General features: G+C 46.3%; 1 long non-coding RNA gene across 1 annotated transcript; it reads left to right on the top strand.

Moving 5' to 3' along the window:
• Positions 1-51,149: 51,149 nt before the first annotated feature.
• LOC137528280 (uncharacterized) lies at positions 51,150-142,828 on the top strand. Its single transcript, XR_011023336.1, has 3 exons — positions 51,150-51,231; positions 77,910-77,976; positions 142,749-142,828. It is a non-coding gene; the product is annotated as an uncharacterized lncRNA (long non-coding RNA).
• The last annotated feature ends 1,351 nt before the right edge of the window (positions 142,829-144,179 follow it).

The following is a 144,179-nucleotide window of genomic DNA, read 5'->3' as shown; positions in this document are numbered from 1 at the left end:
ACAAATGTGCCCCTGTCTCACACACACACAGGTACCGCCGTGAACAGGTGCAATGACTGGTGGTATTAACAATGCGTGCGCTCACGTAGGTAGGTAGGTGCACTGAACAGTGAACAGGTGCAGTGATTGGGATGGGATTACAAATCTGCAGCTGCCTGTCACACACACACACGTAGTCAATGAATGTGCTGGGCCTGGCAGTGGCACAGTAAGAATTACACCAAAGGTCAGCTGCAACTGACTGACAGGGCTGTATATAATGCAAGTGGGCCACACACATACAAAAAAAAAAAAAAAAAAATAGATCACAAGATTAGCTCTCAAAAGAGCTGTCGAGGGGTGCTTTTTTAGCATTAAGAATTAGCAAGGAGCAAGGTAACAAGCCTACAAGAGCCTAACTAAGCTTTCCCTATAGGTCTCTGCACAGCAGCTCTCCCTTCTCTAATTACTGCAGGCACACGAGTGAGTCCAATGCCTGACGCTGCCTGCCTTTTATAAGGGGGGGGGAGTGGCTCCAGGAGGGAGTGTAGCCTGATTGGCTACAATGTGCCTGCTGACTGTGATGTAGAGGGTCAAAGTTGACCCTAATGATGCACTATGGGGGCAAATCGAACTTCAGGAAAAGTTTGCGGTTCTCCGCGAATGCGAACCACGGAAGTTTGCCGGGAACCGTTTGGGCCATCTCTAAAAATAAGGACATGTCGATCAAGGTTTGATTATTTTATAGATAAAACATTTGTCCACTACTTATCCCCTTGTAAGTGCCAAGGGTGCAAGGGGCCACAGGCAGAAGAAGTTGGCCATCATCGAGGTTCTCATAGTTCTGTACTGCATCGTAAAGAACAAAGCTAGTGGTGGTGATGGCATAATCAATCTCATACATTAGACACAATAACTGCTGAAATCTTTTCTACATGTGCATGGTGGCATAATAGGTAAACAACTGATATCAGGTAGACCATTTATCTGATTTACCACACATTGTATAGTGTATTGCCAGCAAAAGTCTGAAGAAAGCCTAGTATCAGGTAATCTCATGTAGTATGTGAAAAGTCAGACCCTCAGGACTTATATTCAGACTACAGGTGGTGCCACCAGTAATAATATCAGTAATTAATATTTTACTTTATACTGACCGGCCTTCATTCTAACACAAACCCTCAGCACCTAATGCCCAACACTAACTCTCGTCCAATGCCTATTACTACTACCCCCCTCCCGCTCCTAGTGCCTAACACTAATCTTCATCTCGTAATACCTAACAGCAATCCTGGTGCCAAGATGACTGCTATTTGCAGCCGATCATCTACATATAGACTGATCAGCTGCAACCATTACACCTTAAATATTAGCCGATTGGCTACTATCTGCATCTCACCACTGCCTGGGCGCCCAATTACCGATAATTTGCATTGGCATCTACTAGATGCCTGCTGACACTAGCGCCTAAATGACCTGAGCCAACAGAACATATCCTATCCCTCTAGGGTTTCTATTTACAATCATATATCAATATTGACAGAATGGTGCTTGGTTATTAGCTTAGCATACACATAAATACATTTAGCTAATCCAGTAATTGAATATTGGACACTATAACAAATGTCCACAGAGATCAATTTCCCAGTACCCAAATCTGATTGGTGGCTCACATTTCCCAGGCAGGAACAGCTATGCCTCAACCTGATTGGTGGTTCCCACTTCTCAGGCAGAAACAGCTATGCTTCAACCTAATTGATGGTTTACACAATTAAATTACTGTGAGGGTGCTCAGCATGGCCGTTGCACCCCTCGTGCTTGAAAGGCGGCTCGCTGGCTGCCTATAGTACCCCTGCTTCTATCCCTCCCTCTGAGGAGTGCAGAAGCGTTAACAGCAGCAGAATAAGGCTATCTAAGGGGGGCACATCTGGCTATCTAAAGAGGGTGAAGGGAGGTCACATCTGGCTATCTAATGGGGCGCACATTTGGCTATTTAAAGGGGGGGGGGGGCACATCTAGCTATCTGAATAGGGTAAGGGGGCACATATGGCCATATATCTAAATAACATTTGAATCCACCCATGACTACGACCACATTCTGATGTGGGGCCACACCCATTTTGTCCAGAGGGGGGCACAAAAACTGTCTTTGTCCCCGGGCACTGAAAACCCTAGCTATGCCTCTGACACTTCCCAGGAAAAACAGCTATGCTTCAACCTGATTGGTGGTTCCCAATTCCCAGGCAGAAACAGCTTTACTTCAACTGATTGGCGGTTCCCAATTCCCAGGCAGAAACAGCTTTGCTTCAACCTGATTGGTGGCTCATACTTCCCAGGCAGAAACAGCTTTGCTTCAACCTGATTGGTGGCTCACACTTCCCAGGCAGAAACAGCTATGCTTCAACCTGATTGGTCGTTCCCAATTCCCAGGCAGAAACAGCTATGCTTCATGCTTCCATAGCCGGCCTTTGACCTGAGCGACCGGAGCGGTCGTCAGGGCGCTGGTTTCCAAGGGGGTGCCTATAGCTGGTTGACTATACTGAGGGCACCTACACCTGATTTCTAATACTGGGGAACCTATAGCTGACTACCTTTACAGAGGGCACCAACACCTGGCTACCTATAATGGAGGCACCTACGCCTGGCAACCTATGGGGGATGGAGACCTATGCTTGGCAACCTATATTGAGGGCACCTACACATTAGATCCTATACTGGGGGCACCTATACCTGGCTACCTACCCATACTGAGTCTGAGGACTTTTTCGGGGGCGGCGCACTGCGGCTATAACGCGTGGTACAAATTGTCGGTGCTGTGCTATCATTTTAATTAAGTGTATTCAGGATAATGCACTCTTTCCATCCATTCATGGTTATTAATAGTATTTTTTTCTATTACACATGTGACGAGTCACGAGATCGGAGCATTTGGCGTTATGTCACAACGTCAAAAAGGTTAAGAACCACTGTCCTAGGAAGTAACTCAGGAGAATAGGTGGATTGCATATGGGCCTGTGTGTTTGTGTGCGCGCACGCGGGAAGAGGATGACGGGGGGCACAAAATCAGGTTTCGCTCAGGGCGCTGTGAAACCTAAGGCCAGCCCTGCTGGCTTCAACCTGACTGGTAGCTCACACTTCCCAGGCAGAAACAACTATGCTTCATAGACCAGAACCAGTCACTATATGAAGGCTACACTTGTATTAAAAAACCAGAGCAATATGTAACACAACCTCCACCACGCGGCTTAGGTGAATGTACTCACTGCATAGACCAAAGCAAGTTTATTCTGTATACATCAGATGGGTTAATGGCAGGCCACTTCAGGAAACTTGTTCTATTAGGCGGGGGTTATCCACTCACTAAGCTGGAAAAAAGAAAATCTGTTAACCAGACCCCTCACAGGAGTTCTTGAACAGGTAAGTGAGTGGGTCATACCTACATATGAGAGCACGCTCCTGGAATGCTTCCACTGAGCCGACCATTTATCAGGCACATATAGACCAAAGGTGGTAAAATTAGCCAGTCATTTTGCTAATCAAAACTGGATGTATGTGAGAGGCTTTAGTATGGTAACTGTTTCTGCTAACACTATTTAACGGGTACGGTCATTTTACTTCGTTCACTAAGCCTATTTTCTTTATTAAAAAAGTCCAGCACTACAGTAATGCTTTGAAGTACCATCTCAAAGACTAGGCTCACAGTGGGATGTTATGGTTGCGCATTGTAAAAGTCTTAATAATGCTGCTTACCGCACTGAAATGATGTCTATGCGATGCTCACAGTGCGGCGTGAAGGTTACTGTGTAATGTGTTGCGGTATGATAACACACTGCATGCAGTTGGTTACCTCTAAATGCACACATTAGCAGATACAGGGAAGCATACTTTCATTATCTGTATGCTTCACTGTACCTACTGTATAAGACATAACACAGCTATAACTTGCGGTTTGACTTCGTTGCGTTGTGTACCTGTTAAACAGGGAACACAACGCACCATCCCACTGTCAACCTCACCCAACACTGTAGAAAACAGTCCTATCCCTTCTTATGGCCCATACTCACGGGCTACAATTGTCGCTGCAACACGCGGCGAGCGCGTGTTGCGGTGACAGGTCGCCCGTGAGTATGCGCCGTCGCACGGGCGCGCACCCCGAACTGTCGCCTGTCGCTAATGTCGCCAGGCGATTGGCGCGGTCAATCGCCTGGCAACTCTGCTGCAACTGTCGCTAGTCCGCGTGAGTACGCGGACTAGCGACAGCAACCTCCATTGAGGTATGCGGAGCTTCCGGCGGGGGGAGGAGGAACGTCGGCGACAGCTTCCGTCGCGCCGCTGGTCCCTCTTCCGCGTGTGTACGCGGAGGGACCTGGCGAGGAGCTGTCGCCGGCCTGTCGCCCACACGCTCACGTGTGCTGGCGACAGGCCACTTTTGCAGCCCGTGAGTACGGGCCATAAGTCAGGACACCTTTTTTCTTCTTTATTGCTGTACCCATTGTGCTTCAGACACATATGTTATAAACTAGGTTTAGGTGACTGAATTTTGTATGGAAATTAAACATGAACTGAAAATAATGCCATAAAATCATTAATTGTATGTCTAATGGCAAATAGAACTTTCCTGGAGTCTCTCATTCTCATTTAAATTTAAGGGCTGCAATTCCAATGTAAATTTAAACACCAGCCGTGTCACTGTGATATAAAATCTAGTTCACTCAGCCACGACACAGAAAGAAATAAGTACATTTTGAACTTTTTAGTGTTCTCTTGTTATCTGAGGGTGTTTATTTAGCCAGATAAAAGTGTTTAGTCTTCAATTTACTCTACAGCAGGGGTCCCCAAACGTTTTGAGTCGAGGGCCGGGTCAACATACTTCAGACTGCTGGGGGGCCGGAGTATACACAAAATGATGTCTTTGCGGGCCAGGATAGGTACTTTATATTTCCACCATCATGCTTTAAGCTTTGCTACAGGGTGTAATGGCTGCCCGGTACTGCAGCAGCTAATAAGTATAACCTGTCTATACACTGTACTCAGCGGGGGGTACACGGCAGCTTCTTTACAACTCCACTCCCCATGTTTCTATTAGATGTTCAGTGTGGATATTTTCACTGTAGAAAGGACTGCAGGTACAGAGATAGCATTGGCGGGGGAATGTAGATTCCTATGTGTTTGCAGATATGACTTGAGTCCCTTTTAAGTAACTTACTACAAACAGGCAATTTTTGCAGGCTTGGTGGATCTATAATATCTCCTTATGGACGGCATGGTGGGGTAGTGGATAGCACTGGGTCCCTGGACAAGGGCATTATCTGTATGGAGTTTATATGTTCTCCCTGTGTTTAAGTGGGTTTCCTCTGGCTAATTTGGTTCCTTCCATCATCCCAACAACAAACCGGTAAGCTCATTGGTACCCCGAACCAAAATGGTCTTTAGACTATGGTATGCACATTATACTAGGACTATAACAGAGATACAGGAACCAAGTCTGAAGAAGGCTTAGCTGCCCAAAGCTTTCTTACTCTTATGCTTTTAAGTAAGCCAATAAATGGTATCATCCCGATTCAAAAATACTTGCTTATACAACAACAACAAACAACATTTGTAAAGCACTTTTCTCCCGTAGGACTCAAAGTGCATAAGCATGGCTCAGACCAGTAATTGGTTGATTGGTACATTTTGGTACAGTGGAAGAATTCTACAAATCTGCAAATGCCAGGCTAAACAAGTGGCTTTTCAGTTTGGATTTGAATAACTCCAGAGATGGGGCTGTCTTTACTAGGTGTGGTAGGGGATTTCAAAGGGTAGGGACAGCATGACATAAAGCTCTGGCTCCAAAGGTTTTGAGGTGCACTCTGGGAGTGACCAATGGATCCTGCTGATCTCCGGTTGTGAGAAGTGTGGTGCAGTTTTAGCAAGTCCTTCATGTATAATAGAGGTTTGACTGTAAGCAACTCTGTAGGACAATGACATGACTATGTTCTCTGTTAAGTACTCTGTAAAGATGGCAATGGCTAAATAAATACATATTAAAAATAGTATTATTGCTCCTGTTTTACTATTACAGTATATCAACTTGGAGGAATGAAATGGCTGGACTTTAACTTTAAAGCGGACCAGAACTTCCTCTCTGCTCTAATGCTGGGCATACACGGCTCGATTTTGCCACTCGATTCTCCTGCTCAGTCGATTCCCCGCTCGATTCCGCAGGCAACTCTTTTATCTTCCACTCGTTTTTCTTATCTTTTTACATTGTCTTCAATGCGGAATTGAGCGACGAAACGATCGGGCAGAGATCGGACATGTCGGAAATGATCTATCGAGCCATCTAAATGGCTCAGATTCGAGCCGTGTATTCCCAGCATTGAGACAAACAACAGCATGATATTTCTCTATGTTTTCCTTCTGTCCTGTGCAAGAGAGGTCCACTTTAAATGGCAGCCACCAAAAACTGAAATGTGAGTTCTGAGTGGACTAACCTCTCAATTCTGCAGGTTTTCTCCTTTTATTCTAGTTTAATTTTTCATGATTGGACTTCTCCTTTAAAGTTCTACAGATCTTCACAAGGACACTGAAAGAAGAATGAGCGGGTTGTCAGAGTTACACGTATTACAGGGACACGCATAGCGATGTTGTGCTTGCCATACAAGAATCTACTTGCATTTCTGTTTCCAAATATAGACAGGGTACAATAAGTACTTGTGTGGTTTTGAAGTAGAACAGAACAAGAATTGGTTGAGAGTTGTAGCATTACAATGTTTGCGTAACAGCTTGCTAGCAGCAGAAGCCTCATTACTTTGCCACCCATTCCCAGCTGCTGAGCACGGTTATGTAATATGCTGGCACCTTTATAGAAAGCCGGAGGAATATTTTAAGCCTAGAATTCTAAATAAAAAAGGGGAATTACTTCTGCAGAAGAAAGGAAATCACGGTGGCATGCCAAAAATGCTTTGGGAGAAAACCTTAAAATGAAAACTGTGTCTTATATATTAGAGCTTTTTAGTTGTAGGATGAAAGTGATCCCAGTTATTGGCAGCCTAATAGTCATTGGAGTGTGTTTGCAAAAAAGAGGAGGATGCTAACCTTAAAGAACAACTGACCTGAGAGGGATATGGAGGCTGCCATATATATGACATTTTCTAGAGCAACAGTTGTGTTCAAAATTATTCAACCCCCACTGAAATTGAGTATTTTGGCCAGTTTGACATTGATTTTGATCATTTCAGTCATCTTGTTTACAATTAAATCAAAGAGGCACTTGTAACTCAGACAAATATAACAAAACATTTATAATGAAATAACCACAAATGTCTTTTCTGTGCTCACATCATTATCAGTTTTATTCAACCCCCAAGTGACATTCATTCTTAGTACTTAGTACAACATCCTTTTCCAGTTATAACAGCTTTTAAACGTGAAGCATAGCTAAGTTGACGCAAGTGTCTTGCAGCGATCTATGGGTATCTTAGCCCATTCTTCATGGGCAAAAGCCTCCAGTTCAGTCACATTCATAGGCTTGCGCGCTGCAACTGCTTTCTTTAACCACTTGAGGACCGCCCCCAGCCGATGGGCGGCGGCAAAGTCCGGGCCCAAACGACCGCAATACGCCCATCGGCGGGGGCGGCTGCGGGAGTGGCTATGCGGCGATCGCGTCATTCGTGACGCGATCAGCCGCCGGGGACTGGCTCCGCCCACCGCTCGTAGTAACCCGCCGGCCGTTCGGAAGCGCCGGCGGGTTACTAGCACCCGGATCGCCGCTGCACATATGTATAATAGGCTTTGTAATGTATACAAAGCCTATTATACTGGCTGCCTCCTGCCCTGGTGGTCCCAGTGTCCGAGGGACCACCAGGGCAGGCTGCAGCCACCCTAGTCTGCACCCAAGCACACTGATTTCCCCCCCCCCCTGCCCCCTGATCGCCCACAGCACCCCTCAGACCCCCCCTTGCCCACCCCCCAGACCACTGTTTGCACCCAGTCACCCCCCTAATCACCCATCAATCACTCCCTGTCACTATCTGTCAACGCTATTTTTTTTTTATCCCCCCCCCCCTGCCCACTGCCCCCTCCTGATCACCCCCCACCCCTCAGATTCTCCCCAGACCCCCCCCCGTGTACTATATGCATCTATCCCCCCTGATCACCTGTCAATCACCTGTCAATCACCTGTCAATCACCCGTCAATCACCCGTCAATCACCCCCTGTCACTGCCACCCATCAATCAGCCCCTAACCTGCCCCTTGCGGGCAATCTGATCACCCCCCCACACCAATAGATCACCCGCAGATCCGACATCAGATCACCTCCCAAATCCATTGTTTACATCTATTCTCTCCTCTAAACACCCACTAATTACCCATCAATCACCCATCAATCACCCCCTATCACCACCTGTCACTGTTACCCATCAGATTAGACCCTAATCTACCCCTTGCGGGCACCCAATCACCCGCCCACACGCTCAGATTGCCCTCAGACCCCCCCTTATCAATTCGCCAGTGCAATATTTACATCTGTTATTCCCTGTAATAACCCACTGATCACCTGTCAATCACCTATCAATCACCCCCTGTCACTGCCACCCATCAATCACCCCCTGTCACTGCCACCCATCAATCACCCCCTGTCACTGCCACCCATCAATCAGCCCCTAACCTGCCCCTTGCGGGCAATCTGATCACCCACCCACACCAATAGATCGCCTGCAGATCCGACATCAGATCACCTCCCAAGTGCAGTGTTTACATCTCTTCTCTCCTCTAAACACCCACTAATTACCCATCAATCACCCCCTATCACCACCTGTCACGGTTACCCATCAGATTAGACCCTAATCTGCCCCTTGCGGGCACCCAATCACCCGCCCACACCTCAGAACGTCCTCAGACCCCAGCCCTGATCACCTCGCTAGTGCATTGCTTGCATCTATTTCCCCCCTCTAATCACACCTTGAGACACCCATCAATCACCTCCTGTCACCCCCTAGCACACCTACCCATCAGATCAGGCCCTAATTTGCCCTGTGTGGGCTCCTGATTACTCGGCCAAACCCTCAGATCCCCCTCAGACCCCCTTCCGATCACCTCCCCAGTGCATTGATTGCATCTATTTTCTCCTCTAACCGCCCCCTGAGACACCCATCAATCACCTCCTGTCACCCCCCTAGCACTCCTATCCATCAGATCAGGCCCAAAACATCCTGTCATCTAAGAGGCCACCCTGCTTATGACCGGTTTCACAAAATTTGCCCCCTCATAGACCACCTGTCATCAAAATTTGCAGATGCTTATACCCCTGAACAGTCATTTTGAGAAATTTGGTTTCCAGACTACTCACAGTTTTGGGCCCGTAAAATGCCAGGGCAGTATAGGAACCCCACAAGTGACCCCATTTTAGAAAGAAGACACCCCAAGGTATTCTGTTAGGTGTATGATGAGTTCATAGAAGATTTTATTTTTTGTCAAAAGTTAGCGGAAATTGGATTTTTATTGTTTTTTTCACAAAGTGTCATTTTTCACTAACTTGTGACAAAAAGCCCCATCAGTGGCGGCACCACGCTGGGGCTTACCCAGGCTTCAGCCCCAGCTGGCGGACTCATTAGCCCCCCTTAAAGCCCCCCCGCCGCAGCCACCGAAAACTTCCGTTCCGAGGCCGACCCGACCCTACTTTCCTGGCTGCACAAGGACGAGCCTGGGAGTCTGGGACTAGGAGGAGGGCTTGGGCTGGCACTGACTGTGACCGCCACCAACCAGCGATCACCCCGCCCCAGGTGCCGCGTATGTCACGTAACGATATCCGGCGGCATCAGGTGACGTGCAGCGCGCTCTCCTCCTGGCCCGCCCGCGCAGCTAGTGAGTGACTGCTTCACTGACAGTCTCCTCTCCAGAGGACTCTCCGCGCCGCGGCATACGCACAGCCAGGCCAGCACTCAGCTGGTCACACCCAGTGGCAGTGAGTGTGACCCCCAGCCCAGGCACCCACGGGTCAGCGCACACAGGACTAGAGAGGCTGGACTCTGGAGCCGAGCCAGTCAGCTAGACAGCCAGCCCAGGCCAGAGCTCCGCAGCCAGGCTGAGCCAGCAGGACTCGGAACTTCAACAACAAGGCAGCTCAAGGTGGGTGTCCTGTCCTGTTCACTACTCCAGCCAGCCAACTGCCAAATTGTTTTTTTGCACCAGGCACTGCAGGCAGCCACCCAGGCCTGAGCTGCCCTCCTGAGCCCAGCACGGCCAGGCAGCACCACCACCACCCACCAGGCCTGACTCTGAGTGCCCCCTGGGGCCCCCAGCCTACCACCACCAGCCAGGCCTTAGCTGCCCTGGGGCCCCCAGTATACCACCACCAGCCAGGCCTTAGCTGCCCTGGGGCCCCCAGTCTACCACCACCACCAGCCAGGCCTTAGCTGCCCTGGGGCCCCCAGCGTACCACCACCAGCCAGGCCTTAGCTGCCCTTGGGCCCCCAGTCTACCATCACGAGCCAGGCTTTAGCTTCCCTGGGGCCCCCAGTCTACCACCACCAGCCAGGCCTTAGCTGCCCTGGGGCCCCCAGCCTACCACCACCAGCCAGGCCTTAGCTGCCCTGGGGCCCCCAGCCTACCACCACCAGCCAGGCCTTAGCTGCCCTGGGGCCCCCAGCCTACCACCACCAGCCAGGCTTTAGCTGCCCTGGGGCCCCCCAGCCTACCACCACCAGCCAGGCCTTAGCTGCCCTGGGGCCCCCAGCCCACCACCACCAGCCAGGCCTGAGCTGCCCTGGGGCCCCCAGCCCACCACCACTAGCCAGGCCTGAAATGCCCTGGGGCCCCCAGCCCACCACCACCAGCCAGGCTTGAGCTGCCCTGGGGCCCCCAGCCCACCAGCCAGGCCTGAGCTGCCCTGGGTCCTCCAGCCCACCACCACTAGCCAGGCCTAAGCTTCCCTGGGTCCCTCAGCCCACCACCACTGCTGGGGCCCCCTTCCCACCACTGCTGGCCCCCCCCCCAGCCTGGCCTGAGCCTCAGTCCTTCCACCCAGCCCACCACCACCAGCCAGGCCTGAGCTGCCCTGAGCCCAGCCCGGCACCACCACCAGCCAGGCCTGAGCTGCCCTTGGGCTCCAGCCCACCACCACCAGCCAGACCTGAGCTGCCCTGGGGCCCCTAGACCACCACCAGCCACGCAGGCCTGAGGCCTCCAGCCCACCACCAGTCAGGATTGAGGCGCCCTGGGGCCCCCAGCCCACCACCACCAGCCTGACTACATATACTGGGGAAAGCTATACGCCTGGCTACATATACTGGGGACAGCTATACACCTGGTTACCTATGCTGGGGACACTGGCTGTCTGTCATTATGTGCATTTACTGGTGAAAAGTTGTCTCTTATGTCCATTTACTGGGGAAATGCTGTCTGTCATTATGTGCATTAACTGGTGAAAAGTTGTCTTATATGTGCATTTACTGGGGAAATGCTGTCTGTCTCTTATGTGCATTTACTGCGGAAATGCAGTCTGTCATTACGTGCATTTACTGGTGAAAAGTTGTCTCTTATGTCCATTTACTGGGGAAATGCTGTCTGTCATTATGTGCATTAACTGGTGAAAAGTTGTCTCTTATGTCCATTTACTGGGGAAATGCTGTCTGTCATTATGTGCATTTACTGGTGAAAAGCTGACTCTTATGTGCATTTACTGGTGAAAGGCTATCTGTCATTATGTACGTTTACTTCATTTTTTTTTTTTTATGTAACTACGTTAGCTGGTACAACTACATTACAGTTAGCCCCGCCCACATGACGTCATGACCACGCCCAACAATTTAACACCCCCCCCCCCCCCCCGCCATGCCCGGCCTGCCAGCCCTTGTGCCCCCTTTGAGCCCCCCCAAAAATCTGAAGCTGGAGCCGCCACTGCCCGCCATGCTTCACAGTAGGCAAGGTGTTCTTTTCTTCATAGGCCTTGTTCTTCCTACTCTAAACATAGCGTTGATCCATGGGCCCAAACAGTTTTAATTTTGTTTCATCAGTCCACAGAACACTACCACAAAAGTTTTGGGAATAATTTTGAACACAACTGTACCAACAAATGTATCTAGGCCCTTTTAGAATAGCTTTGCAGAATCCACAATACGTTGTCTCTTATTACATTCCATTGGTTTATTTGATGACTTGAGATAAAGGGATGTTCATTCAGATTTAGCTGAATTGACATTTCAAATTTCCGCATTTCTGATCAGAAATTGACATTTCCGATTGTAACTCAGAAATCGGAACTCGGAAATCAGGTACCGCATTACCGCAACTCAGTAATTTTAGCCCAATCACAGAACTCAGAAGCAATATGCAGTAACTTGAAAACTTGAAAAAAATCACTGTAAGCAGAAACCTGTAAATAGCCAGCAGCAGCATCAAAGGACGAAAAAAGTAGGCAGTTAAAATTTAACAGAACTGACAGGTTTTGGGTATGTCCATCTCTTCATGGGGGATTCTCAGGGTTTTCTTTGTTTTCAACAGCATTTCCTGAACAGCCGTTGCAAAATCTCTAACTGACAAAATAGTGTGCAAGTCAGTAGGGAGGCTGGCTGGTATCTATTTTTAAACTGCTGTTTAGGAAATGCTGAATGGATGGACTGGCCCAAAACCTGTCGTTCTGTCAGATTTTAACTGCCTACTTAGTGGTTCTTTAAGCTGTAACTCATGGATTTATGCATGTTAAAGAGGAACTCCAGTGAAAATAATGTAATAAAAAAGTGCTTCATTTTTACAATAATAATGTATAAATGATTTAGTCAGTGTTTACCCATTGTAAAATCTTTTAAATCCCTGATTTACATTCTGACATTTATCTCATGGTGACATTTTTACTGCTTGCAGGTGATGTAGCTGCTGCTTGCTTTTTTGGCAGTTGGAAACAGCTGTAAACAGCTATTTCCCACAATGCAACAAGGTTCACAGATAGGAAACTGCCAGGACCATGGTCTACTGATTGGGATGAAGTTCAATTCTTGGTCATGGTTTCTCTTTAAAGAGGAACTTCAGCCTGTCATTAAGTTACATTAGGTATGTTAATTAAAATACATAGGTAATATAATTTCTTATGCTGGGAATACACTGTTTTTTTTGTTTAGGTCATTAGATGGTTCGATAGATAATTTCCAACATATCCGATCTCCCTTTCGATCTTTTCGCCACTCGATTTCTGATAGAAGTGAATGGAAAAGATAAGAAAAACAAGTGGAAGATAAGCGAATTGACTGCAGAATCGAGCGGCAAAAACGATAGAGAGGAGAAACGCATGGCAGAAATGAACCGTGTATTCCCAGCATTACCCACCCTGTTTTAGGAAATGTTTGCGATTTCATGAGGGCAGCCATCTTTTTGGTTGAAAGGAGGTGGCAGGAAACATGAGACACAGTTCCAACTGTCCTGTGTCCTGATCACCCCTCTCAGTTGCTAGGCAACAAGAACATCATCAGAAATCCCATCATGTTTTGCACAGTATCAGGAGAAAAATGCCCTGCAGTTTTCTTTGATGGGGCGGAGCTTAGCTTCTGTGCAGCCAAAAATTATGCTTGGATAAGAAAAACAAAGTTCTGATCCTGTGAAACTGTTAAAGAAACACCAAGCATTTTCAGTGCTGCTGAGTAGATTTTTAGTCTGGAGGTTCACTTTAAGCCCCATACACACGCTCAACAGCGGACTTTTATGCAGCACATATCTCAAACAACTTTTATTGTGAAACAAGTTGAACAACAAAACAAAGTTGCTTGCAATTGTTCACACAACTGAGAAGACTGATAAGACGTCAATTTAACAGTTGGATTGACATAGCTGCTACATCCAAAAGGCTGCTGCCGCACCGATGCGCGCTCCCGTGCTGCCTCCTTTTAGCCTGGAGATCAATGAATGGGAATGCAGTTCCCATGCATTGATCTAAGTCCCCGTTAGAAAGACCGACGACTTCTATGAGAAGCCGCGATCTTTCTAAAGTAAAGAAAAAAAGATTCATGTCCTCCCTTCACTTCCTGTAAGTGAGAGCGCTCGCTTACAGGATGAAAAAATAAAAATGACTAGTAAAACTACATCTACACAGATTTTTTTTTTTAAATATACACATTCATTTAAAATTAACGGTTTACATTCCACACCTTAAAAAACCCCAAATAAAATGTTTAACTTAAAAATAAAAATAATTACAATTAAAAAACAAAAACAAATAGTTACCTGAGGGTCTGAAATTTGTTAATATGCATGTCAAGGGTGTATATTACTATTATTTTTTAAATTATAAGCTTGTAAATAGTGATGGACACAAAACTCAACCAATGCACCTTTATTTCCAAAAAATATATTGGCACCATACATTTTGATAGGGACATAATTTAAATGGTGTAATAACCGGGACAAATGGGCAAATAAAATCAAAGGGTTTTAATTATGGTAGTAAATATGTATTATTTTAAAGCTTTAATGGCCGAAAACTGAGAAATATATATATATATATATATATATATATATATATATATATACACATATACATATACATATACATATATATATATATATATATATATATATATATTTTTTTTTTTTTAGGCTAGGTTTCCATTGCTGCGAATCCCATCCGATTCTTCGCCCACAAATTCGGATGGATTTTAGCAGTCTATAGAAGTCTATGTAAGCCATCTGAATTCGTGGCCGAAGAAAAATCTGATGCCCTGCAGCATAATTCTGTGCGGGACTGTCCGAATCCCATAGCTACACATGGCGTGGCTAGAGGGATTTGGCTGCGAGAGGCAGCAGCTGTGCTGGCATTGCGTCTCGCAAGACGCATGCTGGCGCACAAGTGGAAACGTAGCCTTAGAAAAAAAATAATTCTTAGCAAAATGTACCGCCCAAAGTAATCATACTTGGTGGTGGAAAAAACAAGATATAGATCAATTCATTGTGATAAGTAGTGATGAAGTTATTGGCGAATGAATGGGAGGTGAAAATTGTTCGGATGCATAAGGTGAAAAACGACTGAAGGCTGAACTGGTTAAGCAGTATAGTGACTGTATATAAAACTAAAGTGTATGCACACCTGCTATCAATATTATACTGGTTTTCTATTGAATAAAGCTGACAATACTGCTATATACCCAGCACTGCTTCAGAGATACAGAACGGAATTCTGAATCCATCAGCAGGTAAGAAATATCGCACACACTATATTTCAGTCACATTGCCTTGTGCCCGTGGCCCGCCTTTCTCTCCAGCCATCCTCTGCTTTCAATTATAGCTAAAGACAGAATCCCGGCCGAATTTTCTGGGATGAAAGTTCTGCTGCAGTTTGATTCTAGAGGAGATAAAACATTTTTTCATTCCTCCCATCTTCATGCCTCATCAAAGGGTATAATATGATGAACCCAACAGGCCGGCTTACGCTGTCACAACTAATTACTGAGCTCCAGGCAAATACTATGAACCTGAGCCACTGTTCCTTGCATCTGGGCCCCTCTTGCAAGAACCCCGAGGCCTTCTGTGACCCCCTAAGGAGCTTCTCTGCATAGCGTATTCCTTGTGGGGATACTTTGTAAAGGGACTTGTCTGGATGATCCTCCACGGCTACAATCTGCCGGTGACAACCTCCAGCGCCTTCTTTCATGAACTCCTTCAAGGCAGATGGGGCCTCTGTGGTCTCCTCAGAGATCACCTTCTGCAGCCAGAGATGAACCTTTGGTGCTCACAGTCCACGTGCCCTGCAAGCAGGAGGGAATGATCTCTGTATGACCACATGCAGTCCTGTTCTAGGAAGTTCAGGAACTCTCATATTTAGAGACAAACAAGGGCTCCGTAAACAAGATAATTTAATTACAAACAAGCATTTTTGAACTTTGTGAGACGGGTCAAAAATAATTATCCTTATTCTTATATAGACAAGATTTTGCAACCGCAGACTGCACTTTCCTGGCAAAGCCCAGCATCTAATCTCACCGCTTGAGGCAAGGAGAGATAAAGAGCAATGAATAAAGTTCTATGCAGACAGCACAGCAATTGAAGCAGATTATTGTGCTGCTGTGTCCTGACTGCAGGAACAAAGGCCAATCTGAAACCAATTCTGCCGCTAGGAGTTTTAATGCAGGACGAAAGCTGTGTACGCATCTAAAATAACTGTAGCCCTAATCGGGAGTGAGTGTTTTGGGGTATTGTTATTCTAGGTGTGGATAAAGCTTTAGTTCTTCTGATAGTTCTGATTTGGAACTAATGTTGTACAGGCAGGGAAAGGTACTGGGTTATCTGCTGAACAGCCTATTCTGTTTTATGGAAAGGTGGCAGGAATGGTCATACAGGAGGTACAACAATAGACAAAGACTTTCCAGCTTGCCTGATCTCCAGATGTGAGGCCAACAACATCACCGGACACCTGCACAGTCATCTAGACTTTTACTCAAACCGGTCACAAGCAATATATGTAGATTTACATGTTCTAACAACATATATTTCAAACTGGCATACCTCCATTTAGTGTCAAGATGTTCATAAAATGTTTTTACCTCACTTTAAAGCACTTTTTTTTCTTTAACTTTTTTTGAGCACTCAGAGAGGCGGACGCCTTGTTCAGTATTTTCAACCAATCTGTGGTATTAGGGGCAAACCTGGCTACTATACCTTGGGGGATGGGGCACATATGACTAAGGGCAGGTGCACACCAAGAGTTCTGTCGTTAGCGTTTCGAAAAGCGTGTGGCTAATGTGTTTGTATGGGATTGATCACACCAGAGAGATGTGATTTTTTTTTCCAAACGCAAATGCAGTTACTGCAGCAGTTTGGAGGCAATGACACCTCAATGTTAAGTATGGGAAAACTAAGATTGCTCTAAAAAGCACTGAACAGAGTGATTTTTCTAATCTTTTTTTTGCCCAAAGCTGTTCACTTCCAGGACAAAGTTTACAAGAACTACAAAATCACTACAATTCAACTCTCAAAATCACTACAATTCAACTCTCAAAATCACTAGGAATAGATCGGAAAAGCCTAGGCAAATGCCGAGAATCTCTGCTGCAAAAATCGCTAAGCATTTGCAATTACACTGAACTAGCGCTGAGGAGGGTTGTTGGGGACATACTATACTGGAGAGGAACAAAGGGATTGGGGGCATATATGGCTATTATACTGGGGAGGAGGGTACATCTGATTATTATACTGGGAAGGGGGGGCTGTCTAATACTGTATGTGCCCACATGTGGCTTTTATAATGGGGAGGAGGCAGCCTAACACTGTATGGGGACACACCTGGCTTCTATACTGGTGAGGGGAGTGACTGCCTAATACTGTATGGGGACACACCTGGCTTCTATACTGGGGAGGAGAGTGACTGCCTAATACTGTATGGGGTCACATTTATTACTTATGCTTGGGTGGGCGGGAGTTTACAGTTTTGAATCTCCACCTCTAGTGCTGGAGAAACTTGTCCTGGCCCTGAAAGGATCCTTAACATGTCCTTTAAACCACTGCTTTCCGATCCGATAGATGGTCCGTTTTTAGTGCCAATGTAAACCTAGCCTAAGGCCTCTTTCACAGGAGAAGCTAAAAGGGGTACATTTCAGTTGAATGTCAGTTGCTACTGTGCACCGGTTGCGGCACAGACATGGAAGAGGTGTCCGTCGCAACGAGTCACATCTGAGCTCTGCCATACTCCGAGACACAGCATTATGCATTTATTTGCTGCTGGGTATGAGTTTTTTGAGGGAGATAGATAGATAGATAGATAGATAGATAGACACATCTACAGGTCCTTCTCAAAAAATTAGCATATTGTGATAAAGTTCATTATTTTTTGTAATGTACTGATAAACATTAGACTTTCATATATTTTAGATTCATTACACATAACTGAAGTAGTTCAATCCTTTTATTGTTTTAATATTAATTATTTTGGCATATAGCTCATGAAAACACCAAATTCCTATCTAAAAAAAACTAGCATATCATGAAAAGGTTCTCTAAACGAGCTATTAACCTAATCATCTGAATCAAATAATTAACTCTAAACACCTGCAAAAGATTCCTGAGGCTTTTAAAAACTCCCAGCCTCGTTCATTACTCAAAACCGCAATCATGGGTAAGACTGCCGACCTGACTGCTGTCCAAAAGGCCATCATTGACACCCTCAAGCAAGAGGGTAAGACACAGAAAGACATTTCTGAACGAATAGGCTGTTCCCAGAGTGCTGCATCAAGGCACCTCAGTGGGAAGTCTGTGGGAAGGAAAAAGTGTGGCAGAAAACGCTGCACAACGAGAAGAGGTGACCAGACCCTGAGGAAGATTGTGGAGAAGGATCGATTCCAGACCTTGGGGGACCTGCGGAAGCAGTGGACTGAGTCTGGAGTAGAAACATCCAGAGCCACAGTGTACAGGTGAGTGTAGGAAATGGGCTACAGGTGCTGCATTCCCCAGGTCAAGCCACTTTTGAACCAGAAACAGCGGCAGAAGCGCCTAACCTGGGCTACAGAGAGCAGCACTGGACTGTTGCTCAGTCGTCCAAAGTACGTTTTTTATGGATGAAAGCAACTTTTGCATGTCATTCGGAAATCAAGGTGCCAGAGTCTGGAGGAAGACTGGGGAGAAGGAAATGCCAAAATGCCTGAAGTCCAGTGTCAAGTACCCATAGTCAGTGATGGTCTGGGGTGCCATGTCAGCGGCTGGTGTTGGTCCACTGTGTTTTATCAAGGGCAGGGTCAATGCAGCTAGCTATCAGGAGATTTTGGAGCACTTCATGCTTCCATCTGCTGAAAAGCTTTATGGAGATGAAGATTTCATTTTTCAGCACGACCTGGCACCTGCTCACAGTGCCAAAACCACTGGTAAATGGTTTACTGGCCATGGTATTACTGTGCTTAATTGGCCTGCCAACTCTCCTGACCTAAAATATACAGAGAGCTGCGCTAATGGAAAACAAAAACTTAATACGTGGAGCGCACTAAAATAAACAATACTGTAAATTGTTCAAGAAAACACACATTAAAAAGATCAGATGCGCTCTATAGCTTATAGCAATGAGAGTTCAGTTCACATAAATTACCATCCAGCAGCTTAAGTCCGTCCAACTGAATGTCCCAGGGATTCAATCACTTAGTCTCCTCATTGGTCAGCCGACAAGTCATAACATAGCGTAATCCAGTTACTGCAGAACTTGCCCTTCACCATTCCAGAGTGAAAACACACCACCTCGTGCTGGGACACACTCCCACCAATGTGCCTGCACTCACCCAATTAGCCTCCAAACAATCCGGAGGTATGGATATATGGCATAAGTAGGGGAAGGCAGGGATCACTCCAGTACGTATGAGTTCTAAAACTCAGAGAGCGCCATATAGTGTAAAATCATTTAATAATAAAAATGTAAAAAAAAGGTTACACTCACAAGCGTAGATAGTCATAAGCGCTAGTAACATGTGTAGATAGCAGTCCCGGGTAGTCGCTCACACACACGCTCAGCTTCAGACCCTCACGTCCTGTGACTTCCTGGATCTGCCGGTCATGTGACGTAGCTCCTGACCTGAACCCCAGTAGAGAATCTGTGGGATATTGTGAAGAGAAAGTTGAGAGACGCAAGACCCAACACTCTGGATAATCTTAAGGCCGCTATCGAAGCATCCTGGGCCTCCATAACACCTGAGCAGCCACAGGCTGATTGCCTCCATGCCACGCCGCATTGAAGCAGTCATTTCTGCAAAAGGATTCCCGACCAAGTATTGAGTGCATAACATAATTATTTGAAGAATGTATATATGAGAGGCGCCCCAAGTTATCAGCTCTGTCAAATATCCGCCGGTCATACAGCAGCCACTGCAAGGTGTATCCAAGTCACCACAGGCAATATATCAAAAGTATTTAGCAGCGCTATATGCTCCTCAGCCACTTGTCACCATAAAACTCTTCCACCTCCAGAGATCCCACCAGGATGTGCAGTATTCCTATGTGCAACTCAGTGCAAGGAAAAAATCAGAATGTGAGTGTTGATCACTTTTTATGTACATCTAAATTTGAATTAAAAGCACCGTGTGAATATTCCACTGAGAGACCCCTTTTCTGATTTTTTGCACATAGGAATGTTGCACATAGGAATACTGCACATCCTGGTGGGATCTCTGGAGGTGGAAGAGTTTTATGGTGGCAAGTGGCTGAGGAGGAGCATATAGCGCTGCTAAATACTTTTGATATAATTATTTGAAGGTTGACTTTTGTTTTAAAAACACTTTTCTTTTATTGGTCGGATGAAATATGCTAATTTTTTGAGATAGGAATTTTGTGTTTTCATGAGCTGTATGCCAAAATCATTAAAACAATAAAAGGCTTGAACTACTTCAGTTGTGTGTAATGAATCTAAAATATATGAAAGTCTAGTGTATATCAGTACATTACAGAAAATAATGAACTTCATCACAATATGCTAATTTTTTTAGAAGGACCTGTCTATATCTCAGACATACAATACACACATATACACAGTTCTCTAATATCAATATACTATAATATAAATGTCAGCTATAAACCTTAGACATACAATTTGGCTATAATTGTTGGACTGAAATGCTGTTTTCATTTGGTGAAATAACTTAAAACTATCATTACATTGAAGGAGACTTATTAAAGTTATTGGCAAGTCTCCCATGTTCAAGTGATCAAGTCATGAGATAATTGGCAGTAACATGACCACATTTCGGGGGGTTGATGTAATATATTATTCGGAAACAGTCGGTGGAAACTTTCAGCGATTTCCCAGTCATCTATAGGTGTTTCTATCTTGTTCCTTAATCTTCTATTAATACTGTGGGTATTTAAATATTATGACTGCTAACAAGAGCATATTGTAGCCCACACTAATCCATTTCTGACACACAGTTTTTACAAGAAACATATTTGTTACATAAGACCAGGACTTATCATCAAGCGTTCGCAAAATATTTTCTTAATGTTTCCAGATAAGATAAATATTCCCAGGCGTTTAGCTTGAGATATTGTTTTTCAAGTAGGCCTCAGTAATCCTATATGGGAGATGGACCCACATAGGTGGAATGAAGTGATTACAGCTGTTCCTGATGTTATGATGTCATATCTGGGTGGAACTCCTGTAGCACTAAAGGTCTTTGTTAGAGATGATGCTGATCTATGCAGCCAGTTATTCAGCATTTCTGCAGCACACTTCTGTACAAATCAATGTCTGTTACTGTATATGCAGGAGAATGAGGAGGACTTATTTGGTTCTATCCCTGCATGTTAGGAGCAAGAAGTTTTGTGTCGGAATGATACCATGTATTGGCTAACGTAAAAGAATAAGTAAAGCAAGCTTTCGGTTGGGCAGCCTTCATCAGATCAATCCTGTTTGCTTACAATGTTGGAACAGATATATACATGCAACATCAAAAGGGAAACAAACAGGGGTGTAACTAGAAATCTCTGGGCACCCTGTGAAACTTTGGATGGGGATGCCCACCTACACCCCCCCCCCCTAACTTTCTGCACAGGTAAATGGAGAACAAATGTTATTCAGTTGGCTAGTGCCCCACGCAGATACAGTCAGCAGTCAAGCACTGCATGCATTTTCTTTTCTCTATCAATTACATTAGCTTCTGTGATAAAACATTCATGTTTTCCCACATACAGACACACATGGGGCTTGATTCACTGAACCGTGATAACTCAAATATCACACTTTAGCAAAGATATCACACCTTATCAAAGTGAACACGCCTTATCAGAGTAGCATAGCGAGCGCTACGAACTTATGCCTGCTAATTGGCAATGGCACTCATCCTGCCCTGAGCCCCTGCGGGTTCATAGCGCTCGCTATGCTACTCTGATAAGGCGTGTTAACTTTGATAAGGTGTGATTTCTTTGATAAGGTGTGATTTCTTTGATAAGGTGTGATTTCTTTGATAAGCTGTGATATCTTTGATAAGGTGTGATATTTTTGATAAGGTGTGATATCTTTGATAAGGTGTGATATTTGAGTTATCACGGTTTAGTGAATGAAGTCCATGGTGTGCAGAAAATGCATACAGAAAACCGACAGAGGAGTGTGCTCCCAGCCTCCGCATACAAAGCTATGACAGGAGTACAGGCGCACTACCACGCGAATGTCACTTAGTGTTGCGCGGCAATAACTACCGTCATGACGGATCGGATCTTTAAGATCTCAGACGACTCCTGGCAAAATATTGCAATTGCTTGAAGTCCCGTTCGCTCCCGTCACGTAACGTCCCATGATCTCGCACTTACCCGATGGCAGGAAAAGGCGTTGCTAACAACCGTTGTCAAGGGAATGTCGCTGGACCCATTGGGTGGCGAGTACGGAGCTTTACACTCTGTACATCTCTGATGGAGCAGATCTGGCTCTGCAGACTTCTCCAGCATCACTACAGTGCCGAGCACTTGGGGAGAGTTAGTGGTTGGGGGCTTGGCGCTGTACACAAGAGCCTGCTTCACACTGAATAGGGACAGTCCACAGTTCTTTGTCTAAAAAACTTTGTACGATTCCTTATCAGTGGCTGAGCGGATAAACAACTGTGCAGTGCCCTTAGCTGTCCGTCTCTCAGGACAGGGAAAATACATTTCTCCCCCCACGGGATCCCCTGTGGCTTCTGGGCCCCCTGAGGCTGCATCCCTTGTAGGGTCAATTGTTACGCCCCTGGATACATAGACTTTTTTGCAAGCATAAATACATGTCATTAAGATTCAAAAAGTTTCTTGCTTTTACTGATGGCTAACATGGTACAATACTCTACTGCATCTTAGGAGTACAGTCGAGGTCAACTATAGCAAAGTACATATGGATATTTCATGTATAAGGCACTACTCTACATGCCCATTAATGTTAGCAGTGGATGCCGGGGTCCTAGAGGGCAGTGGGTATGTGGCAGGTCCAGCACATTAAAGAGGGAATAGCAGGTGCAGTCGGGTCACTCCTGAACATTGGATGCCACTATTGGGGAGGTTCACAGCTGCTGTGTGGGCCAACTGCTGTGCTGAGAAGTCAGACAATCAGGACAAGTCCTTTTTTTTTCATTTGATTTTGATTGATCTTCATTCCTGTCATTCAAAGACTCCAATAAAAATGTTAATGGAAATCAATCTGTAACAGCACAAGAAAAGGAAACAAATACAATGCCATATGCATCCTGATGATAAAGCCCACAACATGGCAGAGAGTGGAGATTATAACGGAAGACAGAAGAAGAAAAGAAGAAGGTGCAAACAGTAGAGAAATACAGAAGAGATGAAGACATAGGTGTGTGGGGGATTGCTCCCCAAAAAATTAACGGCATTAGTCTACTTTAGGGCAACCAGAAGGAAACTTCATAGGGATATTCCGTTAACGTGATTGGGTGGACAAATCATGAACTTTTAGACTTCAGATAGATTGTAGTAACCTACGGCCAACACTGTTCGCTATGAGGTTTCTTGACTAGCACCAAACAAACTATGAGACAAATAAGAAAGCTGGAGGCACCCTGAATAAATGAAACATTCTAATCCTAATAAGGCATTTGAGAATTCACTTCACTCTCAAAGATCACAGTGCCGCCGGCCTTGTCTGTCTTCAGCCCTGCTCACTAATTATGCTAATCATTAAGTAGTGCAGCACTGGAGACAGAGCAGCCTGTGATATTTTCTTGGAGCCCAGAAGGTAAGTAAAAGACTGCTACCACTGCCTGTAAATTCCTGCAATGGAGGGGGGAGCACGGAGGTGGCCCGGAGGAGAGGTAGGAGTCGGGCCCCCCTCCTCGCGGCTGAGTCCCTGTGTGCCTGCTGGTCCCCCTCCTTCACTGCTCTCCGGGACTAGAGATGTCCCGAACGGTTCGCCGGCGAATGGTTCCAGGCGAACTTCGGTGGTTCGCATTCGCCTACCAAACGCGAACTTTCCCGGAAGTTCGATTCGCCCCATAATGCTCTATGGAGCAAAACTTTGACCCTCTACATCACAGTCAGCAGACACATTATTGCCAAACACACTGCTCTCAATGCTGGAGGCCCGCCCCCCCCCCCCCCTCCTCCAAGCAAGGTCCTTATACCATTTGACTCACTTGTCTGCTTACACTAATTAGTTAAAGGACAGTTGCTACACACTCTGCTATGGAGATTTTAATTAGGCTCTTGTGGGCCCCTCCTCCCTCCATCACAGCCAAAGATTATCTAGGGTGTGCACAAGGCCTCAGATTCTACTCCTACAAGGTGAGACTGATAGTAAGGCCTCTTTCAGACAGGAGGCTGAACTGCGTACTTGTCGGGCAGTTCAGCGTCCTGTCTGCTGACCACGAGCGCCAATCGGGTGCACTTAAAATGAATCCAAATGATGGCATTTGTAACACCACATGTGTCAGCACATAACACAGGGTGGCATTACCTGGCAGCAGAGAACCCCGACCTTGTGTGTGGATGATAGTGTACTGGTTAAGAGCTCTGCCTCTGACACAGGAGACCTGGGTTCAAATCTCAGCTCTTTCTGTTCAGTAAGCCAGTGCCCATTCAGTAAGGAGTCCTTGGGCTAGACTCCCTAACACTGCTACTGCATACTGAGTGGCTGCAGCTCTGGCGCTTTGAATCCGCTAAGTATAAATGTTATTGTCAGCACTTGACACATGGGACCTGCGACTTCGTATCAGCACTTGAGACGCAGTGGAGTTTGTCAATGGAGAAGAAGAACAATAGGGTGACTTACACGCAAACAGCAACTGGTGACTAGGCAAGTCTCTAAACTATATTGTGGGGCAGCTGTACATATGTACTTGCCTCAGGGGGCACAGTGGCTAAGTAAGGGCGCTTTCATACGGGCCGCTGACAGGTCGTATCAGCACTTGACACAAAGTCTCGTAACCTAGCAGCAGAGAACCACAACATGTTGCGTCTTAACACAGCTGTGGCCGTGCTCAGATGTGAAGCCAAGTGGGGGCCGCCTGTCACCCACCGGTACGAAGCGCTATAAAAGCACCCAGCTGGTGCAAGGGGTAAATTCACCCGTGGCCCGTATGAAAGCGCCCTTACTTAGCCACTGTGCCACCTGAGGCAAAGTCACCTGGCAGAAAACCATCATACTAATAATTTATTCTACCTATTGGCTTGGCTAAGGAATATATTTTTAGCATACATTATAAAATGAAAGCAATTTATGCATTCAGACTTGAAACATAGATGATAAGTTCACTTTAACTAGCATATTTCTTGATTTAACTTAATAATCAGAAAAATTACAGTGTGCTCTATTAATGCTAATTATAATAATAGTATGTGAAATTTTCTTGGTTTGAAGAAAGCTATCCAGCCATATTATTCAGAAATGAAAAGACGTGACATGGGAGTAAATCATAAGCATAGCGCTATGAGGCGCGCTGATGAGTGGGATATTCCTGTATAATTGCATCAGTGCTCTTCAATGTGCTTTGATCACTCTTGTAGTGGGTGGTTTACTTCAGAAACACATCAAGCAGAAAAATTACTTCACTCATGAAAGAAGAAAATTTGTCCTACCGCTAATTTCCTTACAAAACTCTCACATTTGTCTCAGTTTAAATACTGAGCTGCTCTGTTCTTTACATAAATGGTGTAAATGGATGTAGCCTGAAACCTGAGGCCATTATGACGCAGAGAATAGGGAACATTCATAGCTCGAGCAATAAACTGTACTTTATGTATAAAAATCAGGGGAAAATAATAGTCTGCTTATCTATGGAAGCCTATTAGCTTCACGTTTTCATTTTCCATAATGAGTGTAACTTTGCTAGTTTGTTGGATGAAGTGGATCACCTGTACATACAACAGTTTGGATATTTTCTTCATCTCATTAGAACTGAAGAAGGTGCTCAATACTCAGCTTAACCTATTTTGGTTCCTGGATGTAGAAACTACGTCCAGGAACCATGCGCGCTACCGCGGCCGATCGCGCGCGTGCACGCGCACTCCCGGCCGCGGATTCGGTAGGCAGGCAATCAGTGTATCGGGCTATGGTGCCCGATCACGGATTCCTCTCCCCCGCTTCTCTCGGAAGCTGTGCTTTTTCTGGCCGTTCCCTCCTCGATGAGTCACTCTAAGCGGGGCGGATCGCTGGTAACCAGTCTGATCACCCGAACGATAGTCTGTACACACGTCGGATTTGACACGGAAACGTCAGAACGACGGAACGTTCAAACAACGGGTCGTTCGCTAAAATCCGACGTGTGTATGGGCCTTTAGAGTGACATCATGTAAACAAACTCATGGCCGCCATCTTGTGGCCAAAAAGTAAAACTACAACTAAAATAAAAAAAAAAATTAAAAATAACACATAATTACATTATAAAACTATACTTTACATCCCACCCTCCCAAAAATACCCAAATAAAATGTTTATTATAAAAAAAAAACAATTACAATAAAAAAAAAACATGTAAATATTTACCTAAGGGTCTAAACTTTTTAAATATCAATGTAAAGATGAAATATTTCTATTTTTTTTTATTTTAAACTTGTAAATAGTGATAGATGCAAAACGGAAAAAATGCACCTTTATTTCCAAATAAAATATTGTCGCCATACATTGTGATAGGGACATAATTTTAACGGTGTAATAACCGGGACATATGGGCAAATACAATACGTGAGTTTTAATTATGGAGGCATGTATTATTTTAAAACTATAATGGCTGAAAACTGAGAAATAATGATTTTTTCCGTTTTTTTCTTATTCTTCCTGTTAAAATGCATTTACAGTAAAGTGGCTCTTAGCAAAATGTACCCCCCAAAGAAAGCCTAATTGGTGGCGGAAAAAACAAGATATAGATCAGTTCATTGTGATAAGTAGTGAAAGTTACAGGCTAATGAATGGGAGGTGAACATTTCTCAAGTGAAAACGACGGAACACGAATGGGTTAAAGAGGAACTCCAGTGAAAATAATGTAATAAAAAAGTGCTTCATTTTTACAATAATTATGTATAAATGATTTAGTCAGTGTTTGCCCTTTGTAAAATCTTTCCTCTCCCTGATTTACCGATACATCCTGACATTTATCACATGGTGACATTTTTACTGCTGGCAGGTGATGTCAGTGGAAGGAGATCCTGCTTGCTTTTTTGGCAATTGGAAACAGCTGTTAACGGCTATTTCCCACAATGCAATGAGGTTCACAGACAGGAAACTGTCAGGACTATGGTCATGACATCACACCCTGAAAGGGTTTTCACCACAATATTAGCCATTCAGACCCCTCTGATGATCCATTTGAGAAAAGGAAAAGATTTCTCATGGAAAAGGGACTATCAGCTACTGATTGGTATGAAGTTAAATTGTTGGTTACGGTTTCTCTTTAAGATGAGCAAAGACAAGTTCATGAACGCTCTACCCCCATAGTAGCACATACCAGTCGGTGCAGGATCTAGAGAGCCAGTCCATTAGTACAAATCCTAAGAGAAGGATCCGCAGACCAGACTTGGCTTGATGAAAAAATGTCTGTTCTTTATTAGAAAATTCCACATGACAAAAAATGGTGCAATAAGATCACAGGATCAACTAATACGTATCGGGCCTATAATCTGCCCTTAATCATAGTCTCTTTAAGATGGGGACCCTCACAGCGACCCCGTCCCCTCCCCCGACAAACGAGGTTCTCCAATCCATCTTCCTATCCGTGTAACCACGTGACGGCACACGACAAGTGATCACGGTACTTTGCGCAGAAATCGTTGGGGATCTTAAAGATCTGGTCCGTCGTGATGGTCATTATCACCATGCGTCGCCAAACGTTGTTTGTGTGATCACGGACCTGTACCCATGTCACGAGGTCGTGGAAAGATCACTCATTGCTCAAAAAATGGCAGTCAGCAGAAAAATCGTTGTGGAAATTGCCTAGTGGGGATGGGCCTTTAGGGTTATATGAAACATCTGTCAGAATACAAAGTGATATCCATATAAAGATACTGTGCATGCTTTCCATGGATATGTTTAGTTTGAGGCACACTTTTTATTACATGGTATATGGAAAGCAGGTGATTTGGGATGTATGCACTAAACCAGGGGTAGGGAACCTATGGCTCGGGAACCAGATGTGGCTCTTTTGATGGCTACATCTGGCTCACATACAAATCAGGAGTGGTTGATTCACTAAGCTACTGTGAGAATCCTCTCAGCTGCCTGCGCAGGCAGGCAGCCTTTTGACCATTGTTTAGGTTTGCATGCTGCAGGACTCTGGAAAGGAGACCTTCTGTCAGTCGTGCAGCTTGTGTTGCTGAGGAATTTGCATACATTAGTCATGCAAATCCCTTACCTGCCTTCTTTTGATGACTGGCACTATAAAAGCATTCTGCTCCCAGAATGCTTTGCTGGACATTTCCCTTTCATGGTCTGTTCCTGATGGACACTCCTGGAGTGTCAGCCATTCCCGTTTGTTAAAGTTATCTTAGTGTAATTCGTGGGAATGCACTAGGCAGTTTCCCTAGTGCAGTTAGGATTGCATTATCTGTTTTGCCTGTTCCGTCTGTCTTGTGTTTGGATCGCACAAGCCCTAGCGTTAGCAGCTGTGGATCCTTCTGATTGAGTCTGGAGTGTAGGTTGGAACAGCGGTTGTTTCTGCCTACCTCATCTGTTCTGTCTGCCGTGTGTTTGGATCACACTCGCCCTAGCGCTAGTGCTGTGGATCCTTCTGTTCTGTCTCCTGGGATCGCGCTAGCCACTTTTCGCTAGCGCTGTGGATCCTTCTGTTCTGTCTCCTGGGATCGCGCTAGCCACTTTTCGCTAGCGCTGTGGATCCTTCTGTTCTGTCTCCTGGGATCGCGCTAGCCACTTTTCGCTAGCGCTGTGGATCCTTCTGTTCTGTCTCCTGGGATCGCGCTAGCCACTTTCCGCTAGTGCTGTGGATCCTTCTGTTCTGCTACTCTGTACCTGGATCGCGCTAGCCACTTTCGCTAGTGCTGTGGATCCTATCTCTCGCTTGTCCCTGTTTTCGTGTGTCTGTCTTGTCTGATACGAACGCTTGCTGTAGGCTCGGTGAGGTAACCGTTAAGCAAGCGCTCGCGTTCTCTGTTTCGTGTTTGTCTGTCTTTGGTTAGTTAGGCGTGCTTGTCTCTGTTGTGCGTAACACGCGAAGACCGCGCACGAACACGTGCACTGTTGCGAATAAGTGCAGTGCAGTTGTATGATTTACTGTGCCTTTGCTACCCTTGTGCGCTGTCCTGCTCTGTCTTGTGTCTCTATCGGCAATCGCCAATCTTGGGATTGCGTTCCCACTTTGTTTCCGCTGTTGTGTGTTCACTGTCGCTGGGTGGCGGCTAGTTTGGTGCACACACATACATCCTGTCCCTGTGCTCTTTCTCTTTAAGGGCTCTTCAGCCCCGTTTCTCGGGTTCTGTACAATTCCCATCTGGCATCTGTGGCTGTGCAGCGGCGGTGTTCGCCTGCACTCCACAGCGCCATCTGCCGGTGGGAATTGCCCTCTGCGGGTGCATAGCACCTAGCCTGGGTTTCCCAAAATTATACGCTGGTGGAGGGTTTTCGTTGTGTCAGAGCGCGTCTTGTGCGCTGACCACGAAAACGACCCCGCCATCGTTACAGCTACACTGCTCAAGCAGTGCAGCTTAGTGTGGCAGCGCAAATACAATTTTCAAAGTAGGCATGTTACTGCTTTAGGATGCACTACTAACTTACTCGTGCTACTCCAAAACTAATGGCTGCTCCAACTGTCCCACTCTAGACCCTGTCAGGTCCAGTGACTTTGTAGGATGAGATCCCAGCACTTTGGCCCAATAGGCTGCCTGTCAAGTGACAGGCAGCCTATTGGGCTAATCAAAGTGTGGGGATCGCGTCCTACAAAGTGAATCAAACCCCAAGTCAGTTAAGCTAATTGTACATACTGTTAGTCGGTATTTCTCCTGTCTGGCTCTCTGGGAAACTGCTAATGTTGCTGAAACCCAAGAGAAGCTGAAGACGTGTCTGACGCTTCCGCTGCCTGGCGGATGAACTGTATACACATCACCATGGCAACAGGGACGTGAGCCCTCTGCTACGCATGCGCACTGTTCCAGTTTGAAACATATTGTATGGCTCTCATGGAATTACATTTTAAAGTATGTTGTGTTTATGGCTCTTTCAGAAAAAAAGGTTCCTGACCCCTGCACTAAACTGTGTTAAAAGCAGAATAATGTGTAAAGTTTTGCTGCACGATGCGTAGATCATCATGTGTAAGACTTAACACGTATAATTCTACTAAAAGCAGTTTAGTGCCTAGTGCTGGTGCTCAGTTATACCACCTGCTTGGAACAAGAGTTGATAGTTGTGAACCCCATACCGATGCTACACCTGAATCTGCTGGAATCTTAGGTGCCTAATCATACAGCAGAGGAGTGGCAGCTTGTGTTGAAGTTTATAAGAGGAAAACTATGGCATAAAAGTCTAGGCTAGGAATCAATTTGGGGAGTTTGCAATAGGGAATAGGGTAGGTGGAGGCTTTACCAATAAGGGTTAGGAAGCTAAGGTTAGGCAAACAAAGGGTTTTGTTTTACCAACAGCAAGTTAGACCTAGGTGTCAGGGAGAGGGTTTTCATCGGCTAGTTATGGTTTGGAGTTAGGAAAGGAGGTGCTGTTAAAGTGAACCTGAGGTAAGAGTGATATGGAGGCTGCCATATTTATTTCCTTTTAAACAATACCAGTTGCCTGGCAGCCCTGATGATCTATTTGGCTGCAGTAGAGGCTCAATTACACCAGAAAGAAGCACAAAGCTAATATAGTAAGTTCTACTAATGTTGTCAGAAACACCTGATCTGCCTATGCTTGTTCAGGGTCTATGGCTGAAGTATTAGAGGCAGAGGACCAGCAGGACAGACAGGAAACTAGTACTGCTTAAAAGGAAATAAATACGGCAGCCTCCATATCGCTCTCACCTCGGGTTCACTTTAAGAAAAGAGGTTAGGGTGAGGTGAATGATGGAGGGAAAAATGCCAAAACTGATGAGCAGTAAAAATGTTGTCAAAAGAACACCTGAAATGGAGCCATGTAGCTAACATGTGGCACCAACATCAAAACCTATACATATGCATATTTAGAGGAAAGGCCCGCTTCCTATGATATAGTGTGGTTAGGGGGGAGAGCAGGCTTACTATGGAACATTAGGTTTAGGTAAGTGGCATGATTTCTAAAAACTAAAAGGCTTCATTTACACTACTTACAACAAAGCAACATCCAAGCACATGCAAATGCACTGCACATACATTCAGTGAGCATGTTCACATCTTAGTATAACAGTCGTTTGTGTTAACCTACCTTACTGCACTGTCTACAGAGGATGGTTTCTGGATGGTAGCAGGAAATTTGGGCGCCTGTTGCTAATAGATGATTTGGGTTCTTCATAGGTGCTAATTAGTGTTGGGCGAACAGTGTTCGCCACTGTTCGGGTTCTGCAGAACATCACCCTGTTCGGGTGATGTTCGAGTTCGGCCGAACACCTGGTGGTGTTCGGCCAAACTGTTTGGGGTTCGCCCGAACTGCTGAATGCCCGGCCGAACAGGGCCGAACAGGGCCCTGTTCGGCCGAATACTGCCCCCCTATGGGGTCGCAGGCATAAGGGGGGAGCATGCCCCGATCGTGGGGGGGGGGGGTCGGAAATTCCCCCCACCCCCTCCGCTAGCGCTCCCCCCTCTGCCCGCTTCCCCATACAAAAGTTTGGCGAAAGTAAAATAGTACCGTGGTGGTGGTGGCCTGGCACTGTGAAGTGAGTGAGGAGGAGGAGGAGTCCGGAGAGTGACGCGTTGAGGGAGGCCGGGCAGCGGGCGGTTCAGCGGTAGTACCCTTGTGGTACTTCCGCCCTTTCTCTGACCTCACGTCCTCTGCATACGAGGGTACGCGTCACGCGTACCCTCGTATGCGTCATCACGCAGAGGACGTGAGGTCAGAGAAAGGGCGGAAGTACCACAAGGGTACTACCGCTGAACCGCCCGCTGCCCAGCCTCCCTCAACGCGTCACTCTCCGGACTCCTCCTCCTCCTCACTCACTTCACAATGCCAGGCCACCACCACCACCGGTACTATTTTACTTTCGCCAAACTTTTGTATGGGGAAGCGGGCAGAGGGGGGAGCGCTAGCGGAGGGGGTGGGGGAATTTCCGACCCCCCCCCCCCCCCGCGATCGGGGCATGCTCCCCCCTTATGCCTGCGACCCCATAGGGCCCCCAAAAGCGGGATGTTCGGGGAGTTCGGGGTTCGGCCTGAACATGCCGAACATCGCGGCCATGTTCGGCGAACTTTCCCGAACCCGAACATCCAGGTGTTCGCCCAACACTAGTGCTAATACAGATATTGATAATACGGCACCCAAAGCAGAAATTTGGGCGCCCACTAAATATCGTTTTCAACATTGGAACATTAAAGTTTTTGAAATACATTATTGTTTTCAAACTAGCAACGTTATAGTTTTTGTAATATTTTGTTTGTATATACAAATTTTACGTTATCAACTATTTTATCGTTTGTATGTACAAGTACAAGCTTTACGTTTGTACGGGTGTTTGTGCAGGGGGGGGGGGACAGTTAGGGTAAGGCGTCAGGAAGGATGTTTGCATGGGGGGTAGGGTTAGGCGCCACTAGCCAGGGGAGGTTTTAGGGTTAGGCACCACCAGGGGGGTCTTAGGGTTAGGCACCACCAGGGGAGGTTTTAGGGTTAGGCATTAGGCACCACCAGGGGAGGTTTTAGGGTTAGGCACCACCAGGGGAGGTCTTAGGGTTAGGCACCACCGGGGGAAGTCTTAGGGTTAGGCACCACTGGGGGAGGTCTTAGGGTTAGGCACCACCAGGGGAGGTCTTAGGGTTAGGCACCACCAGGGGAGGTCTTAGGGTTAGGCACTACTGGGGGAGGTCTTAGGGTTAGGCACCACCAGGGGAGGTCTTAGGGTTAGGCACCACCGGGGGAGGTCTTAGGGTTAGGCACCACCAGTGGAGGTCTTAGGGTTAGGCACCACCAGTGGAGGTCTTAGGGTTAGGCACCACCGGGGGAGGTCTTAGGGTTAGGCACCACCGGGGGAGGTCTTAGGGTTAGGCACCACCGGGGGAGGTCTTAGGGTTAGGCACCACCAGGGGAGGTCTTAGGGTTAGGCACCACCAGGGGAGGTCTTAGGGTTAGGCACCACCAGGGGAGGTCTTAGGGTTAGGCACCACCAGGGGAGGTCTTAGGGTTAGGCACCACCAGGGGAGGTCTTAGGGTTAGGCACCACCAGGGGAGGTCTTAGGGTTAGGCACCACCAGGGGAGGTCTTAGGGTTAGGCACCACCAGGGGAGGTCTTAGGGTTAGGCACCACCAGGGGAGGTCTTAGGGTTAGGCACCACCAGGGGAGGTCTTAGGGTTAGGCACCACCAGGGGAGGTCTTAGGGTTAGGCACCACCAGGGGAGGTCTTAGGGTTAGGCACCACCAGGGGAGGTCTTAGGGTTAGGCACCACCGGGGGAGGTCTTAGGGTTAGGCACCACCGGGGGAGGTCTTAGGGTTAGGCACCACCAGGGGAGGTCTTAGGGTTAGGCACCACCGGGGGAGGTCTTAGGGTTAGGCACCACCAGGGGAGGTCTTAGGGTTAGGCACCACCAGGGGAGGTCTTAGGGTTAGGCACCACCGGGGGAGGTCTTAGGGTTAGGCACCACCAGGGGAGGTCTTAGGGTTAGGCACCACCAGGGGAGGTCTTAGGGTTAAGCACCACGGGGGGGGGGGGGGGAGTCTTAGGGTTAGGCACCACCAGGGGAGGGAAGGTTTTAGGGTTAGACACCACCAGGGGGTCTTAGGGTTGGGCATCGGTAGTGGAGGGTTCTGTGTGAGAGTAGAGTTAGGTTAAGCTGTAGAAAAATATCAGAAAGATTTTTTACTGTTTTTTTTTATCGTTATTAACAATTTTCATCCCGCAATATTATTACCATAATATACATCATCCACACTTTAAAAATAAAGAATATCGTTATAGATCATTTGCTTGTTTTCGGCTTTGCCCCGCGCCCAGGTCAAAATGGTCTTTATAGTTTATAAAGATTTCAGCTTCACCCCATGCCCATTTTTCCTCACGCCTCCATTTCATGCACGTTTCTGGAAAATGCAGGCAAACGTGTGTATGGGGGTGCTTCAGTCCAGACGCTATCAGTCTATATCCTCTGTTTGTGAATCCTCCTGTTTCCTGTCAGTTTGATTTATGCAGATTGATTTGCGCAGCTCTAGTCATTGCCTGGCTGTGAGGATCTATGCGGGAGGTGGTGTGGGAATTATTTAAACCAAAGAATTTTACCAGATGTTCCAGGAATGCTAAATATCTCCGGAGACTCTACAGTGGCTGAAAAGAGCGAGTTTGTAATTTCTAATCAAGTCAATCCCAATACACTGTTCAATACACAAGTTTCTTGTACATCTTCAGCTCTAAAAAATGTGTATTAATTCATAATTTCTCTGGCAATGCTAGATAGCAGATATAGTCAGGCTTTTCAGTAAGGTATCTGCCTGTGGATAGCCTATGTTTTCTCTCTTCAAGATACTAACCCTGAAGTATGTACATACAATAGATTTGATCCTTGTACTCTATTGCTGACTAAAAATCCTAAATATACCTAAAAATAAACCTTTATTGGGTAGAACAACTAATCTTCGGTGATTGGATAAATATAAAATGCATGTAGGTTGGGCCAGGCATAAATCTGATCCAACAGGCAGACAAAGTGAGTGCAAGTGGTGAACAGACACAACTTACACAATCCAACATGTGAACTGAGCAAAAACACAAACATATCCACACATACACAGGGCCGTTTCTTGGGCAGTGCGGGCAGGGCGACAGCCCTAGGTGCAGACCAGCAAGTAGAAGAAGGTGGTGTGCAGGCAGAAGGAAATAACCGCTAGGGACTCTGGTGATGAGCGGTGCAGCCAAATGGAAGAAGAAAGAAGATTACCAGTGCAATCACCTTCCTTGACTCCTGGGCTGCCTGCGTCCAACGTCAAGTCATCATCACGTCACCACCACGTGATGACAACTGATGTCCTGTAGCGGTACTGCAGCCTGTCAGTGCTCAGCGCCCCTGGAGGAGTCAGCTTTCCAGGCTCTCTTTGCCTGTGTGTTTTCCTGGTCCCTGCTTCCTCCTGGATGAGCAGCTGGTCATTAGTAAGTAGGCAGATCTACTTGTGACCCGTGGCTGTGTGACTGTCCCTAAAGAGTAAGGGTTCATGAGTCCACGGGGGTCGCAATTTTTACACCCCCTTGCCCTGGGTGCAATTTAGCCTAGAAACTGCCCTACACACACTAATGAAAATAATAAAGCCTGTCCCAAATGCTTGCAGCCCTCTGACGCCTTTCTTGTATATAAATTAGTTTTACGGTATACCCAATAACAGTTCATTGTTAGGTACTTTAGGGTCCCTCCCCGCATACATGTAAAGAAGCGTGTGTAAAAAAGGGCGCCCAGTAACAGCGAACGTAAAATATTGTTATGAATTAACTATATTTTATTATAAAAATGTAAAATATCAATATTAAATACCAATATTTTGCTATGGCCAAACCTAACCCTACTCTCACACAGAACCCTTGGCATGTGTGAGTGAGGAAGTCTCAGCTCACAGATGCGAGAGGGGGGCAGAGAGGCTCACTGCCTGGCTGAATGCATGGGCAGCCGAGAACTGCTCCACACAGCTCTGCAGCGTTCAGTGTATGGGATGCGACAGCCAGGAGCCTGCAGAGGAGTCTGTGAAAACAGCTGAGCCCACTGCTCTACCTCATCTGAAGCTGGTCCTGGCCCCCCACTCTGCCACATGGCTCCTGCCGCCCTTTTTTCCTGCTCCACCCTCCTCTTGTGGAAAATTCGCTGCAAAATGTTTAGGCTTATCACATTGAATGTTTAGGTGTGAGGAAACGCGGAAAAGCCGCCGTCTCTCGAGGTTAGGCGGCTGTTTCCGCGTCCAGCATGGCGTCACAACGCGGAAAAAACGCTGCATGCCGCATGGGCAGTGCGGCGGAATCCGCATTGGTAACGGCGGAATCCACATCAGAGGCGACCCCCGCATTAGATACATTGCAAAACAGTACTGGTGTGGCTGGGACTGATAGTCCACCAAGATTTAGACTTACACGCGCGCGAGCACAGAGGCAGAGTTTAAATAGCAGTTAGAAGGGTGTCGGCTGACCAGCTGGGTCAGCTGACAAATTCCACTGCTCCCATTGGACCAGCAATTAGGGAGGTCCTGGAAAGGTCCTAGAGTATATATACTGCTGGTTGTTCACTTGCTCCTTGTCTGGCGTTGCGTTCACATATGTGGGAGCACCCAGATCCGTAGTCAGATCCGTTAGTGTGCCGGGACCAGCTGGAGCTGTAATCCTACACTAAGCTAGATTCTGTTGATAGCTAAAGTACTAGTTTGATTGTGATTATCTGTTATGACTTTTGCCTGCCTTGACTATCCTCCTGAACTCTGATCTTGCACCTCGATATTTCTGATACTCTGTTGCCGAACCCCGGCTCGTTCCTTGACTCTGCTTCTGCCTCCTGATTTTGTACCCCGATATTTCTGATACCCCGTTGCTGAACCCTGCCTGTACTTTGACTCTGCCTTTGCCTCCTGATCCTGTACTTTTATCTGTCCGTGTGTGTACGACCTAGCTTGTCCGACCTCGAGAACCGACCTTACCGTTAGAGGCGGTTCCTCGCTCTGTTAGCGATCCTTCCTCCTGAGGGTCACTTTCAGATATCCCTTCCTACTGTCAGACTGACTCCTCCCGTCTTGGAGAGCTCAGGTCTGCGGAAGGAATCTGTGCAGTACTCCTTACTGCATTGAGGCCTTGTCCTCTTAGTGTTACAGTTACACCAAACACTACACTCTACTCGGGTGATCAGAGGTTAGTTTGTATATCGGATTATCGGTGAGACTGCAGTTCACTTATAATCTGGTATATATCTGTATTTCCGGTGATACTGCAGATCACCAGGAATCAGATACTCTCTGCGCCCACCGATCGTTACATTAGGTTTGTCACATTGGGCTTGATTCACAAAGCAGTGCTAACCTACTTAGCACGTCTAAAGTCTTTAGACGTGCTAACCAGGGTGCTAAGTAGGTTAGCACCGGATTTCTCAATCAGATCGCGGGCAAAGTTTTGCGCGCAAAGTTTTACGTGCGCTAAGTCCCATAGGCTTTAATGGGCACTTCGCGCGGAGCGCCCTGCGCTCTGTGCAGTACGCGTATAAAGTTTTGTGTGCGAAAAGCTGGTTTAGACGTGCTAAGGGGGTTTTCACATGCGTGCTAACAGTTAGCACCGCTTTGTGAATCAAGCTCCTTGTGTCTTATTGACTTATCCATCCATTTTAGAGCAGCAGTTTTAAGTCTTCCTCTACTACCATGAGATGTTGCTTTAGGGTAAAGTTCCCTTTGGCCCATCCAACAGCAATCCCTTCTCAGAGGTCACTAATTTACCAAAGCTGTCTTAGGTCGCTTACAGACATCCCTGACGCATCGGTAACAATGGCAGGTCGATTCCTTGCTAGTAATAAGCAAAACATTCTCCTCAGGCATATATCCAGGGACCCAGGGAGGAAATTAAAGGACCAATATCATGAAAAATTGTAAACCTTTAAAATTCATGAAAACACATACATATGAGAAGGATGTTTCTTCTAGAGTAAAATCCACTACAAATTACATTTCTCTTATGTTGCTGTCACTTACAGTAGTAAGACAAGTCCATCTCTTCATGGGAGATTTTCATGATACCGACCGAATCCTGTACCTATTTGCACACTATTCTGGCAGTTGGATTGAGCAACAGCTGTTCACTAAGTACTTGCCGAAAATAAACAAAAACCATGAGGAAATAAGCTAGTCCAAAACCTGTCAGTCCTGTCAGATTTCTACTACCTACTGTAAGTGACAGCAACATAGAAGAAGAAAAAAAAGAAATTTATAGTTCATTTTACTCTGCGAAAGATGTACTTTTTATTCAGGTGTTTTCATGTATTTTAAATTTTACCATATTTTTTAAATAGTCCTTTAAATTTAGCCTCTCAAAGCCTCCAGCGAATGGTTACATAACCAGCTGACTTTTCACCAACTGCTGGCTTTGATAAGCTTAATTTCTCTCCCTTCATGAGTCAGTGAAAATGTGCATATTAAGAGAACCAGCTTAACCTTACTAGCTGCATGCTTGTTCCAAGTCAGTGTAAGAAGAAGTATTGAGGCCAGAGGATCGTCACACCAGACAGGTACTTTAAATGAAGGCCAGCAATGGCAGCCATCACAGCCTTACATTTCCAATGATGCATTAAATATACACCATCGTTTTCAGAGGAACAGTCCCTTCTTTGGGACCCCAATCCCCCTGTCCCTCTGCCTTCCTCATACGTCTCTCTTTCAGGACTGATGCACAGATCAGTGTAAATATATATGTTGCAGAAAATGTTGTTTAATTCATTCTAAACTTTATTCCCATCCTTTAAATTAATATATTTCATATTTTTAAATGATATTAAGTAAAATGAACTCAGAAAGAAAGGACCAGTGTGGTTTGAATGGTCAAACTACATATTTTTTTAATGAAATCTTTATTATATGCATGACTATGGAACTTCCTATCTCCCCCATCAGGGCAGCCCACTCCTTCAACATCTTCAAGAAGGCCCTCAAAACTCACCTTTTTACTCTGGCCTATCACCCCTCACTAGTGCTCTAAACCCGCAGCTGAACTCTGGTCCCCTACCTCTCGTGTCCCTACCTCTCCCTCTAGATTGTAAGCCTTTGGGCAGGGTCCTCCTCCTTTTGTGTCCTACCTGATCATGCACCTCCATTACTGTGCACTCATGCTGTGCTGCATGATCTGGTTTGCATGTATTCCTGTATTGTCTTATTGCTGTATGTCACCCCTAAATATTGTCTGTAACCTAAATTAATGTCCAGCGCTACGTAGTATGTTGGCTCTTTATAAATACAATAAATAAATAATAAAATGACTAGGGGTGTGGTAGAGGCGTCACCAGGGGTGTCACAGGAGCATCCTTAAGTGTCCCTCTTTCTTGTCTCAAAAACTTAGGATGTATATGTACACTCTGGCTATAAGCATGGAGGAACCTGACTACATTGCACATAAAACTAGTGCAGCCAAAGTTAGTGGGTTACTAAAACAAGCATAATAAAAACAAATATATATAATCCCATGACAAAGCTGAAGCTCAGATGGCCCTTCATGTCTGGCGTTTATTCCATGCACAGAAGAGCAGAGAGGAAAAGTTTGGATTCTCCAGGGTGTGTTAGTTCTGCATAACTCCAACAGGGAGACACTTCACTTTTACAAAAGTGCTCATCATGTGTTTAATCTGTGGTATATTTAGCTTTGCGGAGATGGAAAGCATAGCTCCACAGACCAGAGGATAAGCTGCTGCTTTACATGAAGGTTTTCCTGTCTCCATTTATGTAAATATTTTGAAAGAGTTGACCTGATGGGGTGGTCTGTTGTCTACAATGACCTGGGAGCTTGGAGCTGTTCATTTTCACATTCTGTCCTAATGATCGTAGTGATATAAGACGAGCAGGCTGCCACATCTCAACTCCCCATGTCATACTGTAAACAGACATTTTATAGAGCACTTCTGTCTGAGGGTAGAGACAGCTGAGGCCTGGCGGATGTGCAGCCATGATTCAACTGTTCTAAAGGTACTGCAGCCGGGAAGTGCAGGACATTGAATGGCTATGAACAGCCACTCCTGGCTTTTACCAATTCATTGCCATGTTAGGAGGGAATGAGAAAAAGGGAGGTGGGATGCCTGGCTCCACCCTGATTCAGAGAAAACATCACTGACTAGGAGAGAAGATTTGACCCAGGCCATTGATTTTTTCCCTTTAGATGGGCCACACTAAAGCCTCCTACACACACTAGACGGAATAAAGGAAACTATTTTACAAAGCTAAATGTCTCCTGTGATTGTGGCAATGATAAATAATGGTATATAGTGTTAGGGAAAAACAAAAAATGTTCACGGTCGTTGTCCTTTAAGAGTTATTTCAGCCTCTGCAAGTCCCAGTCATAAGTTTGTTTGAGATAGCCCAAAGTGGGTACAACAAGGCCATACACTGACATGGCAGTGTTATTACCGGTAACTTCACAGAGACTTAAAGCAGATCCGAGATGAAAAACTAACTATAACAAGTAACTTGTCTATATATCTTATCTAAAGTTTAGATCGTTTACACAGCAAATCTAGCTGCAAACAGCGTCAACAGTTTATGATTATTTATTCCTGTGATACAATGAGAGTGGCCAAGTTCTGTTTGTCACATTACACACAGGCAAGCTGATCTGTATCTCCAGCCCTCAGCCTGTGAAAACTTCACTCCCCTCTCCTCCTTCCCTCTGCCTATGAAATCTCTGGCTAGTGACACCTTCTCCTCCTCCTGCTTAGACTGAGCTCCCATAAGCCCTTGCTACATGAGTCTGAGAGTGCCAAGGCTCTCTGGAGAAGCTGTGGGCGAGGCTTGTTTAGTTTATAGGGAATTAGAGTATTAAAACAAAAAAAGTATTTGGCTTGAGGAATGCCCTATAAACTATATGCAAGGAACACAATTATGCAATTAGTGAAAGTTTATCTCGGATCCACTTTAAGGTGCATACACATGCACAATGACTGTCGACCGTAAGGATTAGGATTCAATTCCTCAAGGACAAAAAAGCTAACTACACACATGAGAATTGTCGGCCTATTCAGGGAACAATGCTGCATGGACACATGCCTAGCCCAGAGACAAGTGATGTGTGCTGTTGTTATGGAGGAGGGTGGAGAGACGACGATCAGCACACGATGGAGCGGCTTCCATTGGCCTCCAAGGCCAAGGAGGGAGGCGCTGCCACCTCTCCCTGCGGTCTAAAAAAAATGTAAGTTTACCTTATGGCTAGTTGCTCCCATTTGATATTTGATGTTTGCATTCTGTTTTTATCAGAGGTTAGGGTTCTAGTGCATATTAATGATATGCAAATATTTCCAAGTTCATGCAAATGTATGTAAAATTTTATGCAAAAATACTTAGCTTGAAAATGGACCAATTTAAACCTGGGTGAGACTTCATTGGTCCATTTTCAAGCTGCATATATTTGCATAAATATTTACATACATTTGCATGAACGCCTAAGTATTTGCACCTCATTCATCATCCCTAATCTGCATTGTTTAAAAGGAAATAAATATGGCAGCCTCCATATTTCCTGCATTTCAGGTGTGCTTTAACTTCTTCTGAATGTATTTGATTGAAATCTACGTCCTGTTTGGAGCCTCTTATCCCTGCCAGGTGGCAGATTTTATTTCTCTTGTCTCCATGTGCTCCTGCCACTATCACCGCTCTGCTGCCACTAAACTCAGCTGATCAGGAGCCAGTTGACGGTGTGATCACTGTGATCCATTTACAGTGATCCCAACTGAAGACAGAAAAAATGGTTATGGTTGCCACGCAGTCCAAAAAAAGTTAAAGACGGAAGTTTGTGTTTTGAATGAATGATGAAGATGGATGAATGGAAAGACAAACAAATGGATGGACAGGTGGATGGAGGAGTGGATGAACATATTTATATAAATGGATGGATGAATTAATAGGTGGGCAGGTGAATGCATGGGCAATATATAAAATACCTCTTTGTCTCATTTTAAAGCTTGTGCGCTTAGATGTAATAAAAGTGAAGTTTCCATTTGCACATAAAGTTAAATCAGTATTAAGTACAGCCCCCAAGTCTCACTAGTCCTACAGTCAGTGATCATTGCTACAAACTCATAAATTCTGATTCTGGATTGCTCCTTTGGCTCTCAATAGCTGGAAATTAGTGCCGAAAACCACATTTAGTATGCTGCTCTTTACCATGTGAATGATGTGTGGAAAAGTCCATGCATGCATTAGGGCTAATGTGCCACTTCAATTACTCATTACCTCACTGAGGCATAGATTCTGTTCCACTCTAATATTATTAAGAGTTCAAGTAAAGAAAAAGTATAGAGAGAACGCGTAATCTCACCCGGGTCTTGTGTTACACTTTGTCCATTGTGGTTTCATAGTAGTATAGAGGGGAAGGTGATTAGCAGGTGAATGAATGCATTGAAGTTGCTGCAAGGTTGGTTTGGCACTAGAAAGCTGGAAATTATTAGCTGGCTGTGCACAGAAGGAAACCGTATTAGAAGAAATAATAATTTCTTTGCATCTGTACAGTACTACTCCTTTTGAAAGTCATCCTGTGCTTTTGATTTTTGGAAAAATCAAGCACTGCATTAATAACTCTAGACACCCTGTGCACAACATAGAAAGCCAGTCATGATCACCTGGTTTACTCTGCTATGAGAGTGGAAGATATAAGAAAAGTCTGCTAGGTTTGTTTCTGAACAATGTCAAGGATTTGAACCTGTGCAATGCTTGAGGTCTTGCTTGGAGTAATTGCTGGCCACCTACAGATGGTTCAGAGTGCTCCAACAGATCTATCGTTTTAACAGCTCTTTTAAGGTATCTGCTTTTCAGTTAAAGCGGAATATAACCCTGCATTTCAACTTTGCTCTAAAACATTATTTACAGCATATTATATGCAAAAAGCATTTTTTTTACTAGACCAGCATTGGAAGGGTTAAACACAGAGGTTTTAAGTTCCGTGCAGACGTTCAGATAGTTACATTCTATTTAGTTATATGTATATATTTAGAAATGTTACACATTCTTTGGCTGTCCTCCAACTGAGAGAGATGAGTCACAATAAACACTTAGATACATATTTGTAAACAAAAAGTATCTAACTCAACTTCGGATGCGTCTGCAGAAATCTCTAGGGACTTTAAAGCCCTGTGTAACCCTTCCAATGCTGGTCTAGTAAAAAAAAAATGCTGGTTGCATATAATATACTGTAAATAATGTTTTAGAGCAAAGTTGAAATGCAGGGTTATATTCCGCTTTAAGTTCATAGTTTAGTAACTTTATTGGACCTAGTAGGGGAATTTTCATTAACGTACCTCTATAGAATATCCTCAACATTTTTATGCATGAAGTAATTCTTGCAGTGTACTAGCAGAACTAGCAATATTCCTTTACTTTAGAATGTTCTTACTTTGTATTGAATTGGGCCCAATGCCCATCTTTCTGATTTCTGCTTCTCTCCAGCTCTTACAACTAACTGAAGCCTCCCACATACATGGTCCTCGTCTGATGTGTATGGTTGGGACGGTCTCTGCCGAGAATCCAGAGTGTGTATGGTGGCCCTCATCCATCCTTATGCATCACTAAGAGATGCATAGTGCTAGATCATCTTGGCTGAGTTTCCTCCTACACTGCGCCCTGAGTCTGGAGCCTCTCTGCCTCGGCCCGGCCCTGCTGGGGCCCAAAGCTCCTTAGGTACGCTACTGAGGCTGACACTAGAATATCAGCGGGACACTACCCTAATATCTTTAAGCAACCTGTGCTCACACGAATAAACGTTCCAGTTTCCAAAGAAGAATAGCTGGGCATGTAGGTCTGCAAATCAGGTAGCCTTTACTCCAAGGGGAGTATACACAATAGCAGTGGGGAATAGTGGAGATTATGTCAGGCCCCAACAGCGGTACTGCAGCTGTTAGGTCTTTGCTGTTTCTTCAGTCTCTGTTGACCTTTCCACGAAGGAAGAGGTGTTACCCAGTAGTGGTGTCTAAGTGACCACGGGTCTTCACCCACACCCCCTTGAGGGGAGTGCAGGACTTCGTTGCCTAGTGCCCAACAGGTCACTACTGGGATTACCTCAGCAAGTGGTCAGGACAGGAGTACAGGGACACTAATTCTGGAGTAGACTTGGTCAGACGGTATCCAAAGGTCCAGGGCAGGTGGCGTTCCTACGAAGGTCGGGTCACAAGCCAGAGGTCAGGGCAGGTGGAGATAAGCAGAAGTCGGGGTCACCAGCCAGGGGTCACAACAGGGAATACAATCAGAAGTCTCACGAGCAGGAACGGTTCACCGGGCACGGTTATCCAAGCTGTCAGAATGAGCAGCACTGCAGTTGAGGGCAGTGCTGCTTTTATACTGGACATTGGCGCCGAAATCGTGCACAATACTTTGCGCATGCGCACCGCTTTGCGTGCACGTAACCTTTTTTGCGCATGAAACAGACAGTCTGCACGCATGCATGCAACACCATACACCACGCCGGAAGCGAGCATAGAAGAACCAGCGAGCCCCCGCGCGTGCGCACAAAGGAACACCCACGAGAACGCCGCGGACGGCCGCCATGGTAAGTGTGACAGCAGCACCGCTGCTTCTTCAGAGGCAAAGAAGCCACTTCTTTGCCTCTGAAGAAGCAGCAGTCCTACAACGAGAACTGTCGCTCAAAGGGATCAAGATTCCTGTGGGCAGCAGGGTTTATTCCTTAACACCAACAGAGCCATGATGTAAGAGGTCAGCCTTATATATTCAGGTGGTTTCATTCCTGATTAAAACCTCCCAATTTCTGAGATAAAAAAAAGGGGCACCTTTGACTCTTACCTTGATGCACACCAATCACCTCGTCCTTTTATGCATACCACAAAAAAATTCACTCACAAAAAGATGTATTTTCATTTTTAACCGGTTTGGGATTGCCTGTAAACCATGTGGTAAAACTGAAAGCTGTGCTCGTACTTCACTGTGGGATTGTGCTCAGTGACATTTGGCAATTAGTATTACTTAAAGGTGTGGATAGTTGTGGAAGTCTGTGCTTCAGAAAATGATTATTTGACTCACGTTAATCACAAAGCTTATACACAAGCTTATACACAAGCCACTAAATACATGCATAGGACTATAAAAAAAATATTACCAAATCACTGACATGTACAAAACCTCTGTTAAAAAAACATAACAAAACACAGCCTATTTGCCACTGGAGAGCTGTTTGCAGGTGTCTTTAGCAGGAAGATTTCCAGTCCAGTCTCCTTGTCATACTGCAGGGTGATTATTGTACACACAAAGGTGGTGTATTGTAGCTGTTTTGTATCATGTTACATTGCACACACCTGAACACATACACACCAGCTTTCGGAACTGTGACAGCTAAAACAATTGTCATTGTGGTAACAGGCTTTGAAGTATGTCTTGTACAACACAGGCCTTTTAGGAGATTAAGTGGTCCACAACACTCATTTGATGTTTGTTCATAAAAATGACTATTGGAAGTTGGAAACTGAAGCGCACATGAGGGAAGGAGGGATTCCCAGATACTGGAAAATAAGGCAAGTACTGTATGTTGCTCCAGATGATACCAATTGGAAAATATGCACAGGGGGCGGAAATCCTGGTAATCATTGGCTGCTTATGTATGCAGATAACAGTTGGCTGATTGTGTAATGGTTAAGGGCTCTGCCTCTGACACAGGAGACCAGGGTTCGAATCTCGGCTCTGCCTGTTCAGTAAGCCAGCACTAATTCAGTAGGAGACCTTTGGCAAGTCTCCCTTACACTGCTACTGCCAATAGAGCGCGCCCTAGTGGCTGCTGCTCTGCTCTGGAGCTTTGAGTCCGCAAGGAGAAAAGCGCAATATAAATGTTATTTGTCTTGTCTTGTCATAACACCTTGAGACAGACATGTATATACTGTGCCAAGAATACAAATAACTATTCTGTGTTACTTTTCTTTTTCTGCCTGAAAGAGTTCAACTCATTTGGGACCAACATGCTCTGGCCTCTTAAAGGGCACTTCCCCCCCCCTCAAAAGTTGTGGAAAGAGGACAATACCTCGAGCAGGCTATTAAGACCCCTAAGTAGAGTTAGCAGGGTGATTTGATGGTGCAAAGAAGCCCATGCAGGCCGTTGGTCCCAGACCTCACAAAATTTGTGGTATCTAGGAAGAAGGGGATGCATTCACTTTTCCATGTTATATAAGACATTACGGAGGAGGATTTTGGAACATGGCCAATTTAGTTAGTTGTAGCATCACCTACTAAAGTCCAACATTGCCCAGCCAATGTGCAAAATGGTTTTACTGCCATTTCACCATTTTCCTGGTGTCGTCTGTTGTGTCACTTTCTTGGACTTGATAGAATCTGGAGAGTTAAGAAGGTTAGGGTTAGGCAGAGGAGAGTGTTAGACAGAGTCACCTGCCTTATATACGACTTTAAAATATATTTACAGTCGTAATAAGCATACAGTGTTTCCCTGAAAATAAGACAGTGTCATTAATTTTTGTTCCAAAAAGTGTGCGCCTCTTATTGCTGCTCATTGTAATGTCACAGTGCCGATCAGGCATCTGTCATGTCATCCCTGCACACAGTTGATAAACCTGCTGTGTGCAAGGATGACATGACAAGTGCCCGATTGGCACTGCACGATGTGTCCCCACGCTGGCCGCCTGTGTGAAGCCGCTGTACTGAAAGTGTAATCTACCGCTACATTCTAATTGGATCAAGCTGTCTGTCCTCTCTTACGTCCCTTGTGTGTCCCCTATGTGTCCCCTTCTGTTCTCAGTGTGGCTGCTCTGTCCAGCCCCTTAGTCTGGGTCTCCTCTCCCTGTGTATTAAGTGTCCAAATCTAACCCCTGTGTGGACACTGTACAGCCTCCTAGCCTGTCTCTCTGCTCCCCCGCATTAAGTGTCAGCCCCCTTTCTGACATGTGGCAAATCTGTCCCGCCTCCTAACCTGTGTCTCTGCTCCCCTGTTTTAAGTGTCCCACCTTCCGACTCATGTGGCCACTCTGTCCCGCCCCCCGTCTGTGTCCCCCGCTCCCCATGCATGTTAAATGTAACGGGCAGCCAGCGTGTCTTACTGTATCCATGCTGCCCGGAGATCGCTGACGTCCTCACTTCTCCCTCTAGTAACCGGCGCTTGTGTAGATGACGTCATCTACACAAGCGGCGATCTTTGGGTAGCATGGATACAGTAAGACATGCTGGTTGCCGTTACATTTAACATGCACGGGGAGCGGAGGACACAGACAGGGGGGGGGGGGGGCAGGACAGAACGGCCATACGGGTCAGAAGGGAGGGGGGACAGTGGAAACAGGGGAGCGGAGACACAGGCTAGGAGGCGGGAGAGGTATGCGGTTGGGGATATCATGTGTACTGCGGCTGGGGATGTAATGTGGGTTTGGGGCTAGGTCTTATATTCGGAGGATGCCTTATATTAAATGAATGAATGAAATTTCAGCTAGGTCTTATATTCGGAGGATGCCTTATATTAAATGAATGAATGAAATTTCAGCTAGGTCTTATAATCAGAGGATGTCTTACTTCTGCCTGTAGGTGGCTTTAAGGTCCTGCTCTTTCTGCTACTGGATAAATAGTGCCGTAATAATAAATAAGGTATCATGCCAAAGGTATTCATGAATCACAGGTACCCATCTCCCCTGAGGAGGAATAAGGAAGAGATCTGGGAAGTAAAGTAAAAAAAAATAAAATACATTTCCAGCCAAGAAAACTGGGAGATCAGTCAGCCTGGAAGTGACAGCAGAGTGTAAAAGCAGTCGTAGTTTATTAACTCTGAAACGATGCAAAATTGCTTCTCCCCCTAGGCTGGTTTTAAAACGAATTACAATTTTGCATATCAGATCCAGAAATAATGGTGGCAAAAAGCACTGCCTTTTAAATGTAATTTCAAGTTCTTTAATGGGTCTAATTATTCTTGAGGCCTATTATCCTGCAATGTTTCTGAACTGCTGGTCTTCAGGGAATGGGAACAGAAGAGATTTTTAGCATATCCCTAATTACGACAGCTGTGTCTGTGCAGAGTGGTTGTGAAAATATGGTATGCACTGTTAGCAGTCTCTGGGGACTATACCTGGTAAATACTATGATTATGGAGAGCAAAGCATTGAATTTAGCGTCAGACAATAGAATAATACAGCTAGAAGCTACATTACAGCTGTACTGTACAGATGGCTTCAATGCAGATTCTACAGGGGTAATAATTCAAACCGAGCATCCCATTAATAGAGAACTGTAGTTTGAAGACCAATGTTACTTTTCAACTATCCTTAAAAGAATCCGCTGGTCAAGATTTGAAATTGTTTGCCTTATTGATTTTACCCTGCAACTAGTTTTCCCAGAGTAGTGGCAGGCCATTGTATACCAATAGCTGACAGAATTGCAGTAGCTCCATCTCCTGCTATTGCTAGGGGAAGACCAGCTTGGCAGCCAAGCAAAATCAACTTAGCTTCGTTCATATACTAGACCAGGGCTGGGCAAACTTTTTCTCTCCTCCCTCCCTGCCTGCAGAGTTGTGAGTGTTGGGTTATGATAGGTTTATCTCACCCAATTGCATCTTCCAGCGGTTATCTCCATGGCCACAGCAGCGTCATGTGACATGCTGGCATGTACTGATGGCAAGTCACATGACGCCCTGTGGCCATGGAGATGCGACGCCCCTGTGGCTGCTGGAAAGTGCGATTGGGTGAGTTAACTTACGGTATTATGCACAGTAGACAACTTTGCAGGTAGTCAGAAGAGGAATCCAGTCCTCTATCGGCAGGCCCGATTCAAAACATCTACGCCCGCGGGCCGTAATTTTCTCCATGACTGAGGGCCTCCGAGGACCAGAAGAAGAATGGCTACCAGTGCCTGGATCCCGGGGAAGGTGAGTAACAAATGCTGCCACGCTTGTATCCATACCTCTCGGCAGGGTCACAGCTCTGAGCTGTGGATTTCTGGCCCGAGCCTGACTCGGGGTTAACGTTAAGGAGGTTAAAGGAAAGATTAACAAAAAATTTGGGATTTTTTTATTAACATTTTCCAAGAAAAAAATTATCAAGGAAGATGTTTAAAATACATCCAGAATCACTATAAATTTAGATCTTCCTTGATAATTTTTGGGGGTTCACGTATGAACTACAAGTGAAGTGAATGCACATTTCAGATGCGACATTAGATGTTTCTTTGCTGCTGAGTAACTGCACCACTTGTCAAATGTTGACCCACATGTGGTTACAAACACTGCTGTTTGGGCTGTATTAAACTGCAATTAGAAGGCGCACGTTGACTGGCAGATCGGGTGTTGCAAGTGTGCCACTTAGCCTCCCTATGTAAAAGTGCCCTAAGGGAGGGAGGGTTACATAAAAATTAGCTGCATGATGGACACTTCCAAAGCCAAATGCCATACAACTCAGGTCTAAAGGGTCCTAAAGGCCTAATATGTACATGGAAAAAAAGGGCTGTAACAATTAAGTCTGGATTTGTCATTTTACTGCCCCTAGGTCAAGTATGTTGGGGCTTCCCTTCCATGTGCAGCAGTGCCGCTACCATTCCATGTGCAGCCCCCTCTTCCATGTGTAACATGCATGTATGCAGACCCTCTTTCATGTACAGCTCCTGTTTTTCATGTGTTGTTCCCCATTTGCAGCTTTCTCTTTCGTATGTAGCAGCCCTTATTTCCCGCCTAGTGCCCTTTGGGCTGTAGCCACCCAAGGCCCGAGCCTTTGTGGCCTTCCCAGAACTCGGACTTTGGCTACCGTAGAATCCATAGCAACTGGTATGAGGCCCAGGTGCAGTTACTGACTGTGTCCTTAGCCTGCCCTTTTTCGCGTTTCCCACTTGCTGTGACCTCCAGGAACTTTTACTTGAATGGAGCAGTGGGGCTTGGGGTTGGGGTGCAGAAATGGACAGCATGGAGACATAGGACTCACAATGCTGCCACTTGCGAGTTTTAATGCAATGTAAACCTGCATTAGAACTAACAGCTCATACAAATCAATGAGCTTGTACACATCAAATCGAAGCGTTGTAGATATGCACTCTCTGTCAGAATTGACTGGTGACGTGTCCTGGCTGTAGGAACACCACTCCTGAAGCGAGAAGAAAGTCAGCCGGCACCATCAAGTATAATGCTCTTTTAAGTATTTATTATAGCTCAGTCATCTTATAGCATGACGTTTCGGAGCAGCAACTCCTTTCTCAGATGTCCGTGTACCTCCAGGTACACGGACCTGATGGGAGACAGGGCTAAGATGCATCTCCACTGGCTCGTTGCCAGTGGGTGTATGATGGCCTGAAACCCCGCCCCCCAAAGGGAAGTCCACTTGCGAGCGGACCAACCGCCGCTACAATACACCCACTGGCAACGAGCCAGTGGAGATGCATCTTAGCCCTGTCTCCCATCAGGTCCGTGTACCTGGAGGCAGAGACAAGGGCATGACGGGCGGCGGGGGGCGTGTTCCGCAATGACGAGCGGAAGCGCCCACTCCCGACCCTCTTCCCTCCTCCGACCATGTGATGTTTGTCCTCTAAGGTGATTGGTTCACCAAATAAGAAACCAGTTCCCCATCAGGTCCGCATAACAGCGGAGATTGTGATTGGGGGTTAGGCTGGAACAAGCCTATTGGCTGATTTGAAGGATTGGTGGGTATAAAAGAACTATGTTTGTATGTGTATTGTCAAACCTGTCATGCATCTGAGAAAGGAGTTGCTACTCCGAAACGTCATGCTATAAGATGACAGAGCTATAATAAATACTTAAAAGAGCATTATACTTGATGGTGCCGGCTGACTTTCTTCTCTCTTGTACACATCAAATGCGTTTTTGAATTCACTTTAAAATGACGCACAGCATGCTGCAGTTTTTGTGCATAGCGTGTGCGCCTTCCACTGCATGCGTTTTAGTGCACACAAATGTATACGGTTACATGGTGGAAAATGGCGCAAGAAATCGCATGCATGAACATGTAACAGAGTGTGCATAAAGCCTTCAAAAAATCATTGTATACATTCCCATAGATGCAGTGCAAGCAGGTAGCCGTGCTGAGTACTGCAGAATTACTCCTGAACACATTGGCCTCAATTCACTAAGCATTACCGCATTCGATAATGCTGAAGACAGCTGATTTTTTCGATCACCTTACCAAATTCCAATTCATTAAACCTATTACCACACAAAAAATTTGAATTTTCGACTAGTGAGGTAAATTACCGACTTGTGCGTTAAATACCTTGAGAATTATCAAGAAATTACAATTCACAAAGGTTTACACATTCGGTAAATCGAGCAAAAGTGTTAAATATTTTCCTCCAGCTCTGACCAGCCAACAACTCACTCTCTCCATGCTTTCTCCCTGTGTTAACTTTGGCAGGCAGCCAATAGGGAGATCCACACAGCCCTGCTTCTCATCCCGATTTGGTCTGACACCCTGGAAAGAGGGGACTTCACTGTAGCAGAGCAGGGAAAAGAGACTTTTATGAGGCTTTTCTTCATCCCTTTAGATGTGAAAATCTGTATACTGCTATACAGAAGCGCTCCCCCTGGTGGCTTCAGCACATCTAAAGGGATGTTGGGGATACACTGGACGGAAACCCACGACTCCTACACACAGCTTCCTGCCTCAACGCTGACCTGCTACACCGCTGGTAAGTGACACTTAACGAGCATAGCTTACCAAATTGTAGCATGTTTGTTCAGTAAATGTAATAGATAGCGGAGATACCGCCGCAGAGGCAAGCTATCTCCGCGTATCAGCCGGCGGCCTCTGCCGCGCAGTTACATGCTGCTATTGCATCAGTCCCACTGATTGTTTTTATTAATATTCATGAAAGGTTCTAGCCTTCATTTTTAAGTATATTCAGGATAATGCAATCTTTCCATCCGTTTGTGGTTATTAACCTCCTTGGCGGTAATGACGTGCTCAGCTCGTCCATTATCGCCGGAAAGCGCCGCTCAGGCCCCGCTGGGCCGATTTTGACAATTTGTTTTAAAACACGCAGAAAGCACTTTGCTTGCTGCATATTTACACCGATCGCCGCCGTTCGCCGCCGATGCGCCGCTACCCGCCGCTTTATAGGGCCCCCCTGAGACCCCGTGCACAGCCTGGCCAATCAGTGCCAGGCAGCGCTGATGGGTGGATCGGGTCTCCTGATGACGTCATCACGATCGTCGCCATGGCGACGGGGGAAGCCCTAAAGGAACAGAACGTTCAGAACGGGATTACCTTATGGGAAGTCGCGCCGGCGGCGATTGGAAGGGTGGGAGGGACGACGCAGGGAGGGGGGAATCATGTAGCTAGCGCTAGGCTAGCTACAGGATTTAAAAAAAAAACACAAAAAAATAGTGCTGCGCATCCACCCGGGCGCATTTAATAGAATGCCAGGGTGGTTAATAGTAATTTTTCTATGAGAATTGTCACAGAGATCTGACCATTTGGGGTGTTGTGTCACAATGTTAAAAAGGTTGGGAACTGCTGTCCTAGGAGGTAACTCAGGAGAAAAGGTGAATTGTGTGTGCGTGCGTGTGTACGTGCGAAGAGGATGAAGGGGGCACAAAAATCAGGTTTGGCTCAGGGCGCTGTAAAACCTAAGGCCGGCCCTGTGTGTGTGTGTGTGTGTGTGTATGTGTGTGTGTGTATGTGTGTATGTGTATGTGTGTGAGTGTATGTGTGTGAGTGTATGTGTGTGAGTGTATGTGTGTGAGTGTATGTGTGTGAGTGTATGTGTGTGAGTGTATGTGTGTGAGTGTATGTGTGTGAGTGTATGTGTGTGAGTGTATGTGTGTGAGTGTATGTGTGTAAGTGTATGTGTGTGAGTGTATGTGTGTGAGTGTATGTGTGCGAGTGTATGTGTGCGAGTGTATGTGTGCGAGTGTATGTATGTGAGTGTATGTGTGTGCGAGTGTGTGTGAGTATGTGTGTGAGTATGTGTGTGTGTGTGTATGTGTGTGAGTGTGTGTGTGTGTGTGTGTGTGTGTGTGTGAGTGTGTGAGTGTGTGAGTGTGTGAGTGTGTGAGTGTGTGAGTGTGTGAGTGTGTGTGTGTGTGTGTGTGTGTGTGTGTGTGTGTGTGTGTGTGTGTGTGTGTGTGTGTGTGCTGCCAGTAAAGCACATTATGGATTTTCTAAGTTGAAGAACTTTGATTTATACACATTGCAGGTCATTTTGAGTTGTTTCAGAAAATGCTGCTTAAAACTTTGAACTATTTTACGACATCTCTTGACCCCAAGGACCCTCTCCCGACAAGCTATAAAGTCCCATTTCCTGGAAATATGGATTCGCAGCATATTGCGTACAAATCTCAGCCTGCTCCACAGATGTCACACTAACGAGAGCTGCATTTTTCACACACACTGTGGACATTTTGTTTTACCGTGCATCTTGTAGTCTCACTTAATGCACAGAAACTGGTCTAACAGGCTAAACAAATAAATAACTAAAAATAAAGTTGTTTTCTAAGAGAAAACGGTTACGTTGCCCCAAGCTGGAAGGCCCTATGACCACCATAAGGAAGCAATATCCTGTTCTTCACCTCCCCCGGCTCTGCAATGTGAGCTGCACTATACCCACCAGCTACAATACAGCATGAGATGTCTAATTCCTCTGTGATTTACACACATTTATTTATGTATGCTGTAAAAGAAACACATGTCTGTCTTCCTGGGGCTGATTTATGAAAACAGAAACAAAAAAAACAAAAAAATGGAGACGTTGCTCATGGAAACAGATCAGGAGGATTTTTACCATTTCCAGTTTGTAATCGGATTTATTGCGGGAGGCAACTGATCTGCTCTTTGCTCCAGATATCATGTAAACCAGATTCATTGGCAGGATTTCAGTAAAAATTAGCCATAGAGAACAATAGCAGTTCTGGATCTCTGGAGACCACAGACTGTAAGGGCAGAGCTCACCCCCAAAATGTTACCCAATACCAATGTATATCTATTGCTGTCTCAGGGGAAAAACTACAGGGGAGCAGCCCCTGCAATAACAGCGGGCCCAGAGCTGGGGGGGGGGGGGGGAGGGCAACTACTAACCAGACAGACAGAGGTCCAACCTTCACATCAAGTGTTTTTGGTGCCACACTGTTTTGTGATGGGTGAGAAGATTATTATGTCCACCCTTGTTTTATGATTCTTGTGAGATGGGCCCCCAGGGTGTGTGAGGGTCATCAAAAGCAATGAAAAGGATGGAAACATTAGGGAGCCCCACAAAGGTTTTGCTGGGGTCCCCATGATTTGTAGTTACACCCTTGTGCTGTCTCACCTTTATGTACACAGTATGTGATGTCTGTTTATTGTCTTCGTTGCCCTTGTTTGCCCATGTACTTCGTATAATACAATTGTTGTGACAGAGTGCTACTGAATACATTGGCGCAATATAAGAGCTGGTTTATATGGATGCTTGGGGGCGGTAAATATTTTGTTTCTGGCAGTCAACTAAAGGGATGCTTAAGGGGGTTAAGTGCGGCTTCCATTCATGTGGATGGAAGCAGGTGCTTCTACCTTCTACCGACGGTACTGGTGTTTCCAGTAATTCACTCACAAAAATGAAGCGGTAGATCCCATCATTTCATACTGGACATTAGCTGTAGCATCCAGAATTAGCTACTTTTGGCTTCATGTCCCCCTGCAGGAGTCATATTCTGACAAACGGCCAGGAAGTGCCAGCGAATGCTTTTCTGCTCGGTAACAGAAAAGCATTTGGCATCAGCTAAGTGGGCCCCAGCCACTACTGCCCCCAGATGTCGACATGAGCCGGGCCTAAATCAACAACAGAGGCCCTGATTTATCAAGATCAGCCTAATGAAATCTGGAACAGTTGTCCAAAGCAAGCAATCGAAAATATTGGTATCATTTAACAGATTAAACCTGACTGTCTGCTCTCAGCAACTGCTCCACTATTGCGCCAAGTTCCCTTGCACTGGTCTTGGTAAACCCCAATAATACACAAATCCATCTAGAGTGTCAAAGAGTGGCAACATAAATACTAAACCTATGGCATAACTATAGCAATTCAGACCACATAACTGCCATGGGACATCAAAACAGTTATTTCCACTGCTATTCATCTGGATGCAAAGCCAAGGTTTAATGCTGGGGATACACGGTATGTTTCTGTACCGTGTATCGAGCAGCTGATGCGGCCAGCTGATAATATTCAGCAGGTCCGATGATGCCGCTCGATCCCGCGTGCGGACAATGGCAGGGAATCGAGCGGCTGATAAGGAAGCGCCGGCGGGGACGAGCAGGAATCGATACGCACGCGCGGGGAGTCGATCCGGCTGCTAATCGGCCGCCGGATCGACCCGTGTATGCCCAACATAACACTAGATTAAAGTTCGCGGAGGCAGCTGATGATAACGACCCCCTCAGCTTATATTCTAGTGTGTGTAGAGAGGCCCCAATTTCTGCCCGGCAAGCTATATACCAGGCGGATCACCTTGATCAAGGCTGATAGCTTTCTTCTTGCCGTTTGCCCTTGTTGTTCCTCTGCCTCCCTGCCTAGCAACAGAACACGTCGTCAGCTGTACAGCTGGCTCTGTATCTGTACAGCCTCAGCCCAGCGATGTGGCTCAAGGGCTCAGGTACCGATCCCAATTGGGTGAAAATAAGTAGCCCTCCACTACATGGTCATCTTTCCACGGATCAGTGAATAATGGCGCACAGAGCCTATGCATAAAAATGGCGCCGCATTAAAAAGATACGCTTATCGCTATTTATCGTTAGTACTGCATAATAATGGCGCACAGGGAAAAAAGAAGAAAAACGGCACACACTAACGTTATTTATCAATAGTGCCGTTCATTTGCCAAACAGCAGACGTTATTGCCCACAGTAACGTTATTTATCAATAGCTAACCTACATAAGCCAAACTGCAGACGTTATTTAACTGCAAAATGGTGAATGGATTTAATGTAACACTGTCAAGGTTAGGCACCATCAGGGGGGGTTCTTAGGGTTAGGCACCACCAGGGAGGTCTTAGGGTTAGGCACAACCAGGGGGGTGGTTAGGGTTAGGCACCACCAGGGGGTGGTTAGGATTAGGCACCACCAGCGGGGTCTAATGCTAGGTACACACCATACAATTTTCTGTTAGATTTTCTCTTAGATTTACCTGCCAGATAGCTTTTTTCCATGTTGTAGGTAAATCTAACAGAAGAATCTAACAGAAAATTGTATGGTGTGTACCTAGCATTAGGGTTAGGAACCACCAGGGGGGTGGTTAGGGTTAGGCACCACCAGGGGGGTGGTTAGGGTTAGGCACCACCAGGGGGGTAGTTAGGGTTAGGCACCACCAGGGGGGTGGTTAGGGTTAGGCACCACCAGGCGGGTGGTTAGGCTTAGGCACAACCAGGCGGGTGGTTAGGGTTAGGCACCACCAGGGGGGTCTTAGGGTTAGGCACCACCAGGGGGTAGTTAGGGTTAGGTACCACCAGGGGGGTTTTAGTGTAAGGCACCACCAGGGGGGTCTTAGGGTTAGGCACCACCACGGGGGTGGTTAGGGTTAGGCACCACCGGGGGGGTTTAGGGGTTAGGGATAGGTACAGACAGGGTTCTGTGTGTTAACGCTAAATAACAATAAGGCTTTAACGTTAAATAGCGATAAGCGGCAAACAGATTAGCGGCAACACCGTGCGCCATTATTCGCAGGCGCCATTTTCAGATGGATCCAAGGGGAACAGAGGCAGTGGCGTCGCTACCATGGGGCGGCCAGGAGCGCTCCGCTCCGGGTGTCAGCTCCAGGGGGGGTGTCATCAAGGCCTCCCCAGAAGCCTTGATGACACAGGAGGGGAAGCAGCGCTAAAGGAGGGGTGGCAGCATCGGCGGGGAGGGGGGAAATACCCCCCCACATCTCCCTCACCTAGATCCCCTCCTTCGGCGCTTCCCCTTCACGGGCGCCGGCAACGGGCACTGACAGGGCGGCTGATAGCCGCCCTCAGTTTACCCGAGCAGGGCTACGGGAAGATGGCAGCCGACGCCCGCACTGGAGACAAAAATAGACGGCAAGATGGCCGCCGACGCCATCTTGCCGTCTATTTTTGTCTCCAGTGCGGGCTTCGGCGGCCATCTTCCCGTAGCCCTGCACTGATGACGCAGCGGGAGACGGCGCGGGACATTCAAGAGGAGCTGCGGAGAGAGAGGCTGCCTGGGATTCAGAAGAGAGGTTTCATCTGCAGGTAAGTGAATGTTTTTTTTTTCTTTTACAGGTGCACCGGCCCGGCCACCCATCGCTGCTGCCCACCTACCCACCGCTGCTGCCCACCTACCCACCAGGCTACCCAGCAGGCTGCCCACCTACCCACCACTGCTACCCAGCAGGCTGCCCACCTACCCACCAGGCTACCCAGCAGGCTGCCCACCTACCCACCACTGCTGCCCCCCTACCCACCAGGCTACCCAGCAGGCTACCCACCTACCCACCATGCTACCCACCTACCCACCACTGCTGCCCACCTACCCACCAGGCTGCCCACCTACCCACCAGGCTGCCCAGCAGGCTGCCCACCTACCCACCACTACTGCCCCCCTACCCACCACTGCTACCCAGCAGGCTGCCCACCTACCCACTAGGCAATCAGGCTGCTCACCCTTCACCACCTACCCACCAGTAACAGAAAAGCATTTGGCATCAGCTAAGTGGGCCCCAGCCACTACTGCCCCCAGATGTCGACATGAGTCGGGCCTAAATCAACAACAGAGGCCCTGATTTATCAAGATCAGCCTAATGAAATCTGGAACAGTTGTCCAAAGCAAGCAATCGAAAATATTGGTATCATTTAACAGATTAAACCTGACTGTCTGCTCTCAGCAACTGCTCCACTATTGCACCAAGTTCCCTTGCACTGGTCTTGGTAAACCCCAATGTGTAGTAAGAATACACAAATCCATCTAGAGTGTCAAAGAGTGGCAACATAAATACTAAACCTATGGTATAACTATAGCAATTCAGACCACATAACTGCCATGGGACATCAAAACAGTTATTTCCACTGCTATTCATCTGGATGCAAAGCCAAGGTTTAATGCTGGGGATACACGGTATGTTTCTGTACCGTGTATCGAGCAGCTGATGCGGCCAGCTGATAATATTCAGCAGGTCCGATGATGCCGCTCGATCCCGCGTGCGGACAATGGCAGGGAATCGAGCGGCTGATAAGGAAGCGCCGGCGGGGACGAGCAGGAATCGATACGCACGCGCGGGGAGTCGATCCGGCGGCTAATCGGCCGCCGGATCGACCCGTGTATGCCCAACATAACACTAGATTAAAGTTCGCGGAGGCAGCTGATGATAACGACCCCCTCAGCTTATATTCTAGTGTGTGTAGAGAGGCCCCAATTTCTGCCCTGCAAGCTATATGCCAGGCGGATCACCTTGATCAAGGCTGATAGCTTTCTTCTTGCCGTTTGCCCTTGTTGTTCCTCTGCCTCCCTGCCTAGCAACAGAACACGTCGTCAGCTGTACAGCTGGCTCTGTATCTGTACAGCCTCAGCCCAGCGATGTGGCTCAAGGGCTCAGGTACCGATCCCAATTGGGTGAAAATAAGTAGCCCTCCACTACATGGTCATCTTTCCACGGATCAGTGAATAATGGCGCACAGAGCCTATGCATAAAAATGGCGCCGCATTAAAAAGATACGCTTATCGCTATTTATCGTTAGTACTGCATAATAATGGCGCACAGGGAAAAAAGAAGAAAAACGGCACACACTAACGTTATTTATCAATAGTGCCGTTCATTTGCCAAACAGCAGACGTTATTGCCCACAGTAACGTTATTTATCAATAGCTAACCTACATAAGCCAAACTGCAGACGTTATTTAACTGCAAAATGGTGAATGGATTTAATGTAACACTGTCAAGGTTAGGCACCATCAGGGGGGGTTCTTAGGGTTAGGCACCACCAGGGAGGTCTTAGGGTTAGGCACCACCAGGGGGTGGTTAGGATTAGGCACCACCAGCGGGGTCTAATGCTAGGTACACACCATACAATTTTCTGTTAGATTTTCTCTTAGATTTACCTGCCAGATAGCTTTTTTCCATGTTGTAGGTAAATCTAACAGAAGAATCTAACAGAAAATTGTATGGTGTGTACCTAGCATTAGGGTTAGGTACCACCAGGGGGGTCTTAGTGTAAGGTACCACCAGGGGGGTCTTAGGGTTAGGCACCACCACGGGGGTGGTTAGGCACCACCGGGGGGGTTTAGGGGTTAGGGATAGGTACAGACAGGGTTCTGTGTGTTAACGCTAAATAACAATAAGGCTTTAACGCTAAACAACAATAAGGCTTTAACGTTAAATAACAATAAGGCTTTAACGTTAAATAGCGATAAGCGGCAAACAGATTAGCGGCAACACCGTGCGCCATTATTCGCAGGCGCCATTTTCAGATGGATCCAAGGGGAACAGAGGCAGTGGCGTCGCTACCATGGGGCGGCCAGGAGCGCTCCGCTCCGGGTGTCAGCTCCAGGGGGGGTGTCATCAAGGCCTCCCCAGAAGCCTTGATGACACAGGAGGGGAAGCAGCGCTGAAGGAGGGGTGGCAGCATCGGCGGGGAGGGAGGAAATACCCCCCCACATCTCCCTCACCTAGATCCCCTCCTTTGGCGCTTCCCCTTCACGGGCGCCGGCAACGGGCACTGACAGGGCGGCTGATAGCCGCCCTCAGTTTACCCGAGCAGGGCTACGGGAAGATGGCCGCCGACGCCCGCACTGGAGACAAAAATAGACGGCAAGATGGCCGCCGACGCCATCTTGCCGTCTATTTTTGTCTCCAGAGCGGGCTTCGGCGGCCATCTTCCCGTAGCCCTGCACTGATGACGCAGCGGGAGACAGCGCGGGACATTCAAGAGGAGCTGCGGAGAGAGAGGCTGCCTGGGATTCAGAAGAGAGGTTTCATCTGCAGGTAAGTGAATGTTTTTTTTTTCTTTTACAGGTGCACCGGCCCGGCCACCCATCGCTGCTGCCCACCTACCCACCGCTGCTGCCCACCTACCCACCAGGCTACCCAGCAGGCTGCCCACCTACCCACCAGGCTACCCAGCAGGCTGCCCACCTACCCACCACTGTTACCCAGCAGGCTGCCCACCTACCCACCAGGCTACCCAGCAGGCTGCCCACCTACCCACCACTGCTGCCCCCCTACCCACCAGGCTACCCAGCAGGCTACCCACCTACCCACCATGCTACCCACCTACCCACCACTGCTGCCCACCTACCCACCAGGCTGCCCACCTACCCACCAGGCTGCCCAGCAGGCTGCCCACCTACCCACCACTGCTGCCCCCCTACCCACCACTGCTACCCAGCAGGCTGCCCACCTACCCACTAGGCAATCAGGCTGCTCACCCTTCACCACCTACCCACCAGGCTATCAGCTTGACAACACTCAAATCTGCTACCGACATTGTGTATTTTGTGGTCAGATTAACTGCCGACATTGTGTATTTTGTGGTCAGTTTAACTACCGTCATTGTGTATTTTGTGGCCAGTTTAACTACCGATATTGGGCCTGATTCACAAAGCGGTGCAAAGTGTTTGCACGCCTGTGAAAAGCCCTTTATCAACTCAGTTTAGGCGTGATAAAATGAAACTCGCGCAAACTTTTGCGCGCGCAATCGCCCGACGCACGGTGCACGGTGCAGTTCGCGCGATGTGCCCATTAAACCCTATGGGTGCTGCGTGCGGAATTGCGCGATTGCGCGCGCGGGACTTTGCGCGCGATAAAGATCAAAAGCGGTGCTAACTCAGCAGTGCATGGCTTATCACGCCTAAAGTCTTTTAGGCGTGATAACGGAGTTATCACCGCTTTGTGAATCAGGCCCATTGTGTTTTTTGTGGTGAAATCTGGTGCTGAGATTGTGTATGTTCTGGTCAAATGTGCCGCAAGATTGAATGATTTTTTTCTGGTCAAATCTGCCGACATGATTGAATGTATTTTCTTGTAAAATCTGCTCACATAACGTGCAATGTCTGGTGAAATTTTCTCGCATTACGTGTATTTTATGTTGAAAGCTTCTGACATCTTGTGTATTTTCTGAAGAAAAGCTGCGCAATGATGTGAATTTTCTGGAGAAAGATTGACTAAAACTTGGGTGCACTTTTAAATTAGCCCCGCCCCATCCTGTCATAGCCACGCCCATTTTTTGAAAATCGCCCTAAAAAGCTTGTGCAATGATTCCCTATGAGTGTTCTCATCTGAGCAGTTAGTTTCCGATCCGCTCAGCAAAGCGCTGCCTGTACCATTTTCTGAGCGTTTTTGCTCAATAGAAGGTACAGGGAACTTGCAATTAGAGTTGGGCCGAACGGTTCGCCGGCGAACGTGGTTCGCACGAACGTAGGTGGTTCGCGTGCGGGTACCGCACGCGAACCTTTTGCGGAAGAAGTTCGGTTCGCCCCATAATGCACTGAGGGTCAACTTTGACCCTCTACATCACAGTCAGCAGGCCCAGTGTAGCCAATTAGGCTACACTAGCCCCTGGAGCCCCACCCCCCCTTATATAAGGCAGGCAGCGGCGGCCATTACGGCCACTCGTGTGCCTGCATTAGTGAGAGTAGGGCGAGCTGCTGCAGTCTCTCATATAGGGAAAGATTAGTTAGGCTTAACTTCTTCCTGGCTGCATACCTGTTCTGTTCAGTGAGCCCTCAGCCCACTGCATACCTGTACTGTGATCCTGCCACTGCATACCTGTTCAGTGATCCTGCCACTGCATACCTGTTCAGTGATCCTGCCACTGCATACCTGTTCTGTTCAGTGAGCCCTCAGCCCACTGCATACCTGTACTGTGATCCTGCCACTCCATACCTGTTCAGTGATCCTGCCACTGCATACCTGTTCTGTTCAGTGAGCCCTCAGCCCACTGCATACCTGTACTGTGATCCTGCCACTCCATACCTGTTCAGTGATCCTGCCACTGCATACCTGTTCAGTGATCCTGCCACTGCATACCTGTTCTGTGAACCCGCCACTGTATACCTGTTCTGTTCAGTGGACCCGCCACTGTATACCTGTTCTGTGAACCCGCCACTGTATACCTGTTCTGTTCAGTGGACCCGCCACTGTATACCTGTTCTGTTCAGTGGACCCGCCACTGTATACCTGTTCTGTTCAGTGGACCCGCCACTGTATACCTGTTCAGTGAACCCGCCACTGCATACCTGTTGTGTTCAGTGAACCTGCCACTGCATACCTGTTCTGTGAACCCGCCACTGTATACCTGTTCTGTTCAGTGGACCCGCCACTGTATACCTGTTCAGTGAACCCGCCACTGTATACCTGTTCTGTTCAGTGGACCCGCCACTGTATACCTGTTTAGTGAACACGCCACTGCATACCTATTGTGTTCAGTGATCCTGCCACTGCATACCTGTTCTGTGAACCCGCCACTGTATACCTGTTCTGTTCAGTGGACCCGCCACTGTATACCTGTTCTGTGAACCCGCCACTGTATACCTGTTCTGTTCAGTGGACCCGCCACTGTATACCTGTTCTGTTCAGTGGACCCGCCACTGTATACCTGTTCTGTTCAGTGGACCCGCCACTGTATACCTGTTCAGTGAACCCGTCACTGCATACCTGTTGTGTTCAGTGAACCTGCCACTGCATACCTGTTCTGTGAACCCGCCACTGTATACCTGTTCTGTTCAGTGGACCCGCCACTGTATACCTGTTCAGTGAACCCGCCACTGTATACCTGTTCTGTTCAGTGGACCCGCCACTGTATACCTGTTTAGTGAACACGCCACTGCATACCTATTGTGTTCAGTGATCCTGCCACTGCATACCTGTTCTGTGAACCCGCCACTGTATACCTGTTCTGTTCAGTGGACCCGCCACTGTATACCTGTTTAGTGAACACGCCACTGCATACCTATTGTGTTCAGTGATCCTGCCACTGCATACCTGTTCTGTGAACCCGCCACTGTATACCTGTTCTGTTCAGTGGACCCGCCACTGTATACCTGTTCTGTTCAGTGGACCCGCCACTGTATACCTGTTCTGTTCAGTGGACCCGCCACTGTATACCTGTTCAGTGAACCCGCCACTGCATACCTGTTGTGTTCAGTGAACCTGCCACTGCATACCTGTTCTGTGAACCCGCCACTGTATACCTGTTCTGTTCAGTGGACCCGCCACTGTATACCTGTTCTGTTCAGTGGACCCGCCACTGTATACCTGTTCAGTGAACCCGCCACTGCATACCTGTTGTGTTCAGTGAACCTGCCACTGTATACCTGTACTGTTCAGTGAACCCACCGCATCAGTGCGCATACCTGTGCAGTTAAGTGAACCCACCTACCTACGTGAGTGCACGCAGTGTGATATACCACTCCGTGCATACCCGATATGGACAAAACAGGTAGAGGAAGAGGAAGAGGTAGTGGCAGAGGCAGAGGAAGGCCACCCGGCAGGTCTGCGCGAGGTCGTGTAAATGTAATTTCGTGTGGACCTGGCCCACAGTACAGTGCTCGGAAGAAGGCACGTCCCATCACCTCCCAAGATTGTCAGGACGTGGTTGAGTATTTAGCGACACAGAACACCTCATCTTGCTCAGCCACCAGCGCTACTACTAGCACCACTTCCGCTGCATTTGACACTTCGCAAGAATTATTTAGTGTTGAAATCACTGATGCACAGCCATTGTTGTTACAGCCAGATGAATTTTCACCAGCTAATATGTCTGAGTTACGCGGCAACACTATGGATGTAACGTGTCAGGAGGATGAAGGACCTACTGATGGTGCAAGTTTGGATTTGTCTGAGGCAAGCGAAGCTGGGCAGGATGACTACGATGATGACGGTAATAGGGATCCTCTGTATGTTCCAAATAGAGGAGATGAAGAGGGGGACAGTTCAGAGGGGGAGTCAGAGAGTAGTAGGAGGAGAGAAGTTGCTGAAAGAAGCTGGGGCAGCTCTTCGTCAGAAACAGCTGGTGGCAGAGTCCGGCACCATGTATCACCACCTATGTACAGCCAGCCAACTTGCCCTTCAGCATCAGCTGCTGAGGTCCCCATAGTGCCCACATCCCAGGGTGGCTCAGCGGTGTGGAAATTTTTTAATGTGTGTGCCTCAGATCGGACCAAAGCCATCTGTTCGCTCTGCCAACAAAAATTGAGCCGTGGAAAGGCCAACACTCACGTAGGGACAAGTGCCTTATGAAGGCACCTGGAGAAAAGGCACAAACAGCAATGGGATGGCCACCTGAGCAAAAGCAGCAGCAGCACACAAAAGAAAAGTCACCCTCCTTCTCCTCTTCCTCCTTCAGGTGCATCATCTGCTTCTGCCGCTTTCTCCCTTGCACCTTCACAGGCACCCTCCTCCACTCCCGCCTCTGCCCTTGAGCGGTTCCTGCTCCTCTGCCCACAGCAGCAGTCAGGTGTCCGTGAAGGAAATGTTTGAGCGGAAGAAGCCACTTTTGGCCAGTCACCCCCTTGCCCGGCGTCTGACAGCTGGCGTGGCGGAACTGTTAGCTCGCCAGCTGTTACCATACCGACTGGTGGACTCTGAGGCCTTCCGTAAATTTGTGGCCATCGGAACACCGCAGTGGAAGATGCCAGGCCGCACTTATTTTTCGAGAAAGGCCATACCCCAACTGCACCGTGAAGTTGAGAGGCAAGTGGTGTCATCTCTTGCGAAGAGCGTTGGGTCAAGGGTACACCTGACCACGGATGGCTGGTCTGCCAAGCACGGGCAGGGCCGCTACATTACCTACACAGCCCATTGGGTGAACCTGGTGGTGAACGATGGCAAGCAGAAAGCGGCGGACCAAATTGTGACACCTCCACGGCTTGCAGGCAGGCCTCCTGCCACCTCCTCTCCTCCTGCTACATGCTCTTCGCTGTCCTCCTCCTCCTCCTTGGCTGAGTGGCAGTTCTCCTCTCCAGCTACACAGCCCCAGCTCCGCAGGGCCTATGCTGCATGCCAGGTACGACGGTGTCACGCCATCTTAGACATGGCTTGTCTCAAAGCGGAGAGTCACACTGGAGCAGCTCTCCTGGCTGCTCTTAAGAAACAGGTGGATGAGTGGCTGACCCCGCACCACCTGGAGATAGGCAACGTGGTGTGCGACAACGGCAGCAATCTGCTTGCCGCTTTGCATATGGGGAAGCTGACACACATACCCTGCATGGCACATGTCATGAATCTAGTGGTTCAAAGATTTGTGGCAAAGTACCCTGGCTTAGCGGATGTCCTGAAGCAGGCCAGGAAGTTCTGTGGGCATTTGAGGCGCTCTTACACAGCCATGGCACGATTTGCAGAAATTCAGCGTAAAAACAACATGCCGGTGAGACGCCTCATTTGCGATAGCCCCACTCGCTGGAACTCGACCCTGCTCATGTTCTCCCGCCTGCTAGAACAGAAGAAAGCAGTCACCCAGTACCTCTACAACTGGAGTAGAACGAAACAGTCTGGGAAGATGGGGATGTTCTGGCCCGACAACTGGACACTGATGAAAAATGCATGCAGGCTCATGCGGCCGTTTGAGGAGGTGACCAACCTGGTGAGCCGCAGTGAGGGCACCATCAGCGACTTAATTCCCTACGCGTACTTCTTGGAGCGTGCTGTGCGTAGAGTGGCGGATGAAGCTGCGAATGAGCGTGACCAGGAACCGTTACGGCAGGAACAGGCATGGGACCAATTTTCATCAGACCCAGCTGTTTCCTCAACACCTGCGGCAGCACAGAGGGGGGAGGAGGAGGAAGAAGAGAGGTCGTGTGCAGAAGACGAGTCAGACTCAGAGGATGATGAGCAAGGTGTTTCTTTGGGGGAGGAGGAGGAGGAGGGGACAGCGGCAGGAGAACAACCGCAGCAGGCGTCGCAGGGGGCTTGTGCTGCTCAACCTTCCCGTGGTATTGTTCGCGGCTGGGGGGAGGAGTTTGACTTACGTGACGTCACTGAGGAAGAGCAAGAGGAGATGGAGGGTACTGGATCCGACTTTGTGCAGATGTCGTCTTTTATGCTGTCCTGCCTGTTGAGGGACCCCCGTATAAAAAACCTAAAGGGGAATGAGCTGTACTGGGTGGCCACACTACTAGACCCTCGGTACAGGCACAAAGTGGCGGACCTGTTACCAACTCACCTGAAGGTGGAAAGGATGCAGCACATGCAGAACCAGCTGTCAACTATGCTTTACAATGCCTTTAAGGGTGATGTGACAGCACAACGCCAGCAAGGTACCACTGCCACTAATCCTCCTCCCGTGTCCACGCAGTCAAAGACAGGACGCTCCAGCGATCTCATGGTGATGTCGGACATGCGGACGTTCTTTAGTCCAACGCCTCGCCGTAGCCCTTCCGGATCCACCCTCCACCAACGCCTCGACCGGCAGGTAGCCGACTACCTGGCCTTAAGTGTGGATGTAGACACTGCTGTGAACAGCGATGAGGAACCCTTGAACTACTGGGTGCGCAGGCTTGACCTGTGGCCAGAGCTGTCCCAATTTGCCATCCAACTTCTCTCCTGCCCTGCCGCAAGCGTCCTCTCAGAAAGGACCTTCAGCGCAGCTGGAGGCATTGTCACAGAGAAGAGAAGTCGCCTAAGTCACAAAAGTGTTAAGTACCTCACCTTTATCAAAATGAATGAGGCATGGATCCCGGAGGGCTGCTGCCCGCCCCAAGACTAAGTCAGTCCCCGCACACACAGCATCTCTGCTTGCACGCCGTGTGACTGGCTGCCTGGCCTGCCCCAAAAAGACTAAGTCGCTCCCAGTCCCTCCACACAGCATGTCTGCCTGCAGGCCGCTTCACTACCTTCTCCGCCACCACCAACAGGGTCCGGGACTCCAGGCGGATTGCTGAATTTTTTAGGCCGCTGCTAGCAGCGGCCGCTGTAATAATTTTTATGGTGCGTGTACATGACTGCCTAATTTTTCTGGCTGCACTGAGGGCAGCTGCAACAACAAAAGAAAAGGCATGTACATGCGCCCATTCCCCTTCGTGATCATTACCTTGCCGTGGTGAAGGGGCTTGCGTATCACAATGAAGCAATGACCGGCGCCTAGATGAGTGTCTCGGGGGGCACACAAAAGATAATAAGGTCGTTGCTTCATTGTGGTCAGACCAAATTTGATCAGCTGGACAGTCACTGTTCTGTCATTCAGCTACATCAGCCAGGCCGACCATATGGGCTGTAAAGCCACCAAAACCTGCACTCTCGCCATGGTGCGCACCAGTCCAGCACGGCCGTCACTACACAAACAGCTGTTTGCGGTGCGTTACACGGTGAGTTTGGTGTGTCAGTGTGAAGCAGTACCTTAATTACACTACCTGATTGATGTATACACATGCAAGATGTTTGAAAGCACTTTAGGCCTGTCATTTAGCATTCAATGTGATTTCTGCCCTTAAAACGCTGCTTTGCGTCAAATCCAGATTTTTCCCGGGGACTTTTGGCGTGTATCCCACTCCGCCATGCCCCCCTCCAGGTGTTAGACCCCTTGAAACATCTTTTCCATCACTTTTGTGGCCAGCATAATTATTTTTTTTTTTCAAAGTTCGCATCCCCATTGAAGTCTATTGCGGTTCGCGAACTTTAACGCGAACCGAACGTTCTGCGAAAGTTCGCGAACCCGGTTCGCGAACCTAAAATCGGAGGTTCGGCCCAACTCTACTTGCAATGCGCTTTGTATAGCGATTTCCCCAGCACTTTGATGAATAAATACATTGGCCTCGATTCACTAAGGGGTGCTAAGTGTTAGCACGCCAGTGAAAAGGCACTTAGGACGTGAAAACGGCCGCTTCACGCGCTAAAATGCGCACAAGCGTTTGCGCGCACAAAGGTTAGCGCTGCACGGTGCGTGCGAAAGCCTGAAAAGCTATTTTACACATGAACGGTGCAACGTTTCTCGCACAACGTTTCGGGCGCACCAACTTAACGTGCGATCATTAACAGCTTTAGACATGCAAACTATTTAACACCCTAGTTTGCACGTCCAAAGCTTTTAGGTTTGCTAACTGTGTTAGCACCCTTTTGTGAATCAAGCCCATTGTATTTATTCATTTCCGGGTCAAAGACTTCACTTCGTGACTTGCGTCAGGAAGTGAAAAAAGCCGAATTGCTCTGCAAAAGCGCTTAGAAAAGCGCTAATAAAAACATGCAGCGAGCGCCGGGAGGGGAAAAAAAAATAAATCACCCTCAAAATCGCAAATTGCTGGCGCCAGTGATTGCGATTTTAGATGTGACCAAAGCCTTAGCAAATGACTAGACAAGCGACTGATAACAGGCGGTTCGCCCGATCTATCAACTCACACAACTGTTAGGCTGATATCGTGCAGTTGACCACGTGCGTACAAGTCATTTGAGCAACATGCACTTGTTGTAACCATTTAAAGGATGACGCTAATCAGGGGCGTAACTAAGACCCACCGGGCTGCAGAAAGTTTAAGCGCCCCCCCCCCCCTGGACCCGCTCAGGGCCGTTTTGGGGGACTGGAGGGGTCGCAGCATGATGGGAAAGCTATGGCTACACTCGGCGGGGAGGGGGGACAGTCCCCCCCTCCCTCACCTCGGACTCTCCCCTCTGCGCTCCCCTCCAGCTTCAATAACCATATGTGTGCAGTGGCGGGCAGCGGCAGCTACAGAAATTCCGTGCTCTCCAGCACGGACGCTTCTCTCTCTAGTGTCTGACGCAACTTCCTGTTTAAACAGGAAGTCTCGTCAGAGGCTAGAGAGAGAAGCGTCCACGCTGGAGCGCATGGAAGGTATGTAGCTGCCGCTGCATGCCGCTACACGCATATGGTTATTGAAGCTGGAGGGGAGAGCCTGAGGTGGGGGGGACTGTCCCCCCCTACCCGCCGAGTGTGGCCATAGCTTTCCCCTCATGCTTCAACCCCTTCAGCCCCCCAAAACGGCCCTGAGCGGGCGCATGGGCTGCAGCCCCTATTGTTACGCCCATGACGCTAATTGAAAACTACGCCCTGTTTTGATGCTGATCTGGCTGCCAGGGCGTAGATTTCAATTCACTGACGCAACATGTTGTCGCCGCTTTTCTTGCTCCAGACGATCTCTCCACTGTCTCCCAGCTCACTCGCTCTGCCATCTCAGAGCCCTGTGAACGTGTCAGGAGACGATTTCATTGGCTCCTGACCCTGTCTATCAACGTAAGCATCTCCCATTGGCTTACATTGATAGACGGTACTTAAGTGGTTAAATACGGCCATGTTGTGCAGTCAATCCTTTTGCTTTCACACGCAGTATGTAAATCAGTTGTTCAGTTGGATGGTGTGCAGAAAATACAAGTCGTGTAAACGGTTGTGGAGTTGGCTGTGCACTTTGTTGGACGTGTGTGTGAACCGTAAACTTGATCACGACAAGTAACTGATGTGTGCCTGTCTCTCTTTTTAGCAGGCTTTAATTCTGTCCTTGCACATTGAAACACTACAAACAAATGAGGTTTGGCAAGTTGATGGCAATTAGCCTAGAGCACAATGGCTCTCACACTGCATGCTGGCAGAGCTGAGGGAGCATTATCTGATACTGAGCTCCTGGTGGAGAAATGTGAGTAAAACTCCTTTTCACTGGCTTTTATCCCCTCTGTACATTTGACCTTCCCATGTTACCAACCACAAAGAAGCCCATCTATATCCCAGGCCAGTTCAAGCTGTTTCGCCACATCTTGTTCTCAGGTTTCACTCCAGCAAATCTGCAACTAAATGCCGTACAAATAACCTTTTCCTGTATCTGAAAGTTTTCTACCCCCACCACTGGTCTATTGTTGGCAACCCACTGAGATCCACCTTCTCCTCCCTCCTGCTCACAAGTCTCAGCATGTCTTCCACAAGCCGCAACATGTACAACTCCTTTCAAGTTTCTAATGAGAAAAAGACTTTGCACCCTTGGCTAATTCACACAGACAATGTTTTGTTGTCGAGCAAAAATTAATAATTCCATTTCATTAGCAAAAATAAGCAACTTGATATCCACACCAGTCTTCAAGGTCAACATGCATGGAACCATTTCAGATATACAAGCATAGCTATAAATATCCTAATTCTGGGATGCCCTGGGGGAAAGATAGGGAGCACTCATGGCCATCGGCTTATTATCACTTACTGAGAGTTTCTCATTTGTTGCAACTAATCACGGTTTCCCTCTTCTCATTAGGATAGGTGTTATAATTAGTGAAGAGCACACGAAGCTATAGAAAAAATAAATAAATAAAATTGATACACGGATTATTAGCACTATAACAAATGAATGTATATTGTAAACTAATGTATAATATAAACTTTCCCACCTCTTGTCCCCCCTCCCCATTCATTTAGATTGTAAGCTTGCAAGGGCACGGCTCTCTCACCTTTTGTGTCTTGGAATTTGTTATTCATTTTGTATCTTGTAATCTGTTACACATTCTATGCATCATGTTACATGTGTCACTGCAATTACCAATTCTGTATTTTGTATTAGTGTCCACATTTTATGTATACCATTGTCTGTATTATTACGTACCCCATGTTTATTTTTCTTGCTGTGTACAGCACCACGGAATATGTTAGCACTTTATAGATCAATAATAAATGTATATTCTATAAGCAGTACTTAAATCATTTAAGATGGTATGGCTCTCTGGCCCCTTAAGGATCAGAGCCTTTTTTTATGTTTACTATGTCGTGATTGGCTCACACTGATCACCTGGTAAGGAGCCTGGCCCCTTACCCAAAGCAGGAAGCTTGACTGTCCCGTGACACAGCTGAGTCTGCAGCTGCAGCGAGCAGGGATCTGCTCACGACTGCAAAAAGTCATGGCATAGAATCTACAATGCATGATGCTCAGAGCCACAGATGCAGCGTAGAGTCTCACTTCTGCGGTCCTGAACCGGCTAAGATGAAATAACACAATTATGGGGGGTACTTAGAAAACTTGTTAGAGTTGTGTAATCAGATTGTTTTGCAATACACTGGCAAAGGGGGGATTTGATCTAATCTAATCCTAGGTACACACCATACAATTTTCTGGCATATTTACCTACCAGACCGATTATTTCCAACATGTCCAATCTGAATTTAGACCGATTTTTTGATTTTCCAATTTTTTTGATTGATTTTTATTCAGTTCTATGAAAAATCGATAAAAAAAAATGATCACACCATACAAAAATTGTATGGTGTGTATCTAGCATAAGTGTGAGCTAGTTACATGTACGATTGTTTGACCACTAGGGGTGCTCTGTCATTTAAGTTTATGCACAATGCTTACTTTCTCTATCAGAGTTCAATATAACCATCTCAGTTTGGATTTCGATATTCAATTACATTGCAGAAAGCATCCATTTATTTTTTGTTCCACGGGGTAGATAACATTGGCTTGTTTCAGGCAGTTTCTCATAGTATTGGGATTATTGCTTTAGCCCCAAGCTTATGAGGTGTACACGCCAATACCAGTAATGTGGTAAGAGTCAGAGAGGGTAAGCAGGCATTCTCTCTGCTCTATATTCTCTTCTCACGTGTCAGTCACTGCTGTGTTTTCCACCTTGGCAGGAATGTCAGGGCAGCTGTAAAAGAGACGCCTCTGCCTGGAGCAATAACAGTACAAACGTTAGAACAGCAAATATGACTTTGGCTCCTGGTCGAAAAACACCAGGACTCCATTCTTAAAGCTCAACTCCAGGGAGACAGCTAAATGCACAGTACAATACGGCATATGCGACAGGTCCTACCTGCCGTGCTGCCAAAATATTTGTACAATAATCCTAACCATCAGACATTATGATTCATTTAGTTCAGATGCAGAACATTCAGTCACTCTGTTACCTACACTTTTTTCCACACTTCAGTTATGCAGCAAAGAGCAGGCAAAGCTCCTCCCTCAGCCTGCTAATTGGACAGGCTAGAGGAGCAGCACCATGATGAGTCAGGAATCTGCTCTGCCCTTCACTAATCAACCTCACATTATTAGACTGCACGGTGTTGGCAGTGGCACATTCCCTCTTTTGTCCTGTCTCCATCCTGACTGCCTGCCCCCAATGGTATGTATGTAGTCACATTACGTACATTCCGCTGGGTCACAAGGAATGTGTTGGGGCATGTTGGGATCACAGTAATCGAAAGTATGGGAACCTTTAAGGTCCATATACATGCTGGCATTAAAGTCGGCTGAGGGGGCTGATAACGAATGCCTCAGCTGAAAATCTGGCATGTGCACAGTGGCTCCCGACTGCTGCTCAGCAAGCAGGCCTGGATTTACATCAGAGGAGCCTAGGCACAGATGTTCTGGCACCATAGACTTCGCCGTCCTTGAATCTACAACCCCCCCCCCCCCCCCCCATTGAACCCCACCGCATGTGTGCTGGCTGTCCCAGCTGTGAATTATCCCTTACTTCCCCTGCCTGTCAAAGGTAGCTACAGATGTTCCTTACAATTAGGTAGCTAGAGGAACCTCAATATTAGGTAGCTAGAGGTGCCCCTGATTATAGGTAGATCTCGTCAGTGGAATGCAGAGACCTGGGTGAGTAACCCCTCATTTACACTCTGCTCAGGACTCTGTATAGGGAAGGAAGGAGGTGCTCCGGGAGGGGAGTGAGCCGCCTTTTCATCATCATGCGCCTGTAGGCACTTGCCTACAGTGCCTTATGGTAAATCCGGTCCTGTCTGCAAGTGATCCGCCAGCCCAGGTAGATCAACTTGCTCGAGCGACGTCCAATACCTATGTGCACGCTGCACTATGTTACATCTGCGCCACTCCGTCATCCATTCGCCTCCTCGCATAGCAACAGAACGTGTCTACAACTATACAGTCGACTCCACGTCTGTACAGCACCAGCCCAGCGACATCGCCTAAGAGATCGGGTCCCAATCTCTGTCAAGCAACAGTAGACCAGAAAAATAATAAACAGCACACAAGCAATGGGCAAGAACTGGAGAATAGGAAAGAGTAAATTCACTTCCACTCTGAACTGAGCTTTTTAAAGTAAACCTGAACTGAAAATGTAAAGTCAAAATAAACATGCACTAGTCATACTTACCTCCCGTGTACTCTACTTATCAATCTCTTTCTCCTCTCCTGCGTCCTGTTCGTTCACTGTGATCAATAAAATTCTCTGTTGTCCATTTTGAAAATGGCCATTACTCCATAACAGCTTTCTGGTCAGCGCACAGTTAAACTGTAACATCGCCCACTTGAGCCATGGGGAAACATGGTGAGCTTCAAATGGTGAGCTTCTGAGAGGAATTGATGGCAAGGTAACTATGCAATGTTCATTTGAAGTTACCTCATGTGTTAATTTTAAATAATTTTACTCAGTACAGGTTCCCTTTAAGTTTGACAGAGATCATAACATGATTATGAAAGACAGAAAATCTGAATTTCTATTTTTTTTAAAATCTCACATATGCTCTATTTAACCATTTCAGCCCGCGGTTTTCACCTTATGGATGAGAGGAATTTTTACATTTCAGCATTTATCCCATTCATTCAATAACTTCATCACTACTTATAACAATGAAATCTATACCTTTTTTTTTGCCACCAAGGCTTTCTTTGGGTGGTACATTATGGTAAGTATTATTTTATCCTAAATGTATTTTCATGGGAATAATAAGAAAAAAATGGAATAAAAAACAAACATTATTTCTCATTTTTCGGCCATTATAGTTTTAAAATAAAACGTAAAACTTTGGATAAAAGCCACACATTTTATTTGCCCATTTGTCCCGGTAATTGCAACATTTAAATTATGTCCCTAGTACAATGTATGGTGACAATATTTTATTTGGAAATAAAGGTGCAATTTTTCAGTTTTACATCCATCACTAACCACAAGCCCATAATTTAATAATAATATACCCTCTTGACATACATATTAAAACATTTTTATTCCCTGTTGTATATAGGTGTAATTTTACTATTTGGCAACAAGATGTCCTTGTGCATTATTTCCTGTTAGCATACAATAAGTACTCTAAATAGAAAGTAATGCATTGCTGTGTTACTTCGGAAGTGACGCAGGCATCTCATGGATGCCGGCGCTCACGGGGGCCTAGAGGGGAGATGAATGGGAACAAAGTTCCCATTCATTAATCTAACGTCGTCGTCTGGAGCGTTGGGAACAAGCGAGCAGGTGGGAGCGTGGTGGCGCCATTTGAGAATGATCACGGTTTGTTTGAACAAAAACAGTGATCATTCTCGCCAGACAAGCATGTATTGGCCCAGGGGACTGTAAGAGTTCTAACTTGTTATACCGGGTGCCTATCTGCATGTACTTACCACTCTGCTGCATCACCCCCAGTGATGCTCAATACACGTTTAGGTGCTTTGAAGAGTACCTCCTCTGTCTGTACTGTGTAACTGACAGGCCTGTTCCACTACTTCCATAGACTGATTTGTCAATATTAGTTTGTCTCCAAATCAAAAAATTAACTTTTCAGCTTCTGCCCTCCTAGTTAGTGGATTTTTATACACAGTGCACCTTGGTTTGTGAGCATAATTTGTTCCGGAAACATGCTTGTAATACAAAGCACTCTTATATCAAAGCCAATTTCCTCATAAAGATTAGTGAAAATTAATTCCACAATCCAAAAACATTTCTAGAAAATATTTATTATAAAAGTACTGGATAATTGTGATGAGCATGTATTTCGCAAAATTGTAACGTTGCATCATAATTCGCAATTATAATGCAAAATCATAAAGCGAAATTTCAAGGAAATCTGAATTTTGTATGTAAACATAATCATCAACCATATTTTTAGTGCCGACTTTAGCAATTAAAAGCAAAGCCCCCCTACATGCTATCATCACCAATGATATGTTAAGGGAAATGGTGGGAACAATATAAAAAAAATAAATAGTTTGTGTCGTTTTAGAGGTAATTGATTTTAAAAATGCAAAGAAAACGTCATTTTACTGCCAGTTTTTAAACTCAGAAAACTGACGTGTACTATCACCACTACTGTATAAAGTAAAAATGAATTTCACTATGCTATAACTAAACACAATCACTGTTATCTGTTGGCTCACCCCAACTTTTTGTGTGGCATTACCAAGGAACTTATTCAGTGACAATTGCCTCCTTCTGAGGATTTCACAAAATGTGACATTGTACAGTCCCTACATTTAGGTTAAGTACAATCCTGCAGCATCAAAAGGAGAAGAACCATCGGCTCAGTGGCATAACTAGACTTAATAGGGCCCCCATGCAAAAATGATAGCATGGATCTCCCTTGGTTCCCGAAACCCATGAGGGTCATGTGATTGGGAGCCGGCGAATGGCAGCAGAGAGCGTCCTGCTGTGAAGCAGCTTCTAGAAGCACAAAAAAATTACAGACACAAAGGTGGCAGGGACATTTTTTGAGAGCAAATGGTTTTTTTTTGCTAATTGGCTGCACTTGCTTTTGGGGAGAGGGAGTAGAAGGGGGCCCCCCAAAGCCAATAGGCCCCCCTGCGATGGCAGGGGTCGCAGGGGTGATTGCTGCGGCCATGCATTGGCTCAGTTGTGATAAGACGCACTTATACATTTAATGCCTGTATATAAAGACATTGCTTGTCTATCAAGTCAAAATTTCATAACAAATTTTGTTTGTCTTGGAAAACGTTCTTAAAGTTACTTGCAAACCAAAGTTTTACTATATAATGTGCATGAAAATGCAGGTTTATTTTCATGTGTGATTTGTAGCAGTAGAATGGGGACACAGGGCTCATCATAAATTCTGAATCACTGAATGCTATCATTTTTACAGCCACCGATTCTGTTAAAGAGCTTACCACATTGACTATAGCCGTATGTTAGGGATATTCCAGAGTTCTTTGCACATTAAGAGTGCCATTTATTTCCTAAGGAAACAGCCTGTACTCTGTGAAATGCATTGAAGGATGTTATGGTGATTTCTTCATAAAAACACATGTATGAACTTTACATATTTGTGTCCACAAGTGTAAGGAAAAGGTCTACATAGGGAATATGAGACGTATTTAAGGTACCATATACAATGCTTGCCATTCTAGTTATTTTTACTAGTTACACAACAACAACAAAACATTTGTAAAGTGCTTTTCTCCCATAGGACCCAAAGCGCATAAGCTTGTCTCAGATCAGTACATAGTGATGTGTTACAGGGGAAATGGTTATGTGATCATAAATGCCAGACTAAACAGGTGGGTTTTCAGTTTTGATTTAAAGTGTCCAGGGTTGGAGCTGTCTTGATGAAGTTTGGCAAGGCATTCCACAGGGTAGGGGCAGCATGACAGAAAGCTCTGGCTCCACAGTTGTTTAGTTGGACTCTGGGGGTGGTCAAGTTATTGGATCCTTTTGATTTGAGGTTGTGGGAGGTGTGATGCAGTTAAAACAAGTTTGTTAACAGTTATGCATAAGAAACTAGTTATGGTAATATAAAAAGGAGAGTCCAGCACTGAATGAACTTTACTTTCGAAAGGCAAAGGCGCTTACAGATGGTGTGGTAATTTGAGCACTCGGGGTAGAGACCGACCAACAGCTGTTTTGCGCTCCTGCGCTTGCTCATGGCACAGTCTGGTATGGATAAAGTTCTTTCTAGTAGAGGTGCAGATTTTCACATTGTGTTGATGTGAAATCAGCTGTGGATCAGTGGCTAGGTGACCGACCGAAAACATTTTTTTTCTTTTGCTGTTGGTATTAAAAAGTTTGAGGGTGACTGTTAAAAAAATGTTTTTCACATTGTTAAGGGCCCATTCACACTACAAGCGCTTTTCTGAGCGTTTTGCGATTGATTAGCGGTTTTTAAAATTTCTCCCATTCACCTTCATTAACCCATTCAGGTTCCGTCGTTTTCACGTGAGAAATGTTCACCTCCCATTCATTAGCCTATAACTTTATCGCTACTTATCACAATGCACTGATCTATATCTTGTTTTTTCCGCCACCAATTAGGCTTTCTTTGGGGGGTACATTTTGCTAAGAGCCACTTTACTGTAAATGCATTTTAACAGGAAGAATAAGAAAAAAATGGAAAAATTCATTATTTCTCAGTTTTCAGCCATTATAGTTTTAAAATAATACATGCCTCCATAATTAAAACTCACGTATTGTATTTGTCCATATGTCCCGGTTATTACACCGTTAAAATTATGTCCCTATCAAAATGTATGGCGACAATATTTTATTTGGAAATAAAGGTGCATTTTTTCCATTTTGCATCTATCACTATTTACAAGTTTAAAATAAAAAAAAATATAGAAATATTTACATGTTTTTTTTTTATTGTAATGGTTTTTTTTTTTTATACTAAACATTTTATTTGGGTACTTTTGGGAGGGTGGGAGGTAAACAATAGATTTATAATGTAAATGTGTGTTAATTCTGTTTTTTTTTTTTTCAGGTGTAGTATTACTTTTTGGCCACAAGATGGCGGCCATGAGTTTGTTTACATGACGTCACTCTAAGCGTAGCACGCGCTTAGAGTGACGCATCAGAAAGAAGACGGCCAGAAAAAGCTCAGCTTCCGAGAGAAGCTGTCGCTTTTTCAGCGGGGGAGAGGAATCAATGATCGGACTCCGTAGCCCGATACATTGATTCCTTGGCTACCGAATCCGCGGCCAGGAGTGCGCATGCACGATCGGCCGCGGGGGCGCGCGGTAGCGCGCATGGTTCCTGGACGTAGAAACTACGTCCAGGAACCAAAATAGGTTAAAATCGCAGAAAAATCGCAGTGATTTCGCGATCACGTATGCGAAAATCGCATCGATTTTTCTGCGATTTTAATGAAAGTGAATAGGAGCAATTTTAAAAACCGCTAAATAAATCGCAAAACGCTCAGAAAAGCACTTGTAGTGTAAATGGGCCCTAATAGAGTTTTTTCTTTTTTAAGTGCAGAAACTTTATGAAGAACCCTTGTAATTCCTGCACAAAGGCCCAAGGTCATGTTCTACACCCAAAACAGAAAAGTGTTTATAAGTGTATCTGCACAAGCTACATCTAAGGAAAGTGTAGGTGTTCTTCCCAGAATTCTGTACCATTTCAGCTGTCACTACTGGCTAAGAAATAAACGCAAACATGAGATTAGTTTCCATAAGCTGTCCCACTCTCCAAGTTTTAATAATGACCCCATATGTCCCCACATTATATCTTGAATAAAGAATGTGTCATACAGTATTTTTAATTTTACTGCCTGGATATTTAACTTGACGTGTGTTACTTATGTGGTTTCTGCTAAATAAACATAATTATGCAGCCTAGAATGCAACCACACCTGTTTGGTATCACAAAATGTAAAATAAACAGACGCAGGGCCTGTACAGACTGCATCTCATGAACATCACGACAGATGGTAATAGAAGTTGTAATGAAAACAGCACTGTTGAACTGCGGATCTCGACAGCTTCTAATCTCATGGCATGATTTATTATTTTTGTGTTTCCAGTTCCCATTGAAACCTGCAGTCACTTTGTCATCTTGAGAGACAGGAGAGGAGAGTTGAGATCTGCCAGGTTGGTATAGAACAGTTTTGAATGGTGAAAGAGTTCTTGTCTTTGATAAGAGATGTCTGTTATGAGAGATAATGGTATTCAACTGCTTTCAAGTTAAGATCCCAAGTGTTGGCATACTTTTCCCTTCAAACTTCAAGGATCAGCTTTGTCATTGTTCTGAAACTCAAGAGGACGGGACTCACAAAATTTATGGTAAATCTGGCACTCTGTAGGCCCCAGAAACAGACACTTGATCACAGATGGGATTTACACCCATGATTTCGACTCCTTTGATTACTTTTGGCCATATACGGATCAATTACCGTGTACAGTCAAGCTTCCGGTTGAACTCTTGAATTAAATTGATACACATTTTGGCTGAGCAGTTAATAAAAATGACCAATATCGGGCAAAGGTTTGAAATACCATTGATCGGTCAGAATGGATAATTTCAGTGGGTTGTACAAGAATCAAGTGGAATTTAGCTATATTTTGATAAAGTCTGTTTCTGAACATGGGCATCATCAGATTGGTGGAGTGGAGATGTGGGTTGGCTTTAGGACTCACTTCCTAAATTGTTTGATTGACAACATAAAATGAAATGTACCAAGATTTCACTTCCAGCTTGTGGAATACAGACTGATTATCTCTCCATCAAAACATTTTTGGATTCAAAAATAAAAAAAAATATCAATTGTATATAGTTTAATCAGTGTATGGCCAGCTTAAAGGAACCTGTGACTTTAATAAAAACAAAAAAACAAAAAACAGATACTTATCTCGGGAGGGGAAGCCTCTGGATCCCAATGAGGCTTCCCTTGTCATCCTTTGCAGCCCTGATCCAGCACTGGCTCCCCGGAGAAAAAGCCACCATAATTTTTACACCTGTGAGCCTTGTGCAGGCGAAGTATCCGCTTTCTGCTTGGGTTCTGGAGGAAATAGCCAAGCCCGATTGGGTCCACTCTACTGTGCAGACGGCTTGCGCTTGTGCAGTAGTAGAGTGGACCTGATCGGGCTTGGCTATTGCCGCCAGAGCACAAGCAGGAAGCGGATACTTCGCCTGCACGAGACCCCGACAAGTGGATCTTTGGGGGTCCCAGCGTTGTACCCACTTTTGGTAGGGAGGATAGGCAAAGCCTCTTTAGGATCAAGAAGCTTCCAGCTACCGGGATAATTACCCCCTTAGGGCATTTTTTTTACCTTCAGGTACACTTTAAGGTAAGGTCACCAAACATGATCACTTTTCGGACAGACCTGATCACTTTCATTGAATCTGTTATTGATGTACACACCCCAAACTAAGTGGTAAAATTCCATTCATATTAGGCAGTTGATTGAAAGTACGATAGGGTGTGGTGGTAAATTTTCAGCAGGTAAGCAGGGGAAGGAGTGATGGAGGACTTACTGACAAGTGACAAGGTAAGTTGAACAAGCAATTTTAAGTTACTTAAGAGGATCTGAGATTGGTAGAGGAGGCAGTTCTCTAATTTGCAGAAACTACTTTTTTTGTGCACAATTAAAATGTCATTGTGCAGAATTATCCTCCAGTGCCTGCAGTTTCGGGAACCGAGTCCCCGCACTCCCGTCAGTTGGCTCCAGTCTACGTAGGAGAAGTGCGCCCTCTACGTATCTCTCCAGCAGCTGCTGGAGAGATACACAAAGAGCGCACTTCTCTTACATCAGACGGAAGTGCGGGGACGAGGTTCCTGAAGCTACAGGCAGCGGAAGACAGCGGCGTGGGAGCGATCTGAGAAGATGGGGCTGGAGGAAGCACTAGGTATGTATAAATCTTTTTACTTCATTCAGCTCTGAGTCCCTTTAAATACCTGGCCACGAGAATGTCTTAATCTAGAGACATCACAATTATTGGCTGATGAACCAAAATTAACAGAAATGAATAAAACGCTCTTGCTCCAGTTTCATTTTATGTGGACCAATATGTTGATTGCATTATTGGAGATACACCAATAGCCATATGGTGTAAAATATATAAATCATACTGTATGGCTATTTATAGCCTATATTAACAGCTGGTGAACCACTTTCCCATAGTGTTTTTGCTTGATGCTTATCAGTTCCTCTGATGTTGGGAAATTTACTAAACACATGGTGTTTTCATGGTGGCTAAGACACATTATTTGCACAGTTCTTGTTTATGTATTAAAGAAGCTGTTTAGAAAGAGCCATGCTTGAACGCCTCTGCAGATCAATCAGCCTTTCAGCCAGTAGGTGACTGAAATAAAACAGTCACAAAAGCTAACCATATACCAGCCCCTACAGAGAGAATATAAAATGGCCCCATACCTGAAAAATCTCAAAACTCTCAAAAGAGGCAAATCCTGAGTGTCACAACCTTGAAATCGAATCTGGCAGACACCGACAGACATACAAACCCATGGAGAATAGACTATACCAACACTGTGAGCAGAAGACCCTCAAGGATGAGAAACACTTCCTGCTGCACTGCTCTAAATATACTTCAATTAGGGAAACCTTCTTTAACCCTCCTGGCGGTTTGGCAAAATCCGCCAGGGGGCAGCAAATACGTTTTTTTAAAAAAAAATTTTCATGTAGCGAGACGAGCGATCGGAGATCAGGAGATCCCGTTCAAAGAACGGGATCTCCTGGAGGGCTTCCCCCGTCGCCATGGCGACGGGGCGGGATGACGTCACCGACGTCGTGACGTCAAAGGGGACTCCGATCCACCCCACGGCGCTGCCTGCCACTGATTGGCCAGGCAGCGCACGGGGTCTGGGGGGGGGCGGCTGCGGCGACGCGTATAGCGGCGGATCGGCGGGTAGCGGCGGCGATCGGGCACTGCACGCAGCTAGCAAAGTGCTAGCTGTGTGCAGCAAAAAAAAAATTTTGCAAATCGGCCCAGCGGGGCCTGAGCGGTGCCTCCCGGCGGCATAGCCCGTGCTCAGCACAGGCTTACCGCCAGGGAGGTTAAGAAACTGATGGAACTATTTTCAGACTTTCACACATTGGAGGATGAGAGAAAACTCTACATTCTACTGGGAGAAGAGAAATCCACAGTGACAATCGATGCACACCATGCCACAGCATGTAAATGTGTAATGGATATCCCACTGCACTGATGGCTTGGTTTAAGGCGCGTACACACGCCTGATTCCTTCAAACAACGGTTTGTCAGACCCGCCCGCGGGGCAACCTTTCTGCCGACAGTTTTCCCTTGTGTACAGTCTGTCAGCAGGCTGATAAGGCTGGTTTTGACCGATCCGCTGAGCCTTATCAGCCTGCCGAATCGCCCACTAGAGGGGCGGGAAATGTGTCGATGGGCGGAGTCATCACGTCATAGTGGCAACCTCCACACTGCCCTGACTGCAGGAGCACTTCTAAACGGCGTCCCACGTGCTAGCCCGGCCGGCATTGATGTTGGACGAACTGCTGGCGGACAGTGGAAGTATGGCATACTAATGGCTGCCACCCGCTCACCGCTAGGCAGTGATTCATCCTGATGCGGACTATCTAGATGAGCTGGAGCCACCTATATTACAGTGGGTACCCACGGGAAGATTGGAGTAGCGGAGGTGGTGAGATCATTACGGGCAGCTGTTGCTCTGCTTCTTGAATTGCTTCACTAACCAGTGACTTTCCCATGGGGCTCATGCACGAACAATTGCCTATCGCTGCTGTGCATAGATTTCTTATTGCACCACAGTCGATAGGCACCCTGGTGAGGGTGTCCGTGTGCTAGGCTGATGTGGCGCTGTGGTCCAGCAGCTCCTAAGACATCGGTTGAAGAGATCAGCAGCACCACGTGGATGTATTCAAGCTCTTTATTGCATAAAGATAGCGCCCAGGGACAGCTGTCCCTGGGCGCTATCTTTATGCAATAAAGAGCTTGAATACATCCACGTGGTGCTGCTGATCTCTTCAACCATAGATTTCTTATTGCAGTGCGGTAAGATTTATAAGACTTTACAATGCAGCACTGCAGCGTCTGACTGTGACCCTAGCCGCTGAATCTATTTTCTGCATTATGCAATTCTCTTTTTAACTAAGCCTACACTTAACCTCCTCAGCGGTATGGACGAATATACACGTCCATCACCGCCGGAGGTCGCCGCTCATCCCTGCTGGGCCGATTTTAATAAAATAAAAAGCTGCACACGCAGCCGGCACTTTGCCAGCCGCGTGTGCTACCTGATCGCCGCCGCTCTGCGGCGATCCGCCGCGAGCAGCGGTGAAAGAGGGTCCCCCCAGCCGCCCGAGCCCTGCGCAGCAGGAACAAAAGTTCCGGCCAGCGCTAAGGGCTGGAACGGAGGCGGCTGACGTCAGGACGTCGGCTGACGTCCATGACGTCACTTCGCTCGTCGCTATGGCGACGATGTAAGCAAAACAAGGAAGGCTGCTCATTGCGGCCTTCCTTGTTTATTCTGGTCGCCGGAGGCGCTTCCGGAGCGCCCTCTAGTGGGCTTTCATGCAACCAACTTTCAGTTGGCTGCATGAAACAGTTTTTTTTTTATTAAAAAAAAAACCCTCCCGCAGCCTCCCTGGCGATCTTAATAGAACGCCAGGGAGGTTAAAATCTTCTCCGCTCTTTGATCTGATTTTAGAAGCTGATGCTGTACGCATTTCTCCTGGAAAGAGAGCCAGATTTGGCCCCATAAAAACATTTATGTGACTAACTCTCTGAGCTTGAATGAAAGTTTCCAAAGAGCTCAGAAAATGCCCCCTACAAACTATTTAAGCAGGAGCACACTTGTCTGTTTTCACGCACGTTGACTACACAGAAGGGCCAGTTCACACTCAAAACGCAAATCGCAATTTTGCATTTTGATTCCCATTCCACACAACGAGAATCACAATGCAATCGCGCCATAGTGCTACATACAGTGTGTTTGTGAGAAGCTGCAATGAGAATGATAATGAGAGGGATACATTAGCAGCAGCGCTTTGCTGATCACCTTCGATCAGCAAAGTGCTGAAAAGTGCTAAAGTGTGAACCAGCCCAAACTGAGAACCCATGTTAATCATCGGGCTAGTTTACACTTGAATGAGGTTTCTTTTCCCCCTGCATGCAGAAAAACAGACAGCCTTGCAGCACACCATGGGCCATATGCAATTCATTTTTTCTCCTGAGTGTTCTCCTAGGTGATATTTTTACAATTCGTTATAAAATGCCTTTTAAGTCACTAGCAAGCAATACAATACTCAAAATAAATGTGATAGTACATTTTCAGCAACTTGTGGGTACATTTTCAAATGTAAAATGCTGGAAATTTTGTTTACAGAAAAGATGAAAATTATCTCCTAGGAGATAACTCGGGTGAAAAAATCAATTGCATATGGGCCCTTGTGTGCATTTTCTATATCAATTACACAAGCTTCTATTTTCCCACATGCAAACACACATGGGCCCATATGCAATTATTTTTTTCACCTGAGTTATCTCCTAGGAGATAATTTTCATCTTCTCTTTAAACTAAATTTTCAGCATTTTACAATTGAAAAAGTACCCAAAAGTTGATGGAAAAGTACTATCAATTTTATTGGCATTCCATGTGAAAGACCAATACAAAGTGGTGTACATGTGAGAAGTGGAACGAAAATCATACATCATTCCAAACATTTTTTACAAATCAATGACTGCAAAGTGGAGTGTGCATAATTATTCAGTCCCCTTTGGTCTGAGTGCTGTCAGTTGCCCATAGACATTGCCTGATGAGTGCTAATGACTTAATAGAGTGCACATCTGTGTAATCTAATGTCAGTACAAATACAGCTGCTCTGTGACGGCCTCAGAGGTTGTCTAAGAGAATCTTTGGAGCAACAACACCATGAAGTCCAAAGAACACACCAGACAGGTCAAGGATAAAGTTATTGAGAAATTTTAAGCAGGCTTAGGCTAAGGCTACAAAAAGGTTTCCAAAGCATTGAACATCCCACGGAACACTGTTCAAGCGATCATTCAGAAATGGAAGGAGTATGGCACAACTGTAAACCTACCAAGACAAGGCCATCCACCTAAACTCACAGGCCGAACAAGGAGAGCGCTGATCAGAAATGCAGTCAAGAGGCCCATGATGACTGTTAACGAGCAGCAGAGATCTACAGCTCAGGTGGGGGAATCTGTCCATAGGACAACTTAGTCGTGCACTGCACAAAGTTGGCCTTTATGGAAGAGTGGCAAGAAGAAAGCCATTAACAGAAAAGCATAAGAAGTCCCGTTTGCAGCCAAATACAGGGCAATCTTGGAAGAAAACCTCTTGGAGTCTGCAAAAGATGGAGGTTCACATTCCAGCAGGACAATGACCCTAAACATAAAGCCAGGGCAACAATGGAATGGTTTAAACCAAAACATATCCATGTGTTAGAATGGCCTAGTCAAAGTCCAGATCTAAATCCAATCGAGAATCTGTGGCAAGATCTGAAAACTTCTGTTAACAAACGCTGTCCATCTAATCTGACTGAGCTGAAGCTGTTTTGCAAAGAAGAATGGGCAAGGATTTCCGTCTCTCGATGTGAAAAGCTGGTTGAGACATACCCTAAAAGACTGGCAGCTATAATTGCAGCAAAATGTGGTTCTACAGAGTATTGACTCAGGGGGCTGAATAATTACGCTCACCCCTTTGTATTGGTCTTTCACGTGGAATTCCAATAAAATTAATTCATGTTTGTGGCAGTAATGTGACAAAATGTGAAAAACTTCAAGGGGGCCGAATACTTTTGCAAGCCACTGTACATTGGTGTTGGGTAACATTTTGGGGGTGAGCTCTGCCCTTACAAGTTTACAGTCTGTGGTCTCCAGAGATCCAGAACAACTATTGTTCTCTATGGCTAATTTTTACTGAAATCCTGCCACTGAATCTGGTTTACATGATATCTGGAGCAAAGAGCAGATTGTAACAAAATGTGAAAAACCACAAGGGGGCCGAATACTTTTGCAAACCAAGTCTCAATACGAAACACATAAGTAAATACATACCGGTATAACAGCAATAGTAAGTCTCAATAGGAAAAATCATATAGTGGAGGTCTCAATGCAAAAATCATATGGAAATTAATTTAAAGGGGAACTTCAGCCTAAACAAACATACTGCCATTAAAAATGTTGCACCAAAACAGCAGAACGAGAACATCATCAGAAATCCCATCATGCTTTGCACAGCATCAGGAGAAAAATGCCCGGGCAGTTTTCTTCCGTGCAGCTAAAAATTAGGCTTGGATAAGAAAAACAAAGTTCCGATTCTGTGAAACTGTTAAAGAACCACCAAGCCTTTTCAGTGCTGTTGAGTAGATTTTTAGTCTGGAGTTTCTCTTTAAAACAGCAATAGGAAGTCTCAATATGAAAATAACACAGTGGAAGCCTCTGGGTGCCCACATTTCCTTGGAATACAGCTAATCACTGCTTTGTGCTGTGGGAGAGGGATTAAGGGTTAGGCATCGGCAGGGGAAATTTCTGGGCTCCATACTGGGCAAACCCAATGGGCCCTTAGGAGCATTAGGTTGCAACCAGTGGCTCCTACTGCTGCTGGCACAGTGGCTGCTGATAATCAAGGGCTCCTACTGCTGCTGGCATAGTGGCAGCTGCTAACGAGTGGCTGCTGCTACCACTGGCATCAGAGTGGTGATTGTTGGCAAGTGGCTATCGCTGGTGAGTGGTGGCTGCTGGCAAGTGGCGGTTGCCAGCGAGTGGCTGGTTGCTGCTGCTGTTTCTGGGATATTGATTGTTGCTGCAGGCTGCCTCCTCATCCCATTCCCAACCATTCACTCACCGTCCTACAGGACTGGTCCAGGAGTTGTGTGTGTGTGTGTGAGATCTTTCTCCGGTAGCCATTTTCTTGTAGTCCAATAGCCATTTCTATGGGACTGCATCACATGCAATTGTGAGTGCGGGGGGGGGGGGGGGGGCAGAAAGCGGTGGCAGTGTGGCACAAGTTGGAAGGAGGCCCCACTCTCCGAAACCCCCTACCCCCTTGTTATTTTGCCTCCGCAACTATTTCCTTCATGCCTAGTACAAACACTTTCTGTGAAATGCTCCACCTCTGCTCAGCTACCCTCTGAATAAGGTGAATATTATTTATATAGCGCTGACATCTTCTGCAGAACTTCATAGTATATCTAGTCTCTAGTTATCCCTCAGAGGGGCTCACAGTCTAATCCCAACCATAGTCAAATGTTCATTGTAGTCTAGGGCCAAATTCAGGCTAATGCAGGGAATGCACAATGCGTGTTTTGGTCGATTTACCGTTTGATCGATTTTCAATTTATTTTTCCACTCGATCCTTTTATCTTTTCTTATCAATTTCCATTCACGTCTATGAGAAATCGAGCAGTAAAACGATTAAAAGTAAGATCGAACATGTTGGATATTACCTATCGAACCATCTATCTGCCGAAAAAACGCATGGTGTATTCCCAGGATTAGACAATTTAATTATCTGAATGTTTTGGGGATGTGGGAGGAAACAGGAGTACCTGGAGTAAACCCACACAAACACGAAGAGAACATACAAGCTACATGCAGATAATACCCTGGTTGGTATTTGAAACAGGACCCAGCCCTGCAAGGTAAGATTGCTATCCACCACGCCACTGTGCCACCCAGGTGAATATGACATATTTCACGAATTAAATTCCATATCCACTTAGTCCAGGGGTGTCAAACAACTACAAAGTGGGCCGAAATAAAACATTGGGACCAAATCGTGGGCTTACCTCAATGTCTACTGGCCACCTCCCTGGCTTATAAAGTTCCCTGGTGTCTAATGGCCCTCCTCCCTCCCCAATACACTTCCCTAGTGTTTCGTGCTTTTCCCTACCTCCACCATATAGTTTCCCTGGTGTTCTAAAGGCTAAACCTCCAATTTAGCTTCCCTTGTGGTCTATAGTGGGCCAAACATATTGCAAGGTGGGGAAACCACTTGGGGGCCAAATTTAATGGCTTTGAGGGCCAGATTTGGCCTACGAGACGAAGTTTGACATGTATAGTTTAATCAGTCACTACAGTATTACAATATCATCATGCAGCCAAGAGAGAACAATATACCCCGTAGGCCCATTAACACTTGCCCATGTGGAAAAAAGCTGGCATGTCTGTGGCAAACGCATTTTCGCAATCTCGCAAATTGCTTGTGAATTTTAATAAGTCAACTCACAGGAGATAAGAATAGGTAAAGGACAGATCACAGACAGAGGTAAACCTAGAGGCTCCTCATCTGACTTGTTCTACTGAGAGAACATTTATACAGGAATCAGAGTCAGGCCACACAGGACCTTTCAAGGATAACTAGAGTTGAAGTATTTAGTTAAAATGGTTTACAATAATAACAGCCTTTTGAATTTCAGACAGACCAGATTAAATACTGTACTGTCTGATTCCTGTCATTGATATACTGTATTAAATACACGGTGTATTTTATGATGAGAGGGTACAAAACAAGAGGCCTACCGCTGCAGGGGAATAGAATAGCGATCACACAAAAAGTCCACTGGGACAGATTGTTATTTTCCGAGTAGGACCAGCTGCAGGGGACGAAGGACGCCTGTATAGACAGACTGTCAGCCAAAACAATCACAAATGGCTGAGTCGGGTGACAGGAGTCTAATAATATCCGTATGTGGCTTTTGTTGTCATTATGTAGCCTGCACAAGAAAATAAAATGACAGATGGAATACAATTGGTTGCAATGAACAATGCACTTCTCATCAGACCAGAGCAATTAATGACACCATTGTAACCATAGGTACTGTTCATTCAGCCTGTCCATCAAACAACTGGATGTGTGTGGCCAGGCTGAGTGCTGAACAAATGGATCAAAGCATGTGTGGCCAACTTAATCCACAAGAATGCAGTTTGTCACATTGGAGATATTTAGTGAACTATCAGGGCTTGCATACTAGATTTGCTGTTTAGGCACCACTTCAAACATTAGATGACTGTAGAGTAGGAAGTCTAATTACACAAAGTCCCTATTCACGAGAAACTCCAGTTGTGATGTTGAAAAAAAAAAAAAAAGTTCTTCTAGGTTAGCTCTATATATTTCATTTTTTTCTTAGAGCACTTTTGCACATGAGCGTCTTGATCTTAAAATCAGATTGGACACAATTTTTCCTTGCTTTGCCCATCACAAGGCACAGGGTTGGTGCTTCCATAGAGGCAACCTGGGAAATTTTCCCCGGACTAAGAGCCAGCTGCTGTGCCCTCCAGATTTTCTTTTCCCAACTTAAAGAAAACCTGTACTGAAAACAAGTTCCCCTGGGGGGTACTCACCTCAGTAGGGGGAAGCCTCTGGACCCTATCGAGGCTTTCCCCATCCTCCTGTGTCCCACGGCGGTCACACTGCAGCCCCCGCAACGCACAGGTGGCAAATCCGACAGCCTGTTCAATATTTACCTTTCCAGGCTCCAGCGGGGGCGCTGTTGCGGCTCTTCTCATGGAGATAGGCGAAAATAGCCGATCTCCGTCGGGTCCGCTCTACTGCGCAGGCGCAGGAGACTTGCGCCTGCGCAGTAGGGTGGCCCGACGGAGATCAGCTATTTTTTGCTCATCTCCGTGCAGAGAGTGGATACTGCGCCTGTGCTGGAGCCAAGAGGTAAATATTTACAACGCTGCCGCTCCGGGAGGATTTTCGCCGCCCCGGTACCCAGGAGGACGGGGGAAGCCTCAATAGGATCCGGAGGCTTCCCCCACCCGAGGTGAGTACCCCCCAGGGGAGTTTTTTTCATTACAGATTTTCTTTAAAGAGAAACCGTGACCAAGAATTGAGCTTCGTCTTAATCAGTAGCGGATACCCCCTTTACCATGAGAAATCTTTTCCTTTTTACAAACGGATTATCAGGGGGATAATAAATGGCTGATGTTGTGGTAAAACCCCTCCCACAGTCTGATGTCAGGACGATACAATTTCCTGTCTGTGAACCTCATTGCATTGTGGGAAATAACAGCTGTTTACAGCTGGGTTTAACTGCCAAAAAAGCAAGCAGCATCTCCTTCCAGTGACATCACCTGCCAGCTGTAAAAATGTCACCATGTGGTAAATGTCAGAATGTAAATAAGGGAGAGGAAAGATTTTACAATGGGCAAAAACTGACTAAATCATTTATACATAATTAACAGCACCTGTCCCTGTTGGTGCACTATTCTCTCAGGCCCGGGGCTCCTTGCACTACTGTCTTAACTGTTGCTCCCTGGGGGACTCTAAAGCCTTGTGCACATGTGCAACTATTCCACCCAACTATAGTCTAAACTTGGTCATGTGTACGCATGGCAGACGACTAGAGGAGGGACTGTTAACAGCTGGTTTACCCGATCCAACCAGCAGATCAACGTACACGACTGTTGGGCTGATATCGCGCAGTTGGCCACATGTGTCAAGTCATTTGAACATATTGTGCAGCCCGTCGTTCTGCTTGCGTGCGCAGTATGTAAAGGAGTTGGTTATTTAGAGCTGGTGCACACCAAAAGCGCTTCTGTGTTGCTAGCGCTTTGAAAAGTGCTTGGCTAATGAATTTGTATGGGATGGATCACACCAGAGCGATGGGATTTTTTTCCCAAAGGCAAGTGCAGGTCCTGCAGCATTTCTGAGGTGATTCAGACTCAATGCCAAGTATAGGAAAAGTGGAAAATTGCTCTAAAAAAAACGCTATGATAAAGTTATTTTCCAAGGCAGGGGCGTAACTAGGCCCCACCGGGCCCCCCTGCAGAATTTCAGAGTGCCCCCCCCCCCCTGGGGCCCGCTCGTGGCCGTTTTGTGGGGGCTGGAGGGGTGGCAGCATGAGGGGAAAGCCTTGGCCCCAGTCGGCGGGGAGAGGGGAAGTTCCCCCCCTCTCCCTCACCTCGGGGCTCTCACCTCTGCGCTCCCCTCCAGCTAGTTACAGTGTGTGGGCAGCGGCGGGCAGATACATACCTTCTTCCGTGCGTTCCATCGCAGACTCCTCGCTCTAGCGGCTGACATCGCTTCCGGAAGGGACGTCAGCCGCTAGAGTGAGGAGTCTGCGATGGAACACACGGAAGAAGGTATGTATCTGCCCGCCGCTGCCCGCTCACCACACACTGTAACTAGCTGGAGGGGAGCGCAGAGGGGAGAGCCCCGAGGTGAGGGAGAGGGGGGGGGAACTTCCCCTCTCCCTGCCGACTGTGGCCAAGGCTTTCCCCTCATGCTGCCACCCCTCCAGCCCCCACAAAACGGCCCCGAACGGGCCCCGTGGGAGCAGGGACTGCAGGGCCTATTGTTACGCCAGTGTTCCAAGGTTTTTTTTGCAAACGCTGTTCACTTCCAGCTCTAACTGTAAAAACAAAAACAAAAATAGCAAAAAATAATCTCTACACCATAACGCTCCAAAAATCGCTAGGCATACCTAGAAAATTGCTAGGCACATGCCTGGAAACACTTAGAAAAGTTGCTTCTAAAAACACTTAGGGCCTATTTCCACTACACGCAGATTGGATGCAGAATGGATGCAGAAAAACTGACTCCAATGAAAGCCTATAGGCCTGTTTCCACTAAACGCGATTTTTCTTTTGCACATTTTCCCATAGACATTAATTGGAGTCAGTTTTTCTGCATCCATTCTGCATTAATTGTGCGTAGTAGAAATAGGTCCTTAGCGTTTGCGATTGCGCTAGCAATTTTGGTGTGCACTGGCTCTTAGTTGGTTTGGCTGTGTGGAAATACAGGTTGTGTCAATGAGTTGTCGTGTGGTTGGTCATGTCATCATGTTGGTCAAGCGCTTTGTTGGACGTGCGTACCAAGTTTTATATGGCTTTAGGAAAGGGGGTGGGGAGGGGTGTCATGTTTTGGAGGGAGGGGGTGTCAGGGGCCCCCCATGATTAGTTTTGCTCAGGGGCCCTATTACAGCTTGAACCGCCCCTGGCAGGGCATTGTGATTATGATTATATTGTAATTATGACTCCCTGCTCCCAGTTCAGCGACTCAAGCAATAAGATTATTACCTAAATGCAAACACAGCGCATGCTGCAGTTCCCAGCATTTTGGCTAATTCAACTGGAACTAAAAAAAAAAAATGTACACAAAATGCGGTACTGTGCGATTTTCCTGCAATTTCCCTAAGCAGTGCCATGTACCGCTTCCACCTGTTGGAGAATCACAGTGTCAAAGTCAACTGCACAAAAATCATATTGCAATACATGGAACATTGTATGCAAATCAAGATCAGATAACAGTTTGTAGTGAAAAAGGGATATTAATGTACAGAAAAAACAATCCATTGCAAAAACCTTCCATCATGACATGCTTGATGAGACTGTCAGTCTATTAAAACCATTTGTGCAGTCCCAGATTAGGAAATGTAAAAACAAGGCAGTTTATCTGAATGGAGTTTGGGTACCTTCTGTAAAAGAAGCATTGCACTGTATCCATGGTTGCACTGTAGCCATGGTTGCAAGAAATTAAATTTGAACGTCATAGTAATGTACAAAATTATGTTTATCTAGCATTGATATATGTTATGACAATTTTAAGTGCAATTACGCATTACAGGGAGGCTGTATTGAGTAAAAAGAAATGAAAGTACATACCACCACCTGAAGAGCTGACTGTATTCATAGTTAATACCATAATTAGGGTTGCCAGGTCAGCTGATGGAGAAAACCGGACAGGGGGTGGAGTTAGGGGTGGAGTTAGGGGCGGAGTCAGAAGCGCACTTTTATGTAGAGTGGGGCTAAGCAATGGGCTTTTTTAAAAAAAAATTTATAGTATTTATATCGCACTGACATCTTCTGCAGCACATTACAGAGTACATAGCCATGTCACTAACTGTCCTCACCAGTAGTACTGGTCCAGTGCACATAAGAGACAGTTTTTCACCAGTAACTGCACATAAGAGACAGCTTTTCACCAGTAAATGCACATTATAAGAGACACCTTTTCGCCAGTAAATGCACATAATAAGAGACAGCTTTTCCCCAGTAAATGCACAAGAGACAGCTTTTCACCAGTAAATGCACATAATAAGACACAGCTTTTCACCAGTAAATGCACATAATAAGAGACAGCTTTTCACCAGTAAATGCACAAAAGAGACAGCTTTTCACCACTAAATGCACATAATGACAAACAGCCAGTGTTCCCAGTATATGTAGCCAGGGATATATGTGCCCAGTATATGTAGCCAGGGGGTATATATGTCCCAGTATATGTAGGCAGGGGTGTAAATGTCCCAGTATACGTAGGCAGGGGTATATATGTCCCAGTATATGTAGCCAGGGGGTATATGTGCCCAGAATAGGTAGCCAGGGGGTATATGTGCCCAGAATAGGTAGCCAGGGGGTATATGTGCCCAGAATAGGTAGCCAGGGGGTATATGTGCCCAGAATAGGTAGCCAGGGGCTATATGTGCCCAGAATAGGTAGCCAGGGGCTATATGTGCCCAGAATAGGTAGCCAGGGGGTATATGTGCCCGGAATAGGTAGCAAGGGGCTATATGTGCCCAGAATAGGTAGCCAGGTGCCCCCTGCCCCCCCCCCCCCCCCCCGCAGGAGGAGAACAGTGCAGCAGAGAGAGAGCTGGGAGCAGCGGTGGAGAAGGGGGGCAATCTCCCCCCCCCTTCCCTCACCTTAGGGTGCTCTCTCTCCCCCGCTGTCTCCTCCAATATGATGTGCAGGCTGGCGGGTGGCTGCGGGCGGAACTTACCTCTGTGTCGCTCCAGCGCCGGAAGTTCGGGTCCCGTAGCCGCTGAGATTCGACTCAAAAAAGATCCGGATCAAAGATCCGAATCATTCATGAGCCGGACAACACTATTCAGACTGATTAGTGTTGTCCGGCTCATGAATGATTCGGATCTTTGAGCCGGATCTTTTTTGAGTCGAATCTCAGCGGCTGCGGGACCCGAACTTCCGGCGCTGGAGCGACACAGAGGTAAGTTCCGCCCGCAGCCACTCGCCAGCCTGCACATCATCCTGGAGGAGACAGCGGGGGAGAGAGAGCACCCTAAGGTGAGGGAAGGGGGGGGGAGATTGCCCCCCTTCTCCACCGCTGCTCCCAGCTCTCTCTCTGCTGCGCTGTTCTCCTCCTGCGCTGCGGGGGGGGGGGGCTCTAAACCGGACAACTTAATTGTCCGGTTTAGCATGCCTTTTTGCACCGGACACAGCGCACAAAAACCGGACTGTCCGGTGTAAAACCGGACACCTGGCAACCCTAAAAATTGACCTGATCTGCGTTACATAAACTGCCTCCTCTGTTGCTTGCATTACACATGGCCAATGCACAAACATATGGAAGAGAAAAGAAAGATCTTGGTAGGTGCAGGTTTCCCTTCTGAGCAGTGACTATGACAGGACTTCATGGAGCAGCAAATATTGTGGAAATGACCATTACAGCTGGGCACCAGTCAGCTTGTAGAACTTATGGCCCAGCAATGTCGCCCAAGGGGGATCAGGTCCTGATCCCTGACAGGCAACATCAGTCAAGGGAGTGTACCACCTAAGACAGTATATGAGTTATGCCCTGTGGTATTAAAACAGTAGATTGCAGAAGTTACAGCTGTGACTGAGTCCTAACTTCTTTCCTTATCACCATGCATGTCTAATCAGCACTGGGAAGCATTATCAGAAGGGATATACATAAATACCTGATAACCTGAAGTCCTCTCCACTCCCACCAAGGTGTCTGTCAGCTGATGTCATGTAATATCTGGCCAGTTGGCCACTACTTCTTAGCACAAAGCTTTTGACCTGTAATTTACAAAAGTAGTGGTAGATTTACTAAACTGCAGTAAAGAAAATACTAAACTGCGGTAAGCAGAATAATGTGCATAAAGTCTTGCCGCACAATGAGGAGAGCGCAACGCAATTAATTACATGCAATGCATTACACTCTACTCATCGTGCAGTAAGACTTTACGCATATGCTTACCATAGTTTTGTGAATGTACTCAACTGGGTGGAACAGTAAATGTGGGTGAGGTTGCACACTTTCCAAAGCTAGGTTGTAATGTAGAGATTTGAGAATCTCCTACTAATATAGTCACAAACGTCCAGCAAAGCCTGCACACCAAGATAAATTAAGAAAATATTGTATTATACATAAATAGCCACAGCATAGCCAAAATCGGTAATTGTTTTGGGGTTACATGGTGTTCCCTTTGTCAAGGTAGGTTGGCAAAAAGCAGAATCAAATGATGAGTGTCCTAAATACTATATGAGAGGAACACAATGAATTAAGGTGGAATGAAGGAACAAGATTTAATGTGCATTAAATTACACGGCGTGAACAAAATTGGATTAAAGAAAATTATTGATTTCATTTACACTGCAAAACTTTCTCTGAATTTATTTTACCATTTTGACTAAAATGGTTATTGCGGTAAAAGAACATCAAAGTTTAGTAACAGTGGTTCCTTAAAGGGGAACTGAAGAGAGAGGTATAGGGAGGCTGCCATGTTTATTTCCTTTTAAGCAATACCAGTTGCCTGGCAGCCCTGCTGATCCTCTGCCTGTAATACTATTAGCCATAGCCCCTGAACAAGCATGCAGCAGATCAGGTGTTTCAGACTTTAAAGTCAGATCTGACAAGACTAGCTGCATGCTTGTTTCTGGTGTTATTCAGATACTACTGCAGATAAATAGACCAGCAGGGCTGCCAGGCAACTGGTATTGCTTAAAAGGAAATAAACATGGCAGCCTCCATATACCTATCTCTTCAGTTCCCCTTTAAATGTTCCTTATTTAACAGTTTTGTTTAAATAAAAAATACACCACAGGAAATACAAACAGAAAAATAAAGCACAAAAATTGTAATCATACAAAAGTAAAAGGCATATGAAAAACATGAGTATGAAAAATTGAAGTTAAAAAATTAAAGAGACATAACTTTTTTTGTTTCCAGTTAAGTTAACTATGTATTCCTGTTATTTAACACCACATGTACATTAAATATACTGGAACACTAGTCTATATACGCTAATTGGCCACTTTCAGAACCCTCCAACAGACTGCAGTGACTTGTAAATGAGAGCAGACATTGCACCTCCTTCTGAGCAGCTGGCTCTGTGGTCCTGACAAGGTTTCCTACTTGCAATACTTTCCATACCCTCAGCCCTGGCTCCATCCTCCTTTGGTCTAGCTAGAGGGGAGATAGGAGATTAGTGAGGAATGTGGAACAGATGCTGAAGCTAGAAAGGATAGGGGGCTGGGATCCAGAAGGGTGGCAAAAGAGGAAGGACTGGGTCAGGGATTTGTCAGCCGCCAATAAAGGTCAGCTCTGCCAATGGTAATTACATGGTCTCCCACATTCAATTGCTTTAAAGTCAGGCAGCAGTCATAGCTAGAATGTTGCATTGTTGCCCTAGGAAACCACTCCATGTATATGATCCCCCATTACACATGCATTCCCAGAAGCCAACAGCGTTGTGTTTACTAAAGGAACTGATTCATCTCCTAGAAGACCAGCTAGCTCTTTTACAAATACTATATCCTTAGTATCAGTCAAATAAAACAAACATAGGCTACTTCCCCAGCTAAGATCTCTCTCTCTCTCAACTCCCCCCCGCCCCTTTTTATTGTGGATAATTATGATTGGGGAAAATGTATTTATTTTTAGAGAACATTGAACAATTTTTGTGCCTTAATGGAGGCCTCAATATTATTTTTCTTTTTAGTAGTGACCATTAATCCCCGGATTTTTTTTAAATTCCCCCCCCCCCCCCCCCCGGAGAGCGGCATATGCGTAACTACCAATGCGTGCATGTGCGCTTCGCCTCTCCTTCACCTGACAGGTGGGGGGTTACTCGCTGTGGGTTGTGCTTTGCACAGCGTTGCATTACAAATACATATTAGTATATAAGATAATAGCAGCAATAGTAGCAGCAGCAATGGTAGTAGTTATTTCTGTTGTAGTTAATATTAGCGTATGGAGAACTTCTCTCTTTCTCTCTCGAAGTCTGTCGTGTATCTACATACTTTACACTGATGTGGTCTTCTGTGGATTATGTGAGACTGTCAAGTTAGTATGGTATAGGAGTTGTGTAAACCAGCAGTACAGAATGCAGGTTTGCTTTTTCAGGAACATTAAAAGTTGACTTGCACATTCGCTCATTGAGCTGAAGCGATACATTTCGAGTTTTTACTTGCCGCTCGTGAGGTGAACACTTGCAATTAACTTCCATTGTAAGGTAAAATTGCAATTTATTCATGCCTAAGTATTATTAATGGTAGTATTTTGATGTTGTCATTATCTACATACCACATGACAGCAGACACCACTGTGAAGAAAATGGCTGCTTGAGACTTTGTGGCCATACTGCCACCTGCATTCAAGTGCTACCATACTACACAAGCACATGGTCAGTAGCATGAAGCCACTTGTTAGGAAAAAGCCATGCTTGAGCAGCTTTGTGCTACTGGACATGCATGAACCTTAACCACTTCAGATCGCGGGTTGTTTTCACCTCATGGATGAGAGCAATTTTCACATTTCAACGCGCCTCCCTTTCATTCCCCAATAACTTTATCACTACTTATCACAACAAAATGATCTATATCTTGTTTTTCTCGCCACCAATTAGGCTTTCTTTGGGTGGTACATTATGCTAAGAATGTTAATCTAAATGCATTTTAATGGGAATAATAAGAAAAAAATGAAAAAAAAATTCTTAGTTTTCGGTCATTATAGTTTTTAAATAAAAGTTCTACTGTGGATAAAAGCCATACATTTTATTTTCCCATTTGTCCCGGTTATTGCAATGTTTAAATTATATCCCTAGTACAAGGTATGGTGACAATATTTTATTTGGAAATAAATGTGCATTTTTTCAGTTTTACATCCATCACTATTGTTTATCTGATGAACAAGATGGTGCCGTGTTCGGACACCCTGGCCACAGGACTCCGGCCTTTTTCTTCTTCTTCTTTCCCCTAATCTCCCAGCTTGCACCCACCTAATCTTCTCCACCCACCTGGGGAAGATGCAGAGGCCTCAGATGTGTATCGCAAGCTGGAGGATTGGGAGGTTAAACGCTTCCCGGCCCATGTGCTCTGCTCCGTGGGGAGAATGGATCACTGCAGCCGGGGGGAGCCTGGATGTAGCACCCCATTGCTCACGGCCCATGCCGCCTCCATGCTGCCACCGACACCAAATGGCAGAAAGCATCAGCTGCTCCTCTGATACGCTCTCAGCTGATCGGGGGCTGCCGGAGACCAGGCAGCCACTGTTACTCTGTCGATCAGCTGATTGGGCCGCCCCTCTCAGCTGCTCCAGAGACCAGGGCGCCACTGTTACTCTGCCAATCAGCCGATCAGGCCACTGCTCTCAGCTGTTCAGGGCCTCACCAGGGACCAGGTTGCGCCTATGGAGGGAAACACGGATGTTCCTCTGCCACCGCTCTCAGACCCTCTGGGCTCGTTCTCACTTGAGCGGGAATTGCGCGATTCCCGCACACACCACAAACCACTAGCGGCTTTTAAAAACCGCTAGTCCATGTAACACTATGGCAGTGCTCTCACTGCCGCGATTGCGGTTAGCGCTAACCGCAAACTTGTTACATGCAGCGGTTTGCCGGTGATTCCAGAGCGATTGCAATTAGAATGTATAGAACCGCTATTCACGATCGCTCCCAAAACGCTATGGTGTCCAGTGATTTTTCCACGTTCATCGTGGGAAAATCACTCCTGCAAAACGCTAGCAGTAAGTGCTAGCGTTCTGCGGTTTTAGGTGTGAACAGAGCCTCTCTGTTCATGGGGGGCCACTCCACCACCTGGGCCATGGAGGTTAGTGTTGCTCAGGGCCGGCCTTAAGTTTCACAACGCCCTGAGCGAAACCTGATTTTGGTGCCCCTCCCCCCCATTCATCCTCTTCGCTCACACACATGTAGGCAGATCATTTTTTTGCTAGGCCTCTCTGTCATACAGTATACTGTCTGTGCAGACTTGCAGTCACAGTGCCAGTGTTGCTGGGAACAGGAGATGAGGAGAAGATGGCCAGGAGTCAGGACTCGGAAAGGAGTGACAACTCTCTCGCTCGCCACACGTGCTGCGTGCTTCTCCGGGGCAGCCTGCATCTCCCACTGTCACTGAAGCAGACTGAGCCATGATCCAATTGGCAATCACATTTGCGAGGGGTGGAGGTACTGGCCCCCACACTCCGCAAGAGGCAGTGCCACAGCAGCAGTTTCCTTTCCTGCTCTTCTCCCACATCACCCCCAGCGGCACCAGGGCGGAGCTACCACGGAAAGCGGACCGGCCGGAGCCCACATGCCGCAGCCAGGTAGATATGCGGCCAGAATGGCAGGGGCACTCCCCTGGAAGCCGGCGCCCTGAGCGATCGCTCTGGTCGCTCAGGTCAAAGGCCGGCCATGGTGTTGCTGATCTCTTGGCTGACCTACAGCTGCTTGCCAGCCTGCCGCTGCATTGCTCACTAGGTTCTTGCGACCCGGGCCCAGGATCTGCTTCAATACATGACATGGGTAGCTTTCACCAGCCCACAAGCACTGCTTTCTGCTGCCCAGGTGAGCCTGACACCATCGCTGTGTCCCCAAGGGTCAATGCCTTATACTTATGCTTGTATATGCACTGTTTTCGAATTTACTTGATTAGCCGCACCCAGGCTATGCATATACATAGGTTAGGATTTAGTTAGTGTTAGGTCCCCTCCCATGGAGGATTGACTTCTTCGCAGTGGGAGGGACGAGTACTTAATAGGTTGCATGCAAGCTGTTACGGAAACCAACATCCTCCAGTGGTAGACAGGTCATGTGTATGCTAGGTGTGCATTTTATCCCACAAGTGGGGCTTGCACTCTTTTGCAGGTAGGCACTTGTCTGTTTTTAAGTAGCGCTGTTCATTTCCTTGCCATGTACTAATTTAATTCATTTTTGGTCAGCTGCTTCCTCTTAACAGCTTTGCTTTTGGTGTATATGCAGAGCTTCCATTTGGGTTCAAGGTGCGTTTGCAGTTTCTGGGGGGGCTCAGCGCACCTCTAATTCGAGGCCATTCGGAGGCGGCCTGGTGATGCGCTGATCCACCTTTTGCACACTGTATATGCACTGTACCTGCTATATGTATCTATTGTATATGTATGAACTGTATGCATCTTCTGTATATCTTTTGTACATCTACTGTACCTACTACAGTACCACCACCATCCCTGTTGTGCCAAAAACAATTCCAGGTTGCACTTGATGAAATAAATGATTCTGATCACAATTTAAAGCTCATATTTTAACAGTAATATACCCTTTAGACATAAATATTACAAAAAAAAATTCACTCCCTAATGTATGTAGGTGTAATTTTACTGTTAGGCCACAAGATGTCCTTGTGCATTATTTTCTCCTAGCATACTGTAAGTACGCAGATAGGAAGTAATGTGTTACTTAGGAAGTGATGCAGTTATCTCATTGATGCTGGTGATCACAGGGACTTGAGCGTAGATGAAGGAATGGGAACAGCGGGAACGAGCGAGCGGGAGGGAGCGGGGTGGTACAATCGCTAGCAAATCTGAGAATGATCACCGATTTTAACAAAAACAGTGATCATTCTCGTCAGACAAGTACGAATTGGCTAAAGGGCCGCGTGTCCCCTGCCACTAATCCCCCTGTTGCTGGGACCATAGCAATCGTGGGCTTCGCTCACACAATCGCATGTGCAGTCCCCCAAACTGTACGGATCTGAGTCTCATGTCACTGCAGCTGCAGTAACACCAGGCACGGACATGAGGCTCATGTCTGTTCGGCTGCAATCTTTAAAGTTAATGGGAACCAATAAAAAATAAAATAAAAAAATCAGCCAGATACTTAGCTAAGAAGAGGGAAGGCTCTGGGTCCTATAGAGCACACTCTCTCGCGCACTCACGCATGCGCAGTATTGAGCTGCCCGCGTTTGGGAACACTTGGGCTCCTGAAGACTTCTGAATCCTCCCTTGGCAAAGTATTCAAATGGGGGAGCCAGGGCTTAACAGCGGGGATGGTGAGAGGAGCGGAAAGGCTCTATAGGATCCAGTGTTTTAAGAGTTTTTACAGAGTTTATAACGCAGCACCGCAACCATGGGCATCCCTACGTTGGGCAAAATGGGGCATCTGCCCCAGCCACCCGAACCCAGAAGTCAGATAAGAGGGGCCTGCCTGCCCTGGGGTGGCAGCGGAGAGAGAAGAGGGAGCGATGGGCACAGCGGTGGGGAAGGGGGGGGGGGTGTCTCCCCCCCTCTTCCCTCACCTTACGGCTCCCCCTCTTTCTCGCTCCCCCCTCCACAATACAGTATTGTGGGCAGTGCCGGGACCGGGACACTTCATCTATTCTGCAGCGCGAGTGAGCTCTCTCTCTCTCTGTGCGCCGCTACGCTGTTCTAGTCAAGACCAGAGCAGTGGCACACAGCTCACTCGCGCCGAAAGAATAGAGTAAGTGTCCCACCGCTGCCGCCGGCACCACTGAAATCTGGAGGGGGAGCGAGAGAGAGGGGAAGCCCCAAGGTTAGGGAAAGGGGGGGGGGGAGATGTCCCCCCTTCCCCACCACTGTGCCCATCACTCCCTCTTCTCTCTGCTGCCACCCCACAGACCTGGCTAACTATCCTGGGGACACCTACAGACCTGGCTACCTATCCTGGGGACACCTATAGATCAGGCTAACTATCCTGGGGACACCCATAGACCTTGCTATCTAAACTGGGGACACCTATAGACTTGGCTACTTATACTGGGGACACCTATATAGACCTGGCTATCTATACTGTGAACACTTATAGACCTGGCTACTTATACTGGGAACACCCTAAAGACCTGGCTACCTATCCTTGGGACACCTATAGACCTGGCTACCTATCCTTGGGACACCTATAGACCTGGCTATCTATACTGTGGACACTACCTAAAATGGTGGGCTCCTGTCACTACCTAAACTGGGAGGCTCCTGGCGCTTCCTAAACTATCCAGGCCAGCCAGCCCAGCATCACCACCAGCCAACCAGCCCAGAATCACTGTCAAAAAGGCCACAGCATCACCACCAGTCCGGCCAGCATTTACTTAAACCGGCCAAGCACAGCCCAGCATCACCGCCAGCCAGGTCACAGCATCACCGCCAGGCCTTTCAGCCCACACATCACCCCCAATCCAGCCAAAAGCAGTATTGCCAAGCCAGCCAGGCACAGCAGCCAGAAGAGGAGAATTCAGAAGCCAGGTGAGAGGTGTCTAACATATTAAGGGGGCATTCTGCCTATTTATGTGAAATGCTGTCTATTTATGTGCCTCATGACTGCTGAATTTTTCTTGTTTGGGGCCTCGTGATTGCTGCGTTTGTCATGTTGGGGGCCTCATGATTGCTGAATTTGTCATGTTGGGGGCCTTATGATTGCTGAATTTGTCATGTTGGGGGCCTTATGATTGCTGAATTTGTCATGTTGGGGGCCTCATGATTGCTGAATTTGTCATGTTGGGGGCCTCATGATTGCTGAATTTGTCATGTTGGGGGCCTCATGATTGCTGAATTTGTCTTGTTGGGGGCCTCATGATTACTGAATTTGTCTTGATGGGGGCCTCATGATTGCTGAATTTGTCATGTTGGGGGCCTCATGATTGCTGAATTTGTCATGTTGGGGGCCTCATGATTACTGAATTTGTCTTGGTGGTGGTCTCATGATTGCTGAATTTGTCTTGGTGGTGGTCTCATGATTGCTGAATTTGTCTTGGTGGTGGTCTCATGATTGCTGAATTTGTCTTGTTGGGGGCCTCATGATTGCTAACTGTGAGACTACGGGAAAAGCTGAATCATCATCATATGAGACAATAGCATTAAACCTACTTTTTTAGCTTTTTAAAACAGAAAATAAAACTGTGAGGTTCTAAAAAAATAATACATTTTTCAGGAATAGGATGGATGAAATTGTTTATCTTCACAGTTTATTTTCAACTTGGATTTTCCATAATGTTCATGTATGAGTTAAAACGTTTGTATTTAGTTTAAATTGCTGTTGGCACTTTGATAAGTGACTTTTGGGTTGCAGTTTGGGCACTCGGCCTCCAAAAGGTTCGCCACCACTGTCCTAATCTAACGTCCCACCATTGCTAAGTTCATGTAAATTTGTCTCCACCCGTGACCACACCCACATTCTCGTCCATGACCACACCCATTTTTTGGTGCGGCGCGCTAAGCGTGACGCACAACGTAACTAAATTTTTTACCACACTTTACCCCCAATTTTTTGGCGCGGCGCGGCACTTCTCCCCCGACCTTTTTGCCCCCCCCCCCTGGAAAAGTTTCTGCGGACGCCCATGACCGCAACATCCTACTGTGAATGCGACCTGAATCTGATCACAGATAGATCTGTTGGCTGTCCATACACGACAGGCCAATTCAAGATCAATTTCAGCATGAAATCTTTTGGGATTTGGCCTCATGAAGCCACTTTCACCACGTCCCCCCTGTGCCCGTGAACTTATACTTAACTTGTCACGTCGTCCTCGAGTGTCTGCTCCACGTGGCTGCCACATGATTCCACCCCCAACGTGCTATATGCCAGTAGCTGCGCAGAACCCGAATGCAGAAATACAGCGCAAACACTTGGTGGACAATATTCTAATTTTCATTCCAAATCCTGCTTTAGGGCCCATTCACACTTGCTGATCGCAAAATGCTAGCGCTTTTGCTAGCGTTTTGCTCTGGTGATTTTTTGCGTTGAACGCAAAAAAAAAAAAATCACCATTCACCCTTGCCGATTTTTTAGCAATCGCGTTTTGCGCTTCTATAGAACAAACGCGATCGCCGGGAAATCACCTGAAAATGGTGCAGGCTACGTGTTTGTGTTTAGCTAATCGCGGCAAATCGCCCAAATGAGAACGGGCCCATAGATTTTTATTACCCTAGCACTTTGAAAAGCGCTAGCGTTTGAGTGTTTTGCCGAAATCGCCATCAAAACGCTGTGAATGGGCCCGCAGGTTCACTTGAAGGTTCACTTTTCTTCACAGTAGTGGAGTGTTACTTTAAACGCCAGATTATGTGTATATGTACTACCCACACTGCTCAACAAATGGTGCACTACCGTCATGTATGTATTTGAATCCACTACCATGTCTAGAAATCATATCCAGCTACAGCCTGAAATGTAAATGTTATTTTTAACAACATTAAAATTAGTGAAATAGCTTAGAAGGCACTGGTAGATCATTACTTTAGATTCCTTTATAATCTTTAGACTGTAAGCTTGCAAGGGCAATGCTCTCTCCCCTCTTGTGTCTTGGAATTCGTAAGGGCCCGTTTCCACTTGTGCGGTGCGAATTCGTCATGGAAAACACGAAAACTAATTTGCATGCGGATGTGAATTTTAATGCAAATTCATGTATGTTTTCACAGGATTTCTGACAAGTGGAAATAGGCCCATCCACTTGTATTAGTTATGTGAATCTACATGCAGAAAACGCATGCAGATTCGCGATAGTGGAAACGGGCCTTTATACATTTTATTCATCATGTTACTTTTGTCACTGTCATCAGTTCTGTATTTTGTATCAATTCTGTATTTTGTCACCAATTAGGTATTTTTTTATATTGGTGTATTCCATCTGTCTGTATTATTATGTACCCCATGTTTGTTTCTTACTTTGTACAGCACCACGGAATATGTTGGCGCTTTATAAATCAATAATAATAACCTAGAGTCTTGTTGCACTCTTGTGCCAGGCTGTCAGACTGCATGGAGTTGATGCCCATAAACCAGACAGGTCCAAAGTCCAGCCCGGGGGCCAAATGTGGCCCGTTAAGCCTTTTCTGATGACCCCCAAAACTCTCTACAGTTGCTAATTTCATGTAGCCCACAGTCTGTAGCTCCGGTGCTGCATTCAGTGGCCACCTTGTGTCGCTGCTCTGCCTCCCCCTTTGCTTGCCTATCGGTTATCAGTCTCCACTGTAGCAGTAGCAGCCACTGATTAGCAGCTCCCACTGTGCTAACTGCACATTACATATGGGCTATTTCCCATTTAAATATTTTATTTGACAGACTGTCAAAGGCATAGTGTACCTAACAGCAATCAGCAAAGATTGTTTCATTTCTCTAGTTCGGCCCCCGAGCACCTTCAAGAATGGCGAAATGGCCCTTGGCCTAAACATTTTGGTCACCCCTGCCATACACTTACCTTACTACTCCATATTGTCCTACTCCAGCTATTTTTCTGTTTGTAGGTACATGTGATGTATTGAAATGCATAAAAAAAAATGCTTGGCTGATGAATTTGTCATGTAGGCGATACGCATTTCGTATCTGCCAGTGACTGCATTTCCGGCAACCAGTGACTGAAAAAGCTGCACACAAGACTTAAGCCACATTTTCAAAGCTTTTCTTAGCTGTGAACTAGTCCTACTTAACCATATAATCCCTGAGGCTATAAAAGAGAAAACGTTCAATTGTGTTTTCTTTTACTAACCAGTCAGGTTCTATATAGAATTTAAAGGCAGCACACCTAAAGTGAGAGGGATATGGATGTTGCCATATTTGTTTTCTTATAAACAATGGGCTAGATTAATCAATCTGTGCTGCTAAAGCAGTGCAGCTTAACCACTTAAAGAGGAACTCCAGCCTAAACAAACATACTGTCATTAAGTTACATTAGTTATGTTAATTAAAATAGATAGGTAATATAATCTCTGACCCACACTGTTTTAAAAGAACAGGCAGATGTTTGATTTCATGAGGGCAGCCATCTTTTTGGTTGAAAGGAGGTGACAGGGAGCATGAGATACAGTTCCAACTGTCCTGTGTTCTGAGCACCTCTCCTAGTTGCTAGGCAACGTGAACAACAACATAGGAAATCCCATCGTGCTCTGCACAGCATCAGGGAAAAAAAGTCTGGGCTTTTTTTCTTTGATGGGTGGAGCTTAGCTAAAAATGCAGCTGAAAATGATGCTTTGGTAAGAAAAACAAAGTTCTGATGCTGTGAAACTGTTAAAGAGAACCCGAGGTGTGTTTAAAGAATGTTATCTGCATACAGAGGCTGGATCTGCCTATACAGCCCAGCCTCTGTTGCTATGCCAAACCCCACTAAGGTCCCCCTGCACTCTGCAATCCCTCATAAATCACAGCCGTGCTGTGAGGCTGTGTTTACATCTGTAGTGTCAGTCTCAGCTGCTCCCCCGCCTCCTGCATAGCTCCGGTCCCTGCCCCCGTCCCTTCCCTCCAATCAGCAGGGAGGGAAGGGATGCAGGCGGGGACTGGAGTTCTGCAGGAGGCGGGGAGAGCAGCAGACTGACACTATAAAGATAAACACAGCCAGCTCTGACAAGCTGTTTGTCAGCAGCGTGGCTGTGATTTATGAGGGATTGCAGAGTGCAGGGGGACCTTAGGGGGGTTTGGGATAGCAACAGAGGCTGGGCTGTATAGGCAGATCCAGCCTCTGTATGCAGATAAAATTCTTCAAACCCACCTCGGGTTCTCTTTAAAGAAACACCAAGCCTTTTCAGTTCTGCTGAGTAGATTTTTAGTCCGGAGGTTCACTTTAAGTACCAGCTGTCTCTACCCCCATAAAGCGGACCCAAACCAAACATTTTTTTTTAATTAAAAATATTTAGTTGCACTACTCGACACATACAAAGATAAATAAACACTCCTTCAAACCTATGAACATTTCAGTGCATGCTAGTTTTCACCCTTTTCTTTTCATAACTAGGGTTATACTGGGGGCAGCCATTAGCAATTCCTCCATTGCCGGACACCACCTACTCCACCAGTTTGCCAGATTTTGTCCCGGCAATTTGAAAGGAAGGGAGGGGTTCCTCCAATAAATGTAAAATATTTTAGATTTGTCATCATGCAGCTGAAAAAAGGCTGCTATTTGTTACTATCATTTAGAAAATAGATTTTATTTCTGAAATCTTGTATTTTTAGTTTGGGTCCACTTTAAGGACCAGAGACCGCTGTTACAAAAACGACAGAATCGTGACGAATCGCCGCATATACCCGATCCTCAGGACATCCTGAGCCAGTCAGGAGCCGCTTTCATTGGCTCCTGACCGTGTCTATAGAGACAGGCAGAGCAAGTGAGCTGCGACGGGACATGGCGGGGATTCAGCGGCGAGATCGGCAGGAGCACTGAACACGACGGATGAGTGCTGCGGCGGTGATTGAAATCTGCGCCCTGCAAGCCAGGTAACCACCAAAACAGGGCGTAGATTTCAATCACCTCGGTCCTTAAGTAATGTTCTGAAGTGCCCGCTATGCACGCCTTATATAGCAGCGCTCTGCACGTTTCAGTGTGTTGCGGTGCACTTTTTTAAGCATGTTTTGCCTATTGTAGCAGTTGTCAATAAAGCTTTGTTTTCATATGTAAATGTATTTTTTCTCCAAATAGGTGTAAAAACCGCATGCACTTCTATGCTCTAAAAAGAAGTGTGCCCATTCACTTGCATCGATGTGCGCTTTGCAGCTCAACCCACAGAAATGCATGCAACACTACATTTTTCTAACACAGCTCAGCGCAGCGCATAGATGTGAACCAGACACATTTAATTACATGGGAAAGTGCCGGCTGCTTACCTGGTAGCAGTGTTCCGGCGAGTCCTCCAGGACGGCCCTCCTGAGACTGTGTAAGTCTCCCCCTCCAAATCGGAAACACCTGACAAGAATTAAAATCAATTAGTATAAGTTCCACCCCCTCACACACTCCTACAGTTTTAGTAGAGAAAAGAATCCACGAACCACTATCATACTTAAATAGTATATATAATAGGGCCGGGAACCTAGACGGCCGTCCTGGAGGACTCGCCGGAACACTGCTACCAGGTAAGCAGCCGGCACTTCCTCCCTACGTCCTCCAGGACGGCCCTCCTGAGATCTAGCGAGAAATTTACCTTAGGGTGGGATAACGGCCTGAAGAACCTTGCGCCCAAAGGCTTGGTCCTGACTAGAAAGGAGCTCCACTCTGTAATGCTTGATGAAGGTCGAGTGACTGGACCATGTTGCGGCTCGACATATTTGCTCTAGAGAAGCTCCCGACCTCTCCGCCCAAGATGCTGAAAGGGATCTGGTAGAGTGTGCCGTAATGTGGTCAGGCACCTGTAACTGTGCCTCTGAATAGGCAAGGGATATTAGCTGTCTAATCCACCTAGATACTGTCATTTTGGATACATGAGACCCCCTTTTAGTGCCCCCAAAAGCTACAAAAAGATTAGTGGAAACTCTCCACTCTCTGGTTCTCTCTAAATAAGTCAGGACCGCTCTTCTGACGTCTAGAGTGCTCAACCTCCTTTCCTTATCATTCTGTGGACTGGCCAAAAAAGAAGGTAGTATAATATCCTGGGTCCTATGAAAGGATGTGGACACCTTGGGTAAATAAGAGGGATCTAACCTGAATACAATCTTATCGGAATGAATTATCATGTAAGGGTCTTTTATCGATAATGCTTGTATGTCTCCTATTCTGCGGGCCGAAGTAATAGCTACTAAGAACACGACTTTAAGCGTGAGGAACTTCAAGGATACTGAATGCAAAGGTTCAAATTTGTCTGAAGTTAGGAAATCTAATACTAATGAGAGATCCCACGGGGGAACAAGTTTCTGAGGAATCGGTTGCGACCGTTCAACCGATCTCAAAAAATTCTTAACATAAATATCGGCAGATAGCCGTCGAGACAAAAACACCGAAAGAGCTGAAACCTGAGCTCTAAGAGTACTGACGGTCAACCCTAATTTAACTCCCTGCTGTAAAAATTCTAGAACAGAGGTGATGTCGTCTGACCTAGATGCATCCTTCTGTTTCCAGGTCGAAAAGGTGTACCAAACCTTATTGTATTTTTTCCTGGTAGATGGTTTCCTACAGGCTAATAACGTCTTAACCACGTCAGTAGAAAACCCCTGAACTGTCAACATCTGCTCCTCAGGATCCAAGCAGTCAGATTGAACAACCCTGGATTCGGATGGAGATTGCCGCCCTGTAATAGCAGATCCGCTCTGTATTGAAGATGCCAAGGTCCCCGAACCGCTAGGGACTGCAGTAGCGGGAACCAAGCCCTCCTTGGCCACCAAGGGGCTATAAGTATCACTTCTGTCTCCTCCGATTGAAGCTTCCTGAGGAACCTTGGTATCAATTTGAATGGAGGGAATGCATAAAGCAACCCTTTTGGCCAAGGTATTGATAGGGCATCCAATCTGCTCATTGAAGCAGAAGGATCCAGGGTACAGAAATCTTGCACCTTTGTGTTCTCTGGATTTGCGAACAAATCGAGAATTGGAACCCCCCAGTGTTTTGTAACCTCCAAAAACGTTTCTGGATTGAGTTCCCACTCTGACTCCTCTATTAGCTGTCTGCTTAGAGAATCTGCCCGTCTGTTGTGAATTCCCTGTATGTGAACTGCCGACAGGGATTCCAGATTGGCCTCTGACCATGACATAATGAGAGATGTCAGGTGCTGGAGGTCTGGTACTCTCGTGCCCCCCTGTTTCCTGACATAACAGACCGAGACGAAATTGTCCGAGAATACTAGAACCTCTGAGTTGGAGATTATCGGCAGTAGTGCCTGTAAGGCCAGCAGAATCGCCCTGAGTTCTCTGTAATTTGACGACCTCTGGGAGGTCTGTTGGTCCCATGTGCCCTGGACTTGGTGGCCCAGACAATGGGCTCCCCAGCCCCAGGCACTGGCGTCCGTGTATAATTTCAACGGAACTTCCTGAGCCCACTTGCGGCCCTGATTCAAATTGGATCGTTGACACCACCAGTGGAGGGCTGCTACCACTTCGTCCGGTACTAACACTGCTGTGTCCAGAGAACGGTGATCTCTGTCCCAAGTTGACAACACCCAGTTCTGGAGATCCCGCGAATGGGACTGTGCCCACTCTACTGCCGGAATGGCTGACGACATCAATCCCAGGCACGATACCAACTTCCGCAGGGATACCTGAGGATCCTCTCTGATCATCTGCACCTCTGACACTAATCTCTCTATCTTTTGGTCCGGGAGGAAGACACGCCTGACCGTCGTGTCCCACCTGAGACCCAAAAAAATCAGAACCTGAACTGGGATTAAATGAGACTTCTTTGAGCTCACAATCCAACCTAACTTGTTCAGAAGTTGAAGAGAAAAACCTAGCACATCCTGCAAGGCTTCTCGAGTTTCGGCCATAAAAAGAAAATCGTCTAGATACGGGAGAACCCTTACATTGTGGAGATGTAGGAAAGACATTACCTCCGCCACGACTTTCGTAAAGATTCTCGGGGCTGACGCAATTCCGAACGGAAGAGCCTGATATTGGAAATGGCATATCGACTCTCCTGACTGAACTGCGAATCTTAAATATTTTTGAAAAAGAGGGTGGATTGGAATGTGGAGGTAAGCATCCTCCAGGTCCACTGCTGCTAGAAAAGCCCCTGGAGACATGAGGTTGCGAACGGAGGCAATGCTCTCCATCCTGAACTTCTTCTCCACAATGTAAGGGTTCAAAGGTTTCAAATTCAAGATCATTCGAAACCCTCCCGAGTGTTTCTGAATTAGAAACACTCTTGAGTAAAAGCCCTTCCCCTGTTCCGAGGCTGGAACTCGACAAATCACATTCTTCTGGAGAAGTGACGAAATTGAGTCCATTAATGCCCCCGCTCTGATCTGATCTCTGGGGGATGTTGTAATTGTAAACCGGGAGGGAGGAGGAGAACTGAACTCTATTCTGTATCCCTGTTGAATCAAGTTCAGAATGAATTCGTTCTTCGTCACTTCTCGCCAGGCTGGCGCAAAGTGGCGCAGTCTTCCTCCCACCGGGATCTGCCCGTCATTTGGAGGGCTTTGAAGCAGCCGAGGGTGGCTGGGGCCTATTGAAGAGGAAAGGCCTACCTCTACCTGCATTGTAGGACCACCTCTTATTCTGTTTCTGCCCTCTACCCTGCTGCTCCTGCCTAAAAAAAGGCTTTTTGTTCTGAAAGGGCTGCTTCCCTTTCTTTTTCTTCTCCGGAAATTTCCTGGATCTATTGGATGATCTTTCCAATACTGAATCTAGATCCTTTCCAAACAAAAGGTCGCCCTGGAAAGACATCCCACAAAGTTTCTGTTTGGAAGTCACATCGCCCTCCCATGTATTAAGCCAAACAGCTCGCCTAGCCGAATTGATCAGAGCCGCCGTTTTAGCAGCGGCTCTGAGAGACTCAGTAGCCGCATCTGCCAAGAAAGCAATAGATTTTATAATTACAGGTAAGCTCTCCAAGATTTTTGCATGAGGGGTACCCTCCTCCAGACGGCCCTGAAGTCCCCGAATCCATTTATCCAGATTGCGAGCTACACACACTGAAGAAATGGCCGGTTTAAAGGAAAACGATGTTGAGTCCCAGGCTCTTTTGAGAAGGGCCTCGGCCTTCCTATCCATAGGATCCTTTAAGGCCCCCATATCCTCAAAGGATAGATCTGTATCCTTAGAGCACTGGGAGAGAGGGGCATCCAATCTAGGGCATTTAAACAATGCATCATGCTCCTCTACGTTGAAAGGAAATCGGCGTTTGAATGATCTGGGAACAAACAGCCTCCCCTCCGGATCTTTCCACTGGGCAGCAATAACACTTTTAATAGCCCTGTGGATAGGGAACACTCGGCCTCCCCGATCCTCCAATCCTCTATAGATATCGTCCTGAGGAGTAGAAGCTGATCTAGGCTCTTCAATCTGCTCAGAATCATAAACTGCTTTAAGCAGTTCTGAAGTATCTTCCGCATTGAAAAGGTACCTCGGTACCCTTGCCTCCCCCTGATCCTCCGACGCGTCTGACTCTGGTAATTCACCTTCATCAGACTCCTCAGATACATCCTGTGGGGATAACGGGGAGGAATTCTCCCCTACATGAGAAGCCCCCCACTCACCCTGGGGGATATCCGGTAAAACCGGAGTAGGTGCAGGCTGGCTTATGGAAGAGGACCCTGTCTGCGGCACCTGAGCCTGAGAGGTAACCACAACGGGCTGAGCCGTGGTACCCGGTAAGGCTGGTGATGACTGCGGTAAGGGAACCACCTGTAGTGGACAAGGAGGCAGAGCTGCTCTAAACGCTGAAAAGGTAGTTGCTAGCTCCTGTTTCATAGATTTCATTAAATCTAATAAGGCAATAGTCGTGCTTTCGGGCCTCGGTGTATGAGACTTTGATTTATTGTAACAATCTATACATAAGGTCTTAGATGTCCCCTCAGGTAGCCTTGCACCACATTTAGTACACTTATTGGACTTGGCCGGATACTTCTGTGGTTTCTGAAATACAACAAACAGGAACAATCCACCAAGGCTCCTTAGCTACTGAGTATGCATACATAGAAAAATACCAATAAATCACCATAGCTGACACCTTACCGGCTGCTGTGCTGCCTCCCCAGTGGCAGCCGAAGGTGTTTGCTGTGTCTCTGGAGCGGGCTCTGATGGCTGCTGCATGGCCCCTGCAGAGATACACTGCCTCCGTGCAGTGTGTATGTGCGCTGGGTGGACTTGCGGGTATGGCGCTGACGTCGGAGACTCCTTGAAGGCGCCGAGGATTTCCGCGTGTCAGACCTCCGAGCAGACGGAAGTGAAATGCCGACAGACACTAGTGACGCCCGCCCTCTTCAAGTCACGCGACCAAAGTTCTGCCTGACGCGATACGCGTCATTTCCGCCTCTACTCGCATCAGCAATGCGGAAGAGCGTCCACCCAGCCGATTCAGGAAGGCAAGGAGCGGCGGGAAATAGCAAAAGACACTCCGGCTTCTACCACCCCACCAGTGGATACAGGTACAGCTGCCCCTCACTCCACCTCGTTAGGTCGCGCCCAGCACAGACCCAAACCCGCTCCCCCTCCAGAAAACACTTCCTTAAGCCTGGTCAGTTGAAGTAGGTGCCATCAGGCTCCCCTACCACCAGGAACATTCCATAGGTGCTTCCGTGGAAAGTCTGGGAAACAAACAAAAAACTGTAGGAGTGTGTGAGGGGGTGGAACTTATACTAATTGATTTTAATTCTTGTCAGGTGTTTCCGATTTGGAGGGGGAGACTTACACAGTCTCAGGAGGGCCGTCCTGGAGGACGTAGGGAGGAAATCAATACCTTGCAGAACGCACAGGGTAATGCGCTGTGAAAAGCGCACATAAACGGCCCTGATGTGAACAAGGCATAACACTCTCCTAGGTAGTGATCAGTGGTGCTCGGATACCTCTTTTTGAGATCCGGGTTGTTCCGGATCCAGATAGCAAAAAATATTGATAAATCCAGATATCTGGATTCGAATCTTTCGGAAATCCGAGTCTATCCAGATATCCGAACCCATTATCCGGGAAATCCGGAACTGCCCTTTAAATTGCTTCCAAAACGTCTTTTATAGTAAATGATGCATGAAGCATCATGTTTTTTTAACCCTTTCGGAACCGGCTGCCTAACCCCCTTTAAAGGGGCACTACAGCGAAAAACTGTAAAATTTAAAATATGTGCAAACATATACAAATAAGCAGTAATTTTTTTCCAGAGTAAAATGAGCCATAAATTACTTTTCTCCTATGTTGCTGTCACTTACAGTAGGTAGTAGAAATCTGACAGAAGTGAGGTTTTGGACTTGTCCATCTCTTTATAGGGGATTCTCAGGGATATATTTATTTTCAAAAGCACTTAGTGAATGGCAGTTGCTCTGTCCAACTGTCAAAAAACTGTGTAGCGACTAGCGAGCAGGGAAGCTGGCCAGCATCATTGTTTAAATCCTTTTTCAGGAATATCTTTATAAAGAATAAAAGCCTTGCTGAGAATCCCCTATGAAGAGATGGACTAGTCCAAAACCTGTCACTTCTGTCAGATTTCTACTGCCTACTGTAAGTGACAGCATTATAGGAAAAAAATAATTTATGGCTCATTTTACTCTGGAAAAAAATTACTGCTTATTTGTATATGTTTGCACATATTTAAAATTTTACAGTTTTTCGCTGTAGTGCCCCTTTAATGACCAGGCGTTTTTACTGAAGAGGAGGGCGCGTTTGGGGGGTCAGGCAGCCAGATCCCCTCTGGTGTGCTGGGCTGTGTTTCCCCCCCTTTAGCCAGATGTCCTCACTGCACGCAGCAGCCATTACTCACCTTCTAGGCTCCAGTGATGAGCCGCAGCGGAACCCTCTGCTCCGGCCGGCATCTCTGCTCCTACTGCTGCTCAGTTCCGGGTCGCGGCTTGATGACGTCATCAAGCCGGGACCCGGCGCTGACGTCAGAAGGAGCAGAGGTGCCGGCAAGAGTGGTGGGGGCGCCGATCGTCGCGGGAACAGCAGGGAGGTTAGTGGATCCTCTTTTTTTTCCCCCTGCCGCCGCAGCTGTCAAATTGATCACTACGATCCGCCGGCGATCGTAGTGATCACATGATCAGCAGCCATACGCGATGGCTGCTGATCACTGAGGGGAGATGTCAGCTGTCATATGACATCTTAATCTCCCCTCTCCGGTGCGCACGATCGCGTCGGGGCGTTTCGTTAGCGCGGACGTTGAATCAACGTCCAGTCAGGATGGCAGCACCACCTGCTGGACGTAGATTCAACCTACGTCGGTCCCAAAAAGGTTAAAGAAAAACAGCAATTGTTAATGTGGGGAGGTATAGTACAAAAAAAAATAAAATAGTAGTACAGTAATTTAATCCCTAATAACCTACAAGCTATAATGTAGCTAAGGCTGGCAGCAGGCCTAGCCTGTGCACACAGCAGGCCCTAACCTAGCCTAGCAGCTGCAGCACTGAGTCTGACTGTCACACTGACTAAACTCAAAATACATGCTAGCTAACTAAAAAACAATAAAATACTGGTGTAGTACAGGTGTTTAGGAGCAAAAACACTAGGTTCAAGGCTCAGCTCACACCATACAATCGTGGTTGTTCAATCTTACCACTTTCATGTAGTATAAGAGCTTAGCCAATCAATTATTCAAGGTATTTTCAATCTGTTAGCCCATATACTACATAGATTTGGTAAATCTGTACAACCAAGATTGTATGGAGTGTGTTGAGCTTAACACAGTAATACAGCACTTGCTTAGCCAACAGCACTGGAGATGTCTTTCAGTGAGCAGTCACAAGCAAGGAAGAGATTCTCATCATGGCGCCCACCTTATATACAGGAGGGGCTGGCCAGGGTTCCCCTCTGTGATTGGTTGCTAGGGCTTAGGCTGGGAGCCCTCTGATTGGCTCAATGACGTCATGGATGTCATCTTCGTGGCTACGCTATCTGAATTGGGTACTCGAACTAGGTATCTGGACGGATTTCCGGATACCTAATACGTATCCGGATTTGCTCGGATAGTGCATTCCGGATTTACCCAGCTATCTGGAATCCGTATCCGAGTTCGGATACCAGAAAAACGTTCGGATATCTGGGTAGTTCGGGTATTTAGAATCTGGACGAGCATCCGGTAGTGATATCCCCTTCCTCAATGGAAATGAGTACCACTGACCATATCTCTTACACAGTCTATAACGATTTGACAAACTTTTGAATTGCGGTAGTGGAAAATACCTAGTGAGATTCCTATATTTAAAAAAAAAAAAATACAATAAAAAACAAAAAAAATTACTATTGTTTTGCGATTTTGTGATTCAGCACTGCAGTGGAAAAAGGCCCTCAAAGTGCTTTTCTGAGTGCTTTTTAGGGCTGGTTCACAACCGTTTGGCGGCGTTTAACGCCAAGCGTTCGGGACTCGTCGGCTAAGCGTTCAAGTGAATGTGAGCTTTTAACATTGCGCGATTATGCAAACACGGCGTTCTGATCCCAATTTAACGCATCATTTCAGCTGGCCCTAGAAGCCTCATGTGATGTCCAGGGTCTGTCCCCTTGCAGAGACGAGAAACTCCGATCGCAACGGGAAGCCGACGATCGCCATACCATCGCCCCCGAACGAGACTAAGGCCTCGTTCACACTTCTCAGTGCAGATGGCCATGAACATCTGCGCTGCATTGCAATATTGATCCCATTCACTATAGTGAATGCTTTGCCGAAATATGCATGCAGCAGTGCGATAGCGCATAGACAGAGCAGTCTATCAACTACTGATGTTCCAGGGTGTCACACACACCATACGGGTTGCTGAACAAGGCCTAATACACCAGGGATGAGCGGGAACAGTTTTGTGATACCGTATGGGAGAACGGTCTGCAGAAGGGCTTAACTTACCCATGTTGCTGCCTCTCACCACTGCAATGCGTTCCATCTTCCTCACACCTCCATCTTTAAAGCCTTGTGAAAGTGGAAGTGTTGAGAAGATGTAGAGCACTGTGCAGCACAGCAGCGGCATAATCAATGCAACAATCAATAACCTCTTCTGCTGCAGTCTGCGCCTCTGTCTAAAATAGACCATTTCCTGCTCATCTCTATAAAGGCCCATATCCAACTCACGATTCTTCCAATGGTTTTCCCAATGATCAGCGTTGGAGCGACGCGTGGTTGTTAACGCAATCTCGCAATGTGGGTACAGGTGCACGATCACACAAACGTCGTGTAAAGTATCGTTGCGCCCAACGTGTAACATTGAGCTTACCCGCCAGCTGGAAGATAAATCGCCGGAGTGCTCGTCACCAGGGAGACATCACTGGATCCGTCTTCCTGCATTGCGAGTGGAGTACTTAGCTTAAAGGGGAACTGAAGAGAGAGGTATATGGAGGCTGTCATGTTTATTTCCTTTTAGACAATACCTGTTGCCTGGCAGCCCTGCTGATCCTCTGCCTCTAATACTATTAGCCATAGCCCCTGAACAAGCATGCAGCAGATCAGGTGTTTCAGTGGTTCAGACTTATAAGTCTGATCTGACAAGACTAGCTGCATGCTTGTTTCTGGTTTTAATCAGATACTACTGCAGAGAAATAGACCAGCAGGGCTGCCAGGCAACTGGTATTGATTAAAAGGAAATAAACATGACAGCCTCCATATACCTATCTCTTCAGTTCCCCTTTAACACACATCCAGAGACATCTAAACATGCTACTCAATTTCTTACCTATCCTACAACCTGTGCATTGTACAACAGGCATAATACTTGCTAATTATACTTGCTAGTATAATTAAAGAAAAGATGCAGAAAGCTAATCTAAAAGTTATAAAAAACACACACACACACACACACACACACACACACACTATTAGTAGATAATTCTTGCAGATATTTTTTTTTTAAATAGGATGGGCAGAATCTTGTTACAAGGAATCTTCATGGGTATGCATAAAGCTGCGTACCCACTTGTCGATTTTCCCGACAATTTTCCTGACGACTGGTAATTTTCAAACGACATTGCGAGGTAGGTAAAGCCGCACAATTGCGAACGTCGCTTAGTGTCGCCCCGATGACAACAGACCAACACGGAGAATCGGATCTTTAAGATCCCTGACGACACCGCACAAAGTACCACGATCGCGGAAGTCTCTCTCGCGCTGCCATGTAAGTCGCATTACCTCGCGCTTTAACCCGGCTACAGGAAGAGGCGTCGCTAACAACCGTCATCAAGGGGACGTCGCAGGAGCCGTTGGGCGGTGAGTACGCAGCTTTAAGTACAACTGTCCCCGCATATAGTGAGCTGCCTCCACCAGCCAGGAGACTGTGTAGGAGAAACAGGCAAGCTGGATAGCAGCAGAGATGTAATCAGGCCACAGCCTGTCATTTATGTGTTAATTTGCTCAAAATAGACAACATATGAAATAAGCATCAGCTGTGTGGCTCGTACCTATGGCAGGCAGGGAGCACACTTAGCAGAATTGCATGTATTTTCCACTATGTGCTATGACGAAAACGCATGCGATTCTGCTATGTGTGTTCCCTGCTTATCTCTCCTTCTACAGGAACGGAATAAAGTCACCCATATAAAACAGCAACTTACAGGATTTGATTTTTCAGGACAGCAGTACATACAGAGCTCCTTCCAGCTTCCAGTCCCACACTAAACTCAGGGACTCTGCTGGCCTAATCAGCACACCTGTGTCTGTTTACCCACAGGAGGGAAAACCTAGACATGGCCTGAATATACAGAAACCTAGGGCCAATTCAGGGCTTGTTCACATTGGGCTCTATTCTCAAAGAGGCCAAATCACCGCAAAATATTACCGCAAAATTAACGCCAGCGGTAATCTCCGCATTTTTTCTGCATTCACTAAAATTTTCCGCATGTTTTCCGCATGCAGTAAAAAGAGTGCGGAAACAGCAATTAAACGTGTGGTAAACATGCGGTAAAAAGGTTGCATGAAAAATAGTTTAAAAAAAAAATTTCAAATTCCACCAAGCATAGCACTTAAGCCTCCAGACATCATTAAAATCAATGGGATGCGAAATATATCACCTACTACTTGTAGGTGATAAAAAATCGGTAATTAACGCTGAAATAATGCGCCTGAAATATTTTGTGAATGTGTTTTTTTTGGCGAAAATACCGACTTTTGCGGAACTTTTTCCGCATTACTACCGCACATTTACCGCATATTTACCGCACATTTACCGCATGCGGAAATAACATGCGGAAAATTTTGAGAATTCCAACTTGACGGTATTTTGGGTGCAAACTTCCTGCATGTACTTTACCGCATGCGGAAAGTCTTTGAAAATAATAATAATAATAATAATAATAATAATAATAATAATAATCTGAACATTTATATAGCGCTTTTCTCCTGTCGGACTCAAAGCGCTCAAGAGCTGCAGCCACTGGGACGCGCTCAAGAGGCCACCCTGCAGTGTTAGGAAGTCTTGCCTTGAACTCCTTACTGAATAGGTACTTGACCTAGCCAGGATTCGAACCCTGGTCTCCCATGTCGAAGGCAGAGCCCTTAACCAGTACACTATCCAGCCACTTGAGCCCATTGCGTCCGGCTCGCGGGTCTGTTCGCGGTGGGTTTTTTCCGCGTTTTATTAAAAGCATTTTCCAGCGAATTTCTGCGCGTTCGGTCGTTTTTGTGGGTGTTTTTGTAAGCGCTTTTGCAGAGCGCTTCCGTCTTTTGATCCGGAAAAAAAAATAAAATGTATTTTTTAAAAAATACGTTCACGCAATTGCTTGGCAAACCGATTTTGTGAGCGTTTGGCGTTTTCCTTTAACTTCCATTGAGGCAAATCGACTAAAAAATGGCCCAAGCACCACTTCTCAAAGCGGATCGCAAATGAACCGCTCTGATATGAACGCTCTCATAGAGAATCATTGCACAGGCGCTTTCAGGACGATTTTGAAAATCGCTCATGCTTAAAATTTTACAAAAATGCCTATAATGTGAACAAGGCCTCACACTGGGTATTGCAAAACGCTAGCGCTTATTTTTCACTGTATATTTTGTGATTTTTGAGCATAGCGATTAGTGTTTTTTTTTACACTGCAATCTCGATCACTCAAAAATTGTGAAAAAAATGCATACACTGCGTTTGCATTTACCGCCAATCGCCAGCGATTGTGGCAGTAAGATCACTGCCATATAGCTTACATTAAACTAGTGTTTTAAAATGCTAGTGATCGCCAGCGATTCTGCTATTAGCGGTAAACGCCCACTAATCGCCCCAGTGTGAATGGGCCCACTAGTGCATTTTTGGAAGCGTTTTGGGGTCACCGACAATCGCCAGGGATTACCAAAAACACTTTGCCAATGAAAGTGAGTGGTGGGGAACCTACTAGTTCAATTGCGATTAGCGGTAATTGCAATTGCAGGACATGCAGCATTTTGAGCACATTTGCGCTCAATGCTAAGTATATAAGCACTGCAAAATCACTTTAAAAACGGAACACGGCATAGTTAGTTGTGTGCTAGGCACTACACATACACATGTCTATCTTATCATGTCACCTCGAGTATCCTTTGAGGTGCGTACACACGCACTACCACCGGCAACGACGGGTCCGCCGGACCCTCTCGCTGGGCGGACGGACAGCCGACAGTAGCACGTGTGTACTCGCTGTCAGCGGACTGATAAGGCTGTTTCTGAATGATCCGCTCAGCGGATCGTTCAGAGACAGCCTTATCAGTCTGCCTGACAGACTGTACACACGCACTACTGTCGCTGGAACGCCCGCCTAGCGGGAGGGTCTGACGGACCCGTTCTTGCCGGCAGTAGTGCGTGTGTACGCAGCTTTATGAAGGCAAACTATACTGAGTGTTACTTTTTAGTAGGAGGGCTTTTCAGTCTCTTTTAGTCTCCTATACTTTCCCACTGGTTTTGGGTCACCCTGAGCTGCTTGGGTATTCTATTATCACCATGTGATTTATTGGGTCAAAACTTGATTCCTCAGGTGAAGGTTTCATTCATTAAGCCAGAAGAGCATTGAGTGTCTTCTACTAGTGTTGATGAGTTATTTGGCGAGTTACTTGTCCCCTGTCCAGCATGGTAAAACTTTCCTGTGGGGAACACAGCCCCAGGACATTCAGTCCTGTTGATCATTAGCATGCCACACATTACTTCTGTTTGGTGTCAGATTCATTATTCACTGTCCATGTCTTTGCAGTGCTCACTACATAACTTTGTTGGTCGTACAAAGCAGAAAGCAAACTTGTTTAGCTCAGTCTTGCATGTTCTTCTCTCATGAGGAGGAAAAGATGACCTTCAGCAAGGCCTTATCATGGGGCAACACAAAAAAAAACATTTGCCAAGAAACAACTTAGCTGATTGTTGTCACCTTTGAGCAAGGTTGAGGACAAAAGGTTGGGGTGAGAAAAAAGGAAGGTGGGGGGAGAGATTATATAAGCAAATATTTGACTATTTCTTGATCCATCTGAAAGTGATTGTAATCACTGAAAGTGTGCATTAAGCAGGAGAGGGAAAAAAACACTTTGGCCTAGTGCACACCAGAGCGGTTCCGCTGCGGTTTGCGATCCGCTTGCGTCTGCGGATCCGCTTGGGTAATGTATTTCAATGGGCTGGTGCACACCAGAGCGGGAGGCGTTTTGCAGAAACGCATACTCCCGGGGTGAGGCATTTTTTGGATTGCGGATGCGTTTCTGTCTCAATGTTAAGTATAGGAAAAACGCAAACCGCTCTGAAAAACGCTTGTTCAGAGCGGTTTTGCCGGCGTTTTTGTTACAGAAGCTGTTCAGTAACAGCTTTACTGTAACAATATATGAAATCTACTACACCAAAACCGCTACACAAAACCGCAAAACGCTAGCTGAAACGCTACAGAAAAAGAAGAAAAAGCGATTCAAAATCTGCTAGCATTTTGCGGATCTGCTAGCGGTTTTTAGTGTGCACCAGGCCTTTGATTCATGAACAGACATTTCGGCCTAGTGCACACCAGAGCGGTTCTGCTGCGGTTTGCGATCCGCTTGCGGGTGCGGATCCGCTTGGGTAATGTATTTCAATGGGCTGGTGCACACCAGAGCGGGTGGTGTTTTGCAGAAACGCATACTCCCGGGCTGCTGCAGATTTTGGATTGCGGATGCGTTTCTGCCTCAATGTTAAGTATAGGAAAAACGCAAACTGCTCTGAAAAACGGCACTTCAGAGCGGTTTGCCAGGCATTTTTTGTTACAATAGCTGTTCAGTAACAGCTTTACTGTAACAATACATGAAATCTACTACACCAAAACCGCTACACAAAACCGTAAAATGTTAGCTGAAACGCTACAGAAAAAGAAGAAAAAGTGTTTCAAAATCTGCTAGCATTTTGCAGATCTGCTAGCGTTTTTTGGTGTGCACCAGGCCTTTCTATTGATCAGTCCTGCACATCAGCTTGTAGGAATCATGGCAAATTTCACCCATTCCCCCATACAGAACAGATTCAGCTCTTGGACGTTGGTGAATTTCTTCACATGAAGCATTTGCTTTAGGTCTTTTCACAATATATTAATTGTCAAGTCGAGACTTCCATTCCAGAATGTTCGCCTTATTCTTTTTTTACTATAGTTTGATAGAACAAGAAATGTATTTAGGTTCATTGTCTTGCTGCATGACCCACAGGGTCCAACCCAATTCATTTTTTTTCCAAGGTTTCTCCTAGATGATATTTTCCCATCACATCTATTAAATGCCCTTTAATTCAGGAGCAAGCAAGAAAATACCGGTAATTTTTTGGAACTTTTACAATTGCAGTGCTGACAAAGTTATCTTAAATAGAAGATGGAAAATTATGTCCTAAGAGAAAAACAGTTTGCGGACCCATGTCTTGATATTTCCCTTTAGAATTTTCTAGGACGGTTCAGAATTCATTGTTCCATAATGATGGCAAATCTTCCAGGCTCAGATGCAGCAAAACAGGCCCAAGCAGAGCCGGGACAAGGTCCTCCAGCACCCGAGGCTGAGACACCAAAGTGCGCCCCTCCATCCCTCCCACCCCAGCCGTCACACACTGATTGCTATTACACTAAGAGGCCCCTCCCCCATCCCTCCCACCCCAGCCGTCATGCACTGATTGCTATTACACTAAGAGGCCCCTCCCCCATCCCTCCCACCCCAGCCATCACACACTGATTGCTATTACACTAAGAGGCGCCACAGGGCCCACAACCTCCCCAACACCTTAATATCTAGTTATCTGGCTTGCAATCACTGCCATGTATCCCCTTTTCTTATTTCTTTATGCTTCAAACACAATTAGGAATGACAGCTGAATGAATTCTGCGCCCCCTCCTACACTGCGCCCTGAGGCTGGAGCCTCTCCAGCCTATGCCTCGGCCCGGCCCTGGGCCCAAGCTAAAACGCTCCCACCACCATGTTTCACAGATGCTATGCTGGAATGCACTGTTTTTTTCTCTCCAAATGCAGCACACCTAATTGAAGCACTAAAGTTCTATTTTGGCTTCATCCATGCACAAAACATTTTCCAGCAACTTTCTGTTTTGTCCAAAAGATTAGTAGCAATCTGTGCATCACTGCTGAAATATGCAAATCACCCATTGTTGTCCCTGTAAGATTAACACACCTCCCGATCCACTGGAATGCAATGATGTGCCAGCTTGTTAAAGGGCAACTGAAGTGAGAGGGATATGGGGGCTGACATAGTTATTTTGTTTTGAACAATACCAGTTGCCTGGCAGTCCTGCTGATGTATTTGACTGCAGTAGTGGCTGAATAACACTAAACAAGCATGCAGCTAATCTTGTCAGATCTGACAATAATGTCAGAAACACCTGATCTGCTGCATGCTTGTTCAGGGTTAGTGGCGTAGCTTAGGAGCTGTGGGCCATGATGCAAGTTTTATATTGGGGTCCCCCAAGCACTCTATATATAACAATTGATACAGCAACCCAAAATCTGCCAATGGCAACTACAGTGTCAGAGGTGCAAGAAGGGGATGAGGAGCAGTTTGTTAATGATTACCTCTATTCTAAGTATCTATAGAAGTGATTATTATGAGCACAGGACCAATAGAGAGCTAATACTGAAGTTCAGGGAGGGCCCTATGGGGCCCCTCTGGCCCAAGGGCCCCAATACAGTCGCAACCTCTGCACCCCCTATTCAGGGTCTATTACTAAAAGTATTAGCAGCAGAGGATCAGCAGGGTAGCCAAGCAATTGGTATTGCTTATAAGGAAATAAATATGTCAGTCTCCATATAACTCTCATTTCAGTTGTCCTTTAAATATACAGAGCCACAATAATCCAACATGCACACAGACTGTTTCAGATTGGTTGATCATCATCAGTGCATTGTAAGGATTAATGTGTCTCTTTGGGGTGGGACTTGAAACACCCAGAGTTAAAGTACCCAGCAGGCTCAATGGGCTCTATTCTCAAAGACTTCCCGCATGCGGTAAAGTTCATGTGGGAAGTTACCGACCAAAACACCGCCACATTGAAATTCTCAAAATGTTCCGCATGTTTTTTCCGCATGCGGAAAAAGTGTGGTAAAAGTGCGGGATTCATGCGGAAATGTTTCCGCAAAAGTCGGTATTTTCCGCAATAAAAGATCAATTCTCAAAAATGTTCAGGCGCATCATTTCGTCGTTAATTACCGATTTTTTTATCACCTACAAGTGGTAGGTGATATATTCCGCATCCCATTGACTTTAATGAAGTCTGGAGGCTTAGGGGCTGTGCTTGGTAGACTTTAACTTTTTTTTTTAAACACTTTTTCATGCGACCTTTTTACCGCATGATTCCCGCATGAATAATGGCTGTTTCCGCATCTTTTTTCCCGCATGCGGCAAACATGCGGAAAATGTTAGAGAAAAAATGCGGCATTTACCGCTGGCGGAAATATAGCGGTAAAATTTTGCGGAAAAGTTTGGTCTTTGAAAATAGAGCCCATTGTGTACCAGAACTCCTAGGAGTGTGTACGGGGCTACAATGGGCCAAAAAGCCCTCTTACTAAAATGCAGTTGAAAAAACTTTCTTAAAACAGAAAGTATTTGCAATAATTCAGGTTGGAGTGAGCTCCGAGATGTCTCCCAGTGCATCACTGCTGAAATATGCAAATCGCACATTGTAGCCCCTGTAAACTAAACACACCTCCAGATCCATTGGAATGCAATAATGTGCAAACTTGTTAAATATACAGAGCCATTGCAGCAGTGATGCACTGGGCGACATTTCGGAGCTCACTCCAACCTGAATTATTGCAAATACTTTCTGGTTTAAGTACACCATGAGCTTGCTGTGTTCTCTGTAACTCTGAGTATTTATATAGCCCCAAAATCTCCTGCAGCTCTTTTACATATAGTATATAGTGTATAGTAATGTCACTAGCTGTCCCTAGTGTTGGGCGAACAGTGTTCGCCACTGTTCGGGTTCTGCAGAACATCACCCTGTTCGGGTGATGTTCGAGTTCGGCCGAACACCTGACGGTGCTCGGCCAAACCGTTCGGCCACATGGCCGAACTAAGAGCGCATGGCCGAACGTTCCCCGAACGTTCGGCTAGCGCTGTGATTGGCCGAACGGGTCACGTGGTTCGGGCCCGAACGCGCTCTGATTGGCCGAACGGTCACGTGGTTCGGGTAAATAAATACCCGAACCACGTCATATCTCCGCCATTTCTCTGTGGGTTTAGCTTTGGGTAGGCAGGCAGGGTAGTTCGCTCTCCAGCCACGCTAGCCAGGGTCCCCCCCAGTCATTGTGTGTCGCTGCTGGGAACAGTAGTACACCGCTCTCTCAGCCACACTATATATATAGCATTGTTTACTGCCACTGTGTACCTCGCTCAGCCACGCTATATATAGCATTGTGTTTTCTGACACTCTGTGTACACGGCTTAGCCTGGCTATATAGCATTGTGTGTACTGCCACTGTGCATCTCGCTCAGCCACGCTATATATAGCATTGTGTTTTCTGACACTCTGTGTACACGGCTTAGCCTGACTATATAGCATTGTGTGTACTGCCACTGTGCACCTCGCTCAGCCACGCTATATATAGCATTGTGTTTACTGCCACTCTGTGTACACCGCTCAGCCAGACTATATACCATTGATTACTGACACTCTGTGTACACCGCTCAGCCAGACTATATACCATTGTTTACTGACACTCTGTGTACACCGCTCAGCCAGATTATATAGCATTGTTTACTGACACTCTGTGTACACCGCTCAGCCAGACTATATTGCATTGTTTACTGACACTCTGTGTACACCGCTCAGCCAGACTATATACCATTGTTTACTGACACTCTGTGTACACCGCTCAGCCAGACTATATACCATTGTTTACTGACACTCTGTGTACACCGCTCAGCCAGACTATATACCATTGTTTACTGACACTCTGTGTACACTGCTCAGCCAGACTATATACCATTGTTTACTGCCACTCTGATTCTGCTGGGAACAGTAGTACACCGCTCGCTCAGCCAGACTATATAGCATTGTGTTTACTGCCACTCTGTGTACACCGCTCAGCCACACTATATAGCATTGCGTACTCTGCCAGTCAGTGTGTATATTGCTGGGATCAGTAATACTCCACTCACCGTCAACCACTATATGAGCTCAACATGAGTTCCCCAGAGACCTCCGCTGTGAGCAGCACTCCCAACAACAGCAACAGCCAACGCCCCACGCAAGCTATAACATCCACCCCAGCAGCCAGTGGTCAGCAGCAGCCCTCCCCGGAGGAGAACGTTGTGTCCATCGGTCCGTCGCCAGAGCGATTAATGAGGGCTGCCATTGAGGAGATGATGGGGCCTGATGTGGAGGAGGAGGTCTGGCTCAGGCCAGCATCCCAAGTTAATGTTGAGGACGATGAGGGGTCTGTGTCTGGGGATGTTGGGGTGGCAGAGGTGGTGGGTGGGTCAGACTCAGGAGAAGAGTTGTATGATGAGGATGATGATCGGGACCATCTGTATGTGCCTCAGAGTCCGACCCCGGAAAACATGTTGTATCGTGTGTTTAGGTACTAAAATCTGCGTTCCCTCCCAGTAGTGTTGGGCGAACAGTGTTTGCCACTGTTCGGGTTCTGCAGAACATCACCCTGTTCGGGGTGACTATATAGCAGACTATATAGCATTGTGTTTAATGCCACTCTGTGTACACGGCTCAGCCACACTATATAGCATTGTGTTTACTTCCACTCTGTGTCTGCTGGGAACAGTAGTACACCGCTCACCCGCCACTGTATAGCATTGTGCTCTGTGTCGCTGCTGACAATAGTGGTACACCGCTCACCCACCACTGTATAGCATTTCTGTACTGCCACTGTACTGCTGCCAGTCAGCGTGTACTTTAAGGATAAGTGAAATGAGGAAGAAATCCGGTGAAAGAGGGAGGGGCAAGGGAAGAGGTGTTTCCCCTGACGGTTCACGTACAGGCCACAGGGGAGCACCCAAGAAAACCCACTCAATACCGCCCATGTTGTCCAGGACAACAACCCTCACAGATCCAAAAGAACAGGACCAGATAATTACTTGGATGACCTTTCAAGCGTCCAGCAGTGGGTTAAGCAGCACCAGCACATCACGCACGAGGTCCGAGTCCTCAGCCAGTTACAAGGAGCCAGTGGGCACAAAGCTGACACAACCGGCAGCGACACCACGCACACAACTGCCAGATAACCAGACGACGTTGGAGTGAGCTGCGCAGAGGTTGTTCTGGGGAGCTCTACTCCACGGCGGCGGCCCCCCACAATGACATATGACGAGTTTGAGGAGATGGAAGAGGAGGGTATGGACAATGTGGACATAGACCCAGATTTTGTTTGCGAACGAGATCATCAGCAGCAGCACAGATGAGTCTGTTGAGGAACCCACTGCTGCACGAGTTCGCCTTGTGCCACAAGGTAGGCGGCGCGCAATTTCAGGCACCGCAAGCATGGAAGTTCAAGTGAGAGGCAAAAGAGGCGCAAACAGAAATCGCCAGCAAGGCAGTTGCTCCAAAGTCTGGGCTTTCTTTGAAGACTGCACTGAGGATGTTACCATGGCGATTTGCAAGGTGTGCAAGACCCGCCTGAGCAGGGGGAAAAGTATTAACAACCTCTCCACCACCAGCATGAGCCGCCACATTCTATCCAAACATCCCACTCTGTGGGCAAACGCGGCAGGACAGGGTACCACCAGCAACACTGCCTCCCTTGGGTTCACCAGACTCACCACCAGACCCGCCTCAGCAGCAGCAGTAGCCCAGCCATTGCGTGGTTCACAACATTCACAAACATCAGACGATGCTGACACTGTCACTTTCCGGACTAGTGCTCTTGAGGTCTCCCAGTGTTCATCAAACACAACAACCAACAGCCCTTCGGTGTGCAGCCCTACGGTTGAGTTGTCTGTCTCTGAGATGTTTGAGCGCAAGAGGAAATTGCCAGCAAATGACCCCCGGGCCGTGGCAGTAACAGCCAGCCAGCATAGCCAAGGTTCTGGCCTGCGAAATGCTGCCATATCGAGTGGTGGAGACAAACAGCTTCAAGGGCATGATGTCAGTGGCCATCCCACGTTACGTGGTTCCCAGCCGCTACCACTTTGCGTGCTCTGCAGTCAGAGGCGTAGCTAGGGCTTTCAGCGCCCGGGGACAAAGACTATTAATGCGCCCTGTAAGGAGGGATGAGGCGTGGCCATGCAACAGAATGTGGGCGTGGTAATGGGTGGGGCCAAATATACATGACCTTAGCAGTGGTGTAAAAGGTCTGCCAGGGAAGTTTCAGCTCTGCCATAGTGTTTCCCCCCCCCAAAATACATGTAATCTGACATCATTTCCCCAAAAATACATGTAATTTGGCTAAGGTTCCTCCAAAATACAGCTAATTTGGCAGTGGTTCCCCCAAAATAGACATAATCTGGCAGCAGTGGTTCCCCCAACATACATATAATCTGGCAGCTGTTCCCCAAAATACACTTAATCTGGCAGCAGCGGTTCCCCAAAAATAGTTACAGTTAATCTGGAAGCAGTTCTCCCAAAATAGGTGCCCTCAGTATAGGTAATTAGGTCTATAGGTGTCCCCAGTGGAAGTAACCAGGCCTATAGGTGTCCCCAGAATAGGTAGCCAGGTGTATATGTGTGCCCAGTATAGGTAGCCAGGTGTATATGTGTGCCCAGTATAGGTAGCCAGGTGTATGTGTGCCCAGTATAGGTATCCAGGTGTATGTGTGCCCAGTATAGGTAGCCAGGTGTATATGTGTGCCCAGTATAGGTAGCCAGGTGTATGTGTGCCCAGTATAGGTAGCCAGGTGTATATGTGTGCCCAGTATAGGTAGCCAGGTGTATATGTGTGCCCACTGGCCAGTATAGGTAGCCAGGTGTATATATGTCCCCTGTATAAGTAGCCAGGGGTATATGTGCCCAGTATATGTAGCCAGGTGCCCCCCACCCCAGCGGGAGCGCAAAGAAGAGGGAGAGCTGTGGACACAACGATAGGGAAGGGGGGGGAGACTCCCCACCCCTTCCCTCACCTTAGGGCTCACCCTCTCTCTCGCTCCCCCTGCAGATATGAGCGGCGGGCGGGCGGCAGAACACTTACTCCATTCGCGCAGAGAAGACAGATCTGTGCTCCGCTGATCTGATCTAGACTAGACCAGATCCGCAGAGCACAGATCTGTCTTCTCTGTGCGAATGGAGTAAGTGTTCTGTTGCCCGCCCGCCGCTCATATCTGCAGGGGGAACGAGAGAGAAGAGGAGCCCTAAGGTGAGGGAAGGGGGGGGGGGAGACCCTTCCCCATCGCTGTGTTCACTTCTCTCCCTCTTCTCTGAGCTCCTGCTGGGGGGGGGAGGGATAAATAAATAATTACAAAAAAAAAAAACACAGGTCACAGCAGGGCGCCCCTAGGGAACCAGCGCCCGGGGGCACGTGTCCTACCCCGCCCACCCCAAGCTACGCCCCTGTCTGCAGTGCCTGAGTTGCATGAGCACGTGGTCAGCTAAATAACCCGAAGCTTGAAGAATGCCGTTGCCTGCAAGGTTCACCTCACCACTGACACCTGGACGAGTGCGTTCGGCCAGGGTCGATACATCTCCCTTACCGCGCACTGGGTGAACCTTGTGGAGCCTGGCAGTGATTCCTCACCTGCTACGGCGCGGGTGTTGCCCACGCCGCAAACAGCTGCACCGCCGTCCCTCCCACTGGATAACAACAGCAGCACCTACCTCTCTGACTCCTTCTCCTCCAACGCATCTCAAAGCTGTACCTCATCCGGAAACGCTAACCCAGCACCAGCAGCAGTAGGATCGTGGAAGCAGTGCAGCACAGCTGTTGGCATGCGTCAGCAAGCGTTGTTGAAGCTGATCTGCCTTAGGGATAAGCAGCACACAGGGGAGGAAATTTGGAGGGGAATAAAGGAACAGACGGATTTGTGGCTGGCACCGCTGGACCTGAAACCGGGCATGAAGCTAGACACCTGGCACGAACTGGCAATGTACGCAATAGAGGTGCTGGCTTGCCCGGCAGCCAGCGTTATGTCGGAACGCTGTTTCAGTGCTGCCGGAGGCATCGTCACAGATCGGCGTATCCGCCTCTCCACAGAAAATGCAGACCGTCTGACTCAAATTAAAATGAATCAATCCTGGATTGGAAACGACTACGCAACACTCCAGGACCCCAACCAAGTAACATGACCAATGAACATCTGGGATGGTTTAGCGTTTCCGGTCCCTGTTTATTGAACCTCTCATCTGTATTACATTTATGACTGCATGGCGGCAAAAAGCATTGCTGCTATATCCGCACGCTTTTTGTCCTCATGCAAGGCCTGGGTTGTTGTGTCTCAAAAAGCATGGCCTTCTTCTCCTCCTGCGCCTGCTCCTGTTCCATCACGTGTGCTGCTGCTGCTGGGTTAGCGTTGCCGCCCGGTCCCTGTTTATTGAACCTCTTATCTTTATTACATTTATGACTGCATGCATGGCGGTAAAAAGCATGCTATCCGCACGCTTTTTGTCCTCATGCAAGGCCTGGGTTGTTGTGTCTCACAAAGCGTGGCCTTCTCCTCCTGCGCCTCCTCCTGTTCCATCACGTGTGCTGCTGCTGCTGCTGCTGCTGGGTTAGCGTTGCCGGTCCCTGTTTATGGAACCTCTTATCTTTATTACATTTATGACTGCATGGCGGTACAAAGCATGCTATCCGCACGCTTTTTGTCCTCATGCAAGGCCTGGGTTGTTGTGTCTCACAAAGTGTGGCCTTCTCCTCCTGCGCCTCCTCCTGTTCCATCACGTGTGCTGCTGCTGCTGCTGCTGGGTTAGCGTTGCCGGTCCCTGTTTATGGAACCTCTTATCTTTATTACATTTATGACTGCATGGCGGTACAAAGCATGCTATCCGCACGCTTCTTGTCCTCATGCAAGGCCTGGGTTGTTGTGTCTCACAAAGCGTGGCCTTCTCCTCCTGCGCCTCCTCCTGTTCCATCACGTCTGCTGCTGCTGGGTTAGCGTTGCCGCGTGGTCCCTGTTTATTGAACCACTTATCTTTATTACATTTATGACTGCATGGCGGTACAAAGCATGCTATCCGCACGCTTCTTGTCCTCATGCAAGGCCTGGGTTGTTGTGTCTCACAAAGCGTGGCCTTCTCCTCCTGCGCCTCCTCCTGTTCCATCACGTCTGCTGCTGCTGGGTTAGCGTTGCCACGTGGTCCCTGTTTATTGAACCACTTATCTTTATTACATTTATGACTGCATGGCGGTACAAAGCATGCTATCCGCACGCTTCTTGTCCTCATGCAAGGCCTGGGTTGTTGTGTCTCAAAGCGTGGCCTTCTCCTCCTGCGCCACCCTCCTCCTGTTCCATCACGTGTGCTGCTGCTGGGTTAGCGTTACCGGTCCCTTTTCCTGGAACCTCTTATATGTATTACATTTATGACTGCATGCCGACAAAAAGCATGTTACCTGTGCAAAGAAAACAGACATTTCCCGCATTTAAAAGACAGTTTTCCCTTTGAAACTTTAAAATCGATTTTCTCAAAAACTATAAGCTCTTTTTGCTAAAAAATTTTTCCTTCTTGTACCCACTCCCAAGGTGCACATACCCTGTAAATTTGGGGTATGTAGCATGTAAGGAGGCTTTACAAAGCACAAAAGTTCGGGTCCCTATTGACTTCCATTATGTTCGGAGTTCGGGTCGAACACCCGAACATCGCGGCCATGTTCGGCCTGTTCGGCCCGAACCCGAACATCTAGATGTTCACCCAACACTAGCTGTCCCTCAGAGGAGCTCATACTCAATCCCTAGATACTCATATCTAGTATATTTATAGTGGAAATTGGAGTGCCCAGAGGAAACCCACGCAAACTCCTTAAAGATAGTTCCCTGGCTTTGATTTGAACTGGGGGGACCCAGCGCTGCAAGTCGATAGTGCTATTCACTATGACACTGTGCTGTCCATAAATCTTCTGCCATTTCCATTGAAATATTTTATGCTATTATCTAACTGGCCGCAGGCTGTGATACACCCATTTAGTATTGTTTGTGAAGAAAAAAAAAAGTTTGCTTTCCTAAAACAGAAAGAATTTGCGATAATTCAGGTTGGAGTGAGCTTGAGATGTCTCCCAGTGCATCACTGCTGAATATATGCAAATTAACCATTGTACCCTTAGAAGCTAAACACACCTCCAGAACCCGTATTGTTTGTGAGGAACACTATAAAATGGCTATGGGCTGTTTTTATGCACTTAAAGTGTACCTGAGATCATGACAATGAAAAAAAATTATACATACCTGGGGCTTCCTCTAGCCCCCTAATCAGTCTCTCGCCGTCCTCCTCCACCTGCGTCCTGCACCAACTGGCCCCTCTGCAAGTTGGGGCCAGTTGGTGCAGGCACAGTCCTGCTGCGTGCGCATGTGCAGTAGGCCCCGACTTGCAGAGATAACAGGGCTTCTACCGGATGATCCAGGGAGGAGGAGGACAGCGAAGGATCAATTAGCCTGAAGGGAGCTGGAGGAAGCCCCAGGTATGTATATTTTTTTCTTTGTCGTTGTCTCAGGTTTACTTTAAAAATGGTACAGTATGTGGGCTGAAATTATATCAAACAACATCCTAACATTTTGTAGAGCTCAAATAATATTACTGCTATTTCTCAAACAGAAGTGGAATTTTATTTTAATTATAAATGAGGCCATGAAGATATTTCAGAAATGAGTTGCCAAAACATATGAAAACTCCAAGTGGTGTCTAGGCAGTTTGTGATGTTGAAGTTGTGTGATGATGACCTCCTCCTCTGCCCTCCCAACAAACAGTCCATGGAAAGAAATCGCCTGAGATATTTTGAAAGAAAAAGTTTCATCAAAAGACTTCCCAAAAGCAAAGAAAAAGTAGCATGAAGAATAAAAAGTCACAGCAAAAAACATCATCAAAAAGACCCCTGAGACCAAGCTTTGATGCAGGGAAAGGGAATTACTTCTGGGAGTGGAAGCCCTACACTTACGGTACGCGTGGGCTTGGTGCAGAATGTTCCCAACTGCAGATCCACATTAAGCCTTTGGTAATTTTTTTTCAATAGTACTAGCATTTGTTGAAACATTCTGATATCTTCTACACCAGTAATTCCATTTCTTACCTATAAGACAAGACAGGAAACAGATCCCAGGAGCCGAACATGGTGTATTACCCTCAATATATATATCTGGGCAATGTTATGATCAAAATGATACTCACAAGTTGAGTTGTCCGCCAGACAACCACTGAGATAACTCAGGGGTATTTTCTTTAATCACTTGATAAAGGCCTTCTGGCCAAAACATTGTGTTATTTTCTACTATAGTTGAATAAATTATCTCTATAATTGCACAAATCCAGGTCGAGACCTAGTTATTGTTCTTGTTTGCTGTGCCTTAAGGTCTGTACACACGCCGGAGTGGAGACCGGGCAGATCGCTCAGAAGCAGCCGTATCAGTCCGCCGACAGTGCGTACACACGCCGGACTGTCGTTGGAACGCCCACCCAGCGGGAGGTGACGACGGACCCGTCGTTGCCTCCAGTCCGGCGTGTGTACGGACCTTTTCCTTTCACCTTTGGTGGATCTGTGTGTGGACTAGTCGACTCCCTGGTGATTATTTCAGCAGTTTGAGCAGTTGGACCTTCTTTCTTTCTTGTATTTTCTTTGAGGCCAGTTTTTATACCTGGGGAAAGCAATGCAGTGCGATGCACCACTCCCCTTGCATTGCACCACAACGCCAAAACATCAATTCATATGACCCTGTGGCAGAGTGTGCGGACAGGGTCATATGCATAGCTGTGGTAAGCAGAATATTGTGCTCATCTTACTACACGATGAGTAGAGCGTGATGCAATACATTACATGCAATGCATGCAACACTTTACGAACACTATTTCATTTACCGCAGTGGAGGTCTGTGGAGGAGGTGCCAATCAAGTCTTACGCATCAGGCCTGATTGCCTAGGCACAGCAGGGTTCTGACTTCCATTTCCAGCTCAAATTCATTTTAGTGAGTTAGTAACGATTTAAAGGATGGTCACATGACACATGACGTTCTTTTTGGTGCAATATTTTAAGGCTTGGTTCACAGTTGGACCTTGCGTTGTAAAGTTGCAACACAACAAAAAAGTGGTAACGCAGATTAACGCTGCGTTACCTCCTTTACATAAAGTAGGTACAGTAAAGCGTACAGTCAATGAAAAGTATGCTTTCCTGTACCAGTACGTTTAGAGGTAACACAATGCAGCAGTGCGTTACCATAACGCTACACGTTACAATGCAATGCTGATGTTGCACTGTGAACATCGCATAGATGTTTAGTTGCATTGTGGAAAGCTATATAGTTATAACAATTTATAACGCAGCACCGCAACATTCTACTGTGAGCCTAGCCTTAAAGAGACTCAGAGATGAGTCATAAGACCGTTTTTTTTTTATTGTCCGGGGCTTCATTCCGACCCCATAAGCCATTCTCCTGCTGTCTCCCGTTCAGCCACGGTGAGCCCCGGTGACAGGCTCAGTGATGTCAGTCTTGGTCTACTGCGCATGCGCAGTGGGTCCGCGCATGCGCAGAACACTGGCTTCGACTGAGTCCGTTACCAGGGCTCACCACGGCTGAACGGGAGACAGCAGGAGGACGGCGAGAAACACATCTGTGCGTACGGTGCAGGAGGAAGCCCCGGGTAAGTTAAAAAAACTGCATTATGACTCATCTCTGAGTCTCGTTAAGCAGGTAATAAAATGCCACTGGAGATAATGCCACATTTTTCACTAGTAGAGATTCTCCCTCCCACAGCAACCCATCTCTCAAAACAAGATCATGTAAACAATCCTTACTTTCTGTTTCTCACATTGTTTTGTGGTGAGCATAATACAGTCTTGCATGCCTATATATTGCACTCATTGTATTGAAATATATTAATTACAGTCAAGCCATCTGACACTGCAGCGAGGAACTTCTGTTTGTCTTTGCACAGTGTCATATCTTGGAAGCAGAAATGCTGCACAAGCTATTATCTTCCTCCATATTAAAATGTTAATTCACAGAACAAGCAATTAATGACAAATCAGCCATGATTTTTGTAAACAGATGAATCCTGGGTAGAGACCGGGCACATCTGCTAACAAAATAAGGAAGTAAACAAAACGCAGCTTTCTTTCTGTCGGCAGCATTGTCTAGCGCTGGAAGTTTTCAATGGTTCAGCAATTAAACTTGTGACTAAATACAATGGAGCGAGCACTGTGTTATCTGTGCAGAATGGAATGAACTTATGGAGACAATACTCCTTTTCAGCACATTGATTACCAAAATTACCATGCTATCCAACTCCAAACAGCTGGTAAAACAGTCCCACCACTCACTAAAATACAGTTGTTATCATGATCGCGATACCTTAGTGCTGCCTGTGCATATGAAATCAGACATCTCACTATTACTGGAAGTGTTTCTTGACTATTTCACACTAAAGGTGTGTACACACTGTGATGGATGTCGTCCTTCCCGGATCGGTACCCTTGGGGGACATCGCTGGGCTGGCCAGTACAGACGCGTGTAAGCTGTATAGATGGTGACACATACTGTAGCTATGTGGGTGTGGGGGGGCAAAGTGACTACGGAGCAGCACACACGTGATGTCATGAGGTGGGCAGGGGAGCAGCATTTTTAAACAAGTTGGCTTACGATCAGGTGAGTAGATCCGCTGGGTGGATTGATTGGGGGGGGGTCAGTGGTCCGGAGCTGCTGTACACATGCTTGATTATCGGCAGAGGCCGTCATTATCAGCCGCCTCGGCCAATTTTAGTAAAGTGTGTGTATGAGGCTTTAAATCCGAAGGACAGATCAAAAGAAGCCAAAGATATAAAGCTTTAAAGCTAACCTGTCGCTAATGTTCCGGGCCAACATGGCCAGGGGACAACAGAACACCAAGGGAAGCCTCAATATGATCCTAAGGCTTCTCTCTCTTTAGGTAAGTATCTTATTTTGTACCTTTGGCTTGGCTACACTTTAAGAAGACATGAAGCATTTGCTGCCCAGAAACTATTGTTTGTGATCGTTTCAGGTGTTATGCTACGTACACACATGCGACAACGATCGTTCGTTAAGAACGACGAACAAACTTTTAATTGATGAAAGAACGACCTAAGTAAAGGTAGTTTTAAAATGTGTGTAACGATCTGATCGTTAGAACGAACGTTACATCACAGAAAGCAACTATTGCGCCTGCGCATAAAAATGAGAAGTTCCATGGAGAAATAGTGAAATGCGCATGTCAAGCCTAGTACGAACGATCGTTTCCAACGATGTACTACTTTTGCAAACGATCGTCGTTGGTTAAAATCCGCCGAGACAGAACTTTCTTTTGTAGCGATTTGGCTCATTCGTCGTTTGCCTTAATAGTCGGTGGTTCGTTTTTTGTAACGATCGTCGTTGGTAAAGATCGGGGAACGATCGTTACAAACGACTATAGTCGCATGTGTGTACGCACCTTTAGTATCACAAGGGATGATCAATGAGATGCAAATCATTTCTCCTAACATTTAACTTTCATGTAAATTATATGCAGCTTGAGCTTGGACCAATAACAATTGACAGAGAGTTATTCTGAGAAACTATTTGCATCTAATTGATCGAGGACAGTTGACGTGAGAGGGATGTGGAGGCTGCCATATGTATTTCCTTTCAGGCAATTAACTTATTTCTGGAGCACTTTTCTGTGGCTTTTTTTTAAAGTACAGTAGAACTGCTAGTGTACTTGTCTTGTAACAAAAAAGCTTGGAAAATCGCTCTGATCCAGCGCTTTTCAGAGCGATTTTCCACTTTCCTGTATTTAACATTGAGGCTGAATCACATCAGAAATCAGCAGAAATGCTGCAGGACCCACGTTTGCACTTGGGAAAAAAATTACATTGCTCTGGTGTGATCCATCCCATTCAAACACGTTAGCCAAGTGCTTATTAAAGCGCTAGCGTTTTTAAAAGCGCTCAGAAGCGCTCTTGGTGTGCACCAGACCTTAGATGTCATTGCATATCGCAATATTGATAAAGGTTGCCAAAATCCAATCAGCAACGTGGAAGTGAGCTCAGGCCTTTATATAACTTCAAGCAACCCCTCCTATATTTTACTATGACCCAGGGAAAGGCTGCAATGTTTTACTCCACAACCACGGCTTAGATACCGTGGAGATCACTGGAGATGCCTTGGCAAATCAGACCTGCTGCAAGAATAGCAGGCAGTGAAGTATTCAATGGTATTGAAATAAGATATGTGTTGTGTGACCAGCAGTGCAGAAGATGTGTAGCAGAAGGTTCATTCATCATCAGCTGGTATTCCCTGGGACACACAACACTCACCAGTGTTTGTTCAAAAAAAGTCTAACAAAGAGGATCAAGTTTTGAGAAGACATCAATCATCAGTCGGAATATGAAGACCTTGTGGTTAAAAATGTCCCTGATGTTCAGACAAACAGATTGATATCTTCTGTTGCCACTGTGGATGCCAGAGCGTGCTCTCTCTATATATATTTATCCGCGGTTTAGAGACTGTACGAAATTCAACTTTTGAAATATTCAAGTCACACCCAAAGAGGTCCAGACTGGTAGTTACTGTATAACAGGCAGAACAATAATAAATTAATAATAATAATTCTAATACTCATACAGTGCTTTTCTCCTGTCATACTTACAGGACACCCGAGGCTAAAATATACTAATGAATTAAATGATTGTATCTATCTTCCTTCTCCTAAAAATTACTTTTTAAGATATTCCATAGTTTTATTTTATGTTTAAATCTACTTTTTAAGTTTAAACTGTTTTATTGTTCTTGCTCAATGACACATTCATTGAAGTATGCCAGAGCTAAAATCTATGAACTATTGATTCTTTTATCTCTTTCCTGCTCTAAGAAGCCATTTTCTGCTAGGAAAGTGGTTTATAGTTGGAATTTCTTATCAGTGACGGTCACACTATAGTCACTTTGTGTCTAAGTTAAGACTGAGTCAGCCACTTACATACCTGATATTTAACTCTTTCAGGCAGAGAAAGAAATAAGGAACACAGCATAGTTATTTGTGTGCTAGACACTATACATACCCATGTCTATCTCATCGTGTCAGATGTCACCTCGGGTATCCTTTAAAGGGACTCCGAGCAGTGCAGAAACTATGGAAAGATGCACATCATTTTAAAGCTCTCTTTCTCCTCTTTCCAATGATATATAAACCGCCACCCTACGTCTTTTAGTTTTCGCTATTTTCGCAAATGAAATTGCCGTGGCCGCGATTTCGATCGCGAAAATAGAGAAAACTAAAAGGCGTAGGGCAACGATTTAGGTGTCGTCAGAAAGAGGAGAACGAGAGCTTTAAAATGATATCCATCTTTCCATAGTTATATTGTATTACACAGGGCGACTTTTTGTCAAAGTCAGCAGCTGCATTCAGCAGAATGGAGCTGCTGACACTGGGGAAAGTGTCGTCCTGTGTAATACAATATAACTATGGCTTGATGGATATCATTTTAAAGCTCTCTTTCTCCTCTTTCTGACGACACCTAAATCGTTGCCCTACACCTTTTAGTTTTCTCTATTTTCGCGATCGAAATCGCGGCCGCGGCAATTTCAATCGCGAAAATAGCGAAAACTAAAAGACGTAGGGTGGTGGTTTATATATCATTGGAAAGAGGAGAAAGAGAGCTTTAAAATGATATGCATCTTTCCATAGTTTCTGCACTGCTCGGAGTCCCTTTAAAGCACTTGAGAACTGCAGCCACTAGGGGCATGTGCCATAGGTTACCCTGCAGAGTTATTGAGTCTTGCCCAAGGACTCCTTTTTTAAACAGGTACTGGTTTACTGCATAAGAAGAGACAAGATTTGAATCCTGGTCTGCTTAATGCAGTATAGTGCATACACCCCTATATACGTCAGTTTACATAGCAGACCTAACCCCTTGTACTTTGTTGGCTCCCTTGCCATCCTCCTAGGTGGCGCTGTTCATTTACAATCTTCTCCATTAGGAAGGCTTCAGTCGCAGCCAGGCTGCAATACGCATGTGCGTCCCGGCCCTGTTGCGCTCTTGTTGCCTTGAGTGGTCTGCGCCTACGCAGGTAGTACTGTGCAGGATCAGAACGCTCCTGGTGACGCGCTCAGAACGCATGTGCAGTGCAGCCTAGCTGACGCAACTGGAGCCTTTATAATGGAGAAGATTGTAGATGAACAGCGCCGCCCAGGAGGATGGCGACAGAGTCAACAAAGAACGTAGGGCTAGAGGAAGCCCCAGGTAAGTACAGTATACATTCTTCTGTTTAACCAATTAACAGCCACCCGGGAGGGCAGCAAAGGAGCCCACAGAATACATGGGGCTGGCGGAAGCTCCAGGTAAGTATAAATTATTCTATTTAACTCATCTCAGGTTTCCTTTAAGCATAAGTGACACCTAGATAAATATAAGATGCATGCTTGGATTGCAAAAGTTCAAATGTCGGATTTCAGCTAACTGCCTTTAGGTCTGGGGTACATAGATGTTACATATGGAAGAAGAAGGCTGCACATGTCATGGGAGGGAGTGTCCCTCTCTTTCATGTACAGCTCCCTTGGACATCAGCTTCCGTTTTCATGTGTTGCTCTCCATTTACTGCCTTCTTTTTCATTTGTGGCAACCCCTATTTCATGTCCAGGCGCCCAGTTGAGCTGCTGCCGCCTAAATCCTGGGCCTTTCCAGACATCTGGCATGTCAGTGCTCGGCAGGTGGTTGCACTACCTGCTAGCAGAGAACCGCTACATGTCGCACCTGAGCTTTTCTGCGGCTACCAAGTCCTAACAGTTTGACTACTGTTAGCGCTTAGTACTGCCAGTACCAAGCGCTAACAGGCATCCAGCCAGTGCAGTAGAGCAGCTGACAGGCGATGCATTCACTGCCTGTCAGCTGCCCGTCTGACAGAGGCCTTAGGTAGATAGTCCTGAGAAGTCGAGAATAAGCAATTCACAGCCAAGAAAGCAGATCAACAGAATAGAACCATGAAAGTGAATTTGTAAACCATCAGCTCCATCTCTCCCCTCTTCTAGTGGAATCTATCCAGTGGAATTCCCCATTAGAAACTGACAGTGGACAAGGAATAGCTTATAAACAGATACTTTGAGTCAGCCGTATACTAATATTTTATACGCAAGCCAGACATATTTCTAAAGCTAGTAACGTTTCCCCTATTTATTTGGACATTTCATAAGTGAGCTGGAAGATTATTTACTGGCTGTAAGAAGAATGAAGGAAATGCCTGAGATAATTTATGACATATTCTCTGGTCCCCTGCAGCAGGTCTGCTATGTCTGCACACACAGATTGCCAAACTTTCCCAGCACACCATACATTACAACTTATATTAGGGCTAGTGCACACCAAAAATCACTAGGAGTATTCGCAAATCCTTAGCAATTTTTGTAGTGATTTGCAGTAGCGATTCTGGGCATGTGCATTTCCAAATTATGCCGAGTGATTTTGGAGCGTATTGTTGTAGTGATTTTGTAATTCTTGTAATATTTGATCTGAAAATGAACAGCTTTGTGCAAAAAACGCTTTGAAAAATCACTCTGTTTAGCACTTTTTACAGCGATTTTCCACTTTTCCTATACTTTACATTGAGGTGTAATCACCTCCAAAATGCTGCAGAACCCGCGTTTACATTTGGGAAAAATTCACATTGGTCTGATGTGATCAATGCCATACAAACACATCAGCCAAGCACTTTTTGAAAGCGCTAGCAATTTTAAAAGCGCTCAGAAGCGCTGTTGGTGTGCACCAGCCCTTACTAAAATAGGTTTCTGCACCTTGTGAAATTAAAATGTGAACAAAATGTAAAGTGTGTGGTAATGCTGGGTGATCAGCCTCAGACAGCATGGCTGGATTTATACCTTTGCAAGTTGCAATGCTTTTGCCTGGGACTACTGTACAGCCGCAGTATAAGGATCCCTAACAAATACAGGTATTATTAACAATAAAAAATGTAACAAAAAAAATGAAAAATAATGTGCGGTCCTCCCCCCTCCGAAGCATCTTTAATCCCTTGCTACTGCCATGTGAACCACAACCAATTCCGGGTACGACCTCGGTCGCACTTGGCGAAATAAAGTTCTGATTCTGATTGTCACCCAAGCAGGCTGGTAAAGCCAGAATGTGGAGTTTGGACCGTGTGGGGCTCCAAACCATGAGCTATACCAGCCCACATTAAAGTCATTGGGAATTGTTCGAAAAAAAAGCCAGATACTTACCTAAGAAGAGGTAAGCCGTTGGCCGTTCCAGCACAGGTTCCCAGTAGCAGCATTCGACCAATTCGGTCAAATGCCACTGTCTCCGTATAGAGGCTTCAGGAGCCCAAGTGCTCCCAAAGGCAGCAGCTCCATACTGCGCACGCACGAGTGCCCTCTCTCGCGCACTCGCACGTGCGCAGTATGGACCCGCCTGTCTTCTAGAGGACTCGGCTCCCGAAGACTTCCGAAGTCCCCTGCGGCAGGGGATTCAAACGGGGGAGCCAGCGCTGCACCGGGAGAGGGAAGGCTCATTAGGACCTAGAGACTTCCCTCTCCTTTTTTTTTTTTTTAAATCTACGTTTCCCAATGACTTTAACCATGATATGAGGGGCTCTGGAAGTGAGGGGCGGCAAAGCTGAGGTACCCATTTCCACAAGGAGTTAGAAAAATAAATAAAAATGCAACAATGAAAATACTGGCTTGCACTACACTCTTCTTCCCTTCTCTCTTTGATTAACTTCCTCCCACCCTTCCGAGGATATTGGCATAGGATTAATTTAAGGTAGGTATTTATGGCTAATTAAGACTAATAAAACACTTTTCTCGTTCTTGCATTTTTGATTTCTTTTTTAAGCAAAATAATGTGCATAATGCGCCCTTATCAATCGAGCCGCTGATGGCTCGATTGACAATTTCCGACAAGTCTGATGACCCGCCGGATCGATTCCCCTACTCGATCCCCGCGGGCGGACAATAGCGGGGAATCGAGCGGAAGATAAGGAAGCGCCCACTGGGACGAGCAGGAATTGTTCCGGACGGCGGCGGGGATGAGCGGGGACACGCGGGGGCACGGCAGGAGTCGATCCGGCGGCTCGATCGACTCGTGTATTCTCAGCATTACACACAATGAGAAGAGTATAATGTACTGCATTCTGCTATACTAATCACATAGTAATACTTAACTCACATTATTCTGCTTAAAGGAAACCTGAGGCAAACCTTGGGGGGAAAAAAGCCTACTGTATATCCTAGAATATAAGCCAACCTCGTGTATAAGTCGACTACAATATTTGACCCTCCTAACATGGATTTTTTTATTGACTCAAGTATAAGTTACCCAGCAAAGTTAATGGCTGCACTTGGGGACCAGGAAGAATTAAGAGCTGCACTTGGGGATCAGGAGAGGTTAATGACTGCGCTGCATGCTGTATTGCAGCCATTAACCCCTCCTGTCCCTTAAGTGCAGCTAATAACTCCCCCAAGTGCAGCAATTATTCACCTACCTTCCTGCAGCCCAGTATTTTTGCCCCTTTCTTTATTAATTGTTGTGGCTAGGACTTTCAGACCTGTGTTATCTTAGCATTTCCTTTATTAAACCATGGGGTAAATTGCTGCAAATGGGAATGTCACTATTAGTACACACGTTACTCTGTGTGCTTAGTGTTGCTCGTGACTCATGTAGAAGTCGACCCCTATACTTTTATTTAGGGAGTCAGACCTAAATTTCTAGACTTATAGTCAACTATATACGGTACTTACCGAAGAAAATGGAAGCTACTGGAACTGGATGCTGCCTAGAGCATACATTTCAAACTCTGGCCCATGGGAAAATCTGTCCCACAGAGCCATCACATTTGGCCCCAGTGGTTTCTACACTTTGCATTATGTTTGGCCCAATCTTGACCACCAGGGAAGCTATATTGGAGGTAAAGCCCTAGATCACCAGGTAAACCATATGGGGGAAGGGGGGTGAGTGGGCATGCACTAGATGCCAGGGAACAATATAGAAGAGGGCCACTAGACACCAGGGAACTGTATGGGGGGGGGGAGGGGGGCATTGGACACCAAGGAACTTTATATAGGAGGGAAGTGGACACTGGACATTGAGGTTGTCCCGCCACTTGGTGCTAAAGTTTAATATCGGACTACTTTGTATTTGAGTTTGATGCCCCTGCTGTAGAAACTTCTCGTGTCCTCCTCCCCACAGCTGCCACTCGTGGGGATGCTCTACTTATGCATGTGTGGCTTTGGTTTACTGCTCAGGTGCAACTGTACTCACGCAGTACGTTCCGCGTTCATGCCTAAGGCCTCGTTCACATCTGCTGCGCTGAAAAATGTGTGAAAGCGCGTGGTAAATACGCATGCGCGTTTCTGTGTGTTGCGCTGCGCTTCTTTAACCACTTCTATACCATTAAATTTTGTGCTGATCTGTGCTGCGTGGGCTCTCCAGCCCACAGCACAGATCAGATAGCAGCCAGGCCGATCAGACTTCCCCCCTTTTTTCCCCACTAGGGGGATGTCCTGCTGGGGGGGGGTCTGATCGCCGCCGGCTGCTTGCGCTTGCGGGGGGGGGCTCTTCAAAGCCCCCCTCCGCAGCGCTTCCTGGCCTCCTTCCCCTTCCCTCCCTCTCTCTCCCCCTGTGAGCGGCGCAGGACGGATTTCCGTCCTGCGCTTGATGGGATAGGCTTTAGCCTATCAGATGCCGGCGATCCCCGGCCAATCAGAGGCCGGGGATCACCGATCTCCTCTACGGCGCTTCTATGCGCTAAAAAAACGCACCCATTCACTTGCATTGATGTGCGCTGTACAGCTCAACGCACAGAAATGCATGCAACCCTACGTTTTTGTAACGCTGCTCAGCGCAACGCATAGATGTGAACCAGGTACATTTAGTTACATGGGAAAATCAATACCTTGCTGATCGCACAGGGCACTGCGCTGTGAAAAGCGCACAGAAACGGCCCTGATGTGAATGAGGCCTAAGGAGGAGCGTGACCCTAATCAGACAAGCTGTTGTTGGATTTCTTACGGGGGTCTGTGCTCAGCAACGGAGGGGGTGGATGGCTTCAATAGGATTCAGTGGCTTTCCTCTTGTTAGGTGTATTTTTTAAACCGAGGTTTAGCCATGGGTACACTTTTTAATACAGTTTAGTGCATATGCCCCTTTTACTTTTCATTTCTTTTTCATTTTCTGATTACAGTCAGCTGCGAATTTTCCAACAATAAGTTCAACATGTAGCAACCATTGTGAATGGGTGACAGCAGTCAGAAATGGAGAGAACATATCAGAATGTGCTTGAGTTCTGTGTCCCACACATGGAGGTGACCATCTTTTCCATAAACTGTGGTTGGACCATTGCTGTACAAAGTTCAATAAACTTTATTTTCATTAAAATCCATTCATGGCTTTATTGGTTCTGTATTATGTTGTGATATTACATATGGTTTCTTTCTGTTTATATGTCACAGTGGTTAAGCTGATTTACTCTTTCTAATGTGGTTGGGTGAGGACTTTAGATGACAACCGTTAAACTTGGGAAAATGCTGGGCTCTTATGATACACGGATGCGGTTCTACTAGACTTGTGGTAGAAGACAGAGCCATGGTCACATTGAAAGTGGGCCGGAACTCTTGCACAGGACAGAAGGAAAACGGAGAGAAATGCTCCTGTATGTATTTACAGAGTTTAGACTGTCTAATTCTCCATCATTTGTGTCTAATCACAAGTTGTAATTTGATCTCTCCCCTGTGTCACCTGACTGCTACGGCAGAAAAGTTCATTTGAAAGCACAATATGTTAACAATATGTCTGCTTCCATGAATCGGGAAAGCACAACGGCATAGTCGTTAGTGCTCTCCCCATGCAGCAATGGGTACGTGGTTCGAATCCCAGCCAGGGCACTATCTGCACAGAGTTTGTATGTTCTCCCCATGTCTGTGTGGGTTTCCTCCAGGCACTCTGGTTTCCTCCCACATCCCAAAGCATACAGATAAGTTAATTGGCTTATGTCTAAAAAATTGGCCCCAGACTACAATACACTTCACTATATAGACACATGACTATGGTAGGGATTAGATTGTGAGCCCCTCTGAGGAACAGTTAAGTGACAAGACAATATACTCTGTACAGCGCTGCGGAAGATGTCAGCACTATATAAATACTAAATAATAATAATAATAATAATGAATCAGGAAGTAGAAACAGTGCAGATTTATTGTAGGATTTATTATTTATTTATTGTAGGATTTATTTATTGTAGGATTAGTATCAGCTGTAACAAAGAAATGTTTTTTTGGTTGTTTTTATAAGGTTAATATGCTGTTGCTTATCTTTTAGAGCCGAGACGAAGTTCTGAGTTCAGGTGCCACTGCCATTGACAGCAAGTATGTGGGGGCAACACCTCACATGAATTGGTACTTACGAAGTAGCCCGTCCACTGCTGATTCCACGCAAAGAGCTGATACAACTGGCGGCTTTCACCCCCCCATCCTTAAAGAGGAACTTTAGCTAAAAGGGAAAAAAATAAATCAATACATTGCAAAGCGAGCGCTGCGTAATATGTTGGCGCTTTATAAATACAATAAATAAATAAATGAAATAAATAAATACGTGAGAAATTAAAAATAGAAGA

This window comes from Hyperolius riggenbachi, chromosome 8 (assembly GCF_040937935.1).
Source record: "Hyperolius riggenbachi isolate aHypRig1 chromosome 8, aHypRig1.pri, whole genome shotgun sequence".
Classification (NCBI taxonomy): Eukaryota; Metazoa; Chordata; class Amphibia; order Anura; family Hyperoliidae; genus Hyperolius; species Hyperolius riggenbachi.
Note: the sequence above shows the minus strand (reverse complement) of the source record. Positions and strands in the feature narration are given on the sequence as shown.